Source organism: Bos taurus, chromosome 1, assembly GCF_002263795.3.
Source record: "Bos taurus isolate L1 Dominette 01449 registration number 42190680 breed Hereford chromosome 1, ARS-UCD2.0, whole genome shotgun sequence".
Classification (NCBI taxonomy): Eukaryota; Metazoa; Chordata; class Mammalia; order Artiodactyla; family Bovidae; genus Bos; species Bos taurus.
In genome coordinates this window covers 85,162,686-85,264,912 of record NC_037328.1, presented here as the reverse complement: position 1 = coordinate 85,264,912, position 102,227 = coordinate 85,162,686, and the positions used below count along the sequence as shown (strand labels likewise).

Below are 102,227 nucleotides of genomic sequence, written 5' to 3'. Positions count from 1 at the left end.
GAATTCTTGCAGGTGTTTAAAAAGCAAAGGATTCTTTTCAGAGGCACATCTGCATTTGTCATATGCCATTTGTGCTAAAGCCTGTGGTGTTTTTGTTTGTTGGTTTGACAGATTGACATGTAATGGCCAGGACCGTTGGGCGGCTGCTCCCAACAAAGTCATTCTGATGGCTGGAGTCCTCTAGAAATCAGTTCGCCCGAATTACCCGTGATTTTTCTCTGCCCTTCAAAGGAAAATGCGGAGTTCTAATGCTCTTTTGGCTTTTTGTTTGCTTTCGCAATTCTTTTTCTTTTTTTGTTTCATTGTTTTAAATTCTAAATTAAGATGAACTATGGATTTTGATGGGATAATAATATCTACAAAGAGTTTTTAAAGCCAACCAGTTCTTACCATTTACTTAGAAGTTGTTAAAGAGATTTGCGCATTTTAAATAAATATTGGGATATCATAAAATTATTATAAAAATTAAGAGAACATATCTGTGTCAGTGGTGGATAAGGGAACTTAACGGAGGTAAAAACTGCCACTTTTGAACTTTTTAACATTTTTCAACAGTAAAATAAAATTACTCTTGAAACCATTTTTACTTTTACTTGTTAGTGAACAATATACCTGAATTTATATGTAAGCATGCATCTTATCAGCCATGTTACCACAAAGCCAAGTACATATGTGTGAAAGCAAATTTTAGTATGGTGTCTTTTGTTGACAAAGTTAAATCAGATATTCGTATTAATGTGCTCCATACATAGGTAGTATCTCACAAAATTAAGAGCTCAAAGCTCAAGCTTCAAGTATTAACTTTATTGTTAATGTAAGTTTCTGATTTCATTAAACTGTGGGAGGCTATCACCCTGTCACCCTGTTTGGAAAATATAAACCAACGAAGGAATACCAACAGTTAATCAAGCAAATGCAAAATGTCATAAACATGTTCACTGCGCCCCTTTACACTTGCTTGGTTGACCTGAACCTCTCCTGGACATACATCCTGCCTTACTACACAATACCACTTTACTGGAAAGGACCATTCTTTTTGACAGAGCATCTCAATTTGGGTCTTATTTGTCAGTTTACTCTCAGTTCCACAGGTCTGTCTGCATAATCAAGTTTCCATGGAGCCCTGCACTGGAGAAAGAGGAAAGGCAAAACAAAACAAAATTCAGAACTGGCCAAGGGAGCCTGGAAACTGCACATTGCCATGGTTTGTGTGAGAGATGATTAAAAACCAAAAGCCAATGGCTACACTATAAAATGAAAAAGAAGAAGAAAAAAAAAAGGCAGTTGTTTTTTCCTCATATTAAAAAGCTAAAGTTCTGGATATTTGAAAAGTTTTAATAATGTTAATTTATTAATCTATTAATTTATTTTAAACTTTTTGAAATAAAGATTTCTTTCCTGTTAGCACAGTAGGGACCTGGGCTAAAGGAAGTAGGAATTAAATAAACTCAGGTCTCTACTGTTTGCAGTTAGGTGGCCTGATGTGGTGAATAAAAAAGAGGACAATCAATTAAATCTGAATTTTAGATGAGCAACAAATAATTTTTTAGGTACAATATTGCATGGGACATCTTACAATACTAAAAATATTTGTTGTTCATCTGATATTAAAATTTAAGTGGTGTCTTTTTAAAAAAATCTGTCAATGGTATTTGTAGCAGAGATTGATTAATGATAAATTCATGATCAGAAACTTTATGGTTTGAAGGGTTTAGGTTTTTCTTTTTTTTAAATTAGGTTTATTTTTTCTGGGCTTCCTAATTTCCTTAAGACTTTCTGTTACCTTTTTAGAGTAATGGGATGAATGATAATAGCTACTTTGATTGGGCACCTGCCCAAATACAACCAGGTGCCTTCCATTTATTATCTTATTTAATCTTCACAGCAATTTGAAGAGACAGATGATGTTGTGTCCATTTTACAGATTAGAAAACCAAGGCCCAGAGACACTTTTTCTTGAGCTAGGCAACTAATAAGTGGGAGAACTAGGATTGAAAACCAGGTTTGTCAGAGTCCATAGTTGAGACTTCTCCTCTTAGCTGCAATAGCTTATTAAATGTGAATGTTCACTAAAGTTACAAATGATGGAATCAGCTAATTAGAACTCATTAAACAACATCACAGGTTTCCCTGGTGGCTCAGTGGTAAATTCACCTGCAATTCAGGAGTCATGGGTTCGATTCCTGAGTGGGGAAGATCCCCTGAAGAAGGAAATGGCAACCCACTCCAGTATTCTTGTCTGGAAAATCCCATGGACAGAGCAGCTGTCGGGCTACAAGTCCATGAGGTCGCAAAAGAGTCGGACAGGACTTAGCGACTATACCACCACCAAAAACATCATATTGCTACTCATCTCTGTGTGTGTGTATTTGCCTTTTTCTTGCTAATTGCAAGGGTAGTGTCAGTGTCTCATACACATTTTAGCATCTTCCCTTAGACAAGCAGTCATAATTTTATAATGTCACATTAAAAGAATGTCATAATATTTAAAATAATCAGTTTGTCTTTTGTTTGAACCAAGTATGTTTTATTATTATATAAAATTTAGAGCATATTGTCCTAATGACCCTTACCTAGTTCACATCCTATGACTTAGTTTGCCCATTGATGGTATATTCTGTGTTGTTGCATTTCTGAAGTTTTACTTGCTGTACAAACTACTCACAACTGCTCCCCGCCACCATAAAAAAAAAAAAGAAAAAAAATCAATCTTTTCGTTGCTAACATACAAAATAGAAACAGTTATTGCCTCAATAACTTAGACGGATCAGGCCTGTAAAGTATTGAACTTAGGCTCTTGTTTCCCTGGAAATTCTTCAACCCCCAGTTTACCTTTGCCTGTGGTAAACTGTATGACGTAAATATTATTCTACAATGACGCCCCTCCTCCTTGTCCTTTTATGGTCCTTTGATATTATGTAGGAGGTCATTACATAGCTTCATTTATCTCTTTGAATGCACAGGTTTCATGGTCATTTAAATAATCACAGACTCATCAGTTCTCCCCATACTTAAATAAGATCAGTACAAACCAGAATAAGAGGCTTCACGCCTCTATTCACCAAGATTTCTCTTTTCGTTCTCTTTTCTTTCACTCTTCATCTTCCCTCTACTTCTCTAATCCCTTCCCTTCTTTCCCACCTTCAAACATGTCATATACAATACAACGGTTTTTTAATAGTTTTTTCTATAACGACTCAAAACATCTATTCAGCTGTTATCCAAGACATGGTGAAGTGTTGCCTTTATACAAATGACTAGAGGCAGCTGTACCAGTTTTGGTGTTTGCTAGAGAGAGAGAGAGAGAGAAAAAAAAAAAAAAAAAACAAACCCAACCCTGCTGGTCTGGCCTTAGAAATTAGTTCAGCAATGAAATGGTTAATAGGATGAGTAAAGGCTATTTTTAAGTCTGGCTCCCCTTTCTGATACACTCTTGAAAATTCACCCTGTACTGCAGAAATCCTAAATTGCAGTGCCCTGCACCCCACTGAAACTCTTCAGTCTGCTGTAAGTAAGCCTCAGCATGGGCAAGATTGGGGGTGAACAGCTGGAGGAGGGGCTCAAGCCCTGGGCCTTTGTGATGGAGGGGCGCAACACTGAGATCCTGCGGAGAAGGAACACAGAAACCCTCAAGGCCTAGAGAAATAGACCCAGACAAAAGCCCCGTTACATGGTTGCAAATCACCCCACTGCTGTTATTTTATTTACTGTGGTCTGCAGGAGGATTGTTTTCTCCTTGCAAAATTTTTAAGCTTCATGGGCTTTTCTCCTCCACAACAGCGGTCACTTATACCACAGTGCCACATAGAGACAGCCCTCACCTTCAGCTTTCTTAAGGAAAACGGGAAAGAAAAAAAAAATCTTGTGTAGTCAGGATGCAGTGTTTCCTATCTTCCAGTTCTTTTCCAGGGATTGAAGTACGTGTATTTAGAATATTGACTTATACTGGTTTTATTGGTTTGGTTATGTTCCATGTTTTTCTGGCTTTACTTGATTATTTTTCTTGAAGATGACACCTACATTCATGCTTTTGGACATAAATTTATTTAGATGTGAAAGGGAAAGAAAAGGCAACACCATTTTGTATTGAATCAATTAGAGATACATAAATGAACATTTTCCCCAGTAAAATAAAATTTTTTTATTCAGTTTCAAAATTGATAGAAATGTTATCCTATCACAATGGCAAGACAAATGCTATGAGTTTGAGGTGCTTTTTTTTCCCCCCTCTGAGGGTTAGGAGAGGAGGTAGGCTGACAGAAAGAGTTATTTTAAAATCTAAAGAGAAAGAACCGTCTGTGAGGGCAAGTCTATTTTGTACAGTGTTCTTTGGTTATTTGCAGGAGGGGGCTCTTGCCTACTTGCAGAGGGAGGGAGAGAAGCCTGAGGAAGGAAAAGCAGTTTACTTCTCTGTATAGAAATACGTGGCTGACTTTGGTAAACATTTCTCCACAGTTGAGTCAGAGCTGCAAGCTATGCCTTAGGGTAACTGAGGAGGCGGGAGGGTCCCTTCACAGTAACCAGAGTAGGAGTCTCTTCTGTTTAGGCAGTTGTAGTGTCATGACTAGCAAGTTGAAAGGGGAACTTGGAATAAGTGTGCTCTATTTAAGAAAAATTTTAAGAAGTGTAATTTTCCTATGACAAATCCACGGAGATATTTGCAAGGTGTTTGGGCAGGTAATTAGCACCCAAACCAGGTTTCAGGAAATAGTTCTGGTCACCTCAAATGAAGAATATATAATGAGCTGAGGAGCTTGATTTTCAATGGATGATTTACCCAGGACAATAGCCCAAACAGAACTGGGTAAAGGGTTTACAAATGGTAACTTGAGAAGCAGTGGGCTCCCTTCCCAGAAGCTTAATTCTGTCCCCTTCCCCTACTACTCTGTCCCTTCTCTTCAACCTCTCTCCTCTCTTCTTCCATCATTTCACAAAATACATGACTAATATAACTTTTCATGAGAAGTTGAACACAGTCCTTAAACTTTTTTTTTTTTGGTCAAAGAAACAGGTAGGGTGCAAAAAAAAAAAAAAAAAAATCAGAGTAAATTTGCCTATTGGCATTTAGACCTAACTAGTTCTGGGTTATTTCAGGCTGAAACTTTTTTTGCTTACTTGCTGAGGCTCATTGTGAAGTCTTTCCTTATCAGAGTTTTTTGCACTGGATAACAAGCAATGCTGAAAAGATTACCCATTCTTTTCAAAGCCAATTCCAGAAGACTGACAACATGGAGAACCGAAGATGATTTATATAAAAAATAGTTCAACATTTCTTAACTGACAATGTTACATGATTTTGTTGATTTAAGAAAGGCTCCTTATCCAGAGACAGTCTGATTTGCTCTGCTGCAAGCATTAATATTTCTAGTAAAATAATATCCTCTGCCATAGTAACTATGGTAAGCAAAATAAACAATAATTGTAAACTTTCACCTACTGTAGTCTCTTTGTATGTTGAGAGATGAATTTTACTTCATTGTAATCTAAAATGTTTTTGTGATTCCTGTTTTGCTCTTTTATGGTTTAAGTCCTTCCTATTCCCTGATTGGTTTGGGTTCATATTTAAAGCTAAGAGAAGGCAACTCAGATGTCATTTTACAGACAAGGAAATAGGTTCAGAAAGTTCAAATTACTACCCAAGGTCACCCAGTGTCAGAGCCCAAACTAAGATTTCTTAATTCCTAATTTTGATTGTTTTTCCCAGGGCTTTAGACTGTCTTCCTATGTGGTTAATAACACACGGTTGCTGCCTAAGAATACCAATTTCTACTGAGGCATGCTCTCTGTCATTAAGTGCTCCAGCAAACTGTTAATTAAGATTGTTTTGAGCTGTTTACCAATTTAAGTGATGTCAGATACTTCTCTTGGATTCTGTTAGCCTCTTGGGAATGACAGAAAATTCTGTTGATTCTGTTGCCTGTCCTTTGGCCATCTGTTCTAAATCATGATTGTGGCTGCCATTTGGAAATCCATAATCTGATACTGTTACCAGAGTTGTACATTTAAAACACATTAAGCTCTTTGTAGGTTACAGGCCCTTCTTAAGCTCCCCTTAGTTTTTATAGGATATGCACAGAGAAGGCTAAATTTTGAAGCTGAGAGATGTAGACTGAAAGAATGAAGAAGTTCTATCCTTGTTCTCTTCCCCAGCACTGTGGAAGCTGTTTCTGTCGAAGAGGTCAGAAATAGAAGATAAAACCCTTGACGGTGCATCTGCTGATCAAGCACAAAGCAGTCAGGAAGTAGGGGTGAGGGTGTAGGTATTTCCCTGCCATCCTTACGAAGTCCCCCTCAAGCTACATTGGATGTTCACATAGGAAATGATCAACACTCTTCAGTGTGCACAGGCCTACAGAAGACTTTCAGAGGTATTCTGTTTTTAAATGTTTACTGAAAAAATTAATTTGGATGTCACACTCTGCACTTTCCAGAGTTAATTCTTAGTAGTACTGTAATGCCCTTAATACCCTTTGTCGTTCAGGCTATTATAATGCTAAGGGTTAAATATTTTTCTGAAATAATGAGTTAACACACAAAAAACACATAGAATAGCACCTGGTCCATAGCAGGGGCTCTGCAAACATTTGCCACTATTATTCACGTGTTGATGTATCCTTCATCGAGTGCCCAGTCCAGGCAATGGAGACACACTAGAGGTGAGGGTCATAGGTCCTGCCCTCGAGGACTTTATAGTGAAGGAAACAGATAGGTAAACTGGTGATAACAGGGATACCTGTGGAAATATGCAGAAGATGTGGTGGGAACAGTTAGGCGGGGCAAACTGATTTCCTGGGCCCCACCCCTCCTGGCATTAGGTGGTCTAGAAATCTGTATTTCCAAAAGCTCCTCAGGCAATTCCAAAGTAGCTCTGGCTGTGTGGGTTGCCTAATCTTTATTAGGCTGGAGGAAAATTCTGGGAAGGCCTTTCTGGAGGAGCTGATATTACAGCTGGTATCTGGAAGAATGAAGGATATCCTAGGCTGAGGGAAAATTGCTCAAAGGAAGATATGAAAGAGTCTCTGCCATTTGGATACCTGCTGGTAGATGGGTCTGGTTGGAGTGAGTGTTAGTTGCTCAATTGTGTTCAATCCTTTGTGACCCCATAGACTGTAGCCTGCCAGGCTCCTCTGTCTGTGGAATTCTCCAGGCAAGAATATTGGAGTGGGTAGCCATTTTCTTTTCCAGAGGATTTTCCTGACTTAGGGGTTGAACCCAGGTCTTGGGCACTACAGGCAGATTCTTTACCATCTGAGCCACTAGGAAAGCCCGATTGGAGTGGAGCCCCTGCAGAAAAGGAGTATGTAGGTAGGATGAGCATATATATCATTACTCAAACCAGGACACTTTGGAGAGTGAAAGGAGGTATGATGAATCATTATATGGGGAACAGGAGATGATGTTTAAGCAAGAGCTCTGAAGAGATTCTGAGGGTCCTTCAGAGGAGAACTGTTTTAAGTATCACCTGGGGCAATGGCAGCCATTGAAGATTAGGGCTGACTGGTGACAAGATCAGGTTTACATTTTAAAGTTTTCTCAGCAGTCTTGGAAAGTTATTCTAAGTGAAATTTTAAAGAATGGTTCACGTTTCTACAGTTTCTTTGAATATATCATTTAGTTTTAATCTTTATAAGAATCCTAACGTAATGCTGAAAGTGTTCTTAGTGGTTAAAATCAATATAAGTATGGCAGTCTAAGGAATCCACAGTGTTAATAACTGTGGTCCTAGTATTATTATTTCATATATATATATTTCATTCATTCATCTGCTCGTTATTTATTAAATATCTGAGACTAATCATTTTCTCCTCTAGGTACTAGGGAAGCAGAGTGAATGAGGTCCCTGTCTTTATGGAGCTTACTTTCTAGCAGAAGGATTTCCCTGGTAGCTCAGATGGTAAAGAATCTGCCCACAAAGCAGAAGACCTGAGTTCAATCTGTCCTCAATGCAGAAGACCGAGTTCAGTCCCTGAGTTGGAAAGATCCTCTGGAGAAGGGAATTGCTACTCCAGTATTCTTGCCTGGAGAATTCCATGGACAGAGGAACTTGGCAGGCTTCACAAAGAGTTGGACATGACTGTGTGACTAACACTTTCACACTTTTCCAGCAGAAGAAATAGACAATTAAATAAACACGCAATATAATTTCAGGTATTGGTAAGTGTTGAGGAAAAATTCAGTCAAGATAAGGGGTTGAGGGCAGGTGGGAAGACTGTGCTTAGTCGCTCAGTCATGTTAGACTCTTTGCGACACCATGGACTGTAGCCTGCTAGGCTCCTCAGTCCATGGGGATTCTCTAGGCAAGAATACTGGAGTGGGTTGCCATGCCCTCCTCCAGGGGGTCCTCTCAAACCAGGGACTGAACCCAGGTCTCCCGCATTACAGGCAAATTCTTTACCATCTGAGCCACCAGGGTAGGAAGACAGTATTTTAATAAACACTGATGGAGATACCCTCCTTGAAGGATGGCATTGAATGCAGTGAGGGAATGAGCATCTTAAGTTCAAATGAGGAAACAGAAAGTGCAAAGGCTGTGAAGCAGGCACAAGCTTGGTGACTTAGAGGAACAGAAAGAAGAGCCTCAACCTGTTTTTGCATCCCAACTCCATGAATTCTTCCCTGGTGGCTCAGACAGTAAAGAATCTGCCTGCAATGTAGGAGACCTGGGTTCGATCCCTGGGTAAGGAAGATGCCCTGGAGAAGGGAATGGCTACCCACTCCTGTATTCTTGCTTGGAGAATTCCGTGGACAGTGGAGTCTGGTGGGCTATATAGTCCATGGGGTCACAAAGAAGTGGACAAGACTGAATGACTAACACTTTCACTTTCATTCCTGATTCTATACTGAGACCTTCAGGGCATCACATGATCTGGCCTTTACCTATCTATCCTTCCTCCTATCTAAGTTTTACAGTTTGGGAGGGAGAGGTGGTCTGCAAGTGGAGTGTCCTTGAGGAGGGTAAGGGACATTAACTTTTCTTTTTTTTTCTTCTTTTAATTTGTTTGGTCGTACAGTTTATGGGATCTTAGTTCCCCAACCATGGGATAGGACCCATGCCCCTGCAGTGAAAGTAAAGAATCTTAACCATTGGACCACTAGGAAAGTCCAACATCAGCTTTTCTTAACCATACTCTGTATTCGTCTCACTCTGTTATTCTAACAGCACTTTTTCAAGAGAAAGAATTCTACCACCACAATCTACTGCCGGAGTGCTTTACAAATGTCATTTATTTAAGCCTTATACCAGTTCTATGAGATTGGCAGTGTTGCCATTTTGCAGGTAAAGAAACTGACTCAAAGAGGTAAAAGAACATTTCCATAGTTATACTGTATCAAATGGTGATTTCAGGTCTTTTCTCTACAAACTGTCTTTCAATGCCTTGGAGCCATAAGTCATACTAATAGGGTATGCCAATAGTACATTCTACATAAAAGTCAGTAGAATGTACATAAAAGTCAGCTCCTGACAGAAGCTCCAAGGCACAAACTGTGGAACAGTACTTTCTTTTTCCCAGGAGGAAATCTCAAAGGCTATGCTATAAACTTTGTGTGTATATATATATAAAACAATACAGTAAAGAAAGCCAGAATTCCAATACTGATGCTGCAATTAATTAGCTCTGTGACCCTGGCATGTCCCTTAGTCCATCTGAGTCAAGTTTCCTGATCTGAAGAATGGGTGTTATAATTTAACTCCAGCTTAGGTACATGTGAAAGTACTTTGAAAAGGAAAATGATGTACACATAAAAGAAATGATTAAGTTCCCAGAAATTTACTGTAAGTATGTATCTATTTGGTGATTAACAAAATTATGGGTTTGATTTCTGAGGTTTGGAATATTAAAACACACACACAAACATGCACAACTGTTGGAGTGATAAATAATTGTAAACTCTCTTAGTTAAATGGTATTTTCACCCTTCAGCCTTTTTCATCCTTGTACTTTAAAGACTATATTGAGAGGATAAGAAGCTGTTTAGGCTACTGCCAAGTAAGATGAACTGTGGGGTGCCTTCTTTTTGGGCACTAGAAAAAGAACAATTATTTCTGGAAACTAAAAAAAAGAGACAGAGAAGGAAGGGAAGGAAGACTGCAGGGCAGGTAAGAAAGAGAAATTTCTATTTGTGTGTGGCCATTTGACCTTCTGTGGGGCGACTGAGTTTAATGAGCTGGTTGTGACCAAGTGTGGTCTAGCTGTGCTATAGTTGGGGGTAGGCACAAAATATAAGAACCCAACTCCTTAACACCCTTAAAATCCCAAGGAGCTGTCTACTGAGGCCCGCCTAGCAGAGGAGTCTTTAGCCTCTGTAGGCACTTGTCCTCCTGGGTTGAACTTGGTACAGGCAATCACTGTTGTTTCTGCAGTCCATGGAAGAAGGCTGACTGAGAGCTTGAAAAGTTCATTTAGGAAGAGTGGATACAGAGCTAGTGTGGAAAGATCAGTTAACCTAGGGGTGGCTGTAGTCTTTCAAAACAGGGTCAGTATGGTATAACCTTCTTCCCTAACTTTTCCATTCATAGTTTTAAACTTCTGTATGGTTTCCTTCCCCAGAAAAGCGTTAAGTGTTACTGAAAGAAAGGAAATGAGAATCAAAGTCTTCAAACATGTGCCTGTCAACAGTAATCTTTTAGAACTGAAAAAAGAAGTTTCTACCTTGAAGAGTTTAAATGGAAGGGAAGGACACTCACTATAATACTACTGTTCAGAAGCTTGAGCAGGAAATTAATTATTGCAGTATTTTTCTTCTTTGATATTTCCCCTTCTACTTTAAGCAGATTCCAAATATCTCTAGTGTTTTCAGATAAGGACTCAAAGTCTTTCCCCTGGGACCTATGGTGGATGAGGGCAGCTGGTAATTTGACCAAGAGCGTGGGCTCTGAAGTTCCATCAGTTCAGTTCAGTCACTCAGTCATATCTGACTCTTTGCAACCCTATGGACTGCACACCAGGCTTCTTTGTCGATTACCAACTCCCGGAGCTTGCTCAAACTCATGTCTATTGACTTGGTGATGCCATCCAACCATTTGATCCTCTATCATCCCCATTTTCATCCTGTCTTCAATCTTTCCCAGCATCAGGGTCTTCTCTAATGAGTCACTTCGCATCAGGTGGCCAAAGTATTGGAGCTTCAGCTTCAGCATCAATCCTTTCAATGAATATTCAGGACTGATTTCCTTTAAGATTGACCGGTTCCAAGGGACTCTCAAGAATCTTCTCCAACACCACTGCTCAAAAGCATCAATTCTTTGGCACTCAGCTTTCTTTATGGTCGAACTCTCACATCCATACATGACTACTGGAAAAACCACAGCTTTGACTATATGGACCTTTGTCAGCAAAGTTATTTCTCTGCTTTTTAATATGCTGTCTAGTTTGTCATAGCTTTTCTTCCAAGGAGCAAGCGTCTTTTAATTTCATGGCTGCAGTCACCAGCTGCAGTAATTTTGGAGCTCAAGAAAAGAAAGTCTGTCACTGTTTCCACTGAGTACATTTGTGTGGTAGTATGAACATTCTTTGACATTGTCTTTCTTTGAGACTGGAATGAAAACCAATCTTTTCCAGTCCTGTGGCCACTGTTGAGTTATCCAAATTTGTTGGCATGTTGAGCACAACACTTTAACAGCATCATCTTTTAGGATTTGAAATAGTTTAACTGGAATCTCATCACCTCTACTAGCTTTGTTCATAGTGATGCTTCCTAAGGCCCACTTGACTTCACACTCCGGGATGTCTGGCTCTCGGTGGGTGATCACACTATTGTGGTTATCTGGGTCATGAAGATCTTTTTTGTATAGTTCTTCTGTGTGTTTTTGTCCACTCTTCTTATTAACTTCTACTTCTGTTAGGTCCATACCATTTCTGTTCTTTATTGTGCTCATCTTTGCATGAAATGTTCCCTTGATATCTTCACTTTTCTTGAAGAGATCTCTAATCTTTCACATTCTATTGTCTTCCTCTATTTCTTTGCTTTGATCACTTAGGAAAGCTTTCTTATCTCTCCTTGCTATTCTTTGGAACTCTGCTTTCAGATGGATATATCTTTCCTTTCCTCCTTTGCCTTTAGCTTTTCTTCTTTCCTCAGCTATTTTTAAGGCCTCCTCTGACAATCATTTTGCCTTTTTGTATTTCTTTTTCTTGGGAATGGTTCGGTCATCGCCTCCTGTATAATGTCACGAACCTCCGTCCATAGTTTTTCAGGCACTCTATCATATCTAATCCCTTGAATCTGCTTGTCACTTCCCCTGTATAATTGCAAGGGATTTGATTTAGGTAATATTTGAATGATCTAGTGGTTTTCCCTACTTTCTTCAATTTAAGTCTGAATTTTGCAAAAAGGAGTTCCTGATCTGAGCTACAGTCAGCTCCCCGTCTTGTTTTTGCTGACTGTATAGAGCTTCTCCATCTTTGGCTGCAAAGAATATAATCAATCTGATTTTGGTCTTGACATCTGGTGATGTCCATGTGTATAGTTGTCTCTTGTGTTGTTGGAAGAGGGTGTTTGCTATGAAATTCTATTACCTAGTTTGAATGTAATCTTCTCCCTCCTAGCTCTGTGACCATGGGGAGGTTACTAATTCTCTTTAGTATCCCCATCTAGGACATGAGACTATTCATCCCTATCTATTAATTAAGATCTAATAAGATTTCAATTAAAAAAGATAAAAAATCATTGAGATCTCACATTTAGCGGGTAAGTGTTAATTCATTTTCCTTTCTTCCTTTTTTGGTAAAGCACCCACAATTTTTAATATATCTTTCTAAAGGGCAGCCAGTAGGAAAGTATTTTGTTCTGAGATTTGCATGGCTAAATCTTCAAAGTTTCGCAAATTTTAGGGTCAAAGGCAAAAAACTTTTGAATAATAATTGAAGTTTTGAATAATAATTCATTTGGCTATAAATTGCTTAGCATTTGGGACTACCTCTCTCATATTTTTATATATATGGCTATTCATTCAACATTTGTTATGTGCTAAGAACTGTTTTCCGGTAATTTATATTAATTCTTTCACTTGATTATCACACACCCTGAAATGAAGGGTTTCTGTTTCCATTTTAGAGTGAGAAAACTAAGGCTCAAGCTCTTAAACACTGTACAGCCTCCATGGAACCCGATGTATAGTAAATACTCAATAACTAAGTGACGGTGGAGTGAATAAATTGACCCATTACACTTGTAGAGTTCTTTCAACTTATACATCCTGTTCACATACTGGATCTTGTTTTATTCTTTTTTCAGGCAATCAAATAATTCTTCCCTTCTCTTTTGAACTGGGAGGGACCTTATAGCTTTTAGATATAACTGAAGTGCCTTAAAATACTAATGGAGTATTAGTATTTTACATAGGAAGAATGGTTTTCTAGTTCAGTCATTCTGATTGGAGAACACTTCCAAAGGGAGGAGGAAGAAATTGTCAGGAGCACGCCCAACTCTAAATAGCCCAAATCTACTGCTTACTATTCTCTATTCCTTGCTAAGAGTAGAAAGACAAATGTCAAGACGGAAGATAAAAGTCAGTTTTGATGTTCAAGTCAGCTTCTGTGTCCTTGTGATCTTGTCATAGATCATTTATATTAACTTAACATAATTACTTTAATAGTGATGTGTATTATAAATAGACTAATCATCCTGAATGCAAACTGTAGAAATTAAACAAATTAAGTGTTAAGCTCAAAGGTTTTTTTTTTTTCCCCCTCTGTCTCACTCTCTCTTCTTCTTCTTCTCCTCCTTCTCTGTCTCTTCCTGAACACAGGCAGCCAGAGATTCAGGCCCCAGATTTCTCTCTACAGAGTGTACTTTACCTTTTGGATGGGACTTTAAAGACTTTAAACAGCTTGAGACTTATAGTTTGCCACAGGAGCATGTAGCAAATTCCTGTTTCTACTTTTTGAACCAGGAGCTGGAGTATAAGAGCCCCGCGCAGGAAGTCGCAGGTGGTGGGAAAGGGGAAACAAGGTCATTTTCAACCATGTACATTGAGGTTGTACCTTTAAAGTCAATTCTAAATTTAATTGAAAGCCGAGGGCAGAGAAGCCAAGATCGGAGCAATGTGGTGATTTATTCTGAAGCCTGTAAGAAGTCATGCGGCTGAATGTAGGATGAGCTGGAGCTTTAATAAAAATGGCACTGGGGAAGCCAGCGGGAAGAGGCACAAGAATGGAACTGGGTTAGATGAAGGATCTCCAGGCCTAAAAGGGAGCAGGGGTCTGAGAGAACAGTGTTTGCCCAAACTCTGCTGTTTTTACCATGATGGATGCACGTAAGTAATCTGCATCAAAAGGAAAAACCAGGATCAGACAGAAGCCACCAAGACTCTTTAGACAGTGAATTTTGCATGAAATCATTAAGGTGTCCAAACTGCAGAAAGGCTATGGAATGAATGGCAAGGAAACCTCATCTAGTATTTTTCCTAGCTGAAATTTAGCTGAAGAAAAATGACATGTTCCTTTATTAAAACACTACGGGACTTGACAGCAAGGCTCCCACACATTTCTAGGCGTGTTATTGTCTACTAAATGATATTGGACCATTGCTACAGAAAATCCATAACATATTCTCAGAATCAAATCTTCTCTGTTGACAAATGGTTTAGGAACAAAAACAACAACAACAACAAACCCAAACCAAAAACCAACAACAACAAAAAGAACAGGCTTGTCAGCCGATCTTAGAAAGAGAGTTGAACTAGAAATCCTACATAATTCCTGGGTTCTAGTGGGTAGTAGGCTCTCTGATCTGAGGGAGGCACTGGTTGTAGGCACTCCAGTTGTAGGGACTATATGATCTATATCCTTGACTCTAATTTTTCTAGACTCTTTTCTTTAGATCAACTTCATATTTTATTCAACATTGGTATTCATTTTAATCTTACTAAAAACAGTACATGTTCATTGCAGAAAATTCAGAAAATGTAAAAGAGACTCAAAAAGAAAATAAACATCACTGTAATCTCACTGCCCAGAAATAACCGCTGTTAACATTTTGGTCAATATCACTCTTATTAAGATAACATTCAAAGGACCAGGAAGGTCCTTCCTACTGAGAAATAATTGTCATAATCAGAATTTGGATATGGTAGTGATGGCTCTTTTAAAAATCTTTAGATGAATGGTCACTAACTTTGAGTAAGTCTTTTGCTCCAAGAGCAAAATGTTCTAGCTCTCTGGCTTGTGATATCAAGATTCATGCTATCTCAGAGGAAACTGTGTGCAAGGCTGTCTGGATTCTGTGAATCAGGAGCTTGTGACCACCAACTTTCAATCATCACCAAGTCTCCTGCTGCTGCTGCTGCTAAGTCTTTTCAGTCATGTCCGACTCTGTGAGACCCCATAGACGGCAGCCCATCAGGCTCCCCCGTCCCTGGGATTCTCCAGGCAAGAACACTGGAGTGGGTTGCCATTTCCTTCACCAATGAATGAAAGTGAAAACTGAAAGTGAAGTTGCTCAGTTCTGTCCAACTCTTAGCGACCCCATAGACTGCAGTCCACCAGGCTCCTCCATCCATGGGATTTTCCAGGCAAGAGTACCGGAGCGGGGTGCCATTGCCTTCTCCAACCAAGTCTCCTAGAGGGGCTTAATTATTTGTGTGCGTGTGTGTGTGTGTGTGCTTTTTTGGTAATATTTGGATAAGGACAGGTGGCTCAGTGATCAAGAATCTACCCACCAATGCAGGAGATGTGGGTTCGATCCCTGGGTCCTGAAGATCCCCTAGAGAAGGAAATGGCAACCCATTCTGTATTCTCGCCTGGAAATTCCATGGACAGAGGAGCCTGGTGGGCTACAGTCTATGGGGTCGCAAAGAGTCTGATATGACTGAGCACACATGCACAGACAAATAACAGAAACCTAAAAATAATTGATATGTTGGGGTACTGAAATTATGAACAACTTTCTTCTAATTGTTTTCCATATTCTTGTTATAATATCTGTGCAACTGGGAATTCCCTGGTGTTCCAGTTGTTAGGACTCCATGTTCTCACTGCAGAGGAGGGCCTGGGTTTGATCCCTGGTTGGGGAAATAAAATCCCACAAGCAGCATGGAGCAGCAAAAAAAAGTTGTGCAGTCAGTGAAAATAGTAAGGAAAAAAGGCAACAGTGGAGAGATGAGAAAGTATGATACCATGTGTGTTTGGAACGCCTTGGACAAGTTACTTAGGCTCACTGAGCCTCAGTTTCCTGTTCTGTAAAATGGGAATAGTAAGACCTACATTGCAGGGCTGCTAAAAAATTAGGAATAATGTATGTAAAGCAACAAGCATTGAATTGGTCACACAGTAAGTATCCAACCCATGGTGGCATAACAGGGTCGATTTTAAAAAAACATTCTCCTTCAGCTCCCACTCTCACATGTGTATGAGCTGAGTCGCTTTACTCATGTCCAACTCTTTGCCACGCCATGGACTGTAGACTGCCAGACTCCTCTGTCCATAAAATTCTCCAGACAAGAATACTGGAGTGAGTTGCTTTGTCCTCCTCTGGAGGATCTTCTGAACCCAGGGATTGAACCCATGTCTCTTCCATTTCTTGCATGGGCAGGCAGGTTCTTTACCACTAGCACTACCTGGGAAGCTCCCTACTCTCACAGTTCATATGTAAAAAATATAAGGAGATGTTGCTTAGAAGTTCCTCATACATAGCTGTTCCAGTTCTTGGGAAAATTTTCTAACTCAGTCCAGGAGAAAAACCAATACCTTAGTCTTCTAAGGGATTCAGTTTGCTGGTGATTCTGTTCTGAAAAGCCACTTAAACATAGTCAAGACAGTGTTTACCAGCAACAGGGGACTTGACTGTAAACCATCAGCCTAGAGAAAGACAAAAGAAATTCAAGAGTGTGGGCCAGCTCGTGTCAGGAGAAAACAATACACACACAGTCAAAAGATTTCTGTCAGCACATCACGCTTCTGGTTGTTTATTCAAAAACATATCTTGGACACTAATCGTGTATCATCCAGACCCGGGCCATCTCTAGGGATGCAAAGCTGAGGGGCAATGTTCACTGTGATTATTTTCAGTTTTAATTTCCAGGTTGGGAGTGGGAGGTAGATGGGTTTGAATCTCAGTTTAGCAGTCCAAGTGACAACAGCTAGCTTACTGGCTGAGTGATGTTCTGCAAGCTGACCAATCTGCTGAAAATCAGTGTTTACACTGGTATCTCGGATACCCATGCTTTTTAGACAAAAGAATGAGCTGAGAACATGAATTAAAGTGCCTGGGCCAGGCACTTAATAGGTCCTCAGAAAATGATGATAGTGGTTGTTGCTGGTAATGATGAGATGCAGGCTTCATCTTTGAGGCATGCTCAGCATAGCAGCAGGGAAAATGTATGTGAATAAAGTCCTGAATAAAAGTGGGCCTCCCAGCTGGCGCTAGTGGTAAATAACCTGCCTGCTAATGCAGGAGACATAAGAGACACGGGTTAGATCCCTGTGTTGGGAAGATCCCCTGGAGAAGGGAATGGCAACCCATTCCAGTATTCTTGCCTGGAGAATCCCATGGACCGAGCAGCCTGGTGGGTTATAGTCCATGGGGTCACAAGGAGTTGGACCCGACTAAGTGACTAACACTCACAGTGCCTCAGTGTTAGGAAGGTATGTGAGCAATGAAGCCGAGGTGAAGAGAGGGGGCTTCAAAGAGAAACGTGGGATCCTCACCGTGAAAGACGTGTAGAAATTCTCGGAGAGGAAAGCGAAGCAGAGCAGTCCAGGCAGAGAAGCACAAGGCAACCATAAGGGTACACAGTTTGAGACTTGGGCAGGGATGTCATTCCGTGTCTTGAACCTAGTGCTGCCACATGGCTAAGAATGATGGGAGAGTGGGGAGAGGGAGGGCTGAACTGCTCCAGGTGGAAGACCACTCAAAAACCATGGGTCTTAGTGTCTTGAACAAGAGGCAGATTTGATATGGAAGTTGTGCTGGACACCCTTCATCAGCCCCTCTAGAGTCACCCTCCACTCACTTCCATCTGCTCATGACGCAGGGGCTGACAGACTGTGGACCCATCAACTGGCTTCCTTGCCCTCCAGCTTCCAGTAGGCTTCAGCCAAGGAGACATGGGGAAGAAATGAAAGGAAGAAGACTAAGATTGGGTCTTTATTGGAGTATTTATTGCCTTGATGGAAGATCCAGCACCTGTTGGGTGACTTTCTCACAGAGATCTGTGTGCCCTTCCTTTCCCGTGATCAAAGCACTGAGGTACGGAAACCATCTCTTACTGTGTATATAGTCCTTTCATGAACTTTCCCTGAATTACCCAATTTGAGCTACCAAATGTTTCCTGCCAGCCCCTTGACTGATACATATCTTGAATAAGTAATACAATCAATGTGTCTGTCGGGGAGGGTTAGAGCAGCGAGCTGATGGCACTAATGCCAAAAGACATGAGATTCCAGAGCATACGATCTGTAAAAAGAACAATGGTTTGTCCGTTTTGTTGGGGTTGCTAGTCTGGAACCACATGGAGACATGGCATCACTTCTTGGAGAGTGTCCTCAGTCTTGCCTCTAAGTGAGCCACTCACAGCAGGCTTGAAGGGTGACACTGTCCAAAGATGTTCCCCATCTCAAATAGATGGACTGACTTCAAAAGGAAAGCCTTGAAATAAGCTGTCTCATGTCAAGATTTTTCTTATTAGGATAGCCAAGGGGATCATAAGTGGGAGTGGTTGTTGGGAATTCTCTGGCAGTCCAGTGGTTAGGACTCCACGTTCTCACTGCTGAGGGTGTGGATTCAGTTGATTGGGGAACTGGGATCCCACAAGCCATGTGTAGTGGTAGAAAAAGGAAAAAATAACGTGGGAGTGGGTAACTGATGTAGCGGACTTATGAAGAGAGCTCCCCCCTCCCCATTTTGATTTATTTTTCCTTTGTAAAGAATCAACAGAGTTTATATTCCCCACCCCTGCCCCTCACCTTTTCCCAGGTCTGTAGGAACCATCTACTCTTTCTCCACCCACTCCTGCCCATCCGGTCCTCCGGGAAGGATGGGATGCAACCATTTAACTTTTACAGCTCTCCCCAGGGGAGCTGAATTTTGAAACTCAGCTTTAATTATATAATGAAAGCATATGTTTCCTATTGCAAGGATTGTAGACAGCAGTGAGGAGGAGGGAAGAGTTGGGGTGAGAATGTGTGAGGAGAGAGGACTGAGTGACTTCTAGGGAGCAGTAGTTACAGCGGCAAGTAGAAGACCATTCTCAGACCTCCGAGGAGGAGCTGGGAGCATCTCCTTCAATAATCACGAAGTACTGAGAGCTAGGTATGCAGGCCACTGCTGGGCTTGGGGAAATTTGGAGTACATGTATATATCAGTAGAGGAAAGAACTGGGGTGGGGTTTAGAAGAGAAGAGATGAATTCAGGTTGGTGGGACCTAGAGACAGTATATGAGTTGAATCTCAAGATAGGCAGATGTGGAAGTAGCAGGGAATTTCTGGGTACTTCTTCCCCATCTTTGCCACCTCCCTTGCCCTGGCCCCTCCAAGCACTGAACCAGCTCAATATATGTAGAGAAAAACTTCAAATATTTGATAATATAATATACTCAGAATATGCTTCAGGGTGTATGGTCTAAGACAAATCGTATTTTGCATAGGCTACCTTCGTCACATTCGTCACACCAGCAGTAGATAAATACGTGCTTCTACTTATAGAATTAACACACAAATATGTTTTTTAAATTTGGTTGAGCCAGGTCTTTAGTTGCAACATGTGGGATCTAGTTTCCTGACCAGGGATCAAGCCTGAGGCCCCTGCGTTAGGGAATGTAGAGTCTTAGCCACTGGACTACCAGGGAAGTCCCCACACATACTTTTTTTATCATAAAAAAGTCCAAGCATTACAGACGTTCCCTTTGAAATCACTACATTCAAACCCATATTTACTTCTAGAAATATATTGTTCTGTGTGTGGGTCTGTGGTTGCATAATGGTATCATACTGTGTGTTCATTCTATACCTTGCATTTATCACTCAATATATCCTGGAGCTCGTTGTGAGGTATTTCACAGAGAGCTACCCTCATTCTTTTTAAATCCTGCCTAGCATTTGTTTATTTCTAGATACAGTTTTGAAAACACTTTTCATAACTCTTTTTTTTTCTTTCATAACTCTCTTGTAAACTTTCCTTGTGGTAAAAAAATATACCCCAGAAATATTCAGGACCCTCCCCAAGAGAGTCTATTGCCATAGGAGGACTGGAAAGGGAGTTGGAGAAATGATTTTCAATCAATATCCCAGGTGATTTTATTAGTTGGCAAATCTGGAAACATTATTATGGTTTATTTTTCTGTTTCCCTATCAAAGGCTATTTAAGTAACTTGAATTTTTTGTATTACAATACTGCAAGGCACAGTCTTCCTAGTGAGGCTGATACTGAGAAATGCAATTGTTGGGTCAGGCAGTATGTGCATTTTAATATTATATGAGATACTGCCAAATTGCCTCATAATGTGGCTGTAGCAATGTACAGTCCCCTCACTATCTCAATATGTCTTCTTGTATAAAAAAAAAAATGAATTACATCCAATCTGTCTTCATGTCTTAATATCAAATTTTACCAGAACTCATCATCATAACCCATCTCTCTCAATATGTTTCATACTATTCTAGAAAGAGAACTGAAGCTCACTCAGATACTCAAGCCAGAAATCTGACTCCTCTCACTTCTCACTCCCTAGCACTAATTGGTCATAAAGCTTATCAATTTTACCAGTTTAATATCTGTACATTCCTGCATGTCTATCATTACTACTTAATTCTTACTACCTAATTCATTTTTGTCTTGTTTTTTTTCATCTTAGACAATGACACAGACCCCTCATCCATCTCCTGGCTTTTCTTTCCACACCCCACCCCCTAAAATTTATATATATTAACCTATCAGCTTACTGATTACAACTCTTCAATGGCTACCAGTTGCCATGAAAACCAACTCCAGACTTAAGATTTTACAAAGATTTTGAAATCAACCACTTTTTGCCCATTTCTATCCCACTTGATAGAAATGTTATCTATGAAGAAACTGTTGGAAGGACATGCAGTCTATCCATTCTAGCTATTCTAGATTTTATTCATTGAAAAACCATAAGCATTACTTGGCCAGTTCTATTGTGGTTCCTATAGAATTACTTCCTATGAGTTATTGTTTGCTCTGTGTATCCTTCTTTCAAGAAGTACTGCAAAAATTTCTCTCTCTATCCCCCAAATCTAGAACAATGCTTTATTTACAGAAATATTGTCATATATATATATATATATCTTTCTATCTATATGAATGACACATAGAAATGCACACACATCAAATGAAAACCAATAGGAAAAATCCAAATGTAATCATCTACTCCAGGATGTCTTTTCTGGTTATTTTTATCTACTATACATTATGTAACCTCAGACCTACTTACTCTTCCCTGCATGCTCTGTGCTTTATTATGTCTCATGCAATATTCTCTGCCTAGACTCCTTCCCCCATCCACTCTTGTTAAGCTGAAGAACTCTAATGCAGCCTGAAGACCAACTCAAAGTCAATCCCAGTAAGTTGAGGGGCTCCTTCCTGTGTTCCCACAGCATATCATATATCAGTCTTAGAATTTCTCACATTGCTTTGCCACATGGCTCGTGGAATCTTACTTCCTGGATCAGGGATTGATCCCTGGCCCTCAGCAGTGACAGCGTGGAGTCCTAACCACTGGACTGCCAGGGAATTCCATGATGATTTTAAATTTAGGGTTTTCCTCAATTTTTTGAACCTGGGTTTCCATTTATGATTAAATTGGTGCCAAATTGTGTTAAGTTTCATTGTACCTGACTAATAAGAAAAGATCACATAAGAACTACACTAGTACCAAGCTAAGACTGAAGAGTTCCCCAGCCAGCTAGGGAAGGATTCACAGAAAAGTAGGGAGAATTTGGGTCACCACCCAGCATCCAGTAGCCTGGTCATGAAGACTGATAAGACCCTTCGATAGCATGTTCTCTCAAAGAGCTGTGATTTGGTTTCAGCACGTCACCTGTGTCACATTATGTTAATATTTATTTGGATTCTATTGGTTTTGTGATTTGGCTTTCATTTAAATTTATTTTTACTTTATTGTTGCTTAAGTTCTATGTATAGACAGAGTTAAACACCCAAACAATATTTAAATAACATTATAATAAAAATAGTCTAAAAAATAAATAAAAATAATCTAAATCAGTGCTAGCTCTACTTTTTTGTTTGTTTGTTTGCGCTGTGGGGAATGTAGGATCTTAGTTCCTCAGCTGAGGACTTCCACAGTGAGAGTGTGGCGTCCTAACCACTGAACCACCATTGAAACTAACATGGATCTAAAGTTTTTCTTGAAACAACTGGGCACTGGTGTGATTAGAACTCTACTTTAAAGGGCAGAAAGACTCCGGCTGCTAGGCTCCTACAATGACCACATGAAGGGTGGAAGCCTTGGCCATTTGACCAGGAGCTGACATGAACTGTCCAGTGTAGGCAAAGGGCCTTAAAACCTCACTCAATCTTCACAACCACCAGCGTCCTGATTTTACAGACGAAACAAACTGGCTCAGAGAGGTTAAGGAATTTAAGCATGGTTAGATGTAGAGAAGTGCTACAACCCAAGATTTAACGTAGAGCCATAAAAGCCAGTTCTACCTTTCCTATTTAAATTTTCAGTTTTTGTTTTTATTCTTGTATCAAGCTTATACATGCCCATAGCTTAAAGAATAGAATGGTTCCATATGGTTTAAAAGGAAAAGCAATAGTTTTCTACCTCCTAGACCCTTACTTCCCTCTCCCTGGAGAGAACCACTTTCATGTATCAGCTGTTGCTGTTTATATTTACCTCCACGTTTCCATATAACATGCTTAATTGCTAGCTTCTTGCTTTTTCAGTTGTAGGTGCCAACTAACAACTTTTCACTCTGGTAGAAGATGAGGTTAAGCTTTGTCTCTCTTTGCCCCCACTCCACTCACTCACATACCACCCTTCTCATCTCCCTCTTCTCCCGATTTAATTATGTTCTAATTTTTGTTTGGTCAGCACTAGGGTTTATACTACAATGACTTTTCACAGCTGAGTCATCTCATAAACCATGATTTTTTTTTTCTTGTGTAACTTTTGTTTTCCCTGATAATTATCTTATCTTCCCATTTGCTTTATCTTCCTATGTATTTTGCTTTGTTTTCTTTTCAGTTCAGTTCAGTTAGTCACTCATGTCTGACTCCTTGCGACCCCATGGACTGCAGCATGCCAGGCCTCCCCGTCCAGTCCATCACCAACTCCCAGAGCTTACTCAAACTCATGTCTGTCGAGTCGGTGATGCCGTCCAACCATCTCATCCTCTGTCGTCCCCTTCTCCTCCCATCTTCAATCTTTCCCAGCATCAGGGTCTTTTCCAATGAGCCAGTTCTTCACATCAGGTGGTCAAAGTGTTGGAGTTTCACTTCAGCATCAGTCCTTCCAATTAATATTCAGGGCTGATTTCCTTTAGGATGGACTGGTTTGATCTTCTTGCAGTCCAAGGGACTCTCAAGAGTCTTCTCTCAAAAGCATTCAAAAGTTCAAAAGCATTGGTCCTCAGTTTTCTTTATAGTCCAACTCTCACATCCATACACGACTACTGGAAATTGCTTTTTTAATATGCTGTCTAGGTTGTCACAGCTTTTCTTCCAAGGAGCAAGCATCTTTTAATTTCATGGCTACAGTCACCATCTGCAGTGATTTTGGAGCCATAAAAAATAAAGTTTGTCACTGTTTTCCCATCTATTTGCCATGAAGTGATGAGGCCAGATGCCATGATCTTAGTTTTCTGAATGTTGAGTTTTAAGCCAACTTTTTCACTCTGCTCTTTCACTTTCATCAAGAGGCTCTTTAGTTCTTTGCTTCTGGCCCTAAGGATTGTGTCATCTGCATGTCTGAGGTTATTGATATTTCTCCTGGCAATCTTGATTCCAGCTTGTGCTTCATCCAGCCTGGCATTTTGCATGATATACTCTGCATATAAGTTAAATAAGCAGGGTGACAATATACAGCCTTGATGTACTCCTTTCCTGATTTGGAACCAGTCTGTTGTTCCATGTACAGTTCTCTTGCTTCTTAACTGTTGTTTTCTTTTAATTAATTCATCTTTGGTATTTGTCTTCCCTCAAGATGCGCAGATATCACATGTTCTACAAATCTGATCTCCCTGCAGATTCTCCCCAGGGGCGTTATGATTTGCACCAACTTGGACTGGCTGTCCTCATAGATTCCCATCATGAGCACCCTGCTCATTCCTGTCACCACTCCCATGGGTGAAATACTGCTTCCTGTATCCATGGCTTCCTCTCTTTGGTTTATTGACCAAACTCTAGCTTCCTGAGAAAGTATGGAGGAGAAGTAACTGTTTTGAAAACTTGTAATTCTGAAAGTATTATTTTTTCTACTATCATACATGGTAAAGGTTTGGTTAGATATAAAATTCCACAGTAATAATCATTTTCCTTTAGAATTTTGAAGACTTTTTTCCATTGCTTTCTAGTTTCCAATGTTGCTATCAAGAAATCTGAAGCTCTTTTATTGTGACATGTTTTTTTTTTTCTTTTTAGAGTCTTGTAAGACGTTTTTTTTTGTTTGTTTGTTTGTTTTTTACCCCAGTGATATTCCACTTTTCTCTAGCGTGCTTTAGTGTTGGGAACTTCCCTGGTGGTCCATTGGTTAAGACATGGTGCTTCCACCGCAGAGGGCCTGGGTTCCATCCCTAGTTGGAGAACTAGGATCCTGCATGCCACATGGGGACGCCAAAAATTACAGGGAAAAATAGCTTTAGTGGGGGATTGTTTTCATCCTTTTTGCTGGATAGTCAGTAGGCCCTTTTGAATCTGAAAACTCATGTTCTCTTTACTAGAAAAAAAGTTAAAAATTATTTTACTGTAAGTTCCTACTTTCTATTAATATTTTATCTGTTCTTTCTGGAACTCCTATTCTTTGGATATTGTATCTCTATCTTTTCTATTTTCTATTCATTTTATCTTTAGGTCTTTTTGCTTTATTTTCTGGAATAGCCTTAGCTTCCAACCCTACCTTTGTGTCTTTCAGATTTTTGATTTCCAGTAATTCTTTGTTTGTTTTCTGAATGTTCGTGAAAAAAAATCTTATCCTGTTTCATAACTGCAATGTTTTATCCGATAGTATTGATTTTTATTTTTTTATTTTTCTTCTCATTGTATAATCATTGTTTGATTCATATTTCTCTTTTCCACCCATTTGTTTTACATTATTTTAACATTAGAGGCTTTTCTGAGCAGTCTGTCAGTCTTGCCCACCTGCTCATATCTAAGCTGTTGGGGGCTTGTAGATTGAGGTTCACTGGGAAGCCATGTCATTTAACCTTCCAGCTGGGGAAACTCTAGGATAAGTGTCTTTAGATTTTTTCCTTTGGGGTGGCCAGAGGAAATGCTTCCATCTTTTGGTTAGTGGGTGAAGGTGTGACAGGAGCTGAGTATAGAAAGAGTACTGGCCAGATGTGTGTTGGTGTGGTGTGCCTGCGGGGTGTCTCCAGATCTTCACCCTTTGACTCACTACAGCACTTCTGTCTTCAGCTGTGCCTGGTCTCCTCAGCCCAGGGACCCTCTGTTTTACTCTCAGAGAATAAATCTTTAGCAAGGATGGTGAGGAGTTGTCACCCAGCTATGCAGGGTGCAGGAATGAATCTGGAGGTCTCTAGGATAAACAAAATAGCTTTAAATTTTTTAAAACACTCTTTTTCCTAATAAAAGACAAATATTTATTACAAGCAGAAAAATTGCAAAGGAGACTCAGGCAACAAAGAAGAAAATAAAACAACATCCAAAGCTAACCACAGCTAACTTTTTTGTATATTTCCTCCTAATCTTTTTACTTGTATGTGCATTTACGTGTGTTTGCTTGTTTTATTTTTTCAAGCAAAATTCTGGTGATAAAATGAATATTTCTAATTGTTTTCTACTTATGAATATATCATAGGCGATGTTTCAGGAATGGCTTTTAAAGAACTTTATCAGCTTTCTGTTGGCAAATACCTCTTGGAATCTAATAGCAAACATGACTGAATTCGTAAGCCAGCCCCTGAATTTAGAGGTCAAATCCTGCCCACATCCCCATGTACACATTTTATCCTTTTAAGTTAGTGAGAAAAGGAAAATGTTCAATGAAAAGAAGTAAGATGTCCTTAAACCCACCAAAGAGTTTTAGGAAATGCACTTGGTTCCATCTTTTAACTCAGCCCTTTTCACTGGCAACACCAATAGTTGAAAGTGTCAGGAACTCACTGTGAGAGGGGGAAAAAAAAATTTGTTATCAAAAGGTAATAGGATGAAGCCTGGCTAACTCAATTCCATTGTTCTGTAGAATTAACTTCGGCAGGTCACATGCACTGACCTAAAGTCAAACAGGTTCAGAACAGATTGGGTATAAAAGAAGTGCACATTTCCTGATACAAGGGATGGGGCTGACAAGCTTTGACTTCTTTAAAAAAAAAAAATTATTTATTTATGGCTGCCACTGGGTCTCGTGTTGCTGCACAAGGTTTTTATAGTTGCCCAAAGCGAAGTTACTCTCTAGTTTCTGGGCAGGGCCTCTAAATCGTGGGCTTAGTTTCTCCGGGGCATGTGGAATCTTCCTGGACTTGGGATGGAGCCCACGTCTCCTGCATTGGCAGGACGACTCCTAACCACTGGACCACCAGCGAAGCCCTTGACTTCTCTTCTGATTTGGTGAAGCCCTCTTCTTTCCCTTACCCCTTTCCCCCAACCCTGCACATCTTCAAAAGAACAAAACCTTCTCCTGGTAATATGTCAGTAAGAAGAACTAAAACAGATATTGCAGGTTAACTGTCCTCTTGGGTGTTAGTCCCATGAAGCACAACTACCTATCTGGGTGATTCTGTGGGAGGAACGCACTTAGGAGGTACGGTGGGCTGGTTGGCAGGGCATTCAAACATTCTTTGTCACTGGGCCTTTTTCTTGCCACAGGCTCAGCCCTGTCTCCATCTTGGGATTTGGAAGGTGGAACTGCCCCCTGTCCTGCTCCCTTTTCCTGGACTGTGCATTGCATATGGTGGCACACCATGGCCTCCCTCAGCGACCACTCACTCCACGCACGGAGGACCGTTTACATCCTGGCTGCCAGGCCGTTTTCCCATGTCTTGGTTGGGCCAACCACCTTCTTACCCTGGCATTTGAGTTTCCTCCTCCCGTGGGAGATTCCAAGCCTAAGTGCGGGCAATTATCTTGGCTCTGAAGGAAGGAAGAAGTAGGAGGATATGAAGTAAAAGGGCTGCAGGTGACCAGAAGGGGAAGGATGAGGGATAACAGTGGCAGGAAGGCAATGGTACACAGCTTCCACCAGTTCACACAGAAAAGTTAAAACAATGTCAGGAACTTTTCATAAAGTTAAATGTATTTAATGATTTTATTCTGTGATTATGAACTCTCCATGGTGTATTAGAATGTTCTTTCTTTTGTGAGTTAATGGAATTGAAATAAAGAGTTGGTAAGTTGGTTCATAATTTTATTATTATTATTTTATGAAATTGTATCTGTCTGGGAAATTCCAATGCCTGGCAGAGAGGTTTGACGTCTAGGCTTAACTGCTATTTTGTGTCCTTGGGCAAGTGACTTAACTTTCTGGGTTTTGGTTTCTCATCTGAAAATAATAATCACTGCTTCACAGAGATTGGTGGTTTAGTTGCTAGGTCGTGTCTGACTCTTTTCAACCCCATGGACTGTAGCCCGCCAGGCTTCTCTGTCCATGGGATTCTCCAGGCAAGAATTACTGGAGTGGGTTGCTGTTTCCTTCTCCAGGGGATCTTCCCCGCCCAAGGATTGAACCTTGGAATCCTGCATTGCAGCCAGGATTCTTTACCAACTGAGCCAACAGGGAAGCCCACAGAGGTTAAAGAAGACAATGAAAGACTTGTGTTTAGCACAACATAGAGCTCAGTAGTGCTAGCTTTTATTTTTATTAATATTGGATAATGATAAAAGAAATTTACTTGCAGTTGGAGACTTGTTAAGGTGAATAGGGCTCACTTAATATGTGAAGCAGATTTTAAGTATTGGTAATCTGGCAAACATTTGGGAAGACTGGGTTGAATTTTCCCTAGGATAATTGGAAAAGCAATGGGCTTGGTGGCAGATTCGTGTTCACGTCCCACTTCTTGTGATGTACTAGCAGAGAGACCTTGGGCAGTTGACATCAGAGTCTCATTGGTCCCTCATCTATCAGATGGGGATAATAATGCTTACCCTTAAGGGTTCTTGGAGGCCACTCTCTTCAATCATTACTAATAGTAATGGCCCAGCACAGTAGGTAGTTCTTGGCATAATTAATCCTCATGACAAGCCTTTAAGGCAGGTTCTATTATTATCCCCAGTTTAAATACTGTAAGAAAACTTAGAATAAGAAGGTCAAGTAACTTACCCAAGTCACCCAGGTGGTAGAGCCCAAAGTTGAACCCATAGTGGCTTCCAAGGCCAACTACTAAGCAATACTAAAGATAAAAGTGCCGTATGGAGATGTTTCCAGTATGCTCACAAAGGAATTAGATCTGGGAGGAAACGCAAATCAAAAAGTTAAAGATATGAATTTGGAGAAACATGTATTTTTTTCCTAGTGTGTATTTTCTTTGCTTATATTTCGAGGGGACCATAATTTGAATTGGTTAAATTTTTATATATACACATTGTAAACATTTAATAAGCATTAGTTTGCTGAATCAGAATCCAATTTGGGATTAACATATTAAAGTTAACTCCTAAAATAAAGACTAAGGCACTATCTCTGCCCTCAGGGTGGATAGTTACTAGGGGAGGGAGATAAGCAATGTAAGGAGACAAACTTTGGAGGTGTGTTTGAATGCCCAGAATTGTAGCACTAGACTGGTTGTAAAGGAGAGGTAGGGGTGGGGGCATTTTGAAAGAACTGTTGCCAGAAGAGAGTATTGAAGGCTGATATGAACTAGCCACATGAAGTTGAGATGGTGAGATGAAGAAGAGCCTTCCATATAGGAGGTTGCAAACTGGCAGTTTGATTTTGGTTAGCAGATGTGTTTTGATTATTCACAATTTAATTATTTGCCAACATTTAGAAATTGGAAGATTTCACATAAATGTAAAGATTTCTGGGTTCTTTTGAAAAATGGGATGATCTGGAGACCCTGGGCCCACATTCTGGCCAGACAACAATTTCTGGCCCTGGGTAAGGGCCACCCTATGAAAAGGACAGCTCACTAGTATTGTACCTAGAAACCTAGTTCTCTATTCCTCTCTCGCAGAAGGCCTGAGAAGCAAAGAAGCAGGATGTTTGTACTGACAGCTGTTTGCAGTTGCTTAGATGTAAAGTTTCTGACATAGAGCTTCTGAAGAGGGGCTAAGTAAACTAATTAACAATCTTCATGGATTTATAGATGGCCATGACAATAGAATAATCGTGAGGAACACTGTAGTAAGAACTGTTTTCTCTCTTTTCCTTGGATACATTTTCCAGCTTAGATGAGGGGCAGTTTTTTTTTTTTTTAACCTTAGCTTATCTAAGGCCTAAATGTGAAATGTGCATACTTCAAAACAGTTATCCTCATGCTTTGCTGCTTTTAAAAATACCTAGGCCAATTATATAGAATCCAGGCATCGGAATAGTTTTTTAATACTTTCCAGGTAGCTCTGCTGAGCAGCTACTTTTGAGAATCAGAGTGTCTGCCTTTTCCTCTCATGTAGTCTCTCTGAACCCCTGGCTCACCTCCAGGGAGAGGTGGGTCAGTGACATAGTTGTCTTTCAGAACATCCATTTCCAGGCGGCAGGGAAGAAGCTCCCGCTCAACGTCTAAGTGTGTTTGTCCCTCGGATTCAGAGGAAAGCCCAGCTCTCAACCCTGGGGAGAAACAACTTCTCCACAGGCTGAAGAGACTTGCTGCTTTTTGGCACCTGAAGAATTTTAACCTGAGGGTTCTGACAATTTAAATAATTGGTATGCTATAACTATTCTGGCTGACAGAAGTGTGGTTTAATGCCGATGAGTCTGAGTTGTAAAAACATGTAACAAACAGGCTTCAGGCTAAAGATATCTGGATTTAAAAAAAAGGAAAAGAGAGAAAGGAGGGGGAAAGGAGGGAGGGAGGAAGTAAAAACTAGCAAGTAAGCTAGTTTCCTCATTTTATTCCACTGACTTAACATTTTAATCAGGTTTCTTCCTTCAGGATAGCAACTTAGTGACCTTGGCCATGTTTTCGGATGTTCTGGTTCTTTGGGATGACTGACTTATATAACAGCTAGTGTGCACAATAACAGTTTTTCATAGCCGTACTTCGCTGAAAAAGAATTGTTGAAAAATATCCCCAACTACCTAAACTCAATCTGTACTTTTGACCAAAGCACTGACTTCTCTGGTCCCCAAGAGGAAATATCAATGAAGATTGTGGCCTCTGACTGCATATAGTAATTTATTGTAACAGTACTTTTTGGCCAACATACAAGTGGATCATTGACTAAAAATGATGAATGGTGAAGACTTTCTGAACTTTTTGTCTGATGGTGAAGTTGAAGCTCCAATACTTGGCCACCTCATGTGAACAGCTGACTCATTTGAAAAGACCCCGAAGCTGGGAAAGATTGAAGGCAGGAAGAAGGGGATGACAGAGGACTAGATGGTTGGATGGCATCACTGACTCAATGTATATGAGTTTGAGCAAGCTTCAGAAGATGGTGAAGGACAGGGAAGCCTGGCGTGCTTAGGTAGTCCACAGGGTTGCAGAGTCAGACAGGACTGAGCAACTGAACAACAATGACAAATCATCTCATGTCTTGGAGCTAAAGTATCTTTCTGTGAGTTTAAAATGAAAAGTATATGCATTAAAAATTTACCAGTTCTAATTTCTTTGCTCAGACAGACTGTTTAGATGCAACTTTATTTGTAGGGCAGATCGCACACACGCTTGTCTGATCCTTGAAGAAAATGAGTCAGGATAATGGCTTACATTGGGAAAACTTGGCAGTCACCAGCTGACTGCAGAACTTTTGGAGCTAATCAGAAATGTTGAATTGTCTTCAGCTTTAAAAATGACTTTGCTTTAACATAGGTTAGCTGAAGCAAAAAATAATACAGTAGGAGCTATGCGTCTATCAGAGTGACTGACAGACTGAAATTCTCTGGAAAAATAGATTATTTTCCCTCACAGAGAGTAAAGTTTTGGTTTTCAAAGTCAATCAGAAAACTAACAATTTGGACAGGAGAGGAATCAGCTTCTCTTTTTGAGACAGTATATTTCTAATGATTTTTATGGAGACTATAATAAGGATCAGGAAACAAAAGCTTGATATGGACATGTTTTTAGCTAGCAGATTGAAAAGAAATAATGGCATGAATAAAGTTTTTTTTTAATACTGACAAAGTTCTCATTCTTTTATATTGTCTGAAATAAAATTGATAAATGAAAAAAAAAAAAACTGTAGCAGCTAAGTTCTCTAATACAACTATGTTTTTTCATGGTTAAAACTTTATCATAGATACTTTCCTGTGTATTTTTTCTAAATTTGGGGGAAGATTCAAATTTATATAGCAATCTCCTGAATACTCAGTATATTTGATATATGTATAAAGTATTAAAAATTAAATTTTAACAATAAGAAACCTTCCTAATATTCAGATGTCAACAAAAAATTTTAAATGTGATGGTTTATGTATCTTAGCAACACTGTGTCTAAGACTACACGGACAAACACACTTAAGACACTTTAAACACTTTGTATATTTGTAGAAATACCAGCATTTTTCAATAAGGAAAGAAAAAACTCCCTTCCATATCTGCCTGCCTCATAGTCTTTAATTCCCTGTCTATAAAAAGGCATTTATGGGCTTGAATCAAAAATAGGTCATCGTGTGGAAAGAAAGTTTCAAATGCAAACAGCACTGTTTCTCATTCGTCCTCTAAGTGTGGCATCTCACCTGGATGTTCTCTGAAACACCAGCATCCTTTTTGTGTAGTTTCTATAGTATATTTCCTTAAAGTCCTTGGGATACCTCTGCCTTCTCCCCCTAAGAGGAACGGGACTTTTCTAAGCAGTGGCGGCATTTCCCCCATTTGGAATGTTCTTGTCCTATCAAGCCTTAAGCCCTCCCTTCCCTTCTCCAGCTGGCTAACTCCAGGCCCAATTCAGGTGTCATGGACTCCTTCTCAGGGTGCCCTCCCTGACCACCCTTCCCCAGACAAAGCTGGGGTCAGTACTTCCTCCCCCGGTTTCCCGGCACCTACGTCTGGTTGGTGTTGCAGTCTGCACTCCTGTTAATTCTTCTTTGCTGGCCTTTCTCTCTAGACTGTCCATGAAAGCTCTTTTGTTCACTGCTGTGTTCACAGTGCCCCAAACAGTGCCTGGCAATAGTAGTGTTCAATTAACGTTAGCCGAATGAATAAATAAATGACGGTTTAAAATAGAATTCTCAAATGATAGAGGTACAACAGAGCCAGAGATCAAGAACACCTTGGTGGAATCTGATTAGCAGATTGGTTAGCAGTGCTGAGGACCACACAGCTCTCTTTCCCGGGAAATGAGACAGTAGACGTCAGTGGTCGGCACGTTTAGCTTTGGAAGCGACTTCCTTTAAATCTGTCTCTCCCTTTTATCTCCATTAAAGAGCCTCGCTGGATCTATAATAGACAAGAATATAAAAGCATCATTCTCTTTCTCATCCCATCCTGTTTACTCAGCAACCCCAGCCCCCGCCTTAGCCTCAGCCCACATGTTCTCTATTAATAAGCGTTAGGAGAGGCCAACCTCACCCAGCACAGTTTTCCCCCTTTCTTTTTTCCGCAGGGAGACCTCAGCCAACTGCCAGAACTCATGAGTGAAAGGCCTCGCCGGCTCTTGGGAGCTTTGAGGGGAGGGTGAAGACAAAGGTGACGTCTGGGCCTCCAGTGACTCTGAGACCCAAGTGGCCCCAAGTGTTTTCAAACCAGTGAGCAGCTCTCTTAGAATTTGGTGATAAGCCATGGCTTTCATTTGGGGGAAATTTAGAGGCACATTTTAAGGAGTAAACATATTAACTATAACTAGAAATAGGGCCAAATTCTGTGCCTTCGGAAAAGTCAGTAAAGCAGACACACCCTTGTGCCTTCTAAGTGAATTAACGTACTGTGTTCTGTTGGAGAGCCATTTCTCTCTTCATCTTTAATTTCTGCCCTGAGGAGCCATCTGTACTTGGAGGGTATGTGTTCAGGATAAAACGCACTATGGACGGAGGACTTTCATGCCCAGCTCTCGATGAATGACTCTTTCATACTTGGGGTGGGGGCTCCCTCTGATTTTCTTACTAGCCAGAACTTAGCTGGGCCTAGACATTTCTAGTGACAGAAAGGTTCACACAAATGTAAAAACAAAAGGCAATGACTGAATTTCCTACTTTTTGTTGTTGATTTGGTGGTTGTTTTTAACCTGTATTATATTAACCCATAGTGCAATATTATTCTCCTCAGGGATCTCATGATTATCCTTGATAAAAACAGATGAAAACTTCAAGTTATTTTAGGGCTTCTGGGGAAGAGCTGGTGCATGAATTCTTCTTTCAGTAGAGCAAAGTCCTAGAGTCCAGGAAGAGTTAATACCTTCAAAAGGTGAATGGTATACTTCCTTCTTACCAAAGGCTGAGGCCCAATGCTTGATTTAGAAAAAACAATTCATTAAGTAGCTGGAGTCATGCTGTCCATCAATATGATTGGCAGTCAACTATACCAATCAATGGACTTATTTACATTTGAATCTCTTCCTCGTTTTGTATAGTCTTTTGGAAACTCCTTTTCTTTTAAGATTTTACTTTATTATTTTCTGTTTATACGTTATATATGCCTATTGTGGAAAAAAATTAGAAAGTATAAAAAAAGCATAATGAAGGGAAAAAAACCCACAATGTTACCACCCAGAGACAAACAGACCATTAACATAATGGCCTGTTTCCTTGGAGAATTTCTTCAAGCCTACATTTTTGATTCCTGCCTGCCCCTGCTTCAGAAACGTTTTCCCTAGTAGTTTTGCCAACAAAAGAGAATCCTTGTTGTGTCCTGTCTGAATGTGAATAAAACTGTCCAGCTGTTGGTTCTCACGTGGCACATAGTAGGAATACAGGGCACATTTACCAATATAGCTGATTATTTCCAGAGTCCCAGTGAACTAATTCTTGAGTAACCAGTGGTATATACATCAGCTGGACCATGTGAGATGAAATTGAATGCACGTTAGAAAGAACATGCTATAGAAACGTTAATAGGCATGTGTTTTAATAGTTGCTCAGCAGTTAGGATGAAGAAATGAAATTAAAGAAGAGGAAACATTATTGAGCTCTTTTTCACCAGAGCATTTGTAAAGGGTAAACTCTGGGAAGCCATGGGACTCCAGACTATCCTGAAATCCAAGCCTATGCATTTGGTTTTCACATTATATGTCACCTAAACCTACTCAAAGTCTCCATTAAGGACTGAGAAAATAGCCCTTATTTTATACAGAATAAAATTTGGGGTTCTGAATTTCTAATTCATGCCTCTTATTTAAGTTCCCACACAAAACCTAGCATTCAGCGTTTGCAGCACCTCCACTGTGTTTCAGTATATCCTTTTCAGATCATTCACCAGACAGCATCCTACAGCTCTCATTCATAAAGTCCAATTATAAGACAAGAAATGTCAGGAATATACACTTTGAGAGTGGGAGGCAAACAGAACAGTACATTGTGACTTTGTAAGAACAGCCATGCATTTCCTCTGGGCTTGTTTTCAGTTCCTTTGTCAGCTGATTACATGGTCTTTTATAATTTCTCATCTACAGAATGGAGCTATTTGCTTGTGGATTATTTGAAAGACACAGGCTTATGCAAAAGAAAAACGAAGTCATCGTGAGGTAGAATGATATTTCTGGGTAGATGTTTTTGCTTTTCTGTTTCTTTTTTAACATAATTATGAGAAAATAATTTGTAATAGTGACTCTTTAGGTGTATGAAACAAGTAAATATTCTATTAATTCAATCTTAATGCATATGTAATGCTATCTAGGCATTCATTATTTTTGTAATTGTGTTTATCAATAATTTCATTTATTTTCATATAAAGAATGTTATCTTACATGCAGTTTGTTTTCAAAGTACACAAATTTTCAAAGTATATAGATTAGGGTTTTTGATTCCTACAACAATCTTTTTCATTTAGATAGTACTTTATAGATTACAAAGTGTTTTCATATATATTATGTTACTTAATTCTCATGACACTCCTGAAATTTAAAACTGATCAAAGTGCTTTGGATTTTAAACCCTCATCTGTGGCTTTAGTCTTCTGTCCATCCCCATAGATAAATTTCCTTTTTTTCTCTGTCTTATATCCCTTTACTTGCTAACATTTGAGACAGCTCAGGGTTGCCTCTTCTACGAGAACTTTCTCCAATAAATTAAATCGAAGTGACTTCATCTCTTCACTGTGTCCCTTCACTACTCTATACATTTAATTCTCACTGGAAAAAAAATTTTAATTGGTTCTTTATAAAAATTCACATCAGATATGACTACATTCTTATAAAATTATAAAAATCTCAAGGCCCTATGAGTCAATATAGTCAACTTACATAAAAAGTTAAAAACAAATTTAAAAAAATTGTACCTTCTCATGTCAATATATATAGGTCTTCTGAATTCTTTTGAAATACTGTATAGTATTTCATAGTATGAGTGTTCTATATCAGCACCATTTAATAGAGTTTTCTGTGTTGATGGAGATATTCTGTATCTGCCCTATCCAATATGGTCATCATTAGTTCCACGTGGCATCTGAGCACTTAAAATAGGGCTAGTGAAACTGAGGTGCTGAAATTGAATTTTATTTAGTTTAAATTCAAATAGTCACGTGTGGCTGGTGGTTGCCATATTTGACAGCACAGATTTCTACTTTATATTAAAATCATTTGCTAGTCTCTTAGATTGTTTCCAGTTTCTCCTTAAAACAAAGTGTTGTCAACCAAGTAAAACTTTAGAACAAAAAGGAACTACTTTTGCTTTATTACATGTATTAATTCTTGAGAAGTTTGCATTCATTTTAATGCAGGCTTCTTTGAAGTTCTACAAGAAATTATTGCATGAAGTAGGCAATAATAAAGACATTTTCTATATGAGAGACTGCTTTAAAATGTGCGGCAAATAAAAATATTTATGTCAGTTATTACTATAATAGTAAAATATTGGAATCAATCCTGTATCTAACAATGACAAATTGGCATCAATATTTTATGATCCTCTATGTATAATGATGGCCAAAGCAGTCATTAGAAATGATAACAAAGGAATTCCTTGGATGTCCAGTGGCTAGGAGTCGGCACTTTCACTGCCGTGACCCCAATTCGATCCTTGGCTTGGGAACTAAGATCCCTCAAGCTGTGTAATATGACCAAAAAAAGAAATAATGATGAAAATGTTGTAATTTATTGTGATAAAAATAAGTCTGTATTTTCAAGTGAAAAAAAAAGGTTACCAAATAATATGTATAATACGGTTCCCTTTTCATATATGTATTAATACATGCATGTGTTTGAGAACATGATCTTTGGGGACTGATCTGGGTTTGAATTCAGACTGTGTCACATATCATTATGTAACTTTGGACAAGTCTCTCACTTCTTTGAAGTTTGTTTTCCTCATTGCTAAAATGGAAAGCTGGTATTTTTATCTTATTATGTTGAATAGCATATGTAAAGCACTTAGTACATATGTAGTATTTAATAAATGGTAGTTGTTTTTCTAATACTAGTATGTATTGGCATAGAAAGAAATCAGAAATGATATAACAAAATGATTTTCCAAAATGCTGAAAGTGCTCTTTTCTCAGTTTTAAAGTTATTGCTGATACTGTTTTTAGTTTAATTAATTGGATGGAACATTGATTTCGTGAATATGAAAAAGTCCATTAAAATTATGTATATATGAGAAAAAATGAATAAATTCTATATATAATATCAAAATATGGTAAGATAATAAATTATGGAGCAGCATAGTTAATGTAATCCCATTTGTGTTTGAAAACAAATTTTTTTAAAGAAATATAAAGTTACTATGGATGACCTAGCAAGGAAAAGCAGAAAAATCTTTTAACTTTTACTTTATGACTTTGATTCTGTTTTCATATGATTTTATTTAAAAATTTTTATTAATTGTTAAAATAACAAGTGTTCCAAGAGCTTTCAACAAAAAGATAAAAAGAGAGAGGAAAGAGAAAACTGCTTTTCATTCAAGTCTACCTTTGCTAGTTTGAAGAAACATGCTTTTCAAAGGCGTAAAAAGGACTTCGAAATTACTTCAATATTAGTAACTTTTCAATTCAGATGAAAACTGTGACAATTCTGCCACTATATCATATTTGTGCAACATTTTACTTTTTCTGCTAAAATACTACGAATATTTATTGAGCATTTATAAGATAGAAATGAGAAAGATGAAAAGAGGTGATTTTCTTTATAAAGAGAACTAATCTTTCATCATTTTCTTATTTTAAAAAAACTTACAGAAAAAAAAATAGTTATGGTACTTCATGTGTATCTTTTTGGCCTCTTGCCATAATTTTCCGCCTTTTTCTTTTAATATGGCATTCTAAAGACCAGACCCAATAAACTTAAAAAAAAAAAAACTTACGGAATTCCCTACTGGCCTAATGGTTAGAATCCGGGGCTTTCATTGCCATGGCCTGGGTTCAGTCCCTGGCTGGGGAACTGAGATCTCACAAGCTGTGAGGAGTGGGCAAAACAAAACAATACTCATATTTTTCTTAATACAGGAAATAGGTATTCACTATAGAAGAGAAAAATAAAATGCTTATAAGACTACTCCAGATGCAATCGTTGTTATTCTTAATATACTGATATGAAATCACATTGATATTTTCACACGTATACTGTGTTCTTTTATACATCAACCTTAATGGCTGCATGGTATTATCTTTTATGAATTTTCAAGGATTTACATAACTAAGGCCCCTTGCTGAACACCTAGGTCATCTCTGGCTTTTTTCTTTATGGTAAACATTCTTATATTATAGTTGGGTATTCGTGTTCAACTATAACTATTTCCCTGGAATAAATTCCTAATAATGTAACTGCTGAGTCAAGGTTCAAACAAAAATTAAGATTTTAATATGTCTTAATAAATAATTGTTAAAAAGAATCAGTGAATAATTGTGAGCTTGTGGCAAGAAGATGTGTGGAGGAGGCATCTGCAGTCAGGCTCAGAAGCCGAGTTGGTGGATGGCATAATTAGAGATGTTCTTAAGCCGTTTTGGGGTCAGGAGAGTAAAAAGGGTGGAAGAATCTCCACACTCTTACAAACACAGTGCACTAACTATTCAAGAAAGGAGGCTTAACCTTCTTATTACCGCCAGTTCATGATGCTGCTCTACAGTGTATCTTGTAAGAGAATATTTAAAACACAGAAAAAGAGCAAGTCTCTATCCAGCCTCTCTCCTACAATTGTGACTATTCAGAATCTACTCATGTTTCAAGGAGTAATTTAAGTCTTACCTTCTTCACGAAGCATCCCTGACTCTCAAGTATTTCTTCCTTTATTAATGCATAGCATTTCTCATCCTCATTCCTATATTCAAGAATCATTTTTGAAAAGACTTTGCACCAACACTCTGCTTGTTTATCACTCTTATTTTCACAGATATCAGGTGAGGTGGTTATTATCTTTCTCAATTTGTAGATGGGGCCCTGAAGCTGGGTTAGACCAAGCAACCTTCCACTGCGCTACAAAGAGGCTAACTCAGAATGAACACAAGGTCCTTCCCTGTCTTGAAATTTTGAAGTCTGCTAACATTTTTTCTAAGAGGTAGGAAACAGCAGAAGGGGAAGCAGATACAAAAGTAGAGGGAGAGTGAATGTGAAAAGGAAGAGCAGTGGTCTAGGGCATCGCTGGGAGGGGTTAGGGGGTCTGGCACAGAGGGTCATGGGTGAAGTGGCAGGAGATGCTGTTGGGAAGGAGAGCTGGGGCTGGCATCTTACTGGATGCTGAAGCACATAGCACAGCTCCGAAAACAGTGAAATTCAATCAAGGGAGCTGAATCTTACAGTATGTTGAAGATTCAAGCTGTCTTTGTTAAAAGATTCATCTTCCTAATTAGACTGTGAGCACTACAAGGTTAGTGATTGTTTTCCACATTTGTAGGGTCCTGCACAGTACCTGGCATATGGTAATGGTGTATAAACCCCTGGTAAATAAATTAATTAATTCATAAACGTTTTCTTGGGAACCAGAACAGACAAAACAAACCAAAAATAAAGCAAAACAATGCTTTTAGAATCTGAAGACCTCGTTTCAGGTATCTTCTCTCTAGCTTACAGGTGGTGTGACTTTTTGTAAGTTACATAACCTCTTTGAATAGTTTACTCATCTGATGATAATACTCACCTCAAAGTGTTATTGTGAGGATTAAATCAGAACATACTTTTGAATTAATTCACAGTACTTGACAAAATTGTAGGCATCCATAAATGTCAGTTTTCTGCTTCCAGCTTCCCGCTATCCAGAATTGAATTGTGCACTAGGAGAGCTTATAGTCATATTTAAAGAATAGTCTCCATTTCTATTCAATATTCAGTGCTATTGTCAGACTGTGAGTCTCGATTTAATATTTTTAAAAAGGTGACTACTTTTTTTTTTCAAGTTTCAGTAGATTTTTAAAATTAATTAATTTATTTTAATTGGAGGCTAATTACTTTACAATATTGTAGTGGTTTTTGCCATATATTGACATGAATCAGCCATGGAGTATACATGTGCTCCCCATCCTGAACCCCCATCCCATCCCTCAGGGTAATTGATTTAATACTTTTAAAAAGGTGACTATTGTTTAAAGCATGTATTATTAAGTACCAGAAACAGGCTCTCAGTAAACAGATGAATGAATGAATGATTTGAATCCTCAGAGTTTTGTCACAGTATCTACAGCATTCTCAGGAGGCTAAATGTATAAATACATCTGTCACTAGTTGATTATGTTGTTTTTAGCTGATTTGAGAGACCTCACTCAAAATCATTAAATTCCTTTTGTTTTGATTCTCTCTGTATCACACAAACTTCTGATGGCCAGTTTCCAAGCTATCTTGATATCTAGAATAAGAGGACCTTGGAATCAATGAATAGGAATTACATCTATTTAAAAATAGCTTATTGTTATCTGGACTAAATCTCTGTTTCTTTTTTTTCCTTTTTGAAAACAGGTTTACTGAGGTAAATTCATATACCATACATTTCATCCATTTAAAATATATGTCTCAGGGAGTTCCCTGGTGGTTTAGTGCTTAGGACTTGGTGCTTTCCCTGCCATGGCTTGGGTTTAATCCCTGGTCAGAGAAATGAGATTCTACAAGCCCAGCAGTGTGTGGGCAAAAACAATATAAATAAAATAAAATAGTTTAATAAAGCGTACAAAATTGTAAACATCAAGGGTTTCAATGATCTGTAATATATTCACCAAGCAGTACCACTCTCACCATAATTTAATTTTTACATCTTTTTCTAATCTCCAAAAGAAACCATTTACCTGTTAGCAGTCATTGGCTATCCCCCACTCACTTCCTCAGACCAGGCAAATACTAACCTCACTTTCTGTCTATAGTTCTATCTATTCTGGATATTTTATAGTTATAAAATCATAATGTATATATATGTTTAAGACTGGTTTCTTTCCATGAACATAGTGTTTTCAAAGTTCATCCATGCTATAGCGTATATCACTTCTGATTGCTTTTCTTTAGATGAAAATACTGCATTCTATGGATATATCACATTACATTTACCCATTCATCAATTGATAAACATTTTGGATTATTTCCATTTTTGCCTGTTATAAAAGACACCATCATTTCCACCAGACACTGTTTAAAACTGATCCACACCTTCCCATTGATTTTTAAGATGATATTCAAAACATTGTATATAGTTTTAAATACTCAGCAAGTTTTGGTCCCAGTGATTGCTTCAATTCGATCTTGAACTCTACTTGTTCCATTCATATCATCTTCAAAATTGCTGCCTCAAGGTTTTTGCATGTGTTCTCTCTTCCTGGAGACCACCACCTCTTTATCCACCCACCTCTTCCCTCTCCTGCTTAGTTAATTCCAAATTCTTATCTGAATGCAAATATTTTCTTGGAGAAAAATGTTCTGAAATTGATTTCCTTGTCCCCTTTCCCACTCCACCCCTCATCTAGCATAGGTTCTCTGTTTTACTTTCTTAGCTTTTGATTCCTTTTTCTCAAAACACTTGTCTCAGTTTATAATTATGCATATATTTGTATGATTGCTTAACCAATGTTTATTTCTCCAGGTAAGTATGTGTTGAAATTGGTTTGCCCCTATTGCATGTCTAACAATAAACACAGCACCCAGCCATTGGTAGAAAATAAATCAATCTTGGCTGACAATACAAATAAAGACCACCAGAATTTTGGTTTGGATAATTGATGGATCATGAGGCCGTTAATTAAGCGAAGAAATGCAAGATGAGGAATATTATTGAATAGGGCCAGAAAAAGGGGAAGTTAAGTACTAAGAAAGTTGCACTTGAGGAAGTCCCAATGAGGAAGGCTAGCAGACAGTTAGACTAAGACTTTAGAGAGGTGGAAAGAGATGTGGGATGGAAACAGGTCCAAGGATCTTGGGAGTGGCTGAACTCTCCCTGGAAGAACATTTAAAAGGAAAAAGGAAAGAGGGCAGAAGACTAAACTCTAGAGACACATATATTGAGAAATAGGCAAAAGAAGACAGAATAAAGTTTGAAATGAAATATCAAAGATATGGGAGAAGAATCTTGTCAAATCGTCAGAGGAAAGCTCTGAGTTTGATCATTTGGGTTAAGTGATGATCATTACATTTTTCCATTTTAAGAGATTTTTGAGCATCCCGTTTCCCAATTTTTCACCTAATAATGTTAGCATCCATTTATGATTTTTCAGTAAATCAATTATTTCAGTGTGGATTGCTGAGTAGTGAGTAATGTTTTTGTTTCTTTGTGCAAATGTGCTAAGTTACTTCAGTCCAACTCTTTGCAACCCCATAGACTGTAGCCCACCAGGCTCCTCTGTCCATGGATTTCCCAGGCAATACTACTGGAATGGGTTGTCATTTGCACCTCCAGCTGATCTTTCCGACCCAGGGATCGAACCCACATCTCTTATGTCTCTTACATTGGCAGGCAGGTTCTTTACCACTAGTGCCACCTGGGAAGCCCCTTGAGCCCTCACCAGACCTCAGGTTTGGTTCCATAGTTGTATTACCAACATTTAATCCAGGGCCTCACTCACAGCAGAGACTCAAAAAAAAAAAGAAAGAAAGAAAGAAAAGAAAAAATGTACTGAGTGAATGAAGGATTGAAGGCTCTCCGTAAGTAGGCTTCTGTAACTGGCAAATGGGAGAGCCTGGGTGAATTGGGCTGACCAAGCTTCCCAAACTGATTGGATTTTACCAGGAAGGCACAGGAGAGCCCTTGGGGCCTTCAAGCAGTAAATCAGGCTTCTACTGGATTTATGATTCAGCAAGGTCTCATTTAATCCTCTTAAAAACCCGATGAGATAATTACTCCTATCTCTGTTTTACTGATAAGGAGAACGACCTCAGAGAAATTAAGCAAACTATTCAAGGATACTAGGAAGTAAGTGAATTTGACTTAAATTGAAGAAAGTAAGGAAAACCACTAGATCATTCAGGTATGACCTAAATCAAATCCCTTATGATTATACAGTGGAAGTGAGAAATAGATTTAAGGGACTAGATCTGAGAAACAGAGCACCTGATGAACTGTGGACGGAGGTTCCTGACATTGTACAGGAGACAGGGATCAAGACCATCCCCATGGAAAAGAAATGCAAAAAAGCAAAATGGCTGTCTGAGGAGGCCTTCCAAATAACTGTGAAAAGAAGAGAAGTGAAAAGCAAAGGAGAAAAGGAAAGATATAAGCATCTGAATGCAGAGTTCCAAAGAATAGCCAGAAGAGATAAGAAAGCCTTTCTCAGCCATCAATGCAAAGAAATAGAGGAAAACAACAGAATGGGAAAGACTAGAGATCTCTTCAAGAAAATTAGAGATACCATGGGAACATTTCATGCAAAGATGGGCTCGATAAAGGACAGAAATGGTATGGACCTAACAGAAGCAGAAGATATTAAGAAGAGGTGGCAAGAATACACAGAAGAACTGTACAAAAAAGATCTTCATGACCCAGATAATCACGATGATGTAATCACTCACTTAGAGCCAGACATCCTGGAATGTGAAGTCAAGTGGGCCTTAAAAAGCATCACTACGAACAAAGCTAGTGGAGGTGATGGAATTCCAGTTGAGCTATTTCAACTCCTGAAAGATGATGCTGTGAAAGTGCTATACTCAATATGCCAGCAAATTTGGAAAACTCAGCAGTGGCCACGAGAATGGGAAAGGTCAGTTTTCATTCCAATCCCAAAGAAAGGCAATGCCAAAGAATGCTCAAACTACCGCACAATTGCACTCATTTCACACGCTAGTAAAGTAATGCTCAAAATTCTCCAAGCCAGGCTTTAGCAATACGTGAACCGTGAACTTCCAGATGTTCAAGCTGGTTTTAGAAAAGGCAGAGGAACCAGAGACCAAATTGCCAACATTTGCTGGATCATGGAAAAAGCAAGGGAGTTCCAGAAAAACATCTATTTCTGCTTTATTGACTATGCCAAAGCCTTTGACTCTGTGGATCACAATAAACTGTGGAAAATTCTGAAAGAGATGGGAATACCAGACCACCTGACCTGCCTCTTGAGAAACCTGTATGCAGGTCAGGAAGCAACAGTTAGAACTGGACATGGAACAACAGACTGGTTCCAAATAGGAAAAGGAGTATGTCAAGGCTGTATATTGTCACTCTGCTTATTTAACTTCTTTGCAGAGTACATCATGAGAAATGCTGGGCTGGAAGAAGCACAAGCTGGAATCAAGATTGCTGGGAGAAATATCAATAACCTCAGATATGCAGACAACACCACCCTTATGGCAGAAAGTGAAGAGGAACTAAAAAGGCTCTTATCAAGGAGGCCTGGCGTGCTGCAGTTCATGGGGTTGCAAAGAGTCGGACACGACTGAGCGACTGAACTGAACTAAACTGAACTTGAAATGAATTTCTGGGTCATCTCTCTCTCTTTTCTTCTTTTTAAAATTGGGTGTGAAATAATATTTCATCATATTTGATTTTCAGACTGCAGGTGGTGACTGCAGCCATGAAATTAAAAGACGCTTACTCCTTGGAAGAAGGGTTATGACCAACCTAGATAGCATATTCAAAAGCAGAGACATTACTTTGCCAACAAAGGTTCGTGTAGTCAAGGCTATGGTTTTTCCTGTGGTCATGTATGGATGTGATAGTTGGACTGTGAAGAAGGCTGAGCGCCGAAGAATTGATGCTTTTGAACTGTGGTGTTGGAGAAGACTCTTGAGAGTCCCTTAGACTGCAAGGAGATCCAACCAGTCCATTCTGAAGGAGATCAGCCCTGGAATTTCTTTGGAAGGAATGATGCTAAGGCTGAAACTCCAGTACTTTGGCCACCTCATGCGAAGAATTGACTCACTGGAAAAGACTCTGATGCTGGGAGGGATTGTGGGCAAGAGGAGAAGGGGACAACAGAGGATGAGATGGCTAGATGGCATCACTGACTCGATGGACGTGAGTCTGAGTGAACTCTGGGAGTTGGTGATGGACAGGGAGGCCTGGCGTGCTGAGATTCATGGGGTCCCAAAGAGTCAGACAGGACTGAGCGACTGATCTGATCTCATCTGAATGACTAATGAGAGTGAGCATCTTTTAATATTCCTGTTGACCATTTGTATCTCTTCTTTAGAGAAATGTCTACTCAAGTCCTCTGCCTGTTTTTAAATTGAATTGTTTGCCTTTCTGTTGTTGAGTTGCAAATGCTCTCTATCTACTCTGGATACTGGACCCTTATCAGGTATAGGATTTGCAAATAATTTCTTCCGTTCTGTGGGTTCTTTTTTCACTCTTTTGATAGTGCTCTTTGAGGTACAAACATTAAAAATGAGTCACGGAAGATATCTTCCTGTAAGCCTTGTGGCTTTTATTTCACATTTTTCCAGAGCATGGTGGTTTTTAAGGACACCTGTCTAATTGGGGGAAGACCCAGTGGAGAGAAAGCTTGGCTTGTCTGATGACTGGAAATTGTTCGGCATTGCTGGGGCTTCTTGCAGAAGCTAAGATTAGAGTTAGGGCTCTGTGACCTCTTGTGTGTCAGGCAGTACCAGAAGCACTTGTAAATCCTCATGATAACATTTGGAGGTAGGTCCCATTTTAAAATGTTTTATACCAAGTGCTTCCCTGGTGGCTCAGACGGTAAAGAATCCACCTGCAATGCCAGAGAGCTTGGTTAGATTCCTGAGTCAGGAAGATCCCCTGGAGGAGGGCATGACAACACATTCCAGTACTCTTGCCTGGAGAATCCCCAAGGATAGAGGAGCTACAGTCCATGGGATTGCAAAGAGTCCAACACAACTGAGAGAGGAAGCACATACGTCAAGGACTGAGGAGTAAAGTCTTGAGGAAACTTTTTCAAGGTCACATAGGGATAACTGGTAGAGATTGTATCTGAATCCAAGCTGGTGCAGACTGCGTGTTCTGAACTAGACCCCACAAGAGAAGTTTTGTTTCACTCGTCTTTCTCTTTCTAAAGATTATGCTGGGAAAAAACAAACAGTCTCCCCTCCCCAAATTTAACAAAAACTGTTCTTTGGCCATTTGTTTGACCTTTCTCTTCCGAAATCTTTTGTACGTATATTCTAATCATGGCTGGAAGAAATAATTGATAGTTTTTCCATATAGTGGAGACAGCTTCCCAGGTGGCACTAGTGATAAAGAACCCACGTGCCAAAGCAGGAGACATAAGAGACTCAAGTTTGATCCCCAGGTTGGGAAGATCCCCTGGAGGAGGGCACGGCAACCCACTTCAGTATTCTTGTCTGGAGAATCCCATGGACAGAGGAGCCTGGCAGGCTACAGTCCAAAGAGTTGGACACGACTGACATGACTTAGCAAGCATGTATAGTGAAGAGGTTGCTTAGCTTAGTGGGGTTCTAACACTTGGCACCTGTATACCCATTTTTCAGCCTCAGTTTCCTTTTATATCAATTGTTTCTTAATCCTTGACAGCTCCTCTTGGTTGTCTAATACACACCTCCTACCAAAGCAGAACTCTTAATTCCTAGTCTCTCCCACAGCCCACTGAACAGAACCCAGTCCCTAAACTTCCTCACCAATTCAATTCAGTTGAATAAATTCAGTCCAATACAATTCAGTCCACACCACCAATTTCTTCTTGACACTCAAGCCAAAATCTCAGGGTCATCCTTGATTACCACATTCCCATTAGTTCCCTCTAGCCCCACACATATTCAATCTATCACCAACTCTTCAAATTTGAACTCCAAATGACATCTCTGATAAGCCCATTCCCCCCCACCCCCAACCTTTGCTTAGTCTTACCCAGTCTAAGCAAGCATCACCTCTGCCCTGGAATCACCTCTTCATCTGTTTCCTGATCTCCTTCTCCTCTTTGCATGCTCAGTTACTTGGTTGTGTCCTACTCTTTGTGACCCAATGGGCTATAGCTAGCAAGGCTCCTCCATCCATGGAATTCTCTAGGCAAGAATACCGGAATAGGTTGCCATTCCCTTCTCCAGGGGATCTTCCTGACCCAGGGATCGAACCCATGTCTCTTATGTCTCCTGCATTGTCGGGTGGGTTCTTAGCACCACCTGGGATGTGAGAACTAGACCATAAAGAAAGCTGAGCACTGAAGAATGGATGCTTTTGAACTGTGGTGTTGGAGAAGACTCTGGAGAGTCCCTTGGACTGCAAGAAGATCAAACAAGTCAATCCTAAAGGAAATCAGTCGTGAATATTTATTGGAAGGATGGATGCTGAAGCTGAAGCTCCAATACTTCGGCCTCTTGATGCAAAGAACTGACTCATTTGAAAAGACCCCAATGCTGGGAAAGATTGAAGGCAGGAGGAGAAGGAGACGATAGAGGATGAGATGGTTGGATAGCATTACTGACTTGATGAACATGAATTTGACTAAGCTCCGGGAGTTAGTGATGGACAAGGAGGCCTGACGTGCTGCAGTCATGAGGTCACAAAGAGTCGGATATGACTGAGCAACTGAACTGAACTGAACAGAACCACATGGGAAGTCCCTGCTCCTTTTTAATGCAATCTTTATAGAACTAGAGTAAGTTTCTTAAGATTTCATTCTGCCCAAGGCAACCCCCATGCTTAAAACTCTTCAAAGACTTAGCCCAGAGTAAAATCTACACTCCTTACTACACCCTCGTGAGGTCCTACATACTGGGGCCCATTTTTCCAACTTCATTTCATATGACTCAACCATGCTCGTTATGTAAAAAGTCAGCCTTCTCTTTGTTCCTTGAACAGGCCGGGCCCTTTCCCTCTTTGCTCTTCTTCAGATCTCAGTTCAAGGGTTATTTTCTCAAAGAAGCTGTTCCTGATGTGCCTCCCCAGGCAGGCTCTATCTCATCAGTCTGTTTAGATTCTTCATAGCAATGATCTCAGTGATCCTTTCTAATTATCTTGTTTATTTGTTTTTGTTTATCATCCTATTTGTTGGTTTTCTGTCTCCTACATTGTAATGTAAGCTCCATGATGGCTGTGACCTTGTCTATCTTAGTCATCATTAAATCTTGACAGCTTGGCACATGATGGTCCAAAATGAATGAATAAAAAAGTGTCTCAACCTATGATAAGGACATAAACAACTGTCTCCTGTAGGTGGGGTACTATACTAGTTGCTGGCATAATTAAGATTCATAAGGAAATTGTGGGACTGGACTGGCACTCCAGTGGTAAGGATTTCACACTTACTTGGGGGGCATGGGTTTGATCCCTGGCCAGAGGAACTAAGATTCTGCATGCCATGTGGCACGGCAAAAAAAAAAAAAAAGAAAAAAAATTCATAAGGCATCTTGGTTTTGAAAAGGAAAGCAGAAACAAAACAGGTAACCTAATAGCTATATGAAATATTTACATAAATATAAATATAAAGTGAGAAGAAAGATTTACATATAGGAGTAATAATATCTGGTAGAAGAAGAGCAATGCTAAAGAAAATCCATAGAGATAGTGATGTGAGCTGAGCTTTGAAGGATGAAAGTGCCAGATGGACATGGTAGAGGAAAAAGAGGGGACAGTGTGAACCAAGGCATGGAGGTGAGGTGTAACAATGGTTCTGAGGAATAGAAAGGAGCTTGGAGTGGTTGGGGCTTAGGGTGGTTTAGGAGGGTATTTGGAGATGAGGCCAGAAGTGTAGTCTGGAGTCAGTTAACGACAGCTTTGGAGATTCAGCAAAGTTTGGAATGTGTTGTATATGGCAACAAGGCACTCCTCTGTAAGCAGACGTGCATGTTAAGCTGCTTCAGTCATATCCAACTCTGTGCGAACCTACAGAATGCAGCCTGCCAGGCTCCCCTGTCCATGGGATTCTCCAGGTGAGAATACTGGAGTGGGTTGCCACGCCCTCCTCCAGGGGATCTTCCTGACCCAGGGATCGAATCTGTGTCTGTTACATCTAACCTGAATTGGCAAGCAGGTTATTTACCACTAGTGCCACCTGGGAAGCCCTGTAAGCAGAGGAACACATCTTATTTCATTAAGGTCCCTCTAACAACAATATGATGTGAACCAAACCTGGAGACAGGAGGCTCAATTTGGAGGAGACCTAATGTGGAGAAGGAAACGGCAACCCACTCCAGTATTCTTGCCTGGAGAATCCCATGGATGGAGAAGCCTGGTAGGCTACAGTCCATGGTGTCGCAAAGAGTCAGACACGATTGAGCTACTTCACTTTCACTTTCTAATGTGGCCGAAGGCAGGGTGAGGAGGTGTGAGGTGCATTTCAGGGATAAAATCCACAGGACTTTGTCCAGTTGGATATGTTTAAAGGGGAAAAAAATTAAAGAACTATCTGTACATTTTAGCCAGGGTAGACAGTGGTGTTGTTAGGCAAGAAGGTTCAGTTCAGTTCAGTCACTCAGTTGTGTCCGACTCTTTGCGACCCCATGAATCGCAGCACGCCAGGCCTCCCTGTCCATCACCAACTCCCAGAGTTCACTCAAACTCACGTCTATAGAGTCGGTGATGCCATCCAGCCATCTCATCCTCTGTTGTCCCCTTCTCCTCTTGCCCCCAATCCCTCCCAGCATCAGAGTCTTTTCCAGTAAGTCAAGTCTTCACATGAGGTGGCCAAAGTACTGGAGTTTCAGCCTTAGCATCATTCCTTCCAAAGAAATTCCAGGGCTGATCTCCTTTAGAATGGACTGGTTGGATTTCCTTGCAGTCCAAGGGACTCTCAAGAGTCTTCTCCAACACCACAGTTCAAAAGCATCAATTCTTGGGCACTCAGCTTTCTTCACAGTCCAACTCTCACATCCGTACATGACCACTGGAAAAACCATAGCCTTGACTAGACGGACCTTTATTGGCAAAGTAATGTCTCTGTTTTTCAATATGCTATGCAGGTTGGTCATAACTTTTCTTCCAAGGAGTAAGTGTCTTTTAACTTCATGGCTGCAATCACCATCTGCAGTGATTTTGGAGCCCCTCAAAAAATAAAGTCTGACACTGTTTCCACTCTTTCCCCATCTATTTCCCATGAAGTGATGGGACCAGATGCCATGATCTTCATTTTCCGAATGTTGAGCTTTAGGCCAACTTTTTCACTCTCCACTTTCACTTTCATCAAGAGGCTTTTTAGTTCCTCTTCACTTTCTGCCATAAGGGTGGTGTTGTCTGCATATCTGAGATTATTGATATTTCTCCCAGCAATCTTGATTCCAGCTTGTGCTTCTTCCAGTCCAGCATTTCTCATGATGTACTCTGCATAGAAGTTAAATAAGCAGGGTGACAATATACAGCCTTGACATACTCCTTTTCCTATTTGGAACCAGTCTGTTGTTCCATGTCCAATTCTAACTGTTGCTTCCTGACCTGCATACAGATTTCTCAAGAGGCAGGTCAGGTGGTCTGGTATTCCCATCTCTTTCAGAATTTTCCACAGTTTATTGTGATCCACACAGTCAAAGGCTTTGGCACAGTCAATAAAGCAGAAATAGATGTTTTTCTGGAACTCTCTTGCTTTTTCCATGATCCAGCAAATGTTGGCAATTTGGCCTCTGGTTCCTCTGCCTTTTCTAAAACCAGCTTGAATATCTGGAAGTTCACGGTTCACGTATTGCTAAAGCCTTGCTTGGAGAATTTTGAGCATTACTTTACTAGCGTGTGAGATGAGTGCAATTGTGCGGCAGTTTGAGCATTCTTTGGCATTGCCTTTCTTTGGGATTGGAATGAAAACTGACCTTTTCCAGTCCTGTGGCCACTGCTGAGTTTTCCAAATTTGCTGGCATATTGAGTATAGCACTTTCACAGCATCATCTTTCAGGAGTTGAAATAGCTCAACTGGAATTCCATCACCTCCACTAGCTTTGTTCGTAGTGATGCTTTCTAAGGCCCACTTGACTTCACATTCCAGGATATCTGGCTCTAGGTCAGTGATCACACCATCGTGATTATCTGGGTCATGAAGATCTTTTTTGTACAGTTCTTCTGTGTATTCTTGCCACCTCTTCTTAATATCTTCTGCTTCTGTTAGGTCCATACCATTTCTGTCCTTTATCGAGCCCATCTTTGCATGAAATATTCCTTTGGTATCTCTAATTTTCTTGAAGAGATCCCTAGTCTTTCCCATTCTGTTGTTTTCCTCTATTTCTTTGCATTGATCGCTGAAGAAGGCTTTCTTATCTCTTCTTGCTGTTCTTTGGAACTCTGCGTTCAGATGTTTATATCTTTCCTTTTCTCCTTTGCTTTTTGATTCTCTTCTTTTCACAGCTATTTGTAAGGCCTCCCCAGACAGCCATTTTGCTTTTTTGCATTTCTTTTCCATGGGGATGGTCTTGATCCCTGTCTCCTGTACAATGTCATGAACCTCAGTCCATAGTTCATCAGGCACTCTATCAGATCTAGTCCCTTAAATCTATTTCTCACTTCCACTGTATAATCATAAGGGATTTGATTTAGGTCATACCTGAATGGTCTAGTGGTTTTCCCTACTTTCTTCAATTTCAGTCTGAATTTGGCAATAAGGAGCTCATGATCTGAGCCACAGTCAGTTCCCGGTCTTGTTTTTGCTGACTGTGTAGAGCTTCTCCATCTACCCTGGCCTTTATAGACATGAGTTTTTACCCTCCTGGGACAAAGTGAATTGTCTATTCATATAGCTGATGAAAGAATGAAGGCAGGAGGAAAAGAGGGTGTCAGAGGATGAGATGTTTGGATGGCATCGTCAATGCAATGGACATAGACTTGGACAAACTCTGGGAGATGGTGAGGGACAGAGAGGTCTGGCGTGCCACAGTCCATGGGGTTGTAAAGAGTCGGATACGACTTGGCAACTGAACAGCAATAACAACGTAGTTGACGAAGGAGCAAAGCGTGGAGCCCAGGACACCTGAATTCTGTCTGGCACTCTTTATTTATCAGTACTTCTCTATCAATCTGTGGGAATCCAGATCTTCTTAAAATTTTTTTCTAAACCTTGGCTGATTTATACTTTTATAAAATAAAAGTGAATTCTTAGAAAAATGATATTTAAAAGGACAAACCTAATATTTAAGTTATTAGGTATCAAACCATCCTTTAGATAAGTAGCTTCAGTTGTGTCTGACTTTTTGTCAGACATAACTCTATGGTCTGTAGCCCACCAGCCTCCTCTGTCCATGGAATTTACCAGGCAAGAATACTGGTGTGGGTTGCCATTTCCTTCTCCAGGGGATCTTCCCGACCCAGAGGTCGAACCTGCATCTCCTTTGTCTCCTGCATTGGCAGGCAGGTAAATAACCACCTGGATCTAGGTAAACTACTCTGTTGAACTGCTATAAATGTTTCTAAAGACTTACTCCCAATTTTTATACTTATGGCTAACCCACAGATCAACCAGATGGCAATATAAGCACTTGTCCCCAGACCGAATTTGAGCTCTCTGGTCCACACAGATCTGAAGGAGCAGTGGGATCTGAGTTTGCAAGAGTGACGAGACTAATCAAAGTTGAGATGAGATCTGCTGGGCTACCATAGAGAAAGATACCACTTGTCCAGTTTGCCAATTACTGTTCTCTAGTAAAAGTGTTCTTTGCAGTGCTCCCTCTAGTGCAAGGGAGGTCTTACTGTCACAACTTCACTGAAAGTGCCACACCACTGCCCCTCTCCCCTCCCCAAAAAGGATTTTCCTCCTAAAGAAATCATTTCCAGTAAACCCGTCGGAACAGTTAGTAGCCATTCTGAATTTCAGTTCCTGGGTCACTGGACACGTTCCATACGTGGGCTGGCAGTTTGGCAGGCTTCTCAGTTCACTACTCCTGCCTGCCAAGGGAAAGAAAGGCATGACTCTTTGCTTGCTCATTCTATTCCTCTGCAAGGAAGAAAAAAAAAAAAAAAAAAAACCTCAAACACTGCTCGCTGTATTAACATTGGAGGGGAAAGAGCTAATATTCACTTACACAATCCAACTTACACTTGCACAATCTACTGAAGGAAACAGCAGAGTGACATTTGCACCTAATCCTTCCATGGAGCGGTGACTAAGACTGCAAACAGCAGAGGGAAAGCACAGAGCTGCTTGGTGCATGGGGGCAAATGAGTTATTTGATAGGTAAGGGGCACCTGCAGTAAGAGGAACAGATTTTTTTTTTTTAAGGGAGTTTTGCTTCTGTAATCCTCAAACAGAAACACAATAAACAACCCAGTTGGTGACAGAGTTGCGACAAGAGGAATAAGGTTCAGTGATCTAAGGGAGATGGAGGGTGTGGGAGGAGGGAGAAGTTAGGGGGCAGAAAGTCACAAGGGCTTTGAGACCACGTGGACTCTGTAGTATTGGCTTGTGTTTATTTTACACAAGTGACTCTGAGGCTTCTCTGCTGGCACCCTGTCACATCATATATGTGGCATTTCCTTGTTCCTTATTCAGATGGTAAAGCAGGAAGGCAGTGGCCTGTGGGTAGCTGCTCTGGGCTCTGTGAGGAGTAGATGTTTGACGCAAGCACACCAACCACACTGGTGTCCTTATTCTGCTTTGGGCCATTTTAAGTTAGAATCGTCACAGTTTTCTTTTTGCTGGTCTCTTGAATGTTTATGTGTTTGGATGATGGAATGATAGTATTCTGGGGGCAAGCATGGAGATTTTGACTTTCTTGGTATTTATCATCACTGTCTCTGTGAATTCTAATATTTGAGCATTTCTTGTATAAACCCAAGCTAGCTGTCATTCACCAGCTCTTCTGATAGGAAGAAACCTCCAAGGGACTCCTCTTGTTTACTTGTCTCCTTTACCATCCCAGGGTCACCTGAATGGATGCATCATAGCCATTTCCCTGTCCCATTCTACTCCTCCAAATGCAAGTGCTCTCAAATGAACCCCCTACTTCTACCCTCACCTTACCTACCTGATTATCCAAGACAGAAACAGGGCACACTATGGACTACTTCTGCAGATGGTGACTGCAGCCATGGAGTTAAAAGACGCTTACTCCTTGGAAGGAAAGTTATGACCAACCTAGGCAGCATATTAAAGAGTAGAGACATTACTTTGCTAACACAGGTCCGTCTAGTCAAGGCTATGGTTTTTCCAGTGGTCATGTATGGATGTGAGAGTTGGACTGTGAAGAAAGCTGAGCGCTGAAGAATTGATGCTTTGAACTGTGGTGTTGGAGAAGACTTTGGGAGTCCCTTGGACTGCAAGGAGATCCAACCAGTCCATCCTAAAGGAGATGAGTCCTGGGTGTTCTTTGGAAGGAATGATGCTAAGGCTGAAACTCCAGTCCTTTGGCCACCTCATGCGAAGAGTTGACTCATTGGAAAAGACTCTGATGCTTGGAGGGATTGGGGGCAGGAGGAGAAGGGGACAACAGAGGATGAGATGGCTGGATGGCATCACTGACTCGATGGATGTGAGTTTAGTGAACTCCGGGAGTTGGTGATGGACAGGGAGGCCTGGCGTGCTGCAATTCATGGGGTCACAAAAAGTTGGACACGACTGAGTGACTGAACTGAACTGAACTGATGGACTACTTCCTTTTTCTTCATTTCTGCCTCCATCCCCATGTTCAATCAATCACGGTCTTATCAGTTTTATCCTTCCTATATTTCTGACTGCCACTGCCTAATTCTTTCCTCCCTTATCTCTTGCCTGGATGATTACACTTCCTGCCCACCTCCTAACCCACAGCCCTCTCCTACTACCTCTATTCTTATCCCCCTCTGGTCTTTTATTTTCATTGTCACTAGGAAATCTATCTAGAGCACCAACTCTGCCCATGTTGCTCTTGGGGTTAAAAGCTCTCCAGTGGCTTCTCATGGTTAAGAGAGTAAAATCCATGCTTTCAGCATGGTAAACACACCTTTCTTTGACCTGTTTTCTATCCACCTCCATAGGGTCTTCTCTTTAAGAGAATATTTGCTGCTACTTCATGACAGAGGGGACCTGAAATCACCTACGCACCCTGCTCCTTTGCTGGTCCTTCTCACTGTGCTCAGCTCAGGTGTCCTTTTTGACATACCAAGGAATTGCTGAGGGATTTTTGTGTTTCTCTATCACTTTTTTTTTTTTTTTGCTGAGCAACTTGTAGGATCTTAGTTCCCTAACCAGGGATTGAACCCAGTGTGCTGTGTGCTCAGTAGCTTCAGTCATGTCCTACTCTTGGTGACCCTATGGACGGTGTAGCCTGCCAGGTTCTTCTGTCTATGGGATTTTCCAGGCAAGAACACTGGAGTGGGTTGCCATGTCCTCCTCCAAGGCATCATCCCGACCCAGAGATTGAACTCTTGTCTCCTGTGTCTTCTGCATTGCAGGTGGATTCTTTACTGCTGAGCCACTGGGGAAGCCCACTAACACTGGACTGCCAGGTAATTTCCTCTCTATAACATTTTATAGATTATTTTTAGACTGTTCTGTCTCCTCTCCTATGCTGTGAAGTCCTTCAGGGCAGGGATTGTGTTTTCTTCAGCTGTGCGTTCTTAGAGTATTGTGTGTGTTTGACTCTTAGCGACCCCATCGACTGTAGGCCACCAAGCTCCTCTGCCTATGGAATTTTTTGGTTAAGAATACTGGAGTGAGTTGCTGTTTCCTACTCCAGGGGATCTTCCCAACCCAGGGATCAAACCCACATCTCTTAGGTCTCCTGCACTAACAGGCAGATTCTTTACCACTGCACCACTTGGGAAGCCCTCTTAGAGCATTGTATAAATACCTACTAGGCACACAATTAGTATTCACTGAAGCGAAGGGAATACACATCCCTCAGTTTTTCCTTGTTTCCTTATTTTACATTTATCCCTGTGTATGAACCAAGTGGTTGGATAACATCACCGAATCCATGGACATGAATCTGAACAAATTCTGGGAGCTAGGGAAGGACAGGTAAGCCTGGCATGCTGCAGTCCATGGGGTCAGTCCATGGGGTCACAAAGAGTCAGACACAACTTAGTGACAGAACAACATGAGCCAAGAAAACCTAGGCTTATTTTCATATACTAAAAGATCATTTTTTCTTTTTTTGTAAGAACTGATGGTAAAGAAGGGAAGCAATAGCAGTGAACCTAATGTGTGTTGAGTGGTGTGTGTGTGTGCCTGAGCGAGAGAGAAGAAATGCCAACAGAATGAGATTCCAAGGAGTCTTGTGCCCTTAACAAACTTAGACATCACCAGAGCCTTTAATTATTCTGTTTTGTTATTTTTTATTTATTAATAGCAAATAACAATTATATAAATTTTAAGCAGTACTTTTCCCTTTATTATCTCATTTGAGCTTTACAATACTTCTAATGTCACTTTCCTCATTTTAGAGATGAGGAAACAGAAAGATTGAATGATTTGCCCTCAGCTAGTTGGCTGAGTATTCAACACGGTCACTTCAGTCATGTCCAGCTCTTTGCAACTCCATGGACTCTAGCCTGCCAGCTCCTCTGTCTGCGGGATTCTCCAGGCAAGAATACTGGAGTGTCCATCTCCCTCTCCTGCATCTCTTATGTCTCCTGCATTGTCAGGTGGGTTCTTCGCCACTGGTGCCACCTGGGAAGTCCCTTCTAATGCAAGCTCTGGTGCTCTTACTGATGCTGACCCCTCTTACAGTCAGGGGCAGGGGTGATAGACTTCTGCCACTTGGTATGTACAGAAGTCACAGGGAGTCAGAGTGAGTAAATATTTTTGTCTTTTTTTTTTGGGTGGGGAGATTTATATTAACAAGGGGCAGCCCTGACAGCATGCATTAATAGACTGTCTAGCACAGCGTATGGCACACAGTAACTGTCTAGCAAATTACCTCTCCTTATCGATTCTAGAGCAATCTTGATAACATTTATAAAAATATCTTGCTGGGATTTTGATAGGAATTGTGTTAAGCCTGTAAATCAACTTGAGGAGAATAAATATCTTTACTGTGTTGAGTCTTTTCACTTCATCAGCACCATATGTCTCTCTATTTAGAGCATCTTCAGTTTGTTTTATCAGTGTTTTGTAATCCTCATTATAAAAGTCTTATACATATTTTGTTAGATTGACATATAAATTTTTTTTTTACTGTCCGTTGCTAGAATTTAAAAATACCATTTTTTAGTTTATCTTATATCCTGTGATCTTGCTGGACTCAGTTATTAGTTCTAGGAGGGTTTCGGGGGTGGGTTTTTTTTTTTTGTATTTTCAATGAAGAAGGTTGGCTCTCTTCAAATAGAAATGGTTTTACCTTTTCCTTTCTTATAGCTATACCTTTTATTTACATTTCTTGACTTTTTACTCTGTCTAAAACTTCTAGCACTATGTTTAATAAGAGTGGTGAGAGTAAGCATCCTTCTCTTGTTCCCCATCTCAGAAGAAAAGCATTTAGTCTTTCTCCAGTAAGTATAACATTACCTTTGTAGATGTTCTTCCTCAAGTGGAGGATGCTCCCCTCTAATCTTCTTCTGAAAGTTTTTTGTTTTTTTTTTTTAAATAAAAAAATGAGTGTTGAATTTTGTCAAATTTTTCCATATCCATTGGTATAATCATGTGATTATTGACATTTTGTTCCCTCAAGATAAGTATTCTGGAAATTCCCTGGTGGTCCAATGATTAGAATCAGTGATTTCACTACCAGGGCTAAGGTTTGATTCCTGATGGAGGAACTAGATACCACAAAAAGATTAGTATTCTTTTCCCAAATTGTATGTCTCCTCTCAGCATCTTCTACCCAAACAATTCAAGGTTGCATCAAAGGCTTTAGCACGTTCTGAAATCAGATCTGCTTTCAGACCCAGGTGATATCAACAAGGACCGGGGTTCCCTATATTACTCATGTGTAAAATGTGTACAGAAATTTTACCTTAAATCATGTTATTTTGGCTTCTTTTGTACCTCTGTTACTGTGGGTCATCTGGAGAAAATCCTTTGCTCCATGACAAAGGAGTCAATTGCATATCTCCCCTATTTTTGCCTACAGTGCCTACAGTTATTTATTTGAACAATTTCCTGTCTTCTACAATAGACAGATTTTCAGTTCTCAATAAGAAACAAGGCCAAAAGAAAACTGAACAATTCCTGAGGTCCTACTATGTGACAAGTACCCTCACATAAATCATTTATTGACTCCACTAATAATATATGCACAATCTAATGAAATGAATGGAAGATACATAGATAATGAGGACAAAGTTCATGTTTAAGATGAGTTCCTAGTCTACAGAGAGACAGATAATGTCTAAGGAGAAAGAGCAGAAGAAGTAATATGTAATAGTAACACTCTTTGGAGGTAAGTATCTTTATTCCCAGTTTATAAATTCAGTAAATGAGGCCACCAGAGGTTAAGTGATGAATTCGTGAATTAATCAGAGTTATAACCAGAATTTCAAGTCAGATCCAAATCACAACAAAACATCTTTCATTAGGAAAAAATTAAAAAAAAAAAATCTACTAGAAAAATACACTAAAATTTTTTCAAATGTTAGGCTTAGAAAATAAGGTACAATTAACATATAACATTAAAGATATTTTTTTCATTTTTGTGTCCTAAATTACTAGCAGAGAAAAATCATTGGCTTTGATTTGATCCATCTTTGAAAGACATAGGAGTTGGAGTCTTGTAAAATGAGCCCTAAGACTGAATCAGGCAGAAAGTCGATGAAATTCACTCCTGGTTTCTGGACATTCTAGCTGTATGAACCTGGACTTGTCATATAATGTTTTCTAGACTTGAGATCTCACATCTTTAAGGCACAGGTAGATAATACCTACTCCAAGGTGAGGATTATACAAGATAGGGAATGTAGACATGTATTAAATGTTGGATAATTTTGAATCAAACACTTTCATTGTTCTGGCTTTCCCCCAGGGTTTTATTTTACTTAATTTGGTTTGTTTACTTGTTTAAAAAAACAAAAAAGTTAAGAAGATGGGTAGAGAGATGAAGATGGGAAAGAAACGAGGTACTTTCACATTATCAGGTGGATTATGGTTTATAGTCTATAAAACCAAAGTTTTAGCTTTAGGACAGCAAAGTGGATGCTGCTCAAGGGTGAAGTTCAATGGTGCTTCATGTCCTGGCACTGGGATTGACTTCCCAAGGATTTATAGACTCAACAAATTAAAACCACTGTTACCTCTAATGAAATTTCTAACCAACATATCTTACATGGTAACATGAGGTCTTTATGCTTGGAACAGCTGAATGGGCTACAAACTGACATAAATTAGTTGACACAGAGCAATTCTGGATGAACCAAATTGACCTAGGAAAATGCCAACTCATCCTGGAAGTGGGTTTGTTTGTTCTTTTCCCTTTAGTCTAATTAGACATTACACTGCCTAATGACATCTCTTATGCTGCTCCCCAGATTAGTGCTTCCCTGAATGATAAGCAGCACTAAAAAGTACTGAAAGACAACTGTCGGAAGCCATTCTGCAAATTACTGCCTCCAGAAAGTGAAGGCTTCTCAAGGATGCCAAGTCATAGCAAAGACACTTGGGGGCCTGCCTACAGATCTTTAGGTAACTTGAGAGCATGAGAGTCTTCCCAAAGGCCTTAGAAGAGGCCACCAACCTCCCATATTCTGTGGTCATTTGGGCTCAGGTAAGCATGGCCTTGAGTGGAATTCACACCTTCTCCATCCTGATACTGGGATGATTTGTGTGCTGGAAATTCCCATCCATAGCAATGGCCTTTGTGGGACCTGATCTCGCCATCCCAGACTATGGAGGGAAACCAAAGAAGGGAGGGGGGTGGTGCCAGTGCATTTATTTGCATTTGCCATTTTTATTTGCCTCAGGGACATTAGACTGCAGGTCTCCTTAAGCATGGACTGTTTGCTAAAGTCTGGCGTTGCTTTTGTGGACTGGTCTAGCCAAGAGTTGTTTTAGCCCAAATGGGGAGATGGGGGTGGGGCTGGGGTGGGGTAAGACATCTGCAGAGCCCAACAACCGTTACCAAGGCCTACCTCGGCTCTGCCTCTACCTGCCAAACAGTAAACAAAGCCCCTGGGAGAACTCCGGCGAGCTGAACACCTTGGTCAAACACTAAGCAAACCACCACCAGGTGTGCTTGCTGAACAGACTCTCCATCAGCGTCCTGTCATGCAGAAAATGTTTATCCAATTTGTCAAGATAATCTTTCCTCAAATAAGCCTTGGGCCTACTCCTTGGAACAGCCTGAATTTAGTCGGTATAATGTAACTCTATTTTTTTCACCCATTTTCCTTTAATCGCTGTGTCAACTCTTCCCGGGCTTTAAGCAAACTGAAAGTAATTATATCATTCTTAAGTGAGTAATCTTTTGACTGGGTTAGCTGATTCGTGAGTTACTCTAAAATTCTTCTAAACTGTGCAGACCTTTTCCAAACACATTTTCTTAGATGTTTCACAGAGTTAGGCTCATCGATGACCCGCGGATGTGTTTATTCTGTCACGTTTGGCGGCTACGCCACGACTATATTAGGACATTTGAAAAGAAGTCGAGTGTAGAAATTTGAGAGCAGGAAAAAAAAGGTAACTTCACCTACTAATTTAGGTGTTCCTTGGAAATTTTACAGTCACTGTAAATAACTTGTAGCTTCAAGCATGAAGCATGTTTGATTAGTGCTTTGAATCACGATGTAATATTAAAGGCTGGGCTTCGCAAACTTAAAAGCATTCACTGCTTTCATTTCATTATATAATTTCTTTGCTATCTGACACCCTGTGTGATATTGTTTTGTTTAAAAAATAGAAGCCTTCAAGGTTACCACATTTTTCTTAGTGCTGCTCATTGACATACTCCCACAGAACTCATGATATATGTAAAAATAGAAAGCTCAGCCATCTGGCTATTTGATGGTTTCTATTTTTGTTTCTCTTTGCAGTCACAAACTCTGTTGAGTCTGAAATTTCCTATGTTCTGCCCTATATGTAATTGTGTATATGTACACACACAGTTTCTCATTTAAATTTAGCCATTATCAATCTGGGTTTGTTTTACCGACCACAGTGCCACTTTTGTGGGGACACTAACCTTGTTTCATCTATGCATTAGTCAAATCTGTGTTAAGTCCTGACTTTGAAGACTGTTACCCACAGTCTAGGGGATGCCAAGTCAAAAGCATTTCTTATTAATATGTACCCACCTATGTTTACTCAGAAGTTTCATTGGTAATAATATGCACCTTGCTTTGGCTTTGATGAAAAACCTAGAACCATAGGGCCAGAGGGAAATTTAAAGCTCATCTAATTCACCCCGTTCATTTTACACTTGAGGAAAAAGATCTAGAGATGGACAGTGACTTGTGCAGGGTCACAAAGCTAATTAGCAAGCAGATTTTTTTTAGAACCCGGATCTCTTGACTTTTTCTGATGCTTTGTCCATATTCATAAAACTGGATTAAAAAGATTAAAGATACTTTTGGGCATGTTCACAAGTGTACATTTGAATTATATTCATTATACACTTATAACTTTGAGTATTTATAGGATTGTGCTTAAAAACAAATTAAAGTGCATTGCTACACTTTGGTGACTGAAGGAGAGATTTCTTCACTCTTTAGTTTGAGCAGAAAGCACAAGCACGAACTTTATTGCATATAGCAAATAAAAAAAGAGGACAAGCCACAAACTGGAGAAAGAAAATGCTTACAAAAGATACATCTGTTAAAGGACTGTTATCCAAAAATATACAAAAAACTCTTAAAAGTCAACAATAAGAAAATGGGAAACTAAGTTAAAAAGTAGGCAAAAGACCTGGACAGACACCTCATCAAAGAAAATAAACAGATGGAAAGTAAGCTTATGAAAAGGTGCTCCACACCACATGCTGTTAGACAACTGCAAGCTAAAACAATGAGATGCCTCTATATACATATTAGAATGGCCAAAATCCAAAACACTAACACCACTAAATGTTGGCAAGGAGCAACAGAACTCTCATTCACCGCTGGTAGGGATGCAAAATGGTACAGCTACTTTGGAAGACAACTTGGCAGTTTTTTTTTTTTTTTTTAACAAAGCTTAACATACTTCTACCACACAATCTAGCAATCATGCTCCTTGGTATTTACCTAAATGAGTTGAAAACTTATGTTCACACAAATACCTACTCAGAGGTGTTTATAGTGGCTTTATTATTGCCAAAACCTGGAAGTGACCAAGACACTCTTCAGTAAGTGAATGGATAAACAAGCTGTGGTATATCCAGACAACGGTACACTATTCAGTACTAAAAGAAGTGAGCTATCAAGCCATAGAAAGACATGGAGGAATCTTAAATGCATATTAGTAAGTGGAAGAGGTCAATCTGAAAAGACTACATACTGTATGATTCCAACTATATGACATTCTGGAGAAGGCAGAACTATGGAGACTATAATATAGAAGTATCACTGGTTCTTGAAGGTTAGTGGGGAGGGAGGGATGAATAGGTGGGGCCCAGAGGACTTTTAAGGCAGTGAAACTATTCTATATGATACTATGATGGTGGACATCATTACATATTTGTCCAAACTCATAGAATGCAAGGTACCAAGAGTGAACCCTAAAGTAAACTATGGACTCTGGGTGATATTGACGTGTCAAGGTAGGGTCATTAATTGTAACAAATGGACTACTGTGGTGGGGGATGTTGATAGTGGGAGAGGTTGTGAGTGTGTGGGGGGACAAAGTATCTGTGAACTCTATACTTTCTGCTCAATTTTGCTGTGAACCTACAACTGGTCTAAAAAAGTAAAGTTCATTAATTAATTTTAAAAATGCAGATTCCTGCTCAGCTACACCTCTCCACCTCCCCCCATCTCCATTTCATCCCTATCACCATTTCCAGCTTCCCCTCCCCCACCAATACTGATTTAGCTGTTCTGAAGTGAGGCCCTGGAATCTGCATTTTCAGCAGTTTTGATGAGGGATGGGAAACTGGTCTGTCAGAAATCCTAATTTCTGCCTTCAAGTTCTGAAGATGGGAGCTCATATTTAAAAGACTCACCGTTTATGCAACTCTTGTTTTCAATATGCAATTGTTAACTACAACCTCCTAAAGTAGCCTACTGCTTGGAAATCCCTACTTGGCAGTTAAGTTGCTTAATCCAGAGGTCAAAGTGTTTTGGAAGGAGGCGGCACATGAGGCAGGGCTGCTGCTGCTGCTGCTAAGTTGCTTCAGTCGTGTCCGACTCTGTCTGACCCCATAGATGGCAGCCCACCAGGCTACCCCGTCCCTGGGATTCTCCAGGCAAGAACACTGGAGTGGGTTGCCATTTCCTTCTCCAATGCATGAAAGTGAAAAAATAAAGTGAAGTCACTCAGTCGTGTCCGACTCCTAGTGACCCCATGGTCTACAGCCCACCAGGCCCCTCCGTCCATGGGATTTTCCAGGCAAGAGTGCTGGAGTGGGGTGCCATGAGGCAGGGCTACTGTGTGGTTATCTCCCTCTTTCTGCTGGAGGTGAGGCCTGGGGGGAGCTTCTCCTCCAGTCACCGTTGAGCCTGCCCTGGTTGGCTGCACCTGCTTCTGGCCTTTGCTTTCCTGTCCTGTGATAAGAGCACAAAGCTTCCAACTGAGGAACTGCCTACCAGGAGTCGGTAGGAGCAAAGTATTCTTTAAAGAGATTTGTCCTACCCAGGGTCTCAGCCAGCTACAGGCAATGGCAAGCCAAACAGGAAAATGGTACATCAGCTGGAGAGTCCAAGGCTCGTTCTGATTTCTTAGCATTTCTGAGTCGTTTCTTGGGGGTATCATTGTTTCCTATGTGCAGGACTGTCTTCTAAGCAGTTGTATGTCAGGGAGCAAAATCTTTATCCTCATGGAGTTTACATTTTATTTGTAAGAGTTAACATTTATACAGTGCCTGCTCTGTGCCATGTACTCTCATGTATTAATTCATTTAACCCTCACAACACCACAGGTTAGGTGATGATGTCAACCCTGTTAACAGATGCAGAGACTGATGTCCAGAGAGGTTAAGAGGTTAAGAAGTCTCATTGCAACAAAGACTGTGGCTGAGTGCCTCTCACAGGGCGAAGTTTTCCTTTGGATCCTTGGGCACAGATTATTCTATCTCAGTAGCCTTAAATTATTCATCAGGAGGGAAAGGGGACTAGCACTGATTAAATACAGACCATATGTCAGGGACTCAGGGAGGAGCTCTCTGTTCTGATCTCACTTAATGCTCACCAGCAACCTGGGCGAAAAGTTAGAGCTGGCAAGAGGTGGAATTTTTCTTATTTCAGTGTCCACCTAGTGCTAGGAACATATGTGTGATTCACCTTATGCAAACCCACTGCCCCTGCTAGAGAAAAACAGTAAACACATCACTTGTGTTCTTAACTCAGAATGCACAGATGGCCCTCAGAGAGGAATGCCTTCAAGCTACTCTGAAAGTACATTTGATGGAGAGCAGAATCTTTGCATTGTCTTAAGGTGTGCCCTCACAGATTGTCTGTTATAGGTGCAAGAGAGAAAAAAGCACAGCAAGTATACAGTGGAGGAATTGACCTTTTTTGGATAGTCAGAATGAAGCTTACTGATGAGGCATGGATGGACGGTGAAAGGCACAGCATCCCCTAGATAGTTTGCCAACCAAGAATGCAGAGCCTCGATCTACCCAGGAAGAAACTTTAAATGAACGCAAAATGAAGAGTATTCTATTTAATTTAAAAAAAAAGATGAGGGATCTTTATTCTTCAATAATGTTAATATCAAAAAAAGACAAAAGCTATGGAAATCTAGATAAAAGAGGCTAATTAGACATGGCAATTAAATGCAGTACATGACCCTAGACTGGATCCTATCATAGAGGGGAAAACAATGCTAAAAACGATAGTATTAGTGTCCAATCAAAACAGGGAGGGTGAATTAGATAAAAACATACAAATTTATAAAGTGGAATCTACTGTGATTACATAAGTTGTTTACAAAAAATTTTACTTGTATACACATACACACAGAGCAGGAATGAATGAGCTGGATGAATCAAATGATAAAACAAGTGGGGGAGGTTGGGTAAAGAATATATGGATATTTCTACAACACATTTATTTTTCTCAACTTTTTATAAATTATCTTTTTGAAATGATCACCAAATAAGGAATTGTACATGGATATTTGTCTGGAAGTGTACATGTACCTTTTCATGGGGAGAAGGTCCATCAGTTTCCTTAGATTTTGTAAGAATGTGTGACAGAAAAAAGTGACTGAGATATAGCATCTTGACTTGTGAAGAAGACTATCTTCCATTGGAAAGAAGTGTATTCTTTAAGAGAAAGAGCACGTATAGTAGTCTCCCTTAGCAGCAGTTTGCCATTCCTGTTTCCATTACCTGTGAGCATCTGCAGTCCAAAATATTAGATGGAAAATTCCAAAAAATTCATGATTCTTAGGTTTTAAATTGTGCACTGTTCTGAGAAGCCTGATGAAATTTCTTACTAGCCTGCTCTGTCTCACCTAGGACATGAATTGTCCTTTGCTCAGTGTATGCTGCCCGTTAGTCTCTTAGAAGCCATTTTGGTTATCAGATTGACCATCACAGTGCTATCAGATTGAGTTATCCCAGTGCTTGTGTTCACGTTACCTTTATTTTACTTACTGGTGGCCCAAAAGTGAAAGAGTTGTGATGCTGGCAATTGGCCAGAAAAGTCATAAAATATTTTCTGTAGGTGAAAAGGTGAAAGTTCTTGACTTAATAAGGAAAGAAAGAAATTGTATGTTGAAATTGCTAAGATCTACAGTAAAAACAAATCTTCTACCTGTGAAATTATGAAAAAGGAAAAAGGAATTCATGATTGTTTTTCTGTTGCGCCTCAAATTGCAAAACTTACAGTCACAGTGTGTGGTAAGTGCTTAGTTAAGATGGAACAGACATTAAATTTGTTCAATAAGGTATTTTGAGAAAGAATTTTATGTATGATTACACATATAATTTTCATTACAGTATATTGTTATACTTATTCTAATTCATTATTAGTTATTAATCTCTTTCTGTGCCTAATTTATAAATTAAACTTTATCACAGGTATGTGCTTATAGAAAAACATAGAGTATGCAGGATTCAGTACTATCTGCAGTTTCAGGCATCCTTTGGAGGTTTGGGGACATATCCCCTGTGGATAAGGATTGCAGGGTGTGTAGGGAGGCAGGCTACTGTATTTCCAACTTATGGATTCCAATTTCTGGTACTAACATCTGCTTTTCAGCTTAATCTTTCACCTCCCTGAGGTGTGTAATAACTACCTGCAGTATCTGGGTGGCCTCTTGGTTCATTGAGCATTCACTGAGAACCCCCAATGTAGCATGTATTCTGCTACAGATATACAAAGATTGAAAGGTTGTAATTGTTAGCAATTCTTTGTTCCTTAAAAAGCATACTGTGATTTTAACTAGAAAAATGCTGAATGTCTCCAAACAGGTGTGAATCAGAGTTAAGGGAGTTTAGAAGATTTTAGGCAGAGAGATGGTAGGTAGGCTTCCCTAAAGAAGAATCATTTAAGCTAGACTTAGCAGGATGAATGAGCTCTATAAAGGGGTGTGTGTAGACTGGGAAAAACGTGCAGAACTCTGGGCTGCTTTGGGGGGATTTTCCATTTGAGTTGGAATGCCTGGCATATGATAGAATTTCGTAATATAACATTGAAGGTTGGATTAAGACATCTGGATTCATTTGCTAGGAAATAGGTGATACTGGATTTTTGAACTGGCAAGTGATATCATGTGATGCTTTGGGCTGACTGACTCAGTATTGTGGAGGTGAGACCAGGTTGGGGGGAGGGGGAGGGGAAACAGGGCCAGACTCCAGGGTTTCCCTCAGTTCTGAGGGACCTGCAGATTGCAGAAGGCAGGGAGTCAAGGCTTTCAAGAAAGGCTGAGGGAGGGAGGTAGGCCCTCCTTCATCCCACCAAAGGTGGGATGGGTAGAGATGAGGGCTAAGCAGTCCTCCAAAAGCCATCTTCAGCCTGGAGACCAAGGCAGGCCGTCAAGTGGTTCCTGGGCAGGGAGTTGGGGGAGAAAGCTGCTCCAGCAGGGCTCCCTCCTCCCCTGCCACAGATCTGTGCCACCCGCTGTGAACACACCTGGCAGAGGACTGAGGTTTGGGTGGGGTTAAGCCAAGGCAATGCTGGGGCTTGTAGCTGGCCCCAGGCGCTGGATGACTTTACAGCAGCTCTGGACTAGGTCTTCGTGTGGAGGGTTCTCAAGGCTGCCCAAATCCAAGGGCTCACAGAACAATCCTTTTGGTGTTCCGCTGTCACTGCCCCCTAATTATTCATGAACACTTCTGCGTGGCACAGCTATGATCTTGTTTCTTTGCCATGGAAATAAAAACACAGCTCTAGCCATCCAGGAGAAAGACAAATGCCAGCTCACCTGATGCATCCAGATTTTTTATTCCAAGGAGCCTTAAGGAGAGTTGAATCTAACACTCTTTCTTCCCAGTTTTCCAAGAGTAGAGCTGCATGGGAATACCTCATGTTCCCCCGAGACTTAGAGCCCATGTTAAGGTCCCATTTCTCTTACTGTGAGGTAGGGCCCATCAGTCCACCTTGGGTCTTCCTGCCACTGACCATCAAGGGTGATTTCTTCTGAGTCACAGAATTTTAGAACTGAAACAGACTTAATAGGTTATCTACTTCAATCCTGTCCTTGCACAAATAGGAAATGGAGGTTCTAAAAGTTGGGCAACTCATCCAATGTCATACAGACAGGGTAAAGTACAACCAGAATCCAGGTGTGCTGGGTTCCTTGTCTGGGGTTCACCAGTTGTGGGTTCCCCAAAAGTTCCTTAGAAACTCTTAGAGCTCATTCATCTTTTTTTTTTTTTGGAACTTTCTATAAAAGGGATCTCATGGATAGCAGACCCCAGGGGAGATTCTTGAAAGAAATTGCCCCAGTGAGATTGGAAAAGGAACTGGGGCGGGGTGTTTATGTGTGATGACATGGCCCATGTCTCCAAAAGCCTTAAAGGAATGGGAAGGATTTGGTATTTTACAAAACCTGAAACAGGTGTCTTGTTTGTTCACAGAATCTTTTCAGAGAAAGTCATAGTGCATCCTGAAAGAGATGAGAAAATCATAAAGTTTTAAGTAGATTAGATAGTTGAGATTAGCTTTTAGTGATCTTGCAAAGTTCTCATTTCTTCCCAAATCATATAACGCTGAGCAAGTTGAGCAATCAGGTGAAAATCACATGCAAACAGAGTCTAAGTCCTGATAAGAATCCTAAAGGTAAACAGTGAATTCCTACTAATGGCTAAGTCACTAAGGTAAGATCCAGTCTAAATACACACCCTTGGTTAAATAGGGTTTCATTAGCTCAGGTTACAGTGGTTCAGGAAAATTTTTCTTTTATGCTTGTCAAGTGAAATTAATTATATATCATCCATCAATCATTCCTGCCATAGAAGGTCTATGGGAATATTAAGGATTCCACAGAGCCTCCCCAACCTGGCCCCACCTCCACTCCCCACCCTACCAGCAGCACTCTGGGCATATTTTGGTGCCCATAGCTAAAAGTTCCTAGGATTTTCTGGGAAGTCACAACTATGGTTTTTACTGATAACCTGTAAAAGTTTCCTTTTTCCAAATTTGACTCTCAGTGTGTGCTTCAAGTTACTGACAAATATTTGATTTTGCAGAGTATGTCTCAGACTACACAGCAAATCAGATTCTTGCAAGTTTCTGGTAATAATTTTGTTTTTGTTGAAAAGTTCAAAAATGTTTAAAGAAAGAGAAAATAATTTTTAAAAGTATAACCCATTTTTTCACTGCCATATGAAACCATTGTTAGAATTTTAATACATTTTCTGCCATCTCTTCTTTTATTTTCTCCTTTTTCTCCTTATTAATAAAACAATGCATGTGTAGTATAGATAATTTAAAAAATATGGATAAGAAAATAACATAAAAATTAGCCACTAACTCATTTATCTTGACATAAACTTCCCAGTCTTTTTTAACATTTATGTATTCTACTTAGTTCTAATCATATTGTAAAGCTGCCTTTTCACTTACCTTGCAAAAAAAATAAGCATATACTTTTTAAATTTATTTTTTTAATCAAAGAAATACATTGTTGTTGTTCAGTTGGTAGGTCATATCTGATTCTTTGCAATCCCATGGACTGCAGCACGCTAGGCTTCCCTGTCCTTCACTATCTCAGACTCATGCCCATTGCGTTGGTGATGCTATCCAACCCTCTCATCCTCTATCGTCTCCTTCTCCTGCCCTCAATCTTTCCCAGCATCAGCGTCTTTTCCAACGAGTCAGCTCTTTGCATCAGGTAGTCAAAGTATTGGAGCTTCAGCTTCAGAATTAGTTCCTCCACTGAGTATTTTTTTGTTTTTTTTTGGAGGTGCTTCCCTGGTGGCTCAGATGGTAAAGAATCTGTCAGCAATGCAGGAGACCTGGGTTTGATCCCTGGGTTGGGAAGATCCCCTGGAAAAAGAATGGTTACCCACTCCAGTATTTTTGCCTAGAGAATCCCATGGACAGAGGAGCCTTGCAGACTGCAGTCCATGGGGTCGCAAAGAGTCAGACACAACTGAGTGACTAACACTGAAAGAAATAAGTATATATGTTTAAAAATTAAACAGCACATAATCATTTTATTGATGTTTTAGTAGTCCCTAGCAGAGAAGGTGATGGCACCCCACTCCAGTACTCTTGCCTGGCAAATCCCATGGACAGAGGAGCCTGGTAGGCTGCAGTCCATGGGGTCGCAAAGAGTCGGACATGACTGAGCGACTTCCCTTTCATTTTTCACTTTCATGCATTGGAGAGGGAAATGGGAACCCACTCCAGTGTTCTTGCCTGGAGAATCCCAGGGACGGGGGAGCCTGGTGGGCTGCCGTCTATGGGGCCGCACAGAGTTGGACACGACTGAAGCGACTTAGCAACAGCAGCAGTGGATATTTACTTAATAATTGTTCTTAATAATATTTAATAATTATAGATGAAAAAATTTTATCTTTTTGGCTTTAATATTTAAGGTTTTTTCCTCTTATAGTATTTTATTCATCACATACTTAGTAAGCTTATATCTGGTCTAAGCAGTAAGTTAGGCATCACAGATAAAATGTATTTGTTTATTAAAAAAAAAATTACTGAGGGTCTAGCATGTGCCAGACAGTGTTCTAGACATTTGGGATATAGCAATCAACAAACCAGACAAAAATCTCTGCCTTCGCCTTCTCAGAGTTAAGTTCTGGTTGAGATTAACAAGAGATAGTCTTTGCTGAGATCAAAATATAGCATCTTTAGGAAATAAGAGTAGCAAAAGTTAGTATTTATATTTGATTCTTATGAATATCTACTCTTTTGTGAGTAGGTATATGTGAGTGTATCTATTCCAGCTGATTAGAATACAACAGTGAACAAGATATCCTCCTCTATTCTCTATGGGCATGTATTTCAGTGTCTCTAAAAGGCATTTGGGAGCCCTGGGAAATTAGCATGCCCAAATGGGTATAATCATACTTGTCCTGCTACCTCACTGGATGAGTGTGAAATCAAATAAAATGAATCTGCAAGTGCTTTGAAAGCTTCAAAGTAAGATACACGTTGGAAGAGCTGATGTTAGTATTTTCAGCAATGGAGAGACCTATAAACACAAGTGAAGTAAGGAAATGATAGCACCTAAGAGTGACGACTAAGGGCCAGATGGGCAAACCGTCCACTGGGATGCGTTTACCCGATGCAGGAGACACCTTTACCAGTTAACAAAGACCTGACCACAATTCAAAATTTATCCTTCCCAGAAGTAAAGTCGTTCAATGAATAGGGCCCCTAGGATAAAAAATATTTTAACATCACTTAACATCTCACTGTATCAGTCCACTAATTCTCACAATAGCTACATATTTTCAAAAAACTCTGCTCTCACCCTTTCCCTAACTCAGTGGTTCTCTAACTTGGTGAGTATGAGAATCCCCCAGGAACTTTACAAAAATCGCAGGGCCAGGTACTACCCTCAGTGCTCTTTACTGGCTCTCCAGGCCAATCTGATACACACCAGCTCTGAGAATTAGTAACTTTTAGCTTACCTACAATCTGGCAGTTTACAGAGCTAAAAAATACCTTGGAAAGCATCCTACAAATGCTTTCACTTTATAAGGAAGGGGACAGACGTTTTGCTATGGTAAGTGGCTTGTCCAGGGTTGCGCAGTCAGTCAGTATCTGAGCTGTCACCCAAGTCACAGGCTTTTCCACTTGATTGACCAACGTGTTGCACTCTCCTCTCTGCTCTTTTGGGGCCTCTAGGTGCAGGAGTGTCCATGTGACTGTGGAGTGTTGGTGGCACAAAGCCACCAGCTCTTGTGTTTGAAGAAAGTGTGATTTCCCAGAGAAAAGCTGCCCTTCAGAGTTTCTAGCACTGCCTTACCTAACCACAAAAGTACTTATTTTGTCTGATAACAATGTATTCTATGTAGTGGCCCCCAAGATAAGTTTTTAAAACACTGTAAAATTTCCAGCTGAACACTAGAGATTTCCAAATTAATCTTTCCAAACTGGAACATTATCACTTGCCATAGAAAAGCATTTCTCCATCCATCAAGGTCTCTTGCTTCTTCAATCTCCTGCCTAAAACTAAAGTCCTTTACCAATCCAGATGCCTGGATCTGACTAATATTTCCACATTCTGAAACTATGCACTGTAAATGATACAGTTGTTTCTGTCTTTATTTTTCCTGAGAGACAAAAAGATTAAGCAGTGATGTGCCACTGGGATGTTCATATACAACATCAGTTCAGTTCAGTTCAGTTCAGTCGCTCAGTCATGTCCCACTCTTTGCAACCCCATGAACCACAGCATGCCAGGCCTCCCTGTCCATCACCAACTCCCGGAGTTTACCCAAATTCATGTCCATTGAGTCAGTGATGCCATCCAACCATCTCATCCTCTGTCGTCCCCTTCTCCTCCTGCCCTCAATCTTTCCCAGCATCAGGGTCTTTTCCAATGGGTCAGCTCTTTGCATCAGGTAGCCAAAGGACTGGAGTTTCAGCTTCAACATCAGTCCTTCCAATGAACACCCAGGACTGATCTCCTTTAGAATGGACCGGTTGGATCTCCTTGCAGTCCAAGGGACTCTCAAGAGTCTTCTCCAACACCACAGTTCAAAAGCATCAGTTCTTCAGCACTCATTTTTCTTTAGAGTCCAACTCTCACATCCATACATGACTACTGGAAAAACCATAGCCTTGACTAGATGGATCTTTGTTGACAAAGTAATGTCTCTGCTTTTTAATATGCTGTCTAGGTTGGTCATAACCTTCCTTCTAAGAGTAAGCATCTTTTAATTTCATGGCTGAAATCATCATCTGCAGTGATTTTGGAGCCCCCCAAAATAAAGTCAGCCACTGTTTCCACTGTTTCCCCATAAAAGTCAATAATATTATAATTGGTGACAGAGGGTTGCTAAATTGATCATTTCATAACATATTTAAATGTTGAAACACTATGTTGATACACCTGAAACTACTTTAATATTGTTTGTCAACTATACTTCAATAAATAAGAAGGAAAATTCCACAAAACATGCAAAACAGCATATACTGCTTATTTATTTATGTATATGTGGATTAACGTTATCTGTCTGCCTATCTATTGCCTATCTAGTTGTCTAATTTGGAGGTGATATATACCACAGTTGCAGGTGGGGTTATGAAAGATGTAGTCTCTGTTAAACTGCTTCAATTGTTCATTGCATGTATTACCTGTTAGGTAGGTAGAATAGGGAAAAGGAGTCCAAAATGGCGGCGGCTAAAAGACAAGGAAGGGAAAAGCCCGCAAAAATAGAACAAAGGAAGGTCCGAGGACTGGAGTGAAGACCTCAGGTAGAACAAACAGCACTCCTGGCTAAGCCCAATTTGCATAGGGCAGGCCCAGGGGGAGGAAAAAACATATAAAAGGAGGAGCCAAAGTGCTTTCTCTTTCTCTCCCCCTGCCCCACCCCCAACCCAGTGTGTGAGCTCTCTTTCTCTCCTACATGCTGGCACGCTCCTCCACTCTCTTTTCGCGTCTTTGGGTTGGCATGCCCTCACACTTCGAGGATGGATTCTCCTGCTAGCTTCTAAATAAAATAGAGCTGTAGCACTGATTTGTCTAAGAGCTGTAACACAGTTTGTCCAAGACCCAAGAGATGCTCGGAGGGCTTTAATGGCCGTCACTCCACATCTTTGTTGTGACGAGACAGAACCGAGGAGCATACACTCGCCTGACATACCCTTTGTAATCAGGTGAAATCAGGAAAAGATTGAAACCAAAAAGAGGAGTCAGCAGAGGATGGGATAGTTAGACAGTATCACTGATTCAATGGACAAGAATTTGAGCAAACTCTGGGAGATTGTGAAGGACAGGGAAGCCTGGGGTGCTGCAGTCCTTGGAGTCATAAAGAGTTGGACATGACTTAGCGACTGAACAACAACAAATCAGGTGAAAAATAAAACTAGCGAAGCATATGTTCTTCTTAGTTTTCTATATATATGTGTATGTGTATGTATTTTTATATATATATATATTTATATATATATATATATATATATATGAAATTCCCTGGTGGTCCAGTGCTTAGGACTTGGTACTTTCACTGCTGAGGCCTGGGTTCAACCCCCCTAGTTGGGGAACTAAGAACCTGCAAGCCAAGTGGCACAGCCAAAAGGAAAAAAAAAAAAAGCCATTTATCCTGTCCAGGTTTTAACCCAGGCGGGTCCATGGAGGTGTCCTTTCTCTTCAACATTTTGCAGATGACGAATTACATTAGAGCAGCCAGAATCGAGGGGAGGCCAGCTTGAGGTAGTTAGGTTTCCATGCACCATGCTTGTGTACTCTGTGGTGACTCTTTGTGACCCCATAGACTGCAGCCCATGGACTGCAAACCACCTGGCTCCTCCGTCCATGGGATTTTCCAGGCAAGGATACTGGCGTGGGTGGCCATGCCCTCCTCCAGGGGATCTTCCCACCCCAGGAAGATCCCACATTTCTTATGTTTCCCCCATTGACAGGTGGAATCTTTACCACTAGCACCACCTGGGGAGCCTGGGAAGCCCTTTAATTTAATGCAAAAGGCTAGATTGGTCTGAGGGGAATATTTTTAACTAGAGATTTCTGGTTCCAGGGAAAAGTTCATATGAATGAGAATGCAGATTTCTGGTGAGGAAGTGATAAAGGTCTTCCTTATCTTCAATTAGTACTTAGCAAAGGGATGGAAAGGATAGCAAGAGGAGCCTGTGGGCTGGGAACTGACTTTAGGTCCTGGCCTTTAAGCCCTTTACCTTTCTGCCTACTAACCAGGCACCTTTCTGTGAGGCTTGTCTAGGGTTTGTCAGGCTGTCCTCACTTTGTGCCTAAGTATATGTGTGCTTTACCTTCCTCGCTAGACCATAAACTTCCTGCCGGTATGACTAATCACATTTAGCCACGTGTGTGCTTAGTCGCTCAGCTGTGTCTGCGACCCCATGGACTGAAGGCTCCTTTGTCCATGGGGATTCTCCAGGCAAGAATACTGGAGAGGGTTGTCATGCCCTCCTCCAAGTGATCATCCCATAAACAACTCATGTTGCCAAACACCTGGAGCAGTGCTTTCTCAGAGGTGCCAGACAAATACTTAACTATCTGCATAACTTTCTTGCTCAAATTCCCTTTGTTTCTCTGTTTCTTACCAAGTAAAATCCAATTTCCTGGCAATCACGTATCAACCAGCTTCCCCCCTCCCCTTTTTTTTTTAACTTGTCTCCTTAAATGTACCTTGGGCTCTGGAAAAATGTGACTGGGAACCAATCCCTGAATACAGCCTGGATCCTTCTTCCAAGCTACAGTTTGATTCAGAATAAAATTCAAATTTTGGATTCACTGCCTTTCCTAGACGTCCTGAAGCCAGCACAGAGAAATGGTTGAGTGGTTTATCAATGACCCCTTGTTGTTCAGCTGCTCAGTCATGTCTGGCTCTTTGTGACCCCCATGGACTGCAGGCCTCCCTGTCCTTCACCATCTCCCAGAGTGTGCTGAAACTCACATCCACTGAGTCAGTGATGTCATCCAACCATCTCATCTTCTGTCATCTCTCCTGCCTTCAATCTTTCCCAGCATCAGGGTCTTTTCCAATGAGTCGGCTCTTCACATCAGGAGGCTAAAGTATTGGAGCTTCAGCTTTAGCCTCAGTCCTTCCAATAAATATTCAGGGTTGATTTCATTTAGAATTGACTGGTTTGATATCCTTGCTGTCCAGGGGACTCTCAAGAGTCTTCTCCAACACCACAGTTCAAAAGCATCAATTCTTTGGTGCTCAGCCTTCTTTATGGTCCAACTCTCACATCCATACATGACTACTGGAAAAGCCATAGCTTTGGCTATACGGACCTTTGTCGGCAAAGTGATGTCTCTGCTTTTTAATATGCTATCTAGGTTTGTCATAGCTTTTCTTCCAAGGAGCAAGTGTCTTTTAATTTCATGTTGCAGTCACCGTCTGCATCTGCAGTGATTTTGGAGCCCAGGAAAATAAAGCCTGTTGAGTTTTAAGCCAGTTTTTTCTCTCTCCTCTTTCACCTTCATCAAGAGGCTCTCTAGTTCCTCTTCGTGACACCTGGGGCTGTTCAAGTCCAAGTTCCTCTCCTAGGAACTCTGACCTTGGGGAAATTACTCACCCAGGGGAGTGGGAATAAGAATAATAGCTACCTGTAAATTGTTAATGAGTACTTTGTTTTAGCATAGTTCTGGGGAATGGGTTAATGCTGGATATTGTTATTATTATTTATTTAATGCCTTTATGTTAATATCTATCTCCCCACCACCACCACCCAAGGCTTTTGAGTTTGCCACATGAGCTAAGAGGAAGGAAACTTTGGCTATATTAGGGGTAGGGATTTGGGAAGAACAGCTTGTAATGAATGGACCTTGAACTTCTTAGAAGTTAGTTTGGAATTAAAGATTTTAAGTTTACAGTATAGTCCATGATCTTTGAGAAGTAATGAAATAATTTAAACAATATTTTGATAAGATAATTGGCCAATTCCGCAACCCAATTGGAAGAATTGAATTTCCTTACAATTCTCCCCAATATATGGTGAGGATAATAACTGTTATTATGAATAATAGTTATGACTTGGACTTTCCTGGTGGCTCAGACAATAAGGAACCTACCTGCAATTCAGGAGACCAAGGTCCATCCCTGGGCCGGGAAGATTCCCCTGGAGAAGAGAATGACTACCCACTCCAGTATTCTTACCTGAGAATTCCATGGACAGAGGAGCCTGGTAGGCTACATACAGTCCATGGGGTTACAAAGAGTCAGACATGACCGAACGACTTTCATTTTCACTTTTTCAAGAGTTTGTGCCATCTCTTGTAATAAATGCTTTATATTTTATATTTTAATTCACTCATTCACGTGCTCATTCAACAAATACTCGTTGAGCACTTATTTAAAGCCAGTCACTGGGGAATAGTGGTAAATGTGACTGACAGGTCCTACCCTTATGGAACTTTCACGCTAATGCAGATTCAGATGATAGGAGAGGAAACACATACGTGTTAAGCCAACTGTTATGAAACACAGAGCTTTGCACACACGTCAATCCTGTGAGCTATATTCAGAATCAGATCCCAACTCACTTTTCCATCTTGCTTTCCCATGACAAGCACCAATGTCCTCCAACTCCATGGAATTTCTTTCTGGACTCTTCTGTCTTTATGTCTGTGTCCACACAGTTCCCTCTAACAAAATATGCTACTGTGTATGTTTGCCTCTTGAAGGCTCTAGGCTTTCTTCATCACCTATTTCAAATACCACCCCTGCCAGGGGCCTTTTGGTCCTTCCATTCAGGATCAGGACAGGGAGGCCTGGCGTGCTGCGATTCATGGGGTCGCAAAGAGTCTGACATGACTGAGCGACTGATCTGATCTGATCTGATCTGATTCAGGATCGGCTACTTCTTCCTCCATGCTCCAGGGTTAGGGTTTAGACTTCTAGAATTACCTCTCCCTGAATATTTAATATGGTTATTTGTACATACTGGTTATCAGCCTAACTTCTCTACCAGACTGTCAGCCGCTTGTTTCCCACCTCTGTTATTGCATCTCTTGCCTGTGTTAATTCAACTGGTCTAGAGTAGCCAGAGGAGAAGGCAATGGCATCCCACTCCAGTACTCTTGCCTGGAAAATCCCATGGAGGGAGGAGCCTGGTAGGCTGCAGTCCATGGGGTCGCTAAGAGTCAGACACGACTGAGCTACTTCACTTTCACTTTTCACTTTCACGCATTGGAGAGGGAAATGGCAACCCACTCCAGTGTTCTTGCCTGGAGAATCCCAGGGATGGGGGAGCCTGGTGGGCTGCCGTCTATGGGGTCGCACAGAGTCGTACACGACTGAAGTGACTTAGCAGCAACAGCGGCAGCAGCAGAGTGCCAGATTTGCTCTTCCACAGTCTCTTTTTTAAACCAGGGATCCTGAATCCTCTACCTTTTTCCTCTCCAACTGATCCCACTTATATATGTCTGAATACACAACTGAGAACAGCTGCTGACAGAGTGATCTTTTTGAAAGGCAAATCTGCAGATTTCACTGCCTTGCTTAAAATGTGTCAGTGGTTCACACAGTGAAGATAAAATCCAATTTCTATGGCCCGGCGTTCACTAGCTCTTTCATAACCTAGATCTGCTTAAACCTCCAGCCTCAGGTCTCACTCTGCTCTCTCACTAGGTTCCAGCTCTGCCCAGCTGCTCACCATCAGTCTCTTCAGTTCAGTGACCTTTGCAGTATCCTCGGCTGGAAACTCTCCCTCCTAACTCCTGCTAATCTTCCAGGTCTTAGTTTAGATGTCACCCCCTCCAGAAAGCCATCCTTGATTTCTTCTAGGGCTCCCATGTGCCCCAGTAGGACCTAATCATTCTTGGTCAAGGTGTTGTCATTCCTTATTGTTGATATGGGCTTCCCAGGTGGCACTAGTAGTAAAGAACCCACCTGCCAATGCAGGAGACATAAGAGATACAAGTTCGATCCCTGGGTTGGGAAGATCTCCTGGAGAAGGGCACAGCAACTGACTCCAGTTTTCTTGCCTGAAGAATCCCAGTGGCAGGGGAACCTGGTGGGCTATGGTCCATAGGGTCACAAAGAGTCAGATATGACTGAAGCAACTTAGCACAACACACAGCACAGCACATTATTGATATAATCCCATATTTAATGATCTGCCTTCACTGCTGGACTATAAGGTTTGTGAGGGAAGCACCCCTGCAATTGTTATTCACTGCAGTATCCCTAGCATCTAATCGGAGAAGGCGATGGCACCCCACTCCAGTACTCTTGCCTGGAAAATCCCATGGATGGAGGAGCCTGGTAGGCTGCAGTCCATGGGGTCGCTAAGAGTCAGACATGACTGAATGACTTCACTTTCACTTTTCACTTTCATGCATTGGAGAAGCAAATGGCAACCCACTCCAGTGTTCTTGCCTGGAGAATCCCAGGGACGGGGGAGCCTGGTGGGCTGCCGTCTACAGGGTTGCACAGAGTTGGACACGACTGAAGCGACTTAGCAGCAGCAGCATCTAATTAGTGGTTGATGCACAGTAGAATCTAAAAGAAAGTTTATTGAATGAGTCCTCTTTGCATCTCTGAAAGTCTTCCTCCAATTTTTGGGTGGTTTAAAAAAATACACATGTAATGTGAAGACATGTTTATTGTAAAAAAAATCAAATAAAACAGAACATGTGAATGCAATTACAGGTTCCCTTTTATCCTCCCCCTAACCTTCTCTCTCCTCTTTCACTCTCTTGCCTGAGATATTAACTGTTCAATGTATATCTTTTTATTTCTTTATACTGCACATACCCACAAGCACACAAACCTAATACAGTCCTGGCTCCCAAATCCATGTGGGTGTTTTAGTAAACAGAAATGGGGTAATATTAGAGATGCTGTCCTTCTGCTTGTGTCTGCTTTTTTTTTCAATTCATTTCAGAGATTTTTCCATTTCCCAGGTAGATTCACCCCCTACTACCTCATTCTTTTAATAGCTATTTGTATTCCATAGTAAGGTTGTATCATAGTTGATTTATTAATTCCCCATTGGAAGACTTTGTATGTTCATCTTGTGCTCACAAATGCGGGTAGAGTTGCAGGACAGGTTTCTAAAAGTGGAATTGCTGGCTCGTAGAGTGTATGCATCTTAAAATTTTTTCAGTTGTCAGCTATTTTTTCGCATAGTTCTTAGTGGGAGGATTACAAGTTCTCAAAATGTTTAATTTGTCAATGGCCCTTGGCAAAACTGTGAGAAGGGGGAACTTTATCTCTGTGTCACGTTTGACCCTTTTAGATTCTACTCTCCTGCCCCACCTTCTCCCTATCTCTCCCATCCCACCCAGATGCACCCTTGCCCCTCCCCACTACTCCCACTGAGTAAACTTAGCAATTTCTAGTAGCAGAAGAACATTCCTCATCTGTGTGTCTACCACCTTCCAGATAGTCCCTGTTTCCATTAATGGAGCCACCATCCAGCCAAGGAAACATCCCCTGTGACCTAGAAACCCAGGTTTTCCTAGACTCCTCCCTCTTCTAAACTACCCTGAGGCAAGTCCCAAATCCTGTTATGCTCTCTCCAGATTCTCCAGAATCTAGTGGAGCTCCTATCACCATCATCTCCAGTCAGTAGCCTTGGTTTTAGAGGAGTGGGTTACAGTCAGCATGATTTTTCCTCTGTCCTCTGCTCATAATCATTTGGAAGTTTCTTCCTGACAAACCCCAGATCCCCAACATGGAGGATCTTTCTGTGGCTCTAAACTTGCTGTTTCGCCTCATCCCCAGGAAGCATGTCTCACTACACGTTGTCTCCTGCATTCCTGGCACCTCATTTGGTACATACCTGGGCTGCTGGTTCCTGAAAGGCTCTGCAATCTCTCTCTCATTTTCTGCTTCCACTGACAGGAATGGCCTTCTCTTTGACCCACCTTAGCCTACCTGACTCCTGCCCATCCTCCCGGTCTCAGCCGAGAGAGCACCTCTTCCTTGGCGCCCTCAGGTTGGCCTAGGTGCCTGTCCCAGTCTTCTCACCCAGTGCTAAGCCTCCTCTCAAGCCGGCCATTCACATCCCTGGTCACGCTTGTAGTGTAATTGTCCATTTACCTGCTGGTTTCCCCTAGAAGGTAAATCCTCTGAAGGAGGGAATGGTCATCTGCATTGCTGGATACCCTGTGCCTGGCTCAGCTTTTGTTGAAATACAAGTTGTGGATTTAAGTGAAGGGGCAAATGAATGAATGAGTGAATAAGATGTTTTCTGGCAGCCTGTACTTTTGACATGTATTTGTGACAGGACTTTCCTGGTGGCTCAGCTGGTAAGCAATCTGCCTGCAATGTGGGAGACCTGTGTTCAACCCCTGGGTTGGGAAGATCCCTTGAAGAACGGAATGGCCACCCACTCCAGTATTCTGGCCTGGAGAATTCCAGGGACTGTATAGTCCATGGGTCACAAAGAGTCGGACACTGAGCAACTTTCACTTCACTTTACTTAGAGGTTTTTATGCACTGTGTAATCTAATGCTTACTATCACTCTGTGAAGTAGATATTCTTAGCAACATTTACTGGACACGCAGAAATGCAAAGAAGTTGAGCTCCTTGTCCTCAGTGAGCGGCAAAGTGAGGACTGTAAGCTTGTCAGGTCCCAGGGCTTGTGCCTAAAAAGTAACTCAGCTGCTTCTGCTCTGCCTCTGCTGTTTCCAATTGATTCTGACTCGAATGGAGAGCTTGGCTGACTCAGTGACTCAGCATTCTGTCTCATGGAAACTCTGTGTCCTGCAAACGGTGCTAAGTAGGGGCTTGTCACCTTCCCCTTCAGAGCAGGCCCAGTCTAGATGGAGTCATAAAGAACTTTTGCTCCCTGGACCAGAATAAATATACAGAATATCTACTTTTGAAATATTTTTGAGCCTTTTGAAAAAATGTCAACTTACAGAAGAGTCGCAAGACTCATAGGAAGAATGCCTGTATACCCTCCTCCCAGATTCACCAATTGTTAATATTTTGCCAAATTTGTTTCATTTCTTTATCTCTAAAACATGTGTTTTTTCTGACCATTCAAGAATAAGCTCCATCCACCATGTGCCACTTTACTGCTAAATACTTCAGGGAGTATCTCCTAAGAAAAATGACATTTTCTTATATAACCACAGGATTTATCAAATTAGGAAATGTAACATTTATTAAATACTATTATTGATAATCAGATTTCAGAAGTTATCTCAATAATGTGCTTTATAGAATTTGCCTCTAATACATGATACTTGTACTTTTTTTTTTTTTTTTTTTAAATCCTAGCAGTTGCCCCTGAATCCTTTGAGAATGTCCTTTGTAACAGGGTCAGGGGATGGTGATGCACATGCTTGCTCACTGGGATCAGAGGCAATGGAGTTCCAGACTGAGACCCCAGGTTTTGTTCTGCTCTTGACTTTGAAAAGTCCTTAGGGCCTCAGTTTCTTCACCTGTCAGTGGGGAAAAGGCAGAGTTGAGCTTTAGCATGTCCCAAATCCTTTCCAGCCCTTAAGCCACAAAATAATTAACAACAAAACATTATTTTTTAAAAGCTTTTTTTCTTAATTTTTTTTTTTTTTTTTTTTTAAGGTAGGAAGAAACCTGTCTCTTTCAAAACCTGTCAGCTCTGAAAACCCGCTAAATGATTTTTATTTTCCGGATGTCTTACTTCTACAACGTTGTCTTTTCTTTGCCATTGTCTTCTTCAAATGCTTGGCTGACAGTCTTTTTCATCTTAGAAGTATTTTGAACATAATATGACTGTTTATTTAATGTCTCATGCACTTCAGAAGATAATGACCAGAAGAAGGGCTTGTTTACCTATTTTTTTTTTTTTTCCCCAAGCACTAGAGCTTACTCAGCCCAGACTTTCCAGAAAGCCTACATTAATTTGTCTTTATTTTGTCAGCTCGGAGTTCGATGAGCACTTTTGAGCTTTCATTTTTTCTCTCCTGCAATCTGATTCAGAGATATTACCCAGATTTCTTGGCATCTACATTTTCATCCCATGGGTTTCACCACCCAGATACAAATACTTCTCAGGGGAAATCCATAAGGAGGTTGCAAAGTTGTAAAATAGTGGGAATGACATTTGAGTCTTGAGATTTCAAAATACTTTTCATTTTCTCCTCTCCCCTATCCTTAAGGACTATTTCAAAAGAGTCAGTAACAGATTTCAAAGTGGGGTATTTGTTACTTTAAAACTGGTTTTCCCTGTGGCAATCACATACAGATGAAAATATCTGTACCTTCTGTGAGCATTTGTTCACAGTCTACTTTGCTCAGTACTGCACTGGTATTGGGCATGCAGCGAGGAATTGGGGCACGGCGTTTGGTGGGACAAACAGGTTTGTAAATATGTAAGTCCGAAGGTAAGCTAAGTGCTCTGCTGGGTATTGCCACTCCAGTACAAAAGAGCCGGGTGATCAGTTCAGTGAAGATGGCTGGTGTCGTGAGGCTATTTGTATCATTAGCTTTGAAACCTTAAAATTTGCTTTCTAGACAATCTGTGAATTACTCTCTGAGGAACGTTTCTTCCCTATCTTCTCATTTGATGCAAACCCATTGAACTCTGAGCTCTTTGGAGGAAGCTTTTTTCTTTTTTTTTTTGGCATCTTAAGTGAATGAGGGTGTCTCAGCTTGAATCTGGGCGTATAGTAAGCCCATAATAAATATTTGCTGAACTCAGAACTTGCAATATCATTAATAGTTGCCTAACAGGGGCCACTGCATTAAGTACTGCCAGAAGCAGAGCTCATTCCTCTGATGATTCCACATTAAGGAGGCAGGTAGACATGAAATATAGGCTGGGAATGGACCTAAGGAAGTGGCGTGTGGGGCATCTCCCAAAGGCTGTGAACCTTCTGAATTGGGAGAAAGCCAGGAAGCTGTAGAGTAGGCAAGGCTGATCGTGTCCAGGCATCTGGAGTGAGTCATGGAGTGAGTCTTACTTTGTGAGGCAGAGAATTGGGTGGGAAATGTGGGGGAGGAGAGATCGCCACAGAGTCTCCTATAAGGTGTGGGTCCCAAGCAAGAATAAAAACTATGTGGTCTTAATTCTGTGAAAAAAAATTGGGGGGATTGTGGACTAGCAAAAAGAATTTTTTGTATGTATCTACTAATCCATTTATTTTTAAATTTTTATATGCGTGTTCAGTCATTTCTGACTCTGTGTGACCCCATGGACTGTTAGTCTCCCAGGCTCCTCTGTCCATGTGATTTTTCAGGCAAGAATACTGGAATGGGTTGCCATTTCCTCCTCCAGGGGATCTTGCAGACCCAGGGGTTGAACCCCGGGTCTCCTGTGGCTCCTCCAGCTCTTGCATTAGCAAGATTCTTTACCATTAGGCAGATTCTTTACCACTAATTTATTTCCCCTCCCCACACTCTCCACCCCTTGCCCAGCCTTTGGTAACTATAAATTTGTTGGGCTTGTTGTTGTTTTATTATTTATGAATTTATATTTTGGCCATAACACCACACGGCATATGGGATCTTAGTTTCCTAACCAGGGATGGAACTCGTGCCCCTTGAATTGGAAGCCAGGAGTCTTAATGGCTGGACCGCCAGGAAAGTTCCTCCATAAATTTGTTTTCTATGCCAATGGCAAATATTGTTTTTATTTGTATCTGTGAGCCTGTCTGTTTTTTCTCATTTCCTCCATTCAACTTGTACTGCTTTTGAAACTAAGAAATAAAAACTTAAAATAATCTTGATAGGCTCTAAATGTTGGGTTGATAACAAAACGTGTCAGACTCTGGGTAGAGGAGATGTGTTAAACAGGAGCAAGTGAGGAAAGAGGGCTCTTTGGGTTGATTGAAAGCTTGATATGAATAAGCAGTGTGTTCAGGCTGCGGCCCAAAATGCTGATGTCATCTAGGGAATGAGAACATGGTCTTCCAGATGTGTGGCCTAGTATCTAGAGGAAACAATCAGAAATGAACCCACAAATTTATCAACAAATGTTCACTGGCATTTTATTCATGAGTGAAAAGTGAAAGTAACTTAAGTGTCCAACAGGGACTCAGAGGCAAATCATGATGCAGTATGAAGCTGTGAAAATTTACATGAAGAATAAAGAATAACATGATATTTTAAAATTAATAAATTATACTTATAAAAGCAGGAGGCTTTTGAATAGAAAATTTTCCTTCACGTGGCAGAAACAAAGGAGAATTAACAGATGTAAAGTGTTCTGAAAAGGGGGGAGAGTGTCTTAGTCTATTCAGGTGGCTAGGACAAAATACCGCAGACTGGATGGCAATAAAGGACAAAAATTTCCATCTCACAACTCTGGAGGCTGGGGAGTCCAGGTTCATGGTGCCAGCATAGCTGCCTAAAGGCCTTCTTCCAGGTTACAGACTTGGCATTCTGATGATATCCTCACACGGTGGAAGGGACTTCGGATCTCTCTGGAGCCTTATAAGGCTCTAATCCCCTTCACAGGGCTTCCCTGGTGGCTCAGCAGATAAAAATTTTGGCCTGCAATGCAGGAGGACAGGAAGATCCTCTGGAGAAGGGAATGGCTACCCACTCCAGTATTCGTGCCTGTAGAACTCCATGGACAAGGCAGCCTGGCAGGCTATAGTCCATGGGGTAGCAAAGTAGTCCAACATGACTGGATGACTAAAACAACAACAATCCCCTTCATTAAAGCTCCACCTTCATGACCTGAGCACTTCCCCAAAGCCATATTAACCAATATCAGCATCTTTGGAAGTTAGGATTTCATCAAGTGCTTTTGGAGGAGAGAAGACACAAATATTCAGACCACAGAAGAGAGGATATTAGGCTTGGGTTTTAGGGCTCCAGAGAACCTCAGTGGATATTACAGATGGAATTTATAATCCAAAATAAGGGTGGGCTTTTAGAGTTTGACTTTATTTCAATCTTTCTTACAACATTGTGACAGGAGTAAAAATATTTTAAAGGGGGAAAAATTTGACCACAATTAGATTGTCTTTAATACCTCAGCTGTTAAATTATCTTACTCTCTTCAGGTCCCTATCAATTTTCAGGCATCCTTTTAAAGAATCTGCCTTCAATGCAGGAGACCCAGGTTTAATCTCTGGGTCAGGAAAATCCCCTGGAGAAGGGAATGGTTACCCACTCAGTGTTCTTGCCTGGAGAATTCCATGGGCAGAGGAGCCTGGTGGGCTAGGGTCCATGGGGTCACAGAGTCAGACATGTCTAAATGACTAACACTTTCCCTTTCACTTTTGGGGTATAACCACTGTATTCACAAATCGTTCGTAGTCATGTGCACCTGTGTCCTCCTACTCTGTGGCCAGTTCCACTAACTTTTATGACCTAATAAGATGATATGGAGTGAGAAGAAGCCTTCATGAAAGGAAAGCAAGAAAAAAGGAAAGTCAAGGCCTCCCAAGAGAAATTTTACTATTTAGTAGGCTGGCCTAGAACCATTCCTATTAGGCTCCTGCACCACTTCTCTTATTTGATTCTGATTTAACTGGCCTAAGGTATGTTCTGGAAATTAAGTTTTTAAAAGTTTCTCAGCTGATTCTAATATTCAGCCAAATTTGAGAACCATTGTCTTCAATCCAGATGTATGTGTGTATGTGTGTGTGTGTTTAAATTTTATTCTTTGGCTCTGGTGGGTCTTTGTTGCTGCACGAAGGCTTTCTTTAGTTGTAGTGAGTGGGATCTATTCTTCTTACAGTGTGTGGGCTTACTGTGGTCGTGGTTTCTCTTGTTGCAGAGGACAGGTTCTAGGTGCATAGCCCATGTTCCCTATTCATCGAAATAGATTATATACTGAACAAATAAAGCAAGTTTCAACAAATATAAAAGATTTGAAATAATGCAGAATATATTCTCTGACCAAAATAGAATTAAATGTAAATAACAGTAAGATTCCTGGAATATCCTCCAATTTTTGGAAATTAAACAATTACTCCTAAATAACCCTAGGGTCAAAGAAAATATAAAAGTTTGTAGACTGATGCTGAAGCAATGCTTAGAGGGAAATAAATCTAATAACTGCCTAGAAAAAGAAAAAAGGTCTAAAGTCAACAATCCAAGCCACTCTACCAAGAAAAAGAAGAGCAAATTAAACTCACAGTAAGTAAAAAAAAAAAAAAAAGAAGACATTGAAAATAAGAACAGAAGTCAATGAAATGTACGATGAAAAAAGGGATGCTGTGAGTACTGCCTGCTGCACACAGATTCAGTAAGTACTTTCCTTCTGACCCACCCAGCTGACCTTACCAGAGTCTGCTGTGGGTGATGGGCTGGGACACACAGAACCATCTTGAAAATAAAGTAGAAGTGATGGATCATGTTTATAAAATAAGGTTGCTATGAGAGGGCAACTTTTGAAAATTAAAAACTTCTTCAAAAAATGTCTATATGATTCAAAAAGCTAGCTAGATTCAGCAAGGGAAAAAAGTACCGATATTCGGAATAAAAGAGGTAACATCACCTATATAGACATTAAAAAGATAATAGAATAGAAAGAAATGGTATGGATATCTTCATGTCAATAATTTGAAAAGAAATGAACATCTTCCTTCAGAGGTCACTTACCAAAACTGGCATGAGAAGAAATAGAAAATATGAATAGTCCTATATCTATTAAAGACATTACATTTGCAACTAAAAATCTTCTTTTCAAAAGAAATACCACTCCCCACCCCTGCCAAAGCTACTTTGGGTTAAAGCCATTTGAATAAAATTTTGCTTTTAATTCATTTCTTCTCTCATTCCCCCCCTGAATCCAGCAATTGGCTTCCTTAATATAAGATTTTATTGTGTGTCTTTGCTAAATTGGTAATATCCTTCATTTCTAGTGCAAGATGGTTTATTTTATTTAAGTGATCATTTGCTTGATGATGGTGATTATTTTGCATTAACAGAATGTACTTTTCTGAGCATTACCATAAATAAAGTTACAGAAAGTATAACAAGACAAAGTGAAAACATCAACAAATATTACTTAAGGGAAAAGGCAAGGGCCCTTGGTTGTCAGACAGTCTAACCCTTCTGACTGCAACCGCCCTCTTGAGTAGGTTTTCTATGCCTGCTTTATGTTGATGAATGCACCTCAGCATACGGCTGCCAAGACCTGGACCTTTAAAAAATAATTCCACTCACTTCCTTCTTTTTTACACCAGAAGGTAGTGACTGCCCTGGGAATATATGTCATTTCAGCACTCCAGTTGGCTCTGGATCCTGAATTGTCGCAGCCTGTTTGACTGGTAATCTCCTTGTCTGTGTGAGTTGTTAGGGGTAACCAAAGGCAGCTGATTACTTAATTGTTGAAGGCCGGAAACCAGGCCTCTTTCATTAGTTCCCATCAGGAGTTTGAGAGCAGTGGGTGTTTGGCCCGGCCAGGTTTTCCACCGTTTCTAATTCAAAAGGTGTACTTTTTTCCTGAAGTGGTCACTGAGGCTTTGGCCAGCTGAATTATATACAGAATCAGCTGCATATTAAAAACAAATTGAAAAATTTCTATAGTTAATACAGATAATTGATTTAATGAAAACAGCCTGATGTCATTGAGATACAATTCCATTTTTCTTTGAAGACGCATCAAAGTGTGTCATATTTCCTATTTTATTTTTGTTAGATCATCAAGGATACTTGAATGCATGGAATTTGTGAGTACCTAGTATTCTTATCAAGCAGATTGACCTCTCAATGGATGTTTTCTTCTGTAGTCTGGAGTGTTAGTTGTTACTGGCAAGTGCAGTTAAATCTAAGGTACAAATTCAGTTATTTAAAAAAACAAAAAAACCAAATTCAGTTATTTATATGAGTAGTAGGGTTTTGAGGACTTTAATTTGCCTTTAGAAAATAAGATTTTCTTTCCTTTCCCTCCCACCACCCACCATGTTTGGTTATTCTAATACTGAGGCTATGAGAACCCAATGCCAAAGCAACCAGTTGAAAAGGGAAACATCCACGTAATTACTGGTTGTTTTGTCTATACAATGTGAAACAAGAAGTTGGCATGATTTTGTTTTTCACCTCTTTGACAGTTTTGTTTTGTTAGATTTCTTTGGACTGAAATGATTTGTTGATTCGGTATTGTGTAAATCAATCTCAATTCCACAATACCTCTGTGACTGTTAGGCAGAAAAAAGAAAGAAAGAAGGAAGTAAAGCAAGTGAGAGTGAAAAGCATAATTAAACTGAAAGCTAGGAGACTTTGTGATTTCGTTCCCTCTTTGTCACCTACCAGTTACATGAACTTGCGCTTAGTCGCTCAGTTGTGTCCGACTCTTTGCAACCCCACGCACTGTAGCCTGCCAGGCTCCTCAGTCCATGCGGAGTCTCCAAGAAAGAATGCAGGAGTGGGTTGCCATGCCCTACCTCCAGGGGATCTTCCCAACCCAGGGATCAAAACCAGGTCTCCCGCATTGCAGGCAGATTCTTTACCATCGGAGCCACCAAGGAAGTGTGAACTTGGGCAGGTCATTTCTCCTTCTAGGGCCTCCATTTCCTTAAATGTAAAATGAAGAGATTGGGCAAGACAAGTCTTCAGCGGTCTGGAATTTCACCTTTTGATTCGTTGACTTGGAAGATGCAAAATGAGGTTCTAGTGTGATCCCCAGAGACCCGCTAGTGACTAACATTTTTGATTGGTTCAGGGAGAGAATCCATTTTGTAACTGGTTTTTAGGACCAGATCATAACCTTTGGCTGGATTTTTAAACTTAGAAACATTTTCTTCTATTTCTTATGAGAAATTAATACATGTTGCTCAAAGGAAATTTAGCAAATACAAATTAGCAGAAAGAAGAAAATTTAAATCACTTATAATCCTACATGGAGTTAGAACTAATATCAACATGGTATACATATTTCCAGATTTATAAAGATCATCTAAATACAGTTGGTTCTGGTAATGTTTGTTTTGAAAACATTAATTTGTTCCAACATGATTAATGTTAGTAGGAAGCAATTGAGCAGATTTGTGTATGTTTAGTTTCTTGCAGGAGAAATGCCAGGTGAATGCAGAAAACTGCTGGCTCCTTGCACGCGCACCCATACACACACACACACACACACACACATACACACACTAACACCCTCCCAAGGAAAATGAGCCACAGCCACCAACATCTGCTGTTACAACTTGTTTTAAAAAATTAAATGGAAATTGAAAAATATTATTTACTTTTGACTGCTCTGGGTCCTCGTTCCTGCCCCCTGGGCTTTCTCCCATTGCGGAGAGTGAAGGCTTCTCTCTAGTTGTGGTTGGCAGGCTTCTCATTGCCGTGGTTTCTCTTGTTGCAGAGCACAGGCACTAGGGTGCATGGGCTCCAGTAGTTGTGGTTCGTGGCTCTAGAGCTCAGGTTCAGCGTCCTGGTACTCACTCAGGCTTAGTTGCCCTGAGGCATGTAGAATCTTCTCAGACAAGGGACTGAACCCTTGTTCCCTGGGTTGGCAGGTGGATTGTTCATCACTGGACCACCAGGGGAGTCCTGATGTTACAACTTTTTGTCCCAGTTCTGATAACCCTCCTGCCGGCACTTCTGCATAACAGGCAACCTGTAACCCTTCCCTCCCCTGGCACTGGGGTACCCTCCCTGCCTTTAGTTTCTCTCTTTCTTCTCAGCCTATTTTGTACTGTTTCTCCCTGCGCTCTGCTTATTTTCCTCCTTTCTTCTCGCTGTTCTCTCACCCTTTTCCCCACTGTGGTATTTTGCCTCTCCCACACAGGATGCTGGGCTTTGGGACCCCAGTGGGCACCCTGCCAGTCAGGCAGACACCTGCTTCCACAACAAATTCCTGGTCTCTTTCAATGTAAATTACCACCATATTTATAAAATTCACATTTAACTTATGTAAACCTGTGCTTTTTTAAAAAAAATTAAGTTCCTGTACCTTTTATTGTGTCACTGACAAAGATTTTCATATTGTGCCCCGAACCCATTTTCCTGTAAGTATTATAGTTTTTTTTTTTAGTCTTGCAATTTTTATTGCCTGATTTTGCATAGATGCAGTAATAACTAATACTTAGCAAATAAATAATAATTAATAACTGAGTGCTGCTGCTAAGTCGCTTCAGTTGTGTCTGACTCTGTGCGACCCCATAGATGGCAGACCACCAGGCTCCCCTGTCCCTGGGATTCTCCAGGCAAGAACACTGGAGTGGGTTGCCATCTCCTTCTCCAATGCATGAAAGTGAAAAGTGAAAGGGAAATCACTCAGTCGTGTCCGACTCTTCGAGACCCCACAGACTGCAGCCCACCAGGCTCCTCCATCCATGGGACTTTCCAGGCAAGAGTACTGGAGTGGGGTGCCATTGCCTTCTCCGAATAACTGAGTAATAATTAGATAATGAAAGAATAAACTATAATTTATTTAAATAATCATTTAAGTAATGGTTTAATTAGGTAACAGATTACTAACTTTATGAAATTTCAACCCACGTGTTCATATCCTTTTAATATGCTATGTGATGAAATCAGAAGTACTCATAAGGCACTCTTGCTGCAGGCTGAAGTCACGGTGAACATCTGGAGGAAAAGCCCTTGAGCGATTGTTTGAGTTTCTAATTCAGTTTCTCAGTTTAAATTTCTAATATAGCAAATATTAATAGATTCAACTCAAACAAATGCTTTGCGGTGTACTCAATAACTTTCAAGAGTGTAATGGGGTCTTGAGACTAAAATATTTGAGAACACCTGCTAAATCTAGTCTCCTAGAGCTTTTCATTCCTGCAGTGAAAAATATAACATTTCCTTGGTATAAACTCAGAGATCTTAGACTTTATAGTCTAAGAATAAATACAGACAGCTACTGTGTAATCTCTTATATGTGCGATCTAAAAAAACAAACTAGTGAATGTAACAAAAAAAAGAAGCATACTCACAGATAATAGAGAATAATCTAGTATTACTGGTGAGGGAGGGAAGGGGGACGAGCAAGATCGGGAATTAAAAGTTATAAAATAAATAAGCTACAAGGATATATCTATTATAGGCACAGGGGGCATAACATTTAATAATAACCATAAATGGAGCATAAAAATTGTGAATCATGTTGTTCATCTGAAATTAATATAAGATTGTAGATCAAATATACCTCAATTTGAAAAAAAGCAGGTATTAAGCAGTTTGTCTCTATAATGCTTAATTGCCCTCCAGAAGTGTGGTACCAGTTTATAATCTTTCTTATGATCAGCATTGGATTATGCTCATTTAATTTTGGCTAAATTTAGTTAACATCCCAGGTCATGAACACCAGCTAGAGTACAAAGTTGGAGATTGTGTTAAAGTTCTCCCAACTTTTTGGAAATTTTTGAAACATTTTTATTTTGAGCTTTAAAATGGCTTTGAAATGTACTTATTGATGTATTAGTAGGTTTTAAGCCAAAGATGAAATCTCTTGTTTTGACTTCTTCTGAGAGGAAAACTCTGGAAAGTGGACATTATAGATACATATATGACTCAACAGTTCAAGGGTTGGTTAAAAAACAAAGGGACATAGCTTTACATACTGTTGTGATTGAAGACATTGAGTTATGAAGTAAAAATTTCCCTTTTGTAAAATCACAACATAGAGGAAAACACTACCACGAAAACTACTTAGGAAATGGTTTGGCTTCTTAGAATGAAAACACATGGAAACGGCCCTCCTTGTCTTCCTTCTGGCCTTCCCTTTACCTAGTTTCTTCTCTTCCCTCCTAATTAGGCCATTTGAGCCCATGTTCTCAAGGAGGCTTTTCAAATAAGCCTTGGTCTCTCCAAGAACTGAGGAGTTTAACAAAGCTGAAAGAGAGTTACAGAAACAAAGCTGGTCTTCTGTCTCTCTTGTTTTCCCTTTTTTTTCCCTTAATTAACCCTGATTTGGGTTCATGCTCTGTTCTAATTTCTCTCAGATGCTTTATGCCTGCTCTTATTGTATAATATGATATAGTAAATAACCTCCTGTAATTATATGGAACAGAGTATATGTCTCAAGTCATAGCCATCTGAGCATCTCCAGAAATTTCACCTGTACAACATTGCCAATCCTCGTGGTGTTCCTGGTCTTATTTCATTTTCAGGTATCTGAAACAAATTGATTTATTTCACTGTGGAGAAAATAGACTGAAAATATAGTTTCATCACAAACTGGTCACCTTATGATAGAGTACTATGCAGCTATGTGTGTGTGTGTTAATCGCTCAGTTGTGTCCGACTCTTTGCAACCCCATGGACTGTAGCCTGCCAGGCTCCTCTGTCCATGGAACTCTCCAGGCAAGAAACTGGAGTGGTTGCCATTCCCTTCTCCAGGGGATGTTCCTGACCCAGGGATTGAACCCAGGTCTCCTGCATTGCAGGCAAACTCCTTACCAGCTGGGCCACCAAGGAAGCAGTATTTCACTGTGGAGAAAACAGACTGAAAACATAGCTTCATCACAAATTGTTGCACCTTATGATAGAATACTATGCATCTATAAACAAGAACACAGCTACTCTTTTTGTACAAATATGGAAAGAGTTCTAAGGTCTGTTTGTTGGGTGAGAAAAGGCAAGGGAAAATATGTATATTAGTGTTTGTTTTTGCATCAATTCTAGAGGACTATACAAGGAACTACATGCAGTGGTAGTGTTTGGGCTGGAGGAAGGAAATGAAGCAAATGGAAGACAAAGGTAGAAATGAGACTTCTCATCTTGTATCTTGTTTGTTTTGAACAAGTGAATGTGCGTGTGTGCATGCTAAGTTGCTTTAGTTGTGTCAGACTCTTGGCAACCCTATGGGCTGCAGCCGGCCAGGCTCCTCTGTCCATGGATTTCCAGGCAAGAGTACTGGGGTGGGTTGCCATGCCCTCCTCCAGGGGGTCTTCCTGACTCCAGGATCGAACCACATCTCCTGTATTGCAGGTGGTTTCTTTACTGTTGAAGCACTGGGGAAACCCAAACATGTGAATGTATCATCTTAAAAATTAATATAATAATAATAAAGATTTACACTTGCATTGAGGAAACAGAACCATGACATATTACTAGCATGTGAGAGAGCCCAGGGTCTGATAGTAAGGAGGCATTTTCTCACAGGTTTATATTTAATTCATAATTCTGGGATTCTTCCCACCATTCATGTGTGTAATGAGCTTGACCTTGGGATCTTGGCAGCTCTTCTTAGTTGGAGGGTATCCCTGGAGAGGAGGAAGTAGGTCTTTTCCTTCCCGTCAGCAGCAACAGGACCCTTCTTTGCATTTTTCAGCTGTCTGGGTCATGCTGGAACTGGCAGATGAGGGGAGGAGGCAGCCAGGGGTTCTGGCACGGTCCCCAAGGTGAGCTGTTTTTGACTGCAGGTATCACAGACAAAGCTTTGAAGAGCTGTCAAAACCAATGCCTTGCTTTCTTTGCAGAATGATGAAGATGCTAATACTGGGGCAGTTGAAAGCAAATTTTGAAGGTTTTCATTCAAAGAATATGCTCACAGGACAATGCTATTAATGATCTTTGGCTGGGTCCAAGTTTGCTAATATTCCAAATACCTTAGGTTAGTTAAGCAGCACATGTCTAATTTGGAGTAATTTATTCTGTTAATATTTTGGTTTTCTGCTGCCAGGAATGCTGGGCATATGGCATTCCCCTAAGACATGAAGAAGGAAACCATTATGGGTGATAATAAGGAACTCACATTCATTGATATGTTTAACATCTTGGCTGGAAGATGAAATTCTAAGCCATGAGTCCCAGTGGGTTCCCAGTTGTGCACAGGTTAAAGTACATTTCCCCATGACTGCTGTATTGATTCCAGTAATAGGATGACTCTGAGGGCCACTCTGAACCTAGGCTTTGTGATAAGAATCACCTGGGATGCTTGCCAAAAACAGATTCCTGGACTCCACCTAAGCCTGGATATCTGCTCAGTTCCCTCAGATAATTCTTATCTGGCAAGTTTGGGAAACACTGTAGAATCTTGAGAGGAAAGTGATGTTTTACTGAATCATCCTGTCATTAGGCTGACCTCTTCTACCTGGAAGATAAACGTCTTTCCCTGGAAAGAAAGGGGCAAGCGCTGTCAATTCCCGGGGTGTCATTTTGCATGGGCCTGTGAGAGAACGTTCAGGATCTCCATTAGACTTTACTAGTGATTCACACTTAAAATATTTGATTTTCCCATTTTTGCTTACAGGAAGAAGGTCGTGAAATACCTGCAGTTTCTTCTCAGAGGTTTCTATTTTAAATGCAGAGCTCAGAAATCTTTGGAGCCACATGTAAAAGTTCAGGCTTGCACCCAGTAGAGGCATCTGTTAACAGCTGTGTGCTTAGTCACTCACTTGTGTCCAATTCTGTGAGACCCCATGGATTCCTCTGACCATGGGGATTCTCCAGGCAAGAATACTGGAACGAGTTGCCATGCCTGCCTCCAGGGGATCTTCCCAACCCAGGGATTGAACCCAGGTCTCTGGCATTGAAGTCGGATTCTTTACCATCTGAGCCACCAGGGAAACTTGATTTAATTGCCTTCACAATATTCTGTAGTCAGACATGTGAGTGTCTCAGGAGGACAGACTAGTCACCGCAGAGGATGTTTCTGTGGCATACCTGTGGAACGCTACCAGATGCCCTTCCTGTAAAAAAACATCTTCTCCCATTACAAAGTAACAGTCCCCAGTTGGTGGCTTCTATTCAACGAAGCTGAAAATTTGGAACTGGCCTTTCTGTTCCGTGATAGAAGAGGTCAGAAGTTAAATGAATCCTCCTCTGGGGTTCTTCTAGTGATGAGTCCCCAAATCTCACTCACAAATGAATTTGTGAACCAGGTCAGCAAATGGATTTGTTTTTATTTGACTTAACTGATCAGGAGAATAGACAAGTTAATAAAAAAGTTTAAAAACTGGCCTAACAGGTTGTTGAACAAACTTTTGTTTTTGATCTGTCACCGTTGTGTCAAATCAGTTCAATGACTGATACTTCTATGAGATGAAAGGCAGTCCGGGTTTCACACTCAATGTATTTTCAACAAACGTCACTACACTGATAGTAGAACTCACCCTACCTGTTTTGTTCAAGGGGACTGTGATGATTTCACTAAGAGTTTGCTTTTTATACCTTCTTATTTTTAATTACTCTGACTTGATCTTAATTTGTATTAATACATTAATATATTTCTTTTCATTAACAAAACCACACACTTTTCCATTGTCCAGTCCTAGAAAAAAGGAAGGAGGAGAGAAGAGCAGAGAAGGGAAGGAATTTAGCCCCGAAAACAGGAGTGGATATAGGTTTCACAGGACCTGAAGCTCATTGTCTTCTTTATGAAAAATTATTCAAAAATATCTCACTTCTGAAAATTTTATACACTCATATGGCCATGTGAACCCACTGCTAGGACCCTTCCAGCATCTTGGAAGGAGCCCCTGCTAGTAAAGAACTCAGAGCTGAAGTTTTTATCAGCTTTAAAACAGCCTCTGTCGACGTACACCTTTTCATCTTCTAACTTCACTATTAGATTTACGCCCCTTCAAAAACTGCACATTTCTGAATAAGTAAATGAGTAAAAGTCTTTCCATGCCCAGGTAAACAGTATTTTGAGAAACACAGAAACCAGTTCTCAGATGAGTCTCCTGGGGGTACTAATGGGCTTCATGACAAGCTGGTTTCTACCTCTTCTCATCTTCCCAGAACTTTGCCATTGGGTGCATTTTTGTGACATCCGTATTTCTTTTTGGTGGGATAGGGCAGAGCATCAGGAGACCTGGATTCCAATCTCAATGTCACAACTGTCGAGAGGGTTAGGAAGGAGGAAGCAGTAGTTGAGATGCAATTACCCAGAAGGAGAGACTGAGGCCTGGGAAGATGTGGCCACCAACCCCGAGCGGCACAGTTAGCTCCTTGAGCAGCAAGGATTCTCAGTCCAGCGCTCTTTCCATCTGTACTTCTTGCATCTTCCTCCAGCTGTTCATCCTTGGGAAGAAAGACTTCTGAGTCAGTGATGCTTGGTTTCCTTCTCTATATAGGAGAGAGCTAATTCCTTTTGGGTTTAAGATTATCTGATTTTCTGATTCTCTGGCTGTTTTTTTTTTTGATTGTCCCGATGGGGATTCAGTTTCCAGCTGACCTGTGTGTAGCTCGTAGTGCCCAGTACAGGGTTTGCTGAACGCTTTGAGAATGGAGGCTTTATAATTTAGGACCTCAAGGTGGAACTGTGAGCAGAATGGCTTTCCCCTTGGCTTATTACTGACCTCTTGAACTTTGTTGATTTGAGAGTTGTCGGAGAAGCACAGGGCTGAAAGGGCCCTGAGAAGGCAATCATGGCTTTGTTTCATTACACAATTGAAGAAGCAGAGGCCCAGAGACCCTCCCAAGGCTGCTTCACAAACATTAACAGGGAGACAATGGGAACTTGGTTCCCCTGATTCTCCATTTGATGTTTTCCCCATTACTTTATTCTTTATTCCCTTTGGACTGATTTTAAGTCGTTACTACTGGTCCATAGGAACCCAACTTCACTTCTAATAACACAGCTTCTGAGAGACCATCTGTCTTGTCCACAGAACAGACTAAAGATTCTGGTGGAGTCCATGTTGGGGTTATTCTTGTTTATCTAAAGTCAAGTCTCTATTGTTTATATATTTAAATTAAAATATGACTTAGTTTATTAACAGGGTTTCCCAGGTGACTCTAGTCACCAGTGCAGGAAATGTAAGAGACAGCAGTTTGATCTCTGAGTCGGGAAGATCCACTGGAAGAAAGCATGGCAACCCACTCCAGTATGCTTGCTTGGAGAAACCCATGCACAGAGGAGCCTGGCAGGCTACAGTCCGTAGGGTCTCAGTGAGTCAAACATGACTGAAGCACCTTAGCCCACACACACAGTTGATTAACACATATCCCCCTGCTTTTCTCAGGTCTGTAATTCTTTCTGACCCCTGTCATAAACATAAGGGACATCAGTTATTTTGATTTTACTTTCACCACTAGAAGATCACAGATAAGCTAAATATTCCCTCTGTGGATCTTTTTATCAGTTTTTCCTCCTCTTCCTCAAAACTAGATTTTCCCCTTTGCAGCCATCTTTTTTTTTTTAATCTTTTGGCCACATTGCACGGCATGTAGGATCTTTGTTCCTTGATCAGGGATGGAGCTTGTGTCCCCTGCACTGGAGTAGTAACCGCTGGACCGCCTGCAAAGTCCTGAAACCATCTTTGAGGAGGTGCATGTGCTCTGCTTTCCTGCTGGGTTCAGTTTTGTGTGGCTCTTGCAGCTGGCTCATCACTATCATAAACTTGCTCATTGAAATCTGGTTACCCTTTGAAGTGGACACAATTTCTCTATTTGTTGAAATGGGAGATTATGACTTTCCTACTGTTAGACTGTTCGTTGGCAGTAAAATCTGAGTACCAACTCAGGCTTTCTGAATCAATTTCTGATATTCTTTTTGTTACCTCATAGCCACCTGGAGGACAAAATGTGAGGAATCCAATAAAGCCTCTGAGACAACATATGTGGGAATTTGGAAGAGGAAGGATACCTTCTATTAGCTGACGGCAGGAAGAGCTTATCACAGACACACTGTGGTCTGGGCTGAGAAGGCAGGGTAAGACGTTAGAGGGGAAGAAGAGTGCACTTGTGTGGAGGGAGGGTGGTCTGTCTGTGAGCGTGGGGTGTGGGCTAGTGCAGACTCTTGTCATCAGCCTCAGCCTGTCCAGCACTGGCTTGATTTGGGAGTCACTGAATTATGCCTGTTGATTCGCTCATCACTGTGCGGACAAATGGCCTTTGCCGGCAGCTTCTCCTGCCGTTTCTTTATCTATAAATAAATTATGCTTTTGTTCCCCTATGTATGCATTTCTCTTTTTTTTCTCTCTTTTCATAGAAATAGTCTTTGTAAAGTATATATCTTAAAAGCTAACATGTGTTACCTATGTCATTTGAAAGGTATAATCCCACCATTTAGCAGCTAGTCTTGATCTACAGTTTAGAACCCTTTTAATGGGCAAGAACATTTTCTCCTCATTATCACTTCCTTAAATTGAATAGAACTGGGAGGCCTGGACTTGGCCTTGGGGGTTTCTCAAGGTGATAATGAGATGGCATTTTGTCCAACTTGTGCCTTATTTCAGTTCTTGGTGTATTTGCCTTATTATCTCTACTAGGTTTTAAGCTGTTTCAGCAGGGACCATGTCATTTCAGTGTTGAATTCCTCACTGTGTCTGGCACAAAGTCAGCGCTCAGGCAGTCAAAGATACAAGGTGGGGTTTCCAAAATTTTCTTGATGATAGAATCAAAAGGGTGTTAAAAGAATAAGGGTTATTCTACCTTCTGGACAGCGAAGCTCTTAATTTCTGTGAAGTTGATTTCTGTATGTTTATGACAGAGACTTTTTCCCCCTTAAGGGCCAGAATATTTCTGTGCAGTTTACCTGGACACTCTTTTGGGGATCTAGGTATTCATCAGAAGGTTGCTTGGTGAATATTGAATCCAAGCTGTAAAGGATTGAGAATCATAAGGGTTACTTCATTCAGGTTTTGGTGACTCCTGGGCAAGCACACCGCTTTAAGGACAGACTTACCATCACCTACCACATACACCAGCTTCCCCTCCCCTGACCCCTCCTTCCCCTACAAAGGCCTGCCTTGATCTCAGGCCCCAGCAGACCTTCCCAGCAGCAGTGCCAGTGCAATCTATTTGCTGACTAAACCTAAGACAGGACTATATACTTTTTACTTTATTTTGGCTTCACTGGCTCTTCGTTGCAGTGTGCAGCCTTCTCTCATTGGTGAGCGTGGGTTCCAGGGCCCATGGGCTCAGCAGTTGCAGCACTCAGGCTTAGTTCCACCCCTCCCCGCCACCCCGGAAAGTGGGATCTTAGTTCCCTGACCAGGGATTAAACCTGAGTTCCCTGCATTGAAAGGCAGATTTTTTGAACACAGAACCACCAGGGAAATCCCTGTATATATATATTTTTTCTTTAATTTATTTATTTCGCTGCTCCAGGTCATACTTGTGGCATATGGGATCTAGTCCCCTGACCAGAGCTGGAATCCGGGGCCCCTACATTGGGAACGTGGAGTCTTAGCCACTGGACCACCAGGCAAGTCCCAAGACTATATATTTCTAGAAGTTTTCACTCTGAGGTTGGTCTTATTTCTATTTAGGCAGCTGGACAGGTCCAACTATGTGAGTGTGAATGAATTTAAGAGAAGGTATAGTCAGTGTCATTTTCACCGTATCTCATTTAATCCTCCCAACTACCCTATAAGGTAGGCAGAGCTGGGATCCAAACCCAGCTGATTTCAAAGCCCAGGTCTTTTACCCTACATTGCACTGCCTCCCTCTGGACACTCAAAGCCCTCCATGACTACACTTCCATCCATCAAAACAGTCTCACCTCTCTCTGCTCAGGCTTCCCTCTAAGAATGAGAAAGGCCATGATAAGCTGTGTCTGATCCAGAGGCAGAATGGTCTGTTTGGCTGAGATCTGAGTCCCCAGGACTGGGAAGATGACAATTTCACAAGAGTAGGTGGGCTTCTCATGTGGCGCCAGTGGTAAAGGATCCACTTGCCAATGTAGGAGACGAAAGAGATGTGGGTTCAATTCCTGGGTCAGGAAGGTCCCATGAAGTAGGAAATGGAAACCCACTCCAGTATTCTTGCCTGGGAAATCCCATGGACAGAGGAGCCTGGTGGGCCCTAGTCCATGGAGTCACAAACAGTTGGACACAAGTGAGCACGCATACAACAAGAGTGGGTAAAAGGGAGTATAAATTTATGTGTCCTGCATACTGTGTAATAGATTCTTGGTATAAGTTGTTTCACTTACTCATAATCATTTCCTGGAGTGTCAGCAGTGTTAGCGAGAGCACATGTATATAAGGATTAAGAATTTAGAATAGGGAGCCATTTCCCCCAGTATTCAATCCCAGTTTTGCTACTCACTAGCTGAATGACCTTGGGCAGGTCACTTACCCTGCCTGTGGCTTAGTTTGTTTCTCTGTAAAATGGAAATGATGATAATCAAACTTGTCTTGTAAGGTTGTAATGAGGATCAGTTTAACAGTGTCTGGCAAATGGTAACCTCTTTCCAAGGGTTAACTCTTCATTGTGTTACTCACTGAGTCGTGTCTGACTCTTTGCAACCCCATGGACTGTAGCCCACCATGCTCCTCTATCCATGGAATTCTCCAGGCAAGTATACTGGAATGGGTTGCCATTTTCTTCTCCAGGGGATCTTCCCCACCCAGGGATCAAACCCAGGTCTCCCTCATTGTGGGCAGATTCTTTACCATTTGAGCCATCAGAGAAGCCCTAGTTCTTCAGAATGTCCTGATTTTAGAGGGGAGGAATTTGGACATGAAAAGGTTATGTAACTTGTTTGCCATTTAATCAGGAAATGGTTGCACTGATTTAAAAACATTTTTTTAAATTAACTAATTAATTTGACTGCACAAGGTCTTAGCTGTGGCATGCAGTATCTTTAGTTATGGCATGTGGGATCTAATTCCCTGACCAGGAATCAAACCCAGGCCCCTGCATTGGGAGCATGGAGTCTTTACCACTGGACCACCAGAGAAGTCCCAGCTGCACTGAGTTTTTAAACCTAGGTATGTCTGCTTCCAAAGACCATATTATTTTTAGTGCATATTACTGCATTCAGTGAGATAAAGACAGTGAGCTTTTCAGAATGAGAGGTTGTCTCTTAAATATGTACTTTTAATAAGAACATAGTGACACATTAAGGAGTTAAAAAGAGAGTGGGTTTTGAGATGAATGACAGAAAATTGCCCTCAGTTTACATACTTTTCATAGTCTAGCATGACATTGGGGCTTCCCTAGTAGCTCAGATGGTAAAGCATCCGCCTCCAAGGCAGGAGACACAGGTTCGATCCCTGGTTCGGGAAGATCCCCTGGAGAAGGAAATGGCAACCCACTCCAGTATTCTTGCCTAGAGAATTCCATGGACAGAGGAGCCTGATGGGCTACAGTCCATGGGTCACAAAGAGTTGGACACAACTGAGCTACTAACACACGCACACAGCATCCCATTCTGGGGTCATGGAAATATAGCATGGTCACCTGCGAGCAACTAATGGTTGTAAACCCTATGTAATGGTTGCTGCTGCTGCTACTGCTAAGTCACTTCAGTCGTGTCCAACTCTGTGCGACCCCATAGACGGAAGCCCACCAGGCTCCCCTGTCCTTGGGATTCTCTAGGCAAGAACACTGGAGTGGGTTGCCATTTCCTTCAATGCATGAAGGTGAAAAGTGAAAGTGAAGTTGCTCAGTCATGTCTGACTCTTTGCAGCCCCATGGACTGCAGCCTACCAGGCTCCTCCATCCATGGGATTTTCCAGGCAAGAATACTGGAGTGGGGTGCCATTGCCTTCTCCATGTAATGGTTAACCTTCATCATTAGAGTGTGCCAATTTTACAGTGAGGAACTTGGCCATGACGAATTTAAGTATGGGTCCCAGATGGCATGGAATACAGAAAAATGAGATATGCATGATCAGTACACACACAGAAAAAAGGAGTTTTGGTGGGAGGTGGATTATATGAATCGATCTAGGGCCAAGAAAGCAACTTGGGACTGGAGGCTGACTGCTTAGATTGCTTGCATTGGAAGAGAGCTAAGGGACTGAGGGCAACTACCAAGAGTAGGGGGAACATCAGCGGGGAGATAGCAGACACGGTAAACATAAGATGGGAACGTTCGTGGCTGAAGGGAGTGTCAGTAACTGCATCCTTTCTGATCAGGAATACGGCACCAGGTATTAAACACCTCAAATGTGCCTGTCATACATATCTTAACTACTGTCTCCTAGCACAGAATGAATGATAGTCAAAGATTTGTATTCATCACAGTGTTATTTAAAATAAGAAAAATTTGTAGATGATTTGTTCCAAAATAAATTGATAAAATTGAATAGTATGCAGCCATGAATAGTAATTTTAGGAATGGTTTTTAAACCCTATAGGAGCAAGAATCTTGTACGCTTGCTCATATCTGTAATAGTCTTTGCTTAAGACAATGCCTGGCACATGATAAGAGCACAATTAATATTTGTTAAAGGGACTTCCCTAGTGGTCCAGTGGTTAAAACTCTAAGTTCCCAATGCAGAGATGCAGGGTGTGTGGGTTTGCTCCCTGGTGGGGGAACTAAGGTCCCACATTCTGCGTGACATGGCCAAAATCCAGTATTTGCTAGAGAAATAAATATAACACTAAGTATAAAAAAATTACCAAAGGACACTAAACTGAATCTCTTGCTTTGAAAAGAATTCTGACCATAGAAAAGGGAGTGTTAAAAAATGCTTCCATACTAAGTACTCTGTATTGGATGGATCCTGAAACAGAAAAAGGACATTAATCTAGGCATGACAAGACATGGAATAGTCTTAAATGCACATTGCTCAAAGAAGCAAACCAATCTAAAAAGGCTGCATCTATTGTATGATTCCAACTATGGTGGTTTAGTTGCTAGGTCATGTCTGACTCTTGTGCCCCCATGGACTTTAGCCCTTCAGGCTGTCAGTCCATGGGATTCTCCAGGCAAGAATACTGAAGTGGGTTGCCATTTCATTCTCCAGGGGCTCTTCCTGACCCAGGGATCTATGTAACCAGTTTCTGTTACATCTACCTGCACTGGCAGGCAGGTTCTTTACCACTAGCGCCACCTGGGAAGCCCAATTCCAACTATATGAGATTTCAGAAAAGCCAAAACTAAAGAGACAGTAAA

At 40.7% G+C, this 102,227-nt stretch overlaps 1 long non-coding RNA gene across 2 annotated transcripts; it reads left to right on the top strand.

Annotated features, from left to right (window-relative positions):
- Window positions 1–5,870: 5,870 nt before the first annotated feature.
- On the top strand, window positions 5,871–99,479 carry LOC132345661 (uncharacterized). Of its 2 annotated transcripts, none has more exons than XR_009495120.1 (5): window positions 5,871–6,368; window positions 54,950–55,003; window positions 55,943–56,143; window positions 96,941–97,085; window positions 98,486–99,479. It is a non-coding gene; the product is annotated as an uncharacterized lncRNA (long non-coding RNA). The 2 variants fall into 2 exon arrangements; XR_009495119.1 differs by lacking the exon at window positions 5,871–6,368 and adding an exon at window positions 17,303–18,189.
- The last annotated feature ends 2,748 nt before the right edge of the window (window positions 99,480–102,227 follow it).